The sequence below is a fragment of the Dipodomys merriami genome, unplaced genomic scaffold, assembly GCF_024711535.1.
Source record: "Dipodomys merriami isolate MVZ:Mamm:240054 unplaced genomic scaffold, mDipMer1.0.p SCAF_19, whole genome shotgun sequence".
Classification (NCBI taxonomy): Eukaryota; Metazoa; Chordata; class Mammalia; order Rodentia; family Heteromyidae; genus Dipodomys; species Dipodomys merriami.
The window spans coordinates 19005053-19134296 of record NW_027203270.1 but is presented as its reverse complement, the minus strand read 5'-3'; the positions used below and the strand labels follow the sequence as shown (position 1 = coordinate 19134296).

Here is a 129244-nt window from a genome sequence, read left to right as displayed (position 1 = left end):
GTGTGGCTTGAGAGAAGTCTTTGCAATCCCTGAGGGCCGACCTCTTCCAGCAAAGGTAAAATTCCCAGAAGTTGAGGTGTGGGGTTATTTTTGCTGTTTGTTGTTTTTTTGTTTTGTTTTGTTTTGTCTTTTTGGTTGTGGGGCCTGAACTCTGGGCTTGGGCACTGTCCCTCAGCTCTTCAGCTCAAGGCTAGTGCTCTACCACTTGAGCCACAGCGTCACTTGTGGCTTTTTCTGCTTATGTGGTGCTGAGGAATTGAACTCAGGGCCTCATGCATGCAAGGCAAGCACTCTACCACTGAACCACCCTCCCAGCCCAGGTGTGTGTGTGTGTGTGTGTGTGTGTGTGTGTGTGGTGTGTGTGTGTGTGTGTGTGTGTGTGTGGTGTGTGTGTGTGTATGTGGTGCTTATCCTGGGGCTTGAACTCAGGGCCTTCTGAATAGCTAGGATTACAGGTGTGAGCCCCTGGTGCCCAGCAGCTGCTGCGTTATTGTTAGGACATACTGCAGGAGCTCCTGCCTCTGGAGCAGGGAGACAGTTGGGGGATGGGGGGAAGGAGCCTAGGATCTGATCCTCAGCGACCTAGGATCTGTCACATCGCAGCTGAAGGGGCCTCAGACCACTGTATGTGCCTGGGTTCTGCAGGGTGAGACTGAGACCTGCCGAGGGGCGGTTCAGGGTGCCCTCTCTTCCACTCCCTTCACCCATCTTTTCCCCTAGTTCCTAGCTCCCCAAACCCTGTCTCCCAGTCCCCTCTGGTCTCTCTATTTGAGTTGGCCCCTGCCTGTCCAGCACTGCAGAGACCTGAGGCCTCCTAGAAGTGTAGACAGCTCCTTTCTGGCTTGATTTCCAATCTCCAAGAACTCTGAGACACTTTGGCAATTCTTCCACTATCGCCTGTCCCTGGGATGCAGGGGAGAAGGCTGGGGAGCTTGTGGGAGAGGAAGAGCCCACATCCAGGAGCCAGGGCTCAGAGGGCTCAGCTGGGTGGGGTACCTCTGAGGCTGGGAGGGGTCTCATCTGCCTCCCCAGGAAGGCAATGTGGGGAGTGGAAGCTCACATGGCTGGCCAGGTAGCAGCCATGAGCAAGCACTTCATCCCTCGCTGTCAGTGGGGGGGGCCGAGAGTTCAGGCCCCATGACTTACCTTCCCCCTGCCAAAAAAATGCAGTAGCCTCCTCCAGGTCTTTTTCTTCCTCCATCTTCATCTCCTCCATCTGCACTTCCTCCCCCTCCTCCTTTTGTTCCGCCTACACCATTTTCTCCTCCTAACACGCATCTTCCTCCTTTCTTCTCCTCCTCCTCTTTGTGTTCAACTCCCCCATCTCTCCTTTCCTATTGATCTCCTCCTTCTCTAACTCCTCATCTCCTCCAGGTACCTCTTCCTCCTCCTTGCCATTGATGTCTTTCAAGAAGATTTCTAAAGGATTCACATGTGTATTCTTTTTCTTTTTTATAGCAATTTTTATTGTGATTGATTACATAAATTTCACAAAGTTCATAGTATTGTGGGATAATGATACTTGAAGTCACAAACAAATTCTAACCTTCATGGGCAAACTTTCTTCTTTATCCTTTTTATAATATACACTAGCTTCAGACAAAGACAGTTATTTTCTCATTTATTTATTGAATGTTTGCCCCACCAATTGAAAGTTAAGAACCAGGTCTCCATGCATAGCCTTATTTTACCATGGTATCCTCTGCATCTTAAACATGGTTCTCTCAAAATATATTTCAAAGGATGGAAAGAATACATCAGCAGTAACTAGACATGAGACAAATATCTAACATATGAAATCTGGGGAGCATTGATTTGAAGTTGATGAGGAAAACTCATAAAATTATGTGTAATTTTCATTTGAATGCTGCAAATGATTTTCTTCCAAGCAGAGACCTTCAGTCAAATGCCTTCAGATTCCTCTGGAAGACTCTTTTGAGAACCACTGTCACCTCCTTATTTCTTTATTTCGGGTCCAGTTGTGGGCCTGAACTCTGGGCCTGGGCACTGTCCCTCAGCTCTTCAGCTCAAGGCTAGCGCTCTGCCACTTGAGCCACAGCGCCACTTCCGGCTTTTTTTTTTTCTGCTTATGTGGTGCTAAGGAATCAAACCCAGGGCTTCATGCATACAAGGCAAGCTCTCTACCACTGAGCCACCTTCCCAGCCCGTCACCTCCTTATTTCTAAGGGTATAGATCAGGGGATTCAGCACTGGAGTAACAGTTGTGTGAATGACACAAACCGTTCCTGAATTACAGATTCAGAAGTACTAAGAATATAGGTGAGCCCCATTGTGCCATAAAAGAGACACTACCATAAAGTGGGAGGCAAAGGGGGCATTGCCTCCCTGAGAGCATTACAGGACCAGTTCTTCAGCAGAAGAAAGCCAATAATATAGAAATAGGAAAGGACAGTGAAGAAGCAAGCTACCATAGCTAAGCTACAAGTCACAATAGGAATAAGCCACTGATTGATCCTTATCACATATTTTTTTTCTTTTTTTGTTTTTTGTTGTTTTTTTTTTTGTTCCGGTCGTGGGGCCTGAACTCTGGGCCTGGGCACTGTCCCTCAGCTCTTCAGCTCAAGGCTAGCACTCTACCACTTGAGCCATAGCACCACTTCCGACTTTTTTCTTTTTGCTTATGTGGTGCTGAGGACTCAAACCCAGGGCCTCATGCATGCAAGGCAAGCGCTCTACCACTGAGCCAACTTCCCAGCCCTCACATATGTATTTAATCATTGAATTGCCCATGCCTTTGTGAATCAAAAAAATTTATTAGAAAAAGAAACAAGCCTGTTGCTGATGGCTCGTACCAATAATCCTAGTTATTCAGGAGTCTGAGATCTTGAGAATCTAGATTGGAAGCCAGCCTGGGCAGTACAGTTTGTGAGACTCTTATTTCCCATAAAGTAGCAAAGAGAGAGAGAGAGACAGACAGACACAGAGACAGACAAACGGAGAGGGTGGAAGTGGAAGAACATGAGCCTTGAGCAAAAAATACAATTATGAGTATGAGGCTTATCTCTCTCTCTCTCTCTCTCTCTCTCTCTCTCTCTCTCTCTCTCTCTCTCTCTCTCTCTCTCTCACACACACACACACACACACACACACACACACACACACACACACACAGAGATTTATTTATTTATTTATATTTATTTATTTTTTTGTCAGTCGTGGGAGCTAAACTCTGGCCCTGAGCTCTGTCCCTCAGCTCTTCAGCTGTAGGCTAGCGCTCTAGCGCTCTACCACTTGAGCCTCAGCCCCACTTCCAGCTTTTTCTGCTTATGTGGTGCTGAGGAATCAAACCCAGGGCCTCATGCATGCAAGGCAAGCACTCTACCACTGAGCCACCTTCCCAGCCCCACACACAGATTTAAAAAACAAAACAAAGCTGAGACTCAGGGAGGGGAGGTGACAGATACCCAAAGCCACACAGCTGGGAAACAGCAGTCTGAGCTCTGGGTTCCTGAAGTGACTTTATAGCATCACTGCCCCATACCAGGGATAAAGAGACAGCAGACCTTGGTCCTGTACTGAGTATAGCAGCCCACTGTATGGTTCCTGGTGTCACCACAGGCAAACTAACTCCAAGGCCCAGAGTCAGGGGATGGTGCCCACTGCCTGGGTATTGACACTGGAGCGACAACTCTGCCTCTCCTGTGTGATCAGGACAGGTTACTGATAGCTCTGTGCCTCAGTTTCCTTGCATAAATTGGAGATAGTAACGGTCCTTCCTTCCTTCCTTTCTTCCTTCCTTCCTTCCTCCCTTCCTTCTTCCCTTCCTTTCTTCCTTCCTTGCCTCCCTCCTTCCCTTCCTCCCTCCCTCCTTTCCTTTCTTTTCCTTTCCTTTTTGTGCTTGTCCTAGGGCTTGAACTCAGAGCCTAGGAGCTGTCCCTAAGCTTTTTTTTTTTTTGGCTCAAGGATAGCATTCTACTCCTAGAGCTACAGCCCCACTTTTGTCTTTTTGGTAATTAAAGAGTCTCATGGATTTTCCTGCCTGGGCTGGCTTTGAACCACAATCCTCAGATCTCAGCCTCCTGAATAGCTAGGATTACAGGCATGAGCCACTGGTGCCCTCTAAAGCACCCACTTTCTAAGAGTACTGGGCTGGGGCAGGTTGCTTCTGTGGTAGAACTTGCCAAGCATGTATAAGGCCCTGGGTACCACACAAAAGGCCAGTAAGACCATGTGTTTGCTCGTCTTCCAAGGTTTGGGCATCTTGGTTTCTCCCAGGCCTAGAGATTTGCCTCACATTCAGCAGAGCAGGTGTAAGGGGACAGCAGAGCGTCTGTGCTTCCTCCTGAGCTCCTGAGTCTCCAACCATCAGTCAGGGTCACCTGTCCACATCTGATGCCACTGGCCAGGTAAGGTCAACTTAGGGCCCACTGGAAAGCCATGGGACTTTTTTTTTTTTTTTTGGGTCCAGTTGTGGGGCCTGAACTCTGGGCCTGGGCACTGTCCCTCAGCACTTCAGCTCAAGGCTAGCACTCTACCACTTGAGCCACAGTGCCACTTCCGGCTTTTTTTCTTATGTGGTGTGGAGGAATCGAACCCAGGGCCTCATGCATGCAAGGCAAGTGCTCTACCACTGAGCCACCTTCCCAGCCTGCCATGGGACTTTTTTTTGAGGGGAGGGGAGTACCTTTAGTGCGGCTTGAACTCTGGGCCTGGGCTTTTGTCCCTGAACTTCTTTTGCTCAAGGCTAATTCTCTACCCTTTGAACCACTTCCAGCTTTTTTTTTTTTTTCTTGAGTAGTTTGTTAGAGATAACAGACTCATGGACTTTCCTGCACAGCCTGACTTTGAACCTCAGTCCTCAGATTTCAGCCTCCTGAGTAGCTAAGATTGCAGGTAGGAACCATCAGCACCTGGCTTACTTGGCTTTTTTACTCAGGGCTGCCACTCTACCACCTGAACCACAGCTCCACATCTGGCTTTTTGCTTGCTAATTTGAGATGAGTCTATTCAACTTTTCTGTCCTGGTTAACTTCAAATGGAGATCCTCAGATCTCAGCATCCTTAGTAGCTAGGATTATAGGCATGAACTACTAGCACTTGGTATGCTACAAGATTTGAGATATCTCCCAGTTTCAGAATCTTACAGTCTGAGCACAGAAGCCTACCATCAGCAGAGTCCTTGGCGCCCTTCAGGCCACAAGCCCCTGTTCAGCCAGACAGGAACAGGGAATAAGTTCCCAGGATGCCCTGTTCCCAGTGCCCATTCCTCACTCTCAGGGGTTGGGCCAGGAGCCCACTTGCCTTTTTTGGCTTGCTCACAGCCTGAAGCCATGTGTTGTTTGTCAACTCTAAACCTTTCTCCTTACTTGTTTTTTGTCGGTCGTGGGGCCTGAACTCTGGGCCTGGGCGCTGTCCCTCAGCTCTTCAACTCAAGGCGAACGCTCTACCACTTGAGCCATAGCACCACTTCCGGCTTTTTTCTGCTTATGTGGTGCTGAGGAATCGAACCCAGGGCCTCATGCATGCAAGGCAAGCACTCTACCACTGAGCCACCTTCCCAGCCCTTTTTTTTTTTTTTTTGTCGGTCATGGGGCTTGAACTCTGGTCCTGGGCTCTGTCCCTCAGCTCCTCAGCAAAAGGTGAGCACTATACCACTTGAGCCACAGCGCCACTTCTTCTCCTTACTTGTGAATGAGGGGACTATCCCTTTCCCTGCTTTCTTCTCTAGGCCAGATTAGATAAAACCAGCATTGGTCAGACGAATAGTCACTTTCTAGATTATTAAGCACTTACTAAGTGCCCTGCTCCCTAGTTGGAGACTAGAGAGTTTCCAATGCTGTGACAAAAGACCAGAGAGAAACAGTTTAGAGTAGGTAGGGTTTATTTTGCTTCAGTCCCATGGTAACGGTTTCCATGTTTGTGGGCCTGTGTGAGGCAGGACATGTTGGTGTAGGTGGTGTGGTAGGTGAGAATGTTCACCCCATGGAATCCAAGAAACAGAGGCAGACAGGAAGAGGACCGGGCAAGACAGACTCTTCAAAGACACTTCATCCCTTGACCTACTAACCTGGCCCTACTTTCCAATCTATCACCTTCCAATAAGTGTTTAAATCACAGGTCCATCAAGATATTAACCACAGCATTGATTAATGTCTCCAGACACACCCACAGGTATTATTTACTAATCTCCTAGACAGCTGTCAATACATTCAAGCTGATAAAAATTAACCATCATGCCAACAGTCTGACATCATAAACCAGTGCTATTATCAAGGCCTTCGGTTGGACAGCTGGGGTTGATTTGTCCAAACGTCGTAACAGTCATCAGGCAGCTCGGTCAGGATTCGAACTCCAGCAGGAAGGATGAGACTTTCGACATCTCAGTCAAGGTGGGAGGGAATAAAGTGTTCTTTCCACGGTGGAGGCCCCGCCCAGTGAGGTCCGAGGGCCACGCCCACTGAATAATCAGGCTCCACCCATTGAGAGCTCAAAGCCCCGCCCAGTGAGGTCCAAGAGCCCCGCCCTTCGTGGTACCTGGGTTCAAGCCCCGCCTGCCGAAAACTCATAAGGCCCCGCCCAGTGAGGTCCGAGGGCCTGCACTCCAGGGCTTCAGGGGGCCGGCCCTGGCCTCAAGCCCCGCCCAGCGAAGTCCAAGTGCCCCGCCCATCGAGAACATCTCCGAGCCCTGCAGCCTTGCCAGCCACCTGGGAGGACAGGGCAGCTTTGTAGGTGAAGATGCAGCCTCCGGGGCACCTGCGGGCCGGCTGGGGAGTGACCTTGAGGAGCCCGGTGGTCTTCTCGGAGCTTGTGGCCTCTGAGGCAGAGATCGCGCGCCTCGGGCCGCAGAGCTGGGTTTCCAGGGATGCGCGGAGAGCCCCAGCCCGGAGTGACGCGCCGAGCCGCGCTCCCATCCCTCCGGGTCGACCCCACCCACCGGCCGGCCCCAAGCATTTCCTGCTCGGCCTCAGGAAATACCAGTGCCCGCCTCCCCCGCGGGTCTGCGCCGGGCCCTGCGCCGCGCCCGACCCTCCTCCTCCACCTTCCGGCCTCCACCCGCTGGGAATGCAGGCTCTTCTGGAGGTGCCTGGAATCTTCTAGATGCATCTAGGTCTCCTACTTCCTCTTCCTTCCGATCTTGCCTTCTCCAGCCGCGGGGGCTGGGGGCTGGGCGGCGGCTACTGGGCAGCTTCACCCCAGTCTCCAGCGGCTGTGGAGCAGGGGAAGGAAATTTCGGGAACCCAGAAGGGAACCCAGGAAGCAATCTGGAAGGTCTCTCGGGAGGAGGTGTGGCATTTATCCCAAGCCCCGAAGAGAGGGAGTTTCAGACAAGTCATTTATTCAACAAACATTTACTGAACACTTTCTGTATTCCAGACCTTGGGCTAGGTCCGAAGGCTTAGGTAGGAGGCAAGTAAGGAGACACGTGGGGGCCATGGAGAAATGATCACCTCACAGACTGGACCCAACTACCGGGGAAGAGTAGCAGGATGGCATGCAGGGGGCCACTCAGTCTAGGGAGGTGGCCAGTCAGGACTTCCCCTGCGGAGAGAACCGAGCTCAGGTGAGCCTAAGCAAGGAGTGTGGGGACTCCCACGGGGAGGAACAGACTTTAGGGCCTTAAGTAGGTGTAGGTGACAGGAGGGTGCGGGAAGGCCCTGCTGTTGTTGCCTGCGGGGACCAGCCATGGAAAGTGCCCTCCATCTGACCCCTGAATCCAGAAGAACAGGCCAAGGCAAGTGACTTGTCAAGGTTACAAGTGGAGACGCTCGGATCCAAGAGGACCCTGGCATCGGCGAACATCCAGGAGCATGAGCTGCTAAGCACCGGGATCTCCCTGGCTTTGGACAGCAGACCCCCGTGCCACACACACAGCTGCCAACCTCCCCCTTGGGCGGCCACAGCTCGATGCAGTCTGCAGGGCAGGTGCTGGCACAGGGGCAGCCGCTGCTCTGTGGAGACGCTGCAGCGGAAGTCCTCGTGGGATGGTGGTGGCTGTGGTGGTCATGATGTGGTTTCTCCAGGGCCCCTGAGGTTCCAACCTGGGCACTGTGCCTGCCCCCTGTGGTTTCTCCAACCCACAGAGAAGCCCTTGATCATGCATGTCCTGCTTCCATGGGCTGAGGCGAGGAGCCCAGGTTGGACCCTTTTTACCATCTCTGCCACCCTTTTATCTCATGGGAGGTTGGAGCTGCTAATCTTTATTGAAGAGAGGGACAGGGGCTAGTCCAGGGTCACGCAGGAGAAGGTGTGTTTCTACACAGTTTGGCGATACACAGACAATTCCTATATTCAGGAGATGCACTCATCCCCTGGGTATGCATCACATTCTGACCTAAAGGCTCCAGCTGGGAGCACCAGGTGACTCTGTCTGGGAGCTTTGCCTAGCAGCTGGAACCTCCTGGCCCTGGCTGCCCTCTCCCCCAATGTCTGAGAATGCTAGGAGTTCCCCCTCCCCTCCAGCATCCTCATGTCTACCAGTGACCTGGTGGGAGCCGGCAATAATGAACACTCCAGTTCTCCATTCTTCTCCCCTCACTCCCACAGGATAATTCAGGCTAGTTCCCGGAGGCTCCATACCAGTGCTAATTCCCTATGGTCTACACCGTGTCATCCCCTCTACCCTACCAGATCAGCGTGAGATAATTACCTAACCATACACTGGCAGCCTGTGAAGACATTCATCCCTTGAGCCCTGTCTTTCCTTGGGAGAAGCACCCATCCAGAGGCTTGCCTGTCCCCTTCTGGGGTTCTGAGGGGCATGATTCATCAACATGCTTTGACCTCCACCAGTCCCTTTCCTGGTGGAGAGGCAGGAGCAGCAGCAGAGCACTGTAATCCAGTGTAATTTATGCTTTGACCCAGGGATCCCCCGGGGAGAGTGACAGACACTTCCTGGGAAACTCTGCAACTTCTCAGATGGCCACGTTCCTTCCTGGTAGTTCCCAGCAGGAAGGGCAGTTGGGGAAAGGAACTCCTTCTTCTTCTAGTTCACAGCAGCACTGCAGACTTAGAACCAGAACAAAGAGGGACTGACAGACATTGGCACAGCCTTGAACTCAAGGTAAGGGTTGGAGGGACTTTTGGGGTGGTGTAGTCTTAGGTAAGGGTTGGAGGGACTTTTGGGGTGGTGTAGTCTTAGGGAACCGCCACTGAGTTTTTGGGCAAAGGCAGGATTTGAGTTTAGGAAGCTGCTTTTGGTTTCATATTCCTTTCTCCCCTCCCTCAAGGGGGCCCCCAAGAAATGAGGGGAGCAACCAGAATAGCAACTTTAGTCTATGTGGGGAACTTGCTAATCCGCTGAACATCTCATTTGTTGAAGCACTCTGCCCTCCCACCCCCCCCCTTGAACTCAGTGCCTGGGCACTGTCCTTGAGCTTCTTGTTCAAGGCTAGGGCTGTACTACTTGAACCACAGTGCCACTTCCCACTTTTTCTGAGTAGTTTATTGGAAATAAAAGTCTCACGGACTTGTCTGCTAGGCTGAAGGCAGCAGGCACCTTTTTAATAGTGGGGAAACAGGTATTATGCAGGAATCAGTGAGGGTCCATAACTAAGAAGTAAAGGCATTGTGCGTAGAAGCTAGGCTCCTTTTTTTTTGTTTGTTTGTTTGTTTTTGGGTCTGGTCGTGAGGCCTGAACTCTGGGTCTGGGCGCTGTCCCTCAGCTCTTCAGCTCAAGGCTAGCGCTCTACCACTTGAGCCACAGCGCCACTTCCGGCTTTTTTCTTTTTGCTTATGTGGTGCTGAGGAATCGAACCCAGGGCCTCGAGCATGCAAGGCAAGCGCTCTACCACTGAGCCACCTTCCCAGCTAGGCTCCTTTTTTCTATGCCAGTTCTGGAGCTTGGATTCAGAACCTCAGCATTGTCTCTTGGCTTTTTATGCTCAAAGCTGGTACTCTACCACTTGAGCCATACCTCTGACTTATAGCTTTTTGGTGGGCAATTGGAAATAAGAGTTTCACAGACTTTCCCGCGAGGGCTGGCTGTGGACTATGATACTCAGATCTCAGCCTTCTGAGTAGTAGGATTACGGGCATGAGCCACCTGCCTCCAAAGCCAGGTTTCTTTGGCTGGAATCCCATCCTCCAGATGGGAGACTCTCTGCCTTGCTCCTGAGATACTTCAGGCACCACCCCCTCTCCCCAGCATGAGGTGAGCAGTGGGACCAAGCGGAGCATGGCTTTCTTTGGGGGTTAAGGAGCAGGAAGTTCACTCTGGGTTGGAATTTTGGCTCTGATGCTCAGTAGCCATGTGGTCTGTGACCAGTGCCATCCTTGCCTAGAGGCTTCACTTACTGTCTTTGTTTCCCATTGCTATCACAAGAAACCTGAGACCAGGATCCTGGCATTTGGGACTGGTGTCTGCCTCTACTTGGCATCTGCTGAAGGCCTCGGGCTGCCTTGTGAGCTGGAGGGCAAGGGATGTACAGACAGAGGCAAATATAGGGTGGGGAGGGACTGCCTTGCTTTAGGGACAAGCCACTGAAGCCACAGAGAGAGAACTTACTCCTAGTGGATTTAGCCCCATCCTGCCAGACGGGCATTAATCCCAGTTAGTGATCAGATCCCATTTTGAAGCTGTTGGCAAGGGACACAATGGTGGTCACACTTCAGCATGTGTTTATTTATACCAGACAACACTGCTATCACCTGTTGGTGAAATGGCCCCCGTCTCTAGCTCCACCTCCTGGGAGGTTTTGCAGCTTGTATCCTATGAAGAATACGTTGGAGCACACTGCAGGCACATGGAGGATCCTGCGGTCCCAGGTCTGGGAGGAGGTGGGTCAGAGCAGTGTCTTGAGCTCCTGTCCCCAGACTGCCAGTTTGTGACCAGAGGCCAGTGACTTCACCTTCTTGAGTGTCAGCCTCCCTGTGGGCAAATGGCAGGGCTGGGGAGAGGGACTGTGTCACTTAGATCTGTCTGTGGCTGTCGCAGTGGTTGCTGGGTCCCCACTAAGTGCTATGTCCCCTGGGCCTTCCCCATCTACCTGATTCCTGTGTCACCCCATGAGGTTGGCACCTCCCCATATGTTTCATGGAGGTGGAAACCAACATCAGTGACACCTGGAGGGTGCCCAGGGGGCAGCAGCTGCTCGGGATGCTGTGGGGACTGGAAGCTCATCCAGGGTGACTCAGGCATCCCTAGGCCTCAGACGACAGGGCCGCTGTGACTCAGGTTTACAGGGGAGGAAGGAGAAGCCAAGACATCTGTTTCTCAGAAGTAGAAGGCTGCACATCCGTGGCTGGGGCTGGCGAGCCGAGAAGCAGCCAGTGATGGGCCTGGGAATCGCAGGACATGACCATAGGGCTTACTCAATGAGGCCCTGCAGAGAGGAGCTAATGCCCTTCACAGGGGTAGCTGCATTGTATCCTGGGCTTCTGAATTCTTTAGCAGGGCACTGCTGCATCTAATCAGCTATGTGACTTCAGGCCTATGCATGCACCTCTCCGGGCTCTGGTACCAGGAGAGAGGCAAGTGGCCGGAACATATGAGACCTCCTTGACCCTCTTTGTTTGGAAGTCTATGAGTGGGGTAATTCAGCCTTTGTGAGCTTTAGGGAGAAGCCAGAGACAGGGCTGGCAGGACCTGGGGCATCTGGGTTCCAGGGCACCCTTTAGCCAGCAGCTGGAGACAGGCAAAACACATTCCCCCCAGCATCTGCACACAGGAGCTGCTAGTTCTCCCTCCCCACCATGGTTACCATAAACAGTAGGCACTGGCCTTGGCACTTTGCAGCCCCCTACTCCACTCAGCAGCAGGAAAGAGGCTCCAGGGGTGCAGCCCCAATGGGGAGCTCAGAGGACAGGCACTTCCTGAGCTCCTCCCTGAGACTTTCATTCATTTCCTTGGTTCCCTAAATCATGACTCAGTGCCCACCCCTCCAGTTCTGCATCTACTGCTGCAAACAAGCCTGCTGCCCCTCATGGAGGGGAGAGAGTAGGCAGAGGTATGGAGAGAGGTAGCAGGAAGGGTGGAGAGTGCTGCAGGCTGGGCTAAGGGACCTCCATCCTATCGGGCAGTGCTCTGAGAATACCACATATGTGCTTGGGTACAGTCTGAGCCTCAGTTTCCTCTCTGAGACTTGGAAGACCAAATGAAATCCTATCAGCCCCTTCGAAGCCCACACCAGTTGGAAATCTCACAGGGCCAGCAGCCAGGCTGAGACAGGAACTCAGCTCCAGAATCCACTGTCTGTCGTCAGCCAGTGATGTCATTGTGTGAGGCTCTGAGTTGGTCCCCAGCTCCTGTAACCAGCCATATTGAGTGAAGGAGTAGTTTAAAGCTGCTTCTGCAGGGTGCCCTCCATTCCTGCCTTGACTTACTGTGGCTGAGCAGCTCCCATCTGCTCCCCCAGTCCTGTCTGCCCATAAAGTGACAAGAACCTTTGCAGGATGTCGCTGTCCAGGGGGTAATGTGGGCAGGATGGGCAGCCAGAGAAGGCACCTGGATTGGCCATCATAGAAAGCCCCGGGGTGGGAGGCCTCACAGAAAGCCTGTTAATGAGCAGAGTGGAGAGGGTCTTCAAGACAAGGGGAAACATACACTGAATCTCAAGAGTGGGCACAAGCAGGCCAGCTCAGGGACTAAGGACTGTGGGTGGCGCAGTGGTGGAAGATGTCTGAGGAATGGAGCCACCAGCTGAGCCAGCGGGCAAGCCCTTGCTCACGCTAGAACTCCGTCTCCATCTATCCAATTGGTGGTGATGGGAGAGCTGGGGGTGGGGTGGGGCAGGTGCCAGCTGGCTGGCCTGTCCCTTCTGCCATTGCGTGAGTGTGTGGGTGGCTCACATGTAACAGCCCAGATGGAGAGAATGGAGATGCAATTTCATTCCATCTTCTGCTCAGAGACTCTCAGATAAGCACATTTACAGACATTAATAACGGTATTTACTTTATGTCCTTAACTTGAATTTCTGTAGGCTTAAAGAAAGTAATGGAGTCAAGGGAAGAAGAAAAGGAAGGAAGAAGAAGAGAGGGAAGGAGTAAGGAAGGAAACTGGAAAGGAGGAGAAAGAAGGATTCTTTCTGGGCTAAAATTGCCCCAATCATTTTTTCTTTCTTTCTATCTCTGGGCCTGGGCCTAGGTGCTGTCCCTGAACTCCTTTTGCTCAAGGCTAGCATTTTACCCTGAGTCATAGCACCACTTCCGGCTTTTTCTGTGATTAATTGGGGATAAGATTCTCACAGACTTTCCTGCCCATTCTGGCTTCCAACAGTGATACTCAGATATCAACCTCCTGAAAAGCTAGGATTACAGCTGTGAACCACTCACTGGTTGGTACCTGGCTCTGTTTTTTTTTTTTGGTCAGTCATGGGGCTTGAACTCTGGGGCTGGGTGCTGTCCCTCAGCTCTTCAGCTCAAGGCGAGTGCTCTACCACTTGAGCCATAGTGCTACTTCCTGTTTTCTTTTTTTTTTTTTTGTCGGTCGTGGGGCTTGAACTCTGGGCCTGGGCGCTGTCCCTCAGCTCTTCAGCTCAAGGCGAGTGCTCTACCACTTGAGCTACAGCGCCACTTCCGGTTTTCTGGTGGTTTATTGGAGATAGGAGTCTCACAGTCTCTCCTGCCCGGGCTGGCTTTGAACCGCGATCCTCAGATCTCAGCCTCCTGAGTAGCTAGGATTACAGGCGTGAGCCACCAGCGCCCGGCTTACTTCCTGTTTTCTGAGTGTTTTTATTGGAGATAAGAGTCTTAGGGATTTTCCTGCCTGGGCTGGCTTTGAACTGCGATCCTTAAGATTCTCAACCTCTGGAGTAGCTAGGATTACAGGTGAGAGCCACCGGTGCCCGGCTTGGCTCTGTTCTTGAAATTGGTTCACTGCTGGGGTAACTACTCTGCCCTCTTTGCCATTTATTAGTGGCTCTGACTATGTCAGCTTCCCCTATAGCCTGAGGGTGTTGGGACGGACCTTTGGCCCTCAGTCTCAGGTCACAGGTAGAGCTGACAGTGAAGTTTGGCATTGGGGGCAGAGGTGATGGTCATAGGTCAATCTTCAAGTAGCTAAGATTACAGGTACCTGGCTAGAGGTAGCAGTTCTTAAGTTTCTCCCCCTGCAAAAGAGGCCAGGGACAGTGCCCAGGCCCAGAGTTCAAGCCCCAGAACTGGCAAAAAACAAACAAACAAAAACCTTGATTTTGTAACTTCTAAGTCCATGCCCTATGCACTCAGAAAATCTACTGCATACCCAGAGAGTCTACTGCCACCTCAGTGTGTGTGTGTGTGTGTGTGTGTGTGTGTGTGTGTGTGTGTGTGTATACTGGTCCTGCTTAAGACTTGGGCATTGTCCCTGAGTGTTTTTGCTGAAGGATGGTGCTCTATCATTTGAGTCATGGCTCTACTTTCAGATTTTTTTTTGGTGGAGTCTCACAGACATTCCTGCCTGGGCTGGCTTTGAACCATGATCCTCAGATCTCAGCCTCTCAAGTAGCTAGGATTACAAGTGTGAGCACTGGTCCATGCCTGTCATCTGTCTTTTTTCCCCCCTTATAGGACTTGAATGCAGAGCCTGGGCGCTGTCCCTGGGCTCTTTTGCTCAAGGCTAGTGCTCTTCCACTTTGAGCCATAGCACCCCTTCTGGTTTTCTGGTGGTTAAGGATTTTCCTGCCCCGACTGGCTTTGAAACCATGAACCTAAGATCTCTGTCTCCTGAGTAGTTAGGATTATAGGCGTGAGCCACTGGTGCCTGGCTGTCATCTCAGTCTTTTTTTCTTTTGTTGGTAATGGGGCTTGAAATCTGGGTGTGGGTGCTGTCCCTGAGCTCTTCAGTTCAAATCACGTGCTCTACCACTTGAGCTACTGTGCCACTTCCAGTTTTCTGGTGGTTAATTGGAGATAAGAGTTCCTACCTGGGCTCACTTTGAATGGTGATCCTCAAGATCTCAGCCTCTTGAGTAGCTAGGATAACGGGTGAGCTACTCATGCCCAGCTTCATGTTGATTTGACTTTTTTCCCCCTAAATAATCAACACATGTCAGAGCCTGATCAGAGTAGGGACAGTCCTAGGCATGGTGGAACATCTTTCCCATTCTGCAGTGTGTTTGGAATACAAGCAGGAAGTGGTTTGTTACGACAAATGAAGCATGGTTAAGAGGTTAGGAGGGTACTGGGTGAAAACCAAGATTTGAACATGACGTCTATTATTGTTTATTTGGAGCTGAATCAGTCAGAAAGAATGAGAAAGCACTCAGGGAGGACACAGCTCTGCAGCTGAGGAAATCTCTCACATTCCGTTATAAGTGACATCAGCAGGGCATGGGCGGGTCTAGCCCTTAATTGTGTACAGGGCAGCCTTGTTATCTGATGTGGAAGAATCTCCAAGAGGTCTGCTGTTCTCTGAGAACTCAAGCGTGCATGGAAAGGTAGGCACACTGTCACATGCTCCATCAGGATGCTGCCATTTAGGCAGCACTGCATTTACAACAGTTGTTTGTTTGTTTTTTTTGCCTGTCTGCCTGCCTTATTGAGAATAAGAGTATACCAGACTTTCCTACATCAGCTGGCTTCAAACAACAATCCTCAGATCTCAGCCTCCTGTGTAGCTAGGATTATAGGCGTGAACCACTGGTGCCCAGGCTTTTGTTTGTTTGTTTTTGCTAGTCCTAGGGCTTGAACTCAGGGTCTAGGTGCTGTCTTTGACCCTTTTTTCCTCAAGGCTCTTGCTCTACCGCTTAAGACACAGATCTACTTTCAGCTTTTTTGGTGGTTAATTGGAGATAAAGAGTCTCATTTAGGGGCTGGGAATGTGGTAGAGTGCTTGCCTAGCATACATGAAGCCCTGGGTTCCATTCCTCAGTACCACATAAACAGAAAAACCCAGAAGTGGCACTGTGGCTCAATGTGGTATAGTTCTAGCCTTGAGAAAAAAGAACCTCAGGACTGGCGGGGCGGGGTGGAGGGGGAGGGAGAGAGAGGATGGGAGTGGAAAAGTCTCACTTAGAGGCATGGTGTCATCCTAGCTATTCAGGAGAGTCAGTAATCTACTGTTGGGGTTGGCTTTGAACTCAGCATGCTCACAGTAGGTAGGATTATAAGCATGAGAAACTGGCACCCAGTTTACAACAGTGGTTTTTGTTTGTTTTTGCTAGTCCTGGGGTTTGAACTCAGGGAATTGGGCATTGTCCCTGAGCTTATTTTGCTCAAGGCAAGCTCTCTACCACTTGAGCCACAGCACCACTTGTGGCTTTTCCTCTTTATGTGGTACTGAGGAATCAAACCCAGGGCTTCATGCATGTTAAGCAAGCACTCTACCACTGAGCCACATTCCCAGCCCTATAGCATTGTTCTTGTAAGACTGTGTCAACTGAGGATGACTTGGCTGCCCTTTAGTGGTTAAGTACACTGTGATATTCCTATAGGTGTTGAGTATGTGTGAGGCCCTGGGTTCAATCCCTGTCACTTTAGATAGAGAGAAACCTAAATGTGCATGCATGTGTGGCAGTGTAAGCTATCAGAATCTCCATGACACTGAGCCTCTGGGGAGGACTGCTGTGAAACTTGTTGCTCAGTGTCACTGATGCACTGTTTGAACTTTTGAACTTTTTCTGTGCAATTGTGTGTGTGTGTGTGTGTGTGTGTGTGTGTGTGTGTGTGTGTGTGTGTGTGTGTCAGTACTAGGGCTCAAACTCAGGACCTCGGTGCTGTTCCTGAGCTTTTTTTGCTCAAGACTAGCACTCTACCACTTAAGCCACAACTCCACTTCCAGCTTTTTGGTGGTTAATTGGAGAAAAGAGTCTCAACAGACTTTCCTATCCAGGTTGGCTTTGAATCCTGAATAGCTCGGATTACAGGTGTGAGCCACCAATGCCCAGTTAAGGTTCTAATCTTTAGTGAAGACTCTGGGCCTTCTTTTAATTAATTATTTATTTTTTTAAACTGTACAGTGCCTTGTACTTGCTAGGCTGGCATTTTACCACTTGAGCCAAAGGCCCTAGCTGACTTTGTTACAGTAATTTTTTCAGGGGGTTCTTCATATTTTGTCCCAGGGTAGCCTGGACCTTAATCCTTCCATTTTAGTTTCCTTCATAGCTGAGATGATAAACATGCACTACTATGTCCAGATTTTTATTGTTTGAGATGAAGTCTCAAGAACTAATGTTCCCTTTTCTGCTGCTGGCCTCAAGACTCCATTCTATTGATCTTTGCTTCTTAAGTAGCTAGGATTATAGGCATGAGCTACAGAGCCCAGTTTAGGCTCTTCTTATTTTCTACCCTGGGTTTGCAGCCTTTCTACCTGCTGTCTGATAAATCTTCCCCTCAAAGCCCCTTCCTGGTTGAACCCTTCCACTCCTAATCCCACAAAAATCCTTAGGTTGAATCACCATCCATTTCATGTTCTGAGCTATATACTACCCATCAACTTTAGTCCTTCTGCCTTGTTATCTGTATGGGACCCATATCTAAGCCCATGGAATAATAGAGATCACTGTCAATTCTAGCTTCATGGTCCTCTTGCATGCTTTGGTTGTACACAAAGCTGCAGTGTGCTCATGTGTTCTGGCCTTAGCAGAACCTGGATTTATTTTATTTTATTTTATTTTATTTTTTTGGGTCCGGTCATGGGGCCTGAACTCTGGGCCTGGGCATTGTCCCTCAGCTCTTCAGCTCAAGGCTAGTGCTCTACCACTTGAGTCACAGTGCCACTTCTGGCTTTTTTCTTTTTGCTTATGTGGTGCTGAGGAATTGAACCCAGGGCCTCGGGCATGCAAGGCAAGCGCTCTACCACTGAGCCACCTTCCCAGCCCCAGAACCTGGATTTAATCTCATGTATTCCTGTGCTGCCTCAGTTTCTTCATCTGTTCAGTGGGAATATTGCCAGGAGGGTGTACTGAGAGAGGGAAGAGGAGGGAGGGTAATCATTCTTCAGAGCGGCTTTGGGAAGGAGGAATGGCTTGAGTGGATGCAGGCATCTGCCCTCTGACCTTGCACAAGGTTGTGGGGTCTTCTGGAGGCCCTTCCCCCACCTCCCAGGCCCCTCTTAGGTTCTCCAACTCACTTCCAGCTCTGAGTGAGTGCTTATCACCTCTTTATCTGGGTCCTGCTCCCTTTCCAAAACTTGAAGTTTATCTCTGTGGTTACACTCAGGCTGGGTGGGGCAGCTCTCCAAACCTTAATTTCTCGACTTGAACAATAAGAACATCTATGGAATCCTGGTGAGGTTTCTGGAAGCACTGTTCTGCCAGGCAGCATTGAACCACAAGAGGCCATTTAAATTTAAGTGGATAAAAGTTAAATAAAGTTGTACAAGTTCAGCTCTTTAGTCACAGTTGACACATTTCTGGTGTGACCTACATGTGGCTAGTGGCCACTGTCTTGGATGCTACAGACAGAAATTTTTCATCATCAAAGGAAATTGTAGAGCTGGGGATATATTTGACTGGAATGTGCAAGGTCCTGGGTTCAGTCCCCAGCACTGTGAAAAAAAATTAAATAAAGTGCAGTTGTTACTGGATAGGTTTGGTTTGGACAATCCATGAAGCCAAGGATCTGGGACCTCACATGGCTATGTATTATAACTCATTTGAAGTTATAAACTGGGGCGGGGTCATAAGTTCAGAGTAGAGTTTTGCTGTCCCTGAAGTCACAGCAAAGACCTGGGGTGTACGAAGAATGTTTGGCTGATTGAACATGTGTTCTCCATGATAGGGCGGCTGGAGCACAGCAAGCCACAATGCCAAAGTGTGGCTTTGGCACTCTGGATACTGGGAACATTGTTCTGAGAACACTGGAAGGGCCACAGAAGCTCTCTCTATTTTCCCACCCTTCCTTCTTCTTTGCCCCTAGAGTCAAACCATAGCAAGTAGAAACTCATGGGGGGCACTGGTGGCTCACACCTATAATCCTAGCTACTCAGGAGGCTGAGATATAAAGATCACAGCTCAAAATCAGCCTAGGCAGGAAAATCTATGAGATTCTCTACTTCCAATAAACCACCCAAAAAACCATAAATGGAGCTGTGGCTCAAGTGGTAGAACGCTGCTAGCCTTGAGCAAAAAAATCTCAAACACAGTGACCAGGCCCTAAATTCAAGCCTCAGGACCTGAGGAAAAAAAGAAAGGAAGAAACTAGAATCTCTCTCCACCAAAGCCAGCCGTAAATGCTAGACATATTACTCTCCTTATGTTTATCTTTCTGTGTGAAAGCTGGCCGTGGAAATTCTTTGACCAACCTTCTCTGTTAAGATATGAGACCTTCATACTAGGATATAAAACTCATCCTGCTCTATATCTAGAAAAGAAATCCCAGAAAGAGAGGCCATGAAGAATCTGCACAAACAAGCCTTTCTGCGTTCCCCTCCCCCTCAGCCTATTACATTAGGTCATCCCTTATTGTCCAATCACGTTTCTACATGTCTGTTCATCCTTCATCAAGCTTAAGAACAAAAACAAACGGTTTCCCTGGGCTCCTGTTTTCTGAAGGCTCCTGAGTCAGGAAAAAGTTTGAGTGAATATGTGTTATGCTTTTTCTCTTGTTAGCCCATAGGAGTTTGGCCTGTGATCTTATGATGCATGGGGAAGGAAGGGATCACACACATTTCCCTTCCCTTCCCTAACAAACCAAGTTCAAAGCTAAGCTACAGTTCCCTATGCAGTACACACAAAGTGCAATTCACTCTCCTAGTGGAGAGGGGGTCTGAGCAGTAAAAGGGGCTAATTACGTGGAATGGCTTTTAGCATCTAGGTCTTCCTAGTGGAGTACTTTTCAGAGGAACAATGGCTCTTGGGATTGCAGAAATGTTAGTAGCTCTTCTACCTCACAACTCCATTTTTTTTTTCTTTTGTCGGTTGTGGAGCCTGAACTCTGGGCCTGGGTGCTGTCCCTCAGCTCTTCAGCTCAAGGCTAGTACTCTACCACTTGAGCCACAGCGCCACTTCCAGCTTTTTCTGCTTATGTGGTGCTGAGCAATCGAACCCAGGGCCTTGTGCATGTGAGGCAAGCACTCTACTACTGAGCCACCTTCCCAACTCCTCACATCTCCATTTATTTTTATTTTTATTTTTGCTGGTGGTGGGGCTTGAACTCAGGGCCTGGGTGCTTTCCCTGAGCTGCTTTTGGTCAAGCCTAGCACTCTGCCACTTGAGCCACAGCACTACTTTTGGCTTTTTCTGAGTAGTTTATTAGAGATAAGAGTCTGATGGATTTTTCTACCTGGGCTGGTTTCAAACCTCAATCCTTAGGTCTCAGCCTCCTGAGTAGCTAGGAATATAGGTGTGAGCCACCAGCACCTAGCCCTTTATTATATTTTTGCCAGAGAACTCTATAGTCAGTTTGTGAGACCCATAAGAGTTACTTTCATTCATTTGACTCTGTGTGTGTGTGTGTGTGTGTGTGTGTGTGTGTGTGTGTGTGTGCGCGTGCGTGCGTGCGTGTGCGCGCGCGCGCAGATATGGGGCATGAACTCAGGACCTGACTGCTATCCCTTAGCTTTTCCCCTCAAACCTGGCACCTAACTACTATTTGAGCCACAGTTCCACCTCTGTTTTTTGTTTTGTTTTTGTGGTTCATTGGATCTAAGAGTCTCATGGACTTTCCAGATGGATTGATGGAATTGCAGTCCTCCTGAGTAGCTATGATTATAGGCACAAGACATTGACCCTGAACTATCATCTGGCTATTAGTTAGGGAAAGCAAATCTTTGACCAGCAAAATGCAGTGACCTACCTAAGGTCCCTCAGAAAGCAATGACAGTGGTGTTGATGTCACCCAGGCCACAGAATTGTGTCCTTTCCCTGCTTCTCAAACTCTGACTCATGGCCTAGAACCTTGTTGTGGGGAGTTTCTGTTGATATATTTTGATCAGGGCCAGTGGTCTCCAGTTCTTTTTATTTTGGTGCTGGTCCTAGGGATTTAACTCAGTACCTGGGCATTGTCCCTGAGTTTCATTTTGTTCAAGGCTAGAGCTCTACTGCTTGAGCCACAGCTCCTCTTCTGGCTTTTTTTTTTTTTTTTTTTTTGGATGGTTAATTGGAGATAAAGAGTGTCATGGACTTTTCTGCCTGAGCTGACTTCAAACCCCTATCCTCAGATCTCAGCCTCCTGAATAGCTAGGATTATAGATGTGAGCCACTGGCTCTCTGCTTCAGTCTTCAGTTTTGATCCTTCTGACAACTTTCCCAAGGGCTGACCAGGGCTCTGCATCACCTGTGCCAGGCTCTGTGCTGTCATTCTATGAATACCCTGTGATTTCTTCGTGCCCAGCCTATGACTTGGCATATAGGTGCTCATGAAACCAAGGGAAGAGGTGGTTGTTTGGTGTTGCTAAGTTTGTGGGTGTGTGAGACCTTTTTAATGACTCGAACCTAAGTAAGTTTTGGAAAAAAAAAAAAAATATATATATATATATGTGTGTGTGTGTGTCAGTTGTGGGGCTTGAACTCTGGGCCTGGGCGCCGTCCCTCAGTTCTTCAGCTCAAGGCTAGTGCTCTACCACTTGAGCCACAGCGCCACTTCCAGTTTTCTGGTGGCTTAGTGGAAAGAGTCTTACAGACTTTCCTTCCCCGGGCTGGCTTTGAACTGTGATCCTCAGATCTCAGCTTCCTGAGTAGCTAGGATTGATTACAGGCATGAGCCACCAGCGCCCGGCTGGAGTATATTTTATTGAAATACAACGTTTAATACAGAAAAGCACACCGATCAAAGGTGCACATCGGTGAATTTTAATAAAGTGAACACACTTGAACTAAATAAATCAACCATGACCAGCACCGCAGGAGGTCCCTGGCCGTTTTCCAATCGCCTCCCAAGAGGAGCCACAATTCCTTCAGGCAAATTGTCTGTAGGTGTAGATTGGGGGTGGGTGGGGCACTACAGAGGAAGCCCAGGGGGCAGGTGTGGGCGGGGCGTGTAGGGTAGGGGGCGGGGCGGGGCGGGGCCGCCCCTGGAGTGCGGTGTGGGGAGGGCGGGGCCTCGGAGGGGCGGGGCCGGCGCGCGCGCGCACGCCGCCGGCGCGCCCCCTCCCGGCCGCCATGTTGGCTGGTGTGTGGGTGTCAAACGCCGCACGGGCTCGGGTCTCTCCCGCCTCTCCAGCGCTACCGGCGGCTGCAACCGCGCATTCGCGCGGGCTGGGAAGAGCTGAGGTAAGCCTGGACCTGCGGGGCTCGGGGGCCGGACCAGGGGCCCCAGGGCACGGGCGTTCCCAGATCCCAGGTTCGCTCCACCCCAGCAAGCCCCCAGAGCATGCACCCCGGTTGCCTCTGCTGGACCCCCACTCCGAGCTGGACTCTCCTCCCCCCGCACCCGGACCCGCCCCACAGGCTGGAGCGTGGCTCCCTCCCCACCGGGATCTCTCTGTCTGCCGCAGGGATTTCCCCTCTTTCCCTGTTAGGGGGCTCCCCGTGCTCCTGGGCTCAGATCCCGGAGCCCCCCTGATGTTCGGAACAACCCCGCCCCCCTCCCCAGAGCGGATTCCGCCCCTCCAGGCCCGGCGCCCCTCGCTCCCCAGCCGGGTCTCCCGCCGCCCCCGTGCAGAGCACAGCCCGGCTTCCCTCCAGGAATTGGGGGAGGGTGTCCCCTTCTCTCCTTTGGGCTGGCGCGGGGAGTGCCCCTCTTCCCGCCCCAGGGACGAGGTTCTCTCCCTCCCCGGCTCCCACCCCCAGAGCGCAGAGGGGACGGGGGCGGCAGAGCCGGGCTCCAGCTGCCTTTTGTTCCGCGTGGGATGGCAGAGACCCGGCCCGGCCCGGCGGTCCTGCTCGGTTAATCGGGGTGAGTGAATGGGCGCACGGGTCCAGCCTCTTCCAGGAGACCCTTCCTCTCTTCCGGTCGGAGCGGGAGCTGAGAGCGCTGGGAGAGGCAGGCCCCTTGTTAGAGGAGTCCGGGCCAACAGGTTTTTGTTCGAGACCTGAAGTTGGCCCAGTGGTTTGTGCAGAGGTGCCGCCTGAACTCCCTAGAACCTCCCCCGTCTTCCCCCAGCGGGTCCTATGAAAGCCCATTCCTCAGTCCAGAGGCTCAGTCTTTTTGGGGGTTCCCTTCACTATAGTGATGTCTCAGGGATGCATTTGAAATCTGTGCCTTAAATGGGAGAGGCATTTAGCCATTGTTGGGGTTCTTCTGATGGGGGAAACTGAGGCCCAGAGATGCAGTGATTTGCCCAAGGTCACCCAGCGATCCTGTGTCAAGTGTCAGAGGTGGAGCACTGGCACTCTGTGACATCTAAAAATTCTTCTAAAAGGAGATGATGGTCAGGATTCCCTACATTCCCTTGCCTTTTATTTTTAACATTCACACAAGAAAATGAGTAGGAAAAGATGAGAAGTATGAAGTCTTCCACTTGTAGAAAATACCCTGTGAAAAAAAGGGATTGGTATAGGGGTTGAAATGATTGAAAAGGTGAATTTTAATGATCTGCACTCTTTCTCATTACGTAATATGTAATGAAGATTTAGCAGGGAAATGTGCATCTTGTAGCCCGAGCTATGGGGTGATAGGTGGTGACAAAATCATACAAGGAGTCCCACGCAGCGGGATTGAGAGTCTGCATGGTAATTAAGTTTTCACCTGTATTTAATTGAACATGGAAAAGGCCTGCAATTTGCTTCTGAATAATACTTACTCAGGTGCTTATGTTGGGAGGAATGATTATGCTGGGGAAACACACCTAAATCTCATCATTTATTTATCTGCTTTTACTTTCACATGGTTAAAACTTTGTTTTTCTAGTTTTAAAATTGGTCTAGTTTACCAGCCTCACTGGGCTGCTCATTTGTAAGTATATTAGTTATTGAAGAGTTTGGTAGTATGTAAATCACCGGAAGTCATGCTCAGGACTGCCTTGCAGCCCACAAGCTCTTGGACCAGGAGCAAGTTTGGATGGTTCTGGTTTCCAGGGATGGGGAGCAGCTCTGTGGAGCACTGTTTCCTTGCAAGGTCTGTGTGGGCCAAGCATTTGATGTGTGAAGAAATGTGAAACTTTCAAGGGATAATACCTGGCATGGGATATATGGTCTTGAAAAATGACCCCTCCTTTGTAGAAACCCTCTGTGGAAATACTGTTGCCGCTTATGTAACCTTCTTTCATAATGGGGCATGGATTTCCCAAGAACAGAGATTTTGATAAGAGTCCTGCAAAGTAGTTGAAAAGTTTTTGGAACTCTGATTTAATTGTTGCTTTCCTGAGCTAAATGTTTATTTAAAAAATTTTTAAGATGGGGTGGGATTATTGTTTTTTTTTTTTAAATTTCATTTGGAGTGGCAACTTTTTTCTTTGGTGTGGGTCGTAGGGCTTGAACTCTGGGCCTGGATGCTTGTCCCTGAGCTTTTTCTTTGAGTGCTAGCTTAAAGGTAGCACCCTACAAGCTCCACTGTAGCTTCTTTCTGTAATTCATTGATGATAAGAATCTCATGGATGGGCTGGGAATGTGGCTTAGTGGTACAGTGCTTGCCTAGCACGCATGAAGCCCTGGGTTCAATTCCTCAGTACCACATAAACAGAAAAAGCTGGAAGTGGCACTGTGGCTCAAGTGGTAGAGTGCTACCTTGACCAAAAGAAGCTCAGGAACAGTGCCTAAGCCCTGAGTTCAAACTCCAAGACTGGCAAAAAAGAATCTCATGGACTTTCCTGCCTGGCCTGGCTTTGTTTGAATATGGTCCTCAGATCTCAGCCTCTGAGTAGCTAGGATTACAAGCTTGAGCCACTGAACCCAGCTGTTTTCAGTTCTTCGTGGACTAAAGTGCTAAGAGAATGGGTTCCAGGAAAATGCATGGAATTGTCATTGCCATGCTTTTGGGACTTTTTAAGTGTTCTGGCCAGTATTCTGTGTCCTCTAGAGCCTTATGTTGATGAAGTGTGAGTGACTGTTTTATGGCATGAGGAGCTGGTGACTCTGAGCTTTGGGAAGTCATGGAGCTTGGATTTTGAGGGGATTTAGGTTGGAAACGATGTGAGGAACTCTGCTTATTGACAGGATTTTTTTAAAAATAGGATCAGGTTTTGCTGTATAGTCTTATCTAGTTGGCTTGAAACTTGGGATCCTCCTTGTTTAGCTTCTGAATAGTGGGATTACAGGTAGCACCATTGCTCCAATTCTTGTCAACTCTGAACTCATGTGTTTTTTGCTTAAACAAATTTCTTTTTTTTTTTTTTTTTTTTTTTTTGACTGTCATGGGGCCTGAAGTCTGGGCCTGGGTGCTGTCCCTCAGCTCTTCAGCTCAAAGCTAGTGCTCTACCACTTGAGCCACAGTGCCACTTCCAGCTTTTTCTGCTTATGTGGTACTAAGAATCGAACCCAGGGCCTCATGCATGCAAGGCAAGGGCTCTACCACTGAGCCACCTTCCCAGCCCCTTACACAAATTTCTTCTGTCAAGCTTTTGCCAGCCACCCCTGTTGATGTTTGGGCCTCACTTCCTTTGCTGTCCTTCCTTCTCCAAACTATCCTGTCTTTTGGAGCGGCCTGCACATTGTGTGTCTAGGGCTTTTGTGATGCTGTGACATCTTCGAAGCCTTGGTTGTCCTGTATTATTTTTTTTTTTTTTTAACTTCTCCAGCACCCAGCTTGGTCTGAATTGAGTAGTTCTAGGGGAGGGGATTTGTTTTTATTGATGTTTCTCCAGGCTCTACTGTTCAGTCTTAATGTAGCATAAATCAGTAGTGTTGGTCCGGCAGTCATGGGTTAGTCACACAGCTATTGCCCTGCTTTGGCAGATGAGGCAGCTAAGACTCAAGGGATCTAACTGCCCAGGATTACATTGCCTGATGGAAATGAAGGTTGGGACATGCACAGATATGTGGGACTTCAGAGTATTATTAATACCTGTGCCATGATGGAAGAAATAACATTTCACAGGGATGAAGAGACATCTTGCAAGTTAACAATGGACTGGCAATGTGGGATGTTATAAAATTTAAATGTTGAGGATGCAGAGAGCACATTTTGTTTTTGTCAGATGCATTGTGAAATGACTGTTTATGTCCATCTGTTGAGTTTTTGAAAATCGACAAGCTTTCAGATAAGTCAGTGAGTGGAATTCTGTTAATTAGCTTATTCATACTGTCTAAAAATAGAACACAGCGCAGAAGTAAGTGCAGCTAAGTGTGTTTATTCCATCACTGCACCCATGGACCTGTTTGGCCTTGCATGTTTCTAGTCAGGAGGTTAAATTTATTTAAAATTTTTTTAAATGAACATTTTATTTTTATTCTGAAGTTTTCAAGACTCAGCCATTAAAAAACAAAACAAAATAAAAAGTGCATTGTAATTTCACATCAATGTATACCATTGGAATTACCACCCATCTCTGAGGAAAAGACTGAGACCCCAAGGGATTAAATCTCCCAGGACCTGCACAGCCAGGAAGGAGTCAAACTGAGGTCTGTTTCCCAGATCTGGGTCCCGTTTTACTTCATTTGCTCTTGTAGCAAGTGCCACTGAACAATGGGTATTCGCTTGCATTATGGGATAAATCTGGGATCTGAAGACCACCCTCAGCTTTACTTGGGAGGTAAGGATTGTACATGAGGAAGTTTCTGGTTTTCTCCTAACTGTAGATCTATGAAAGCGTGATGGTTTGAATGTCATTGATTTAATGGGCCACTTTTATCTGACAGACGCTAGATTTAAGGTTTGATTAAAGGAAAAAAAATCCTGCCTCCTTTGAACCAGATCTGCAACATTGTACAATGCTCCCTAAAAGTGAGTTGGATTCTTTGTGGTGACTCATTCCCGGACTCCCAGGGCTCCCAGGTACCAGAGCAGCTTTGTTTCTGGGCACAGAAAGGCCCTTTTTCTCGTTCCAGTTCCTGTCTGTCCTGCCCTAGGTGGAGTGAACTACACTTTTAAGCCTTTTCTAGAGACAGAGCAGGTAACTTAATTCTCTCAATTCAAAGTGGTGCAAGGAACTGGGCACACAGAGGGCTGTAGAAAAAGGGACTCCGATGTCCGATCTCTTGGTGGAACCCACCTGATGACTAGAACAGGGAAAGCAGGCTCCCTGAGGATGGCTGGCCTTCCAGGGCTAATGCATGATGTGGATTTAAAAGCATTTATAATTAATCACTTCTGAGTGGTGGCTGCACTCTTCCTCTGACTCCCACCCTTCTTTGGGAATGTCATTGTCACATTATTCACGTTGTGAGCTCAGTAGCTGAGAGCACCAAATGGCACAGACAATTTGGCTATAAAGGCCATGTGGCAGATTGCTTTGGAGTCAGGGGTGCATACCCAGAGACCTCTGGGCTGGGTGGCTTGGGGCACTTTGATCCCTGAGCTTTGGTTTCCTGTCTTCAAAGTGAGACTAGCAATGACCACTTCATGGAACAGACTTGCATGTTTCTCTGGAGTGAATTTAGTCATCCGGAGGGCAGTTCCTGAGTGATGCTGGAAGCGGAAGGTATATATGGTCTCTAATACTAGCTGGCGGGGCAGAGAACACACAGAAAGACTTTCTGTCCTCAAGGGCTGCTAAATGTTTTTCCAAAGTGGGTGCAGCTCCTGGGTTTTCTGGGTAAGGGATGTCTTCATTTGTTCTTTGGTGATTGTAATTTGATCGATGATCACTGACTTTATTACTTTGAGGGTTAGTTAGTGTTGGGTACTTTCCTTAAAGAAGGAGGCTCACACCTGTAATCTTAGCTACTCTGGAGGCTGAGATCTGAGGAGCAAGGTTCAAAGCCAGCCTGGGTAGGAAGGTCTGTGAGACTCCAATCTACAATTAACTACCAAAAAAAGCTGTAAGTGGAGCCTTGGCTCAGGTGGTAGAGTACAAGCTTTGACTAAAAGAGGTCAGGGACAACACCTTGGCCCTGAGTTTGAGCCCCAAGACAGGCATTAAAAAAGGGGGGCTGGGAAGTTGGCTCAGTGGTAGAGTGCTTGTCTCACATGCATGAGGCACTGGCACCACATCAGCAGAAAAAGCCAGAAGTGGTGCTGTGGCTCAAGTGGTAGGGCACTAACCTTGATCTGAAGAGCTGAGGGACAGCGCCCAGGCACAGAGTTCAGGCCACAGTCAAAAAAAAAAAAAAAAAAAAAGCAGGAGGGGGGTAGTGGGGAGGGGCAGAGGGGCAGGGGAAGGGCTTGAGAAGTAAGGTGAAGTAAGATCATCTTCCAGATCATCTTCCTCACTTCCTACACATCTGGGAAGATGTGTGCTGTGAAGGCTTCTTAGACACACTACTTGGAAAGGTTTTGGAGCGGTGGTGGCTCTGAGCAGAATCCCCTGGGGCCATTAGGGATAGACCTTTGGTGTTAATGGAAGTCACTCCTCCCTCTAACAGTTCTGATTGATTTACTATTCTTTGATGTTTAGTGTTTGGATGACTTTTTCCCCCCCTGCAGTAGTAATTAGCAGCTTGTCCATTAAAAGCAGTCACTTGGTTGTGAGCCCCCAACTCTGTCAGTTTTGTTAATATCTCCTGTGTGCCAGGTCCTAGCTACTGTTTTATGTACAGTATTTGATTTTTTTATGCCAACCATTTCTCTTTTACATTTGAAAAAACTTAAGACTCAGAGGGTCACCTGCCCCTGGCCACCCCACTAATGATGTCCATTGTGTCACACTCATAACCCGTACCTCCCCTGCAGTGCTGAGTGCTCTCATTACCTCACTGTACCCCCAACATCCTTGAGAAGTAGGCACTTCACAAATGAATACAGACTTGAGGGGGCAAACTGGGCCCTGTGCGATCTACCAGTGGATCTGGCTCATAGGAACTGAATTCAGTCAGGAGCTTTATGAAGTCATTTCAGTGACAACACCTCACCTCCCTGTGTAGCACCACAGTCTAAGAAGCCTGGGTGTGGACAACAGGGACCTGGAGGTCCTCCAGGTGGGTTTCTGGGAAGAAGTCATTGTGGGGGCTGGTAAGGGTTTTTGTGTTTGCAAAGCTGTGTAAAAATCATTGGCTAGCTGTGTGTCAGTGGCTTATGTCCGTAATAGGCTGAGAGCTGAGGATTGTGGTTTGAAGCCAGCCTTGGCAGGAAAGTCTACAAGACTCTTATCTTCAATTAATTACAAAAAGCTGGAAATAGAGCTGTGACTCAAGTGGTGGAGCACTAGCTTGGAGCAAAAAGCTCAAGAACAGCGCCTAGGCCCTGAGTCCAAGCCCTAGGACTGGCATCTTCCTCCCCTTCCCCTTCTCCCTCCTTCTACCTCCCCCCCCCCCCCCCCCCAGATATCACTGTCTAAATTGCTCTTTGTGGGAAGGGGACTATTTGGCTTTACTTTGTAATCCTGAGGCATGCTGGGTCTGTAAACGTTGTGCAGGGCTACTAGGGACTGAAAGAATGCTCTGGTGATGCTGTGCTTAAAACAGGTCCACAGGCAGAACTTGGTATTCTTAAAAAGTGACATGTAAGTAGAAATATAAAGTAATTCTTGCTCTGTAGGCAGTTAACACATGTTTTCCAGTCAGTAGGTGGTTTATTCCTGTCTTGCTGTGTCTGGAGGAGGCAGGGTGTGGGCTTTCTCAGAGGTGGTAACCCCTGTAGCTCCTGATTCAAGGGTGGTAAACTGCTCTGCATTGGTGCCTGCCCTGCTTGTGGGAGGCTGGGGAGGTTTGGACTAGAGTGTTGTTCTTTTAAGACACTTTTTTTTTTTTTTTTTTTTTTTTGCCGAGGGTGGAGGGGGGGGGGTTGGTTGTGGGGCCTGAGCTCTGGGCCTGGGCACTGTCCCTGAGCTCTTCAGCTCAAGGCTAGCACTCTACCACTTGAGCCACAGCGCCACTTCTGGCCTTTTCTGCTTATGTGGTGCTGAGGAATCGAACCCAGGGCCTCATGCATGTGAGGCGAGCACTCTACCACTGAGCCACCTTTCCAGCCCCTCTTTTAAGACTCTTAATGTTAATAGATGAGTACAAGCAAAAAGTTGCTATTAAAAGATCCATCTCAAGCCAGGCACTGATGGCTCATATCCATAATCCTAGCAACTCAGAAGGCTGAGATCTGAAGCTGAAGGCTGGTTAAGAGATTTTCTTTTCTTTTTTCTTTTTTGCCAGTCCTGGGGCTTGGACTCACGGCTTGGGCACTGTCTCTGAGCTTCTTTTGTTCAAGACTAGCACTCTACCAATTGAGCCACAGAGCCACTTCTAGCTTTATCTGTTTATGTGATACTGAGGAATTAAACCCAGGGCTTCATGCATGCTGGGTAAGTACTCTGCTGCTAAGCCACATTCCCAGACCTTGAGAGATTCTTACGGGAGAGACTCTTATTTTGAGTTAACCAGCAAAAAGCCAGAAGTAGAGGTGCAGTACAAGTGGTAGAGTGCCAGCCTTGAGTGAAAAAGCCAAGTGAGAGCATAGGCTGAGTTTTAGCCCTAGTGCCGGCACACATTCAAAAAGTCAGTAGTAGTGAGGGAATGCTGATAGGCTAAGGAGAGTCACAATTTTTTCTTGAAAGCAGGCCATTTATTATTGAGTATCTGTTTGATACCTAGAGCTATTGTGGGATATAATGACTTCTGATAAAAAAAAAATTGGGGCAAAGACTAGAGCCTTGGCTTAAGTGGTAGAGTGCCAGCTTAGCAAGCAGCAAGGCCCTGAGTTCAAGCCCCAATATAGTTCCCCTAATAAAATGGGGAAATATATAATCAGAGAAAAAAAAATCATGCCACCCAGAGGCAACTCAGAGATGTAAAGGTATTATTTCCAGAACAGTTTTTGTAAGAGGAAGGATGGAGTGACCTTGATTAAGAGGTATGCAAGAAACGGACATGTTGTACAACTAATGATACTTGGAAAAAACATGGTGACAACAGGTCAGGATATTGAGGTCAGACATGGAAAATGTCTCTTGAGCTAAATTGATGGGTGTAAATCAATGCCATGTTTCTTACCATCAGGAACTTATTGTAATTGAAAAGACATGGTCAACATTTGGGAGACAGTTGGAAACTAGCACTGTGTTGAGCTGTGATTTTGATTCTTTGTCAGGAGGTCAAGAATGGAGAAGAAATTCTAGAAGACTTGGAAAAAGCCTCAGGGAGAAGGTAGGACTGGAGCTGGGTCTTGAAGGGCTAGAGACATTGTCCGTGAGTCGGGAGGGTAGGTACTTCAGGTAGAGGGAACAGCAGGTGGTAGAACTTGAGGTGGGTGCAAAGGCAGTCTGTGCTCACCCAACTGGTGTGTGCACCCTGGGCTCCTGAGGCCTTGCTGCCTGCATGGCAAGATGCCTATGGGGCACAATGGGAACCGGAGTGGCCGTGGGCTCTGAACAGGCAAGGAGCCTGGGGATTCAGTTTTGTTTGGGAAGGAGCCCTTTGGTAGTGTCCTGCAGAGTGGAGGAATTCCTATGGGTGAGGGCCTTGGCTCCAGTCTGGCTGCCTGAGACTGGCAACAGTGCGGTTCTGTGAAGGGAGGCCAGAACCCACTGTTTGGGGGGAGTGTCAGGACCTCTAGTGGCTGGGAAGTTTGACAGCGTAGGTATGCCTGCAAGCACGCGGCCTGAAAAGCTTGTCAAACATGCCTCTGATGGAGCCCCCACCTCAGACCAAGCAGGAGCTAGAAATTTATAGAAGTACCCCCAGACAATTCTAATGGTGTGTGTGGGTTGAGAAGCTGAGCTGTGTGTGTTCAGGGGAGCTGCTGAGGGTGTCAGGAACTGGGAAGTGGGAGGATTGGAGCCAGAGAGAGGAGGAAGCCTTTGGGAGGAGAAGGTGAGGGTGCTGGGCGTCAGTTCTCTTATGTAGTTCCCATGGCTGGAGAAAAGAGGGAGGGCTAGAGAGAGATTGGAGTCTTAGCCACATTGGCAAGGGGGGGGTAGTTTGGCAGAGTGAAGGAGAGCCAGGGCAGGAGGAGAGATTGGTATCTACCTGTTTGGAAATCCTCCTTTCCACCTGAGCCAGAGCAGGCAGAGCAGGTTCTTATCTGTTCCTTCCCACACTGCAAATTGTAATGGCCACAACAGGCAGTGTGAGTAGAATTTAGAACTGCTTTGTTTCTTTCCCTTCCACTCTTCTTCTCTTCCTCCTCTCCCCCATCTCTCTCCATTCCTCTGTCCTCTCCATTTCTCTTTTTATTTATTTTTATTTTTATTTTTTGTCGGTCGTGGGGCTTGAACCCTGGGCCTGGGCGCTGTCCCTCAGCTCTTCAGCTCAAGGCGAGCGCTCTACCACTTGAGCTACAGCGCCACTTCCCATTTCTCTTTTTAGAGACAGGGGCTTTCTATGTAATTCAGGCTGACCTCTAACCTACTGTGTAATCTAGGTTGGCCTCAAACTTGTGATCTTCCTGCTTTAGTCTATGGAGTGCTAGAATTATAGTGCCTTACCACAACTGGCAAAGTGGCATTTCTTTAGAGTAATTTTAATAAAGGTAGGTGTATTGTAGAGTTCCTAATTAGATAGATTAATTTTGGTAGTCAGAAGAGAGGTTTTACCCAGTGCATTAATATATAATGCTGTTTTATTGTCATTATCATTAATGTTATTTTGGACAAAAAAGTTAGCTCTCGACCAGTTCCTGCACTAGTTAATGCTCGTTGAGCACATGTATTACAGGCTCTGGACATGTGGGTGGATCAAGTGTAAGTTCTCACATGTAGGTTGCATTGGGTCTGCAGAGTGTGGCATCTGTAGGGAGAGGTAATGTTGCCTTCAAATGAATCCACATCAGAAAAAGATATTCTTCATCTCTAAGTTCCTAGCCAACACACCAGATTTAGGGTAGCTAAGTGGACCTTAGTGGGCCTCTAGCAAGAGAATTCAGGCAAGACCCAAATATAAGTAAAGGTGAAAAGTTTATTAGGAAAGAAATATGGCAGAAAAAGAGAGCATATGCCACAAGAAGACTTTAGCCGATCTCAGCCATGTTGTACTCTCTTTGGAGTTCCAGAGCTTGGCCATGTGTTTAATTGGAAGAATTAAAATCTTGAAGATGGGTGGAGCCTTTTTGCTTCCAGTAAGATTTAGTTAGTGCCTTGTCTTTATTTCCCTGTTCTTTTCTTGTTGTTGTTGTTGTTGTTGGTCATGGGGCTTGAACTCTGGGCCTGGGTGCTTTTCCTCAGCTCTTCAGCTCAAGGCTAGTGCTCTACCACTTGAGCCACAGCTCCACTTCTGGTTTTCTGAGTGATGTATTGGAATATTAGAGATCAGAGTCTCATGGCCTCTCCTATCCAGGCTAGCTTTGAATCGTGATCCTCAGATCTCAGTATCCTAAGTTACAGGTGTTAGCCACCGGTGCCCAGCTATTTCCCTATTCTTTAGTCTGTTCCTTCCTTCCTTCCTTCCTTCCTTCCTTCCTTCCTTTCTTCCTTCCTTCCTTCCTTCCTTCCTTCCTTCCTTCCTTCCTTCCTTCCTTCCTTCCTTCCTTCCTTCCTTCCTTCCTTCCTTTGTTGGGTGGGGGCTTGAACTCGGCCTGGGTGCTGTCCCTCAGCTCTTCAGCTCAAGGCTACCATTCTACCACTTGAGCCACAGTGCCACTTCCAGTTTTTTCTTGTGGTTTATTGGAGATAAGAGTCTCATGGACTTTCCTGCCTGGGCTGGCTTTGAACTGTGATCCTCAGATCTCAGCCTTCTGAGTAGCTAGGATTACAGGCGTGAGCCACAGGTCCTCCTCCTCCTCCTCCTCCTCCTCTTCCTCCTTCTTTTTCTTCCCCCCCAGTACTAACCTTTCATTGTTGGGCTATTTCAGCTTATCAGCTTATCCTGTTGTCTGCAAGTGGGATAGAGCACAATTCCTCAACTGCCTGCTTTTCTACTAACCTGTATCATAACTGCAGCCTGATGGCTGAAGGCTGGTAAAGTTTAAGAAGTGATATCAGATGCTGAGGATTGAATCTGGAGTCAGAGAAGGCTGCAGAGGAAATGATCTGGAAGCTAATGGAGTCTTAAAGGAACAGTGGACAGCAAACACTAGTGGAAGCTACTTAGGAAGCTGAGATCAGGGGGAGTGTGGTTTGAAGTCTCTGGCAGAAAAGTCCCCAAGATAACATTTCCAAAATTACCAGCCAAAAGCTGAGCTGGAGACACAACTTTAGGAGTGGGTAGAATGCTAGTCAAGCAAGCAAGCTGAGCAAAAGTGCAAAGCTCTTGAGTTCAAACCCTGGTTAAAAAAAAAAAAAAGGTAACATAGGGGGCTGGGAAGGTGGCTCAGTGGTAGAGTGCTTGCCTTGCATGCATGAGGCCCTGGGTTCAATTCCTCAGCACCACATAAGCAAAAAGAAAAAAGCCGGAAGTGGCGCTGTGGCTCAAGTGGTAGAGCGCTAACCTTGAGCTGAAGAGCTGAGGGACAGCGCCCAGGCCCAGAGTTCAGGCCCCACGACTGGACCCCCCCTCAAAAAAAAAAACAGATAATGTAGGCAACAGAGCTAAGAGGAAACCAGGCCTATGGTGCTGTGTGGTACAGAAGCCTAGAGACTTGTTTCCAGCTGGGCACAGAGAGGAAGAGGAAAGACTGAAAGTATTGCAGCTGTGAGTTGAGCATGCTGTCTAGATTTGACTGGGGGACTTGGTTTTCACACAGTCCTTTGGCAGTAAGTGGTCTGGACTCTGGGTCCTTCACCCCACCCTAATCAGAGCGTCTTTTCATTGATGAAAGCCGGGACCCTGGCAGCACTCATTTGAAAAATGCTTCTGTGCTGTTTTAAACCAGCCATGTGTTCACTGCTGTAGGTGCTGGAAGCCTGGTTGCCCACAGCGCTCTGTGGGGGCTGGGCAGGAGGCCTGGAGCTTCTTTCTGCAGTGAGAAGGGTGGGGTTGAAAGGAGTTCCTGCCACACCCTGTCCTCGGGCCAGTGCTGTTCCTAATCCTTTGGGACTAGAACTCCCACGGTCCAACAGTTCTAGCTTCTCCAAAATCCCTGAAGAATTTGAGACCTCCAGGTAAAGATAAGGTACTGGTTAGCTTGGGACACAAGTCAGATTGATACTTTTCCTGACTCTGTTGGGTGCTGAGGAGATGGCCCCAGCTCTCAAACTTTCCTCTCTTTAGACTAAAACAAGCTTGTCTGGGGGCTGGGGAAGATCATAGAGGCATCTGGTTTGGCTGAATGTGCTGGGCCTCTTTGAAATGTTAGCCCTGTGTGCTGCCTCAGCTTCTGTGTCTGCTGGAACAAATGACCACAGCCATAGGTGGGTAGATGGAAGACCAATGTAGGCCTCCAGGGCTGAGATGACAGTGGGTCCATGTGGAGATTCTGGAGGCATCTCCTCCCCACCTCTTACAGCTTCTTAGCTGCCCCGTTTCTTGTCTCATGACCCTTTGGTCTTTACAGCCAGCTGTCCCTGTCCTATAGCACAGCATCACTCTCATGTTGACTGCAGTCTGAAGGACTTGCACTTCATTCCATTTAATGGTTGTAGGTATGTGGGACTCATTGGTTTATTTGGTGTATCTCCCTGTTTAAGTCAGTTCATTTTAGACACTTGAATTTGATCAGCTTCCCCTTTGCCATATAACCTTACCTATTCATAGGTTCTGAGATTTGAATGTGGTCATCTCTGGGAGGCCATTATTTGCCCATTATAGTTGCCAGCATTAAAGTCAGAAGATCCTGCATATAGCCATCCATGCTTGCAGCTACATGGACAAATCAGAACACTTGGCAGCTGGGGCGACACTGTTGCCTGGCAACAATGGGTCAGAGCCAGTGTAGGCGCCATCTCTAGATGAGGTTGGTGTGTGCCAGTTCCCTGTGGGCCCAGCTTTCCTCAGAGTGCCCACTCATTTCCTTTTGTCTGGTTCTCACTCTGGGGATGCAGGGGCTTACTCAGAGTCCAGCTATGGGAGCATCCTGAGTTCAGGGTGGTCAGGCTTGCTATCTGTGTGTTTTGTGTCATGCTCCCTCCCTCTGAACTTCACCCCTTCTTTCTGCCCCCCGACTCTTGTTCTGAATTATTTTCTGCCTCTGCCTGCACACACTGTCCCTCCTCTCCTGACCCAGGGCTCTGTGCTTCATAGCATCTCTGATGCTATTTTAGGTGCTATTGTTTGCACCATGACTACTTGTCTCCCATCCCCTCCTTTTCTGGCACCCACGTCTGGTACATTCTGATGCTTTCCGTTTTATGTTTCACATTGGAGTTTGTAAAAAGCAAATCTTTATAATGTACCTTTAGAGCCATATCCATCAAAAGTCAGGAAGACACAAGCATGTGGCCAAGCACCTCTGTGCCATGCACTTTCCTAGACAGGGAATGTGAATTCCCCTCCAGACAGGTCATAGAAAAGCGAGGAAGGGAGAACCAGTGAGTGCACAAGCATAGTCATATCAGCCTCCTGCTGCATCTGGAGTTCAGCTTCCTTCAGCCCCCACACCTGGCCAGCTATTTGCATTGTGTTCCAGGGAGCTGTTTCTGGGGTTCACGTTAAAGGCATTTTGATGGGAGATCCTGTGTCCAGACATTATCTGAACCAGCTGAGAGGAAGTTTGATCAGGACCCTTTTTCATGGCAAGTGTTCAGGCCAAATACCCCCTGTACTGTTATCTAGAGGACTGAAATGGAGCTTTGGGTGGGTTTCTGAGGAACTGAACCCCCAGAGATTCACAGCTGGAGGGTAGGCTACTTCTTTTATCTGAATAGTGTACTACCCAAGGTGTTAGATCTTGGAAAAACTTGTTTATAAACACATGCTTCATTATAGAGATTTCATATGTAGAAAAAAACAGGATAGTTTAATGAATTACTCATTTTAACAGCTTCAATTTAGGCCCCCTCCTCCCTGGATTATTTTAACACTAAGCCCAGACTTCATTGATAAATGGACTCTGAATTTATTTTAGGTGAGGACCTCCACATGTGCTCTTTTGGAAGCTATTTATATGTGTGTGTATACATGTGTGTGTGCTAGTCCTTGAACTCAGACCCTGTATGCTGTCCCTGAGCTTTTGTTCTCAAGGCTAATGCTCTGTCCCTGCAGCCACAGCTCCACTTCTGGATTTTTGGAGTTTAATTGGAGATAAGTGTCTAATAGACTTTCCTCCCTGGGCTGGCTTCAAACTGTGGTCCTTACATCTCAGCCTACTGAGTAGCTAGGATTACAGGTGTGAGCCACTGGTGCCTGAAAGCTTTTTTTGTTTTCTTTTGGTTATAGAGTAACAATTTTTGCACAAGTTTTGATTTAGGTTGAATTTATTTATTATTATTTTTTGGTCAGTCGTGGGGTTTGAACTCTGGACTTGGGCGCTGTTCCTGCGCTCTTCAGCTCAAGGAGAGCACTCTACCACTTGAGTCACACGCCATTTCCAGTTTTCTAGTGGTTTTTATTGGAGATAAGAGTCTCACGGACTTTCCTGCCCAGGCTAGCTTTGAACTGCGATCCTCAGATCTCAGCCTCCTGAGTAGCTAGGATTACAGGCATGAGCCATCCGTGCCCGGCTTTAGGTTGAATTTAAATAGCAGTTCTTTTAGGACAAAACAATGAGAGTTTCATTATTTTATTTTATTTTTTTGTTGGTCATGGGGCCTGAACTCTGGATCTGGGCGCTGTCCCTCAGCTCTTCAGCTCAAGGCTAGTGCTCTATCACTTGAGCCATAGCACCACTTCTGGCCTTTTCTGCTTATGTCGGTCTGAGGAATGGAACCCAGGGCCTCATGCATGCAAGGCAAGCACTTTACCACTGAACCACCTTCCCAGCCATGAGTTTCATTATTTGAATACTTGTAAAATCTTACAAAATTTACCATTGTAGCTTTTTTTTTTTTTGGTCGTGGGGCTTTGAACTCTGGGCCTGGGTGCTGTCCCTCAGCTCTTCAGCTCAAGGCTTGCCCTCTGCCACTTGAGCAACAGTGCTACTTCCGGCTTTTTCTGTTTATGTGGTGCTAAGGAATCAAACCCAGGGCCTCATGCATGTGAGGCAAGCACTCTACCACTGAGCCACCTTCCCAGCTCAATGTAGCTTTTTAAATGGCTATTCAGTGGCATGTGGTATATTCATAGTGCTGTGTAGTAATTACCACTTTCTAATTCCAGAAGTTTTTTTTAAATATAATTTTATTGTTATTAAGATATTGTATAATGCCAGGTACCGGTGCTGGTTGCCTGTAATCCTAGCTACTCAGGAAGCTGAGATCTGAGGATCATGGTTCAAAGCCAGCCCAGGCAGGAAACTCCTTGATACTCTTATCTCCAATTAACCACCAGAAAACTGGGAGTGGTGCTCTGGCTCAAGTGGTAGAATGGTAGCCTTGAGCTGAAGAGCTGAGGGACAGCGCACAGGCCCAGAGTTCAAGCCTCATGACAAAAGAAAAAAGAAAAAAAAAAAAGATGTGTATAGAGTGGTTACTATTCCATAAGTTAGGTAATGAATGAGTACAGTTCTTTTTTGGACAATGTCACCCTGATTCCACAACTTTTCAGTTCTCTAGAAAGAAACATACTTTAGTTATCATTCCTTATTTCTGCCTTCCACTAGCCTTGGCTTTTATCTTTGTAGGTCTACCTAATCTAGACATTCCATATGAATGGGATCATATGTGCTTTTTGGTTGGCCTGTTTTACCTTGCATGCTTTTTAGACTTGTCTATGCTGCTCCATGAATTGGACTTTATTCCATTTGATGGTTGAATAATATTTTATCTGTTGGCTGTTCTGATCAGTTGCTTGCTTTTTTTCTTTTCTGGTATGGGGTCTTGCATCTTGCTTAGCTTTCTTGCTCATGGCTGGCATTCTACCACTTGAGCCACACCTCCAGCCCAACTTTTTGCTAGTTATTTGAGTTGGAGTCTTGAAGACTTTCCTTCCTTGGCTGGCTTTGTGTGATCCTCCAGGTCTTAGCTTCCTGAGTAGCTAAGATTTACAGGTGTGAGTCACTGGTTCCAGGCATAGTTGCTGTTTTAACTTTATTCAGAAGCATTGTCTTTTTTTTTTTTTTTTTTGTCCTGGGGTTTGAACTCAAGGCCTGGGTGCTGTCCTTGAGTGTTTTTTTTTTTTTTTTTTTTGCCAGTCCTGGCCTGGGCCTGGGCACTGTCCCTGGGCTCCTTTTGCTCAAGGTTAGCACTTTACCACTTGAACCACCGCTCCACTTCCAGCTTGTTCTGTGATTAATTGGAGAGAAGAGTCTCACAGACTTTCCTGCCCAGGCTGGTTTTTTGAACCACAATCCTCAGATCTCAGCCTCCCAAGTAGTTAGGATTATAGGCATGAACTACTGACTCCTGTTCTGAGCTGCTTTTTTTTTTTGGTTGGTCATGGGGCCTGAACTTTGGGCCTGGGTGCTGTCCCTCAGCTCTTCAGCTCAAGGCCCTACCACTGTGAGCCACAGTGGTAGGCTTTTTCTGCTTATGTGGTGCTGAGGAATCGAACCCAGGGCCTCATGCATGTGAGGCAAGCTCTCTACCACTGAGCCACCTCCCAGCCTTGTTTTGAGCTCCTTTTGTTCAAGGATAGCACCCTACCACTGAATCACAGCTCCACTTACAGCTTTGTGTAGTTTATTGGAGATAGGAACCTCACAAATTCCTTGCCTGGTCCGGTTTCAAACCTCAGTCCTCAGATCTGTCCGTCCCCCCCCCCCCCCCCCCCCCCGTCATTCACGGAGCGTGAATTCAGGACCTAGGCACTGTCCACTTTTCACTCAAGGCTTTCCACTCAAGACTAGCACTCAGCACCACTTCCAGATCTCAGCTTCTTGAGTAGTTAGGATTACAGGCATAAGCCACTGGTACCTGGCTCAGAAATATTTGCCCTTGAGCCCACGTTGTGTGTGTGTGTGTGTGTGTGTGTGTGTGTGTGTGTGTGTGTGTGTGTGTGTGTGTGTGTGTGTGTGTGTGTGTGTGTGTGTGTGTGTGTGTGTGTGTGTGTGTGTGTGTGTGTGTGTGTGTGTGTGTGTGTGTGTGTGTGTGTGTGTGTGTGTGTGTGTGTGTGTGTGTGTGTGTGTGTATGTCAGTCCTGGGTGCTGTCCCTGAGCTTTTATGCTTAAGGCTAGTGCTCTACCACTTGAGCTCTCTACCACTTGATCTACTTTCCATTTTTTTTTGGTGGTTAATCAGAGACAAGTGTCCACAGACTTTCTTGCCCAGGATGGCTTTGAACCATGATCCTTAGATCTCAGCCTCCTGAGTAGATAGGATTATAGGCATGAAGCCATTGGTGCTCAGCTTAGAAGTTTTCTTTCTTTCTTTTTGTGGATTGTGGGGCTTGAGCTCTGGGCTTGGGCACTGTCCCTCAGCTCTTCAGCTCAAGGCTAATGCTCTACCACTTGATCCTCAGTGCTACTTACAGTTTTCTGGTGATTAACTGGACATATGAGTCTCTTCGACTTTTCCTGCCTGGGCTGGCTTTGAACCACCATCCTCAGATCTCAGCCTCCTGAGTAGCTAGGATTACAGGTATGAGACACCGGTGCCCGGCTATATTCTTAATTTAAAATGTGGTGATAGATAGGATGCATTGGCTAGAATGAAAATACTGTGTATGAGAAAGCAGGGGAGTGATTTCTTTCTTTTTACTTTGGCCAGTCCTAGGGCTTGAACTCAGTGCCTGGGTGCTATCCTGAGCCTCTCTGTGCTCAAGGTTAGTGCTCTACCACTTGAGCCACAGCTTTTTCTTTTCTTTTCTTTTTTTTTTTGTCGGTCGTGGGGCTTGAACTCTGGGCCTGGGCGCTGTCCCTCAGCTCTTCAGCTCAAGGCGAGCGCTCTACCACTTGAGCTACAAACACCACTTCCGGTTTTCTGGTGGTTTATTGGAGATAGGAGTCTCACGGTCTTTCCTGCCCGGGCTGGCTTTGAACTGCGATCCTTAGATCTCAGCCTCCTGAGTAGCTAGGATTACAGGCGTGAGCCACCAGCGCCCGGCTAGCTTTTTCTGCTTATATGATACTGAAGAATTGAACCCAGGGCTTCATGCATGCTAGGCAAGCACTCTACCACTAAGCCACATTCCCAGTCTGGGAGTGCTTTTTTCAATTTATTTCAACGACCACATTTTGAAAGAACTTCGGAGCTGTGGTATACATAACAGAAGAATGCTCAGCATCTATAGCACAGTGTGTAAGGGACTCAGGCCTTCCGGTGTTAGGTGTTTTTGGTGATTGCTCTTCTCTGTTGCTGAGATGCCACTACAGTCAGTATGAGTGTGGGCAGTGGCCTTTCTGAGCACTGGGATGGAGGACAGACAGGTTTGGCAGTCTCTGGAACTTTGCCACCTTCTGAGTTTTGGAGACAGATAAATGTTTTCCATGAGAGCTGGTTATAGAGGAGCTTGGTTTGCTGGATACCGTGTCGGTGCCAATATGTACAACCTCAGTAATATAGAGACCCTGGGCCTTTCCTTTGCATTGTCCTGACAGTGTACTGCCCTCCAGAAGGGCTGGCTCCATGTGTTCGCCTCAGTCTGGGCTCCAGGGGACCTGGTAGGCTGTTTTACATGGAAGAGTTAGTGGAGCCCATAGAGGGTAGCTAGGTGCCCACAGGTGGGCACCCTTCTCAGGAATGCTGTTGTAGAGCCATGTGCTCTGGGAGGCATAGTAACAGCCCCACTGTGTGTCTGAGTGGCACACTCCTGTATTGTACTGTAAGTTCCCTTTGAGGGCAAGGAGGAGCCTGTATCTCAAGACCTGGGACAAGAAAACATGCCTTTCTCTGGTAGGGAGCATGATCCATTTTGCTTTGGCCACTAGCAACCTCAACCTCAATTTGTTGTAGCTGGAGTGTGACCTGCACTCTGGGTTCTAACCTTGCCTTTGTACCCAGATTTTGTCTTTTCCCTCATTTCTCCCATTTCCCTGTCCCTGGTTTTTTACTTATCACTCTCATCCTGTTCTCTGGATTTCTCTAAGCTGGTGCTAGTCAGCTTTGGCTGTTCCTCATCACCTTCAGCTGGAGAGTGCTGATGCTCAGTCCTCACCTCCTGTTTTTCTGTTTTTGTTTTTTAATGGTTTTGGGATGGGGCCTAAGCATAAGTATTTTTCCAGAGCTCCCCAAAGAGCCCCACATGCGGCCAGGTTGTGAGCTGCTGCTTTAGGCCATTTCACATTTTAGCAACAAAGTGGGGATAAACAGACGAAAGGGGTGGAATCTTGGGGGACAGCCAAACCGAAGGACAGCGGTCTGAGCTGAGAGAGGCTGAGTAAAGAGGATTATGTAGTTCCCAGCAGTTTCCTGTCTGTGGCACAGTGGAATAACTCTGCTCCAAACCACAGGAAACTCAGCTTGGACCACAGTGGGTCTTCAGCTCTGAAGTTCTTGGGCCTGCCTAGCGAGCTGTGGCACAGCTCTGTAACAGGATCTTCTGGCCACTCAGATCCAGATCCTATACTTAGAGCCTAATTTAGGCTTAATACTATTTACTATAGACTATAATTATAGAAAAGACCTGGTTTATAAAAAGAACACTTAAAACATGGTCTTTGCAACTAATGTGATTCCCCAAAGCTTTAAGAAAGGAATAAAGTACCACCCTGTTTGCTTTAATTAAGAGAAACAAAAATGATAACAGAAAGCACACTGTTGATTTAAAGGAATGTATGTTTTTTAATCAGTAGAAGAGAAAGGAAAGAAGCACAAGAAATTACTGTGTAACTTGACTGCAAAGTGCTGGGTAAGATACTAACATTTGAAGCAAGGGAAATAAGTGTTTCTTTAAACCAAATTCCTTCCTTGCAAAGAAATTCCATCTTGTTTTAGTTCTTTTGCCTGTGGACAAACATCTTAGTAACTTTTCCTTTCCCACCATGGGTAATCAGGAGTTTCCAAAACATGCTAAAGTCAGCGCTGCTATAGTAGACTATACAATGTGGTGTTTGCAGGCAGATCTCCTTTTCTGCCCTGAGTCCTCTGAGGTTGTTGTTGACACCTGTTTTAATGATGTAGGGGTGGAGAGGTATGATCCCTTCCCTCCCCTTCATAGAGCTCACAGCTGACACCCCCATGACAGGAGAGAGCTTTGCAATACAACAGCATAAGCAGTTTCTGTAGTAGTCATTTTTAGTGATGGGCACCTCCAGAATGACAGTGAAATGTCTATTATACTTAGGGCTGTGAAGCAGAGACAGCTATGCTGCATAGAACTGTGGGTGACCGAAAGGGTGTGATCCTGAGGGGAGACTGTTCAGCTTCTGGAACATTCCTTACCCCAGGTTCGGGAGAGGAACCTCTGGATTGAGGTTTGTAGGACCTACTATTGGATAAGGAAGGTCTGAGAATTTCTTTATGGCCAGCTTCTAGACAGTTGGAGGTAGAGTGATCATTCTCATTTTTTTTTTTTATACCTGACTTTGGGAAGAAGGGCTTCAGAAGGCTTCTGTGACCTGTGGGGAGAAATCCTTGTTTCCATGGCTGGCTTTGGGGGAAGATGAGAGGGATATAGCCAGGAGGGCAGGAAAAGGTCACTTGCACAGTCTTTCATTTTATAAAGTACATAGCTTACTAAAGTGCCATACTTTTGGATGTCATCTGAGCCCCATGATAATGATCAAAGAAAATTTGGAAGTGTATGTGAACTTGACCTTACTCTAGTCACTGATCACTGTTAATCTGCTGGCTTATTTTATCTGAGTTTGTGTCTTATTTGTTACTCCCTGGTGTTGGCCTAACCATGACAGTAGCTCAGCCTATGCCTTGAGTGGCTGTGCTGGATAGAGGCCTTTCCAGGAAAGCCTTGTTTTTTTTTTTTTTCCTGGAAAGCTGTTGTCCTTCTACTCAGGTTGGTGGGCCTCTGCAACTCCCTGGAGGCTTCTGGGACCTGTGGGAACTAACTACCTGTGGGAGAAAGGTTCTGGTGGGTAGCCAGAGGGTGTGGTGAGGAAGGAGTATAGAGGAAGGGCTGGGCTGCAGGGCAGAGCGTCAGGCTGGAATTTAGGATTGCTGGTATTGCATATGTTTCAGTGGCTTACTAGAATAGAGCAGGCCAGCTCTTGCATAGTCATTGAATGTTCGGTTTCTCCTTGGATGGTGTAAGTGAAAGGGTAGCTCTTCGTACCTCCAGCCTAGTCAGCTGAAGCATACTTGGTTTGTGGATCTCAGAGCAGGGGTGAGTGTCAGCATGTCTGTCCTCCCATGGTTTACTGTCTCTCTTCAGGGATGTCAGGAAGAGAAAATAGCCAATTCATCAGGAAATGTGAGTGCCTGAGGCTCAGGAGCTACCTCTGATATAACTCAGAGAGCTGGAGCCCACTCCAGACCAACTAGCTCTCTGCAGGGGGAACCTGTGATGGGCCCATGGCTTCTGATGTTCTTCTGGGGCCCTTTGCATTGGTGCTGTCAAAAGTTGTTTGAAGCCAGGTGTCATCGGCTCATGCCTAGTAACTAGTAATCCTAACTACTAGGAGGCTGAGATGTGAGGATCATGGTTCGAAGCCAGCCCGGGCAAAAAAGTCACCAGTTAACCACTAACGGAAGTGGAGCTGTGGCTCAAAGTGGTAGAGTGCTAGCCTTGAAAAAAAGCTCAGGGACACTGTCCAGGCCCTGAGTGCAAGCCCCACAACGGACCTAAAAAAAATAAATAAAAAGCTTGTTTGTCCCTGAGAGCAGGTCTTCTACAGGAGAGAAAGGTCCCTGGTTCCCTGCTCAGTGGTCCCAGGCCCAGCTGGCTGATTAGAGAGCTGCTCCTGTACACATGTGTCCATCTTCCCACAAGACTGGCCAGCAGTCACTGTGTGTGCATTTCATTAATTGGCGGATATTTAAGAATCTGGTGATAGGGGCTGGGAAGTTGGCTCAGTGGTAGAGTGCTTGCCTTGCATGCATGAGGCCCTGGGTTCGATTCCTCAGCACCACATAAGCAAAAAGAAAAAAGCCGGAAGTGGCGCTGTGGCTCAAGTGGTAGAGCGCTAGCCTTGAGCTGAAGAGCTGAGGGACAGCGCCCAGGCCCAGAGTTCAAGCCCAGGACCTGACCCCCCCCCCAAAAAAAAAAAAAAAAAGTCTCACGGACTTACCTGCCTGTGCTAGCTTTGAACCGTGACACTCAGATCTCAGACTCCTAAGTAGGATTACAGGTGTGAGCCACCAATGCCTGGCTAGTTCTTTTCTTTTTTCTTTTTTTTTTTTTTTTTAAAGAATATTTTTTTTAAATTGAGGAATGCAATGGCTCATTAACTCTCAGCTTGACAGAAAAAAAAAGCTCATCTCAGAGGGTTGAGATTAGGGGGTAGGGGAATGGTGGTTGGAGACAACAATGCCTGATTCCATTTCCAGTCCAGTTTCCTGCATCCTGGAAGGAATCCAGAGGAGAGCAGGCTTCCTGTGGCTTCCTGTGGTATTCAGGTAAGGGGTAGGTTTATTCAGTAGACCTGCTGGGACCAGGCAAGGTTGACACTCCACGTGGCTGGGAAAGGCCAGAGTAGAGAAGTGGTGTGGACGTGGATGTGAAGGCAGCAATGGTATCGATGTGCTGTTTCCACCGCAGACAGACTGGTTCACAAAAGGCCGTCAAAACTGTGGGTATTCCTCAGAGCAAAAAGGGAAGAACAAAAAAAGAAAAAAAGAGGGAAAAAAACAGAGAGAAATCCCAGCTATCCTGACTTTAAGCCTTTATCCGAGTCACGGCACCATTTATGTTAGGTTTTTAAAAAGAGGTAGCCGAGTGTAAGAACAGCACCAGCACTCACGTGGTATTCAGGTAAGGGGTAGGTTTATTCAGTAGACCTGCTAGGACCAGGCAAGGTTGGCACTCCACGTGGCTGGGAAAGGCCTGGGAAAGAGAGAGAGAGCTGGGAAAGAGAGGAAAGAGAGAGGAAAGAGCTAGAAAAGAGCAGAAAGAGCAGAGAAGAACAGAGTGGCTAGTTTTTTTCTACAGCACTCTGTGTTACCTGATCTAATGAAGGCTAACTCACTGGAGCAAGGGTACCTGGAGCTAGGGATGGGGTTGTGTTCACAGATAGCCCTAGTGATAGCAATGCCCTCCGCTGCCTCCTAGAGTGTGATTTGACTTGTAGTTGAATCCTCCCTCTTTCCTTTCCCAATCTTCCTTTCCCTCACCTCTCCTCACATTCTCTTCCTTCCTTTCCTACCCAGCTGTCTTTGCCAATTTGCCTTGGCATGTGCTCTGCCTGGTACTTGCCCTGTGTTTAAGTTCCTTATGCTCTGAAAGCCCATGCTGTGGTCCTGTGACCTTGCTATTGTCTGTTCACCTGCACACTGTGTCCCTTGAGCTCCTGGTGTCTGTTGGGTCTGCATCCCCAGGGTCATGCCCAGGGCCTGGTAGGACAGGTGCTGGGGAAGACCTGTGCCTGTGTGGCTGGCTGGAGAGCTGTTCTGCTTGACTTGGCCCTGCTGCATCACCTTCTAATGTGACACAGACCTGCTCAGGGCTGCCCTGGTCAGTTTTGCACACGATGCTATGGTGGTCTGTGGAGAGGGAAAGCTGTCAGGAGTGGATGGGGAGTGGACACAGGGAAAGCCAATGAGGTGAGAAGCAGCAAGGCCTGGAGGGGAGTTGCAGAAAAGAAAAGACAGTGTAGGGAGAAGGCCTTGCTCTCTAGCTGACAGCTGATGGTGCCCAGCTCTCACAGGAGGATGTAGAAACAGCTGGGCCTGGGCTGGCACTCACTCCTGGACAGCCTGGCACTGACTGGCATCTGAGACCTGTTGACCAAAGACTTGGATGCTTCTGACCGTCTCTGTCTCCTTCCTTCCTCCCCTCCCCTCCCCTCCCCTCCCCTCCTCTCCCCTCCTCTCCCCTCCTCTCCTCTCCTCTCCTGGGGTTCAGGGGTCCTACACTCCCCACCCCTTCCCTAAAGAAAAGCATTGGAGTAGTGCACAGTGGCTCAAGCCTGTAATAATGCTTAGCTACTTGGGAGGTTAAGATCAGTGGATTGTGGTTCAAGGCCAGCACAAGCAAAAAAGAAGTTTGAGAGATCCCATCTTAATCAATGGCTGAACAAAAGGAGGAGGATCAGTGCTCAGCTACCCCAGGCATAAAATGAGACCCTACCTTGAAAATTAATGCAAAAAGGACTGAGGGCATGGTACCTACCTAACAAGCATGAGGCTGAGTTCAAACCCCAGTATCGTGTCCTCCACCCCTCCCAAAAAGACACCGGGGCCCTTCCTAATATTGGCTGCTCATAATATGCCAGTACTGTGATGTTAGAAGGAGACACATTTGTCATCTTGACAGATTATGCCCAGGTCCTCTGACCTCATTGTCCTACCCACATGGAAGCCGTGCCAACCACAGGTGTTGTCAGATAGTTCGAGTCTTGCTAGCATGGCAGATGTAAATAGTATAGTATTAAGATACATTTTTCTGAAGTATTGAGCTGGTAGTGCTGTTATACATTTAAGGACCATTTTATATTTTTCTCCAAACAGTTGTTTCCATTTTTCTCTTGGGTATGGCTGCTTACTTCTCAATTTCTCTGTTTTTGAAAGGTTCATTTGTTTTGTTAAGAATTGTAAACAGGTGCTGTGGCTCCGGTGGTAGAGCCCTAACCTTGAGCACAAAGAGGCTCAAAGCCCAGCCCTGAGTTTCAAGCCCCGTGACTGACTAGAGAAAAAAAAACCAAGATGTAAATGGAGCTGAGAATGTGGATTAATGGTACAGTGCTTGCCTAGTATGCATGAAGCTTTGGGTTTGATTCCTCAGTACCACATACACAGAAAAAGCTGGAAGTGGCACTGTGGCTTAAGTGGTAGAATGCTAACCTTGAGCAAAAGAAGCTCAGGAACAGTGCCCAGGCCCTGAGTTTAAGCCCCAAGCCTAGCCAAACAAACAAACAAAACAAACAAAAAACAAAAAACCTGTAAACTTTTTTTTTTTTTTTTTTTAACACTTAACTGAGGTTGAGGATTGGACCCTTCTGGATTTTCCCCAGAGGAGATGGGCTCCATCCAGTGTCTTCTCTCCACATAGAAAGTGCCTCCCCTGCAGAAGAGCAGCAGGATCAGTGCTGGGCCACTGTTGGGCACATAACAGTAAATGAACAGCTGTCACCTTGGTGCCTTTGACCAGGAATTACCCTGATAGAGTTAGATTCTTTTTTTTTTTCTTTTTTTCTTTTTTTTTGGGTCCGGTCGTGGGGCCTGAATTTTGGGCCTGGGTGCTGTCCCTCAGCTCTTCAGTTCAAGGCTAGCGCTCTACCACTTGAGCCACAGTGCCATTTCCGGCTTTTTTCTTTTTGCTTATGTGGTGCTAAGGAATCGAACCCAGGGCCTCAGGCATGCAAGGCAAGTGCTGTACCACTGAGCCACCTTCCCAGCCCTAGAGTTAGATTCTTGAAGTAACTCCATTCTGCTCTACCTCTTGGGCTTTAAAGATTCAGGCTCCTGTTGCAAGGGAGTCACAACCATGGCTTCCTTCAAGTATTTGGAGTTAATTGGCCACGGACACATTTTCAACCGGAATATATGACAGTGTAGGTGTGCTTGAGTTGCTTGCAGTTGGGTTCCATGCCCTGTGAGAATTCCAGCGCTTGTGTCTCAGTGGTTGGCATAGCAAAGATCCACCCCACCCCTGCTCTTAGGGGTGTTCTTAGGGGACTCGCTCACTGCAGTCATGCACAAACCCAAGAGTGTTGGGAACCCAGGGTGACAAGGACTAGTCTCTTTATTTTTTTATTGGTCATGAGGCTTGAACTCTGGGCTTGGGCATTGTCCCTCAGCTCTTCAGCTCAAGGTTAGTGTTCTACCACTTGAGCCACAGCGCCACTTTCAGTTTTCTGGTGGTTTATTGGAGACTAGAGTCTCAGGGACTTTCCTGCCCAGGCTGGCTTTGAACTGTGATCCTCAGATCTCAACCTCCTGGGAAGCTAGGATTACAGGCATGAACCACCACTGTACCATACAGTGTTCACACACTTAAAGTCTACAAATGGCTTTTAGTAGTGTAAACAATACAACAGTGGATTTTAGTATAGAGTTGTATAATCATCAGCCCAATCTTATTGTAGAACATTTCATCATGCCAGAAAGAAACACTGTATCCTTAGGCAATCATTTCCCCTTCTACACTCTATCCCCTGGGAGCGGTCAGTGTACTACTTTGTGTCGCTATGGATTTGCCCGTTCTGAACATTCCATATAAGTAGAATCATATGATATGTAGCTTTTTGGTTCTGCTTCTCTCTTCTGCATCATGTTTTCAAGGTTTATCCATGTTGGAATGGAAAGCACCAAAGTGACAGTGTGTATCAGGACTGTATTCCTTTTCAGGGTTGAGTAATAGTCCATTGTGTGACTAGACCAGCAGATAAAATTGTGCCCACTGTTTGGCTATCATGAGTAGTGTGGCCTTGCACTTGACATATGAGTCTGTTTGGACATGCCTTCCATTGTCTGGGCAAGCACAGGTGGCCACTATCACCTCCGTAGTGGGAAGAGAATGTGAAGGGTCTGCACACTTATTTTTTTTTTTAAATTTCATTGGCATACATTAGTTGTACAAGGAGAGTTCTGTTGTAATACACGTACATACAATATATCCCAATCACTGTAACTTATCCCACTCTTATTCCCATTATTTTCAACAGGTTTTATTGTTCTGCTTTCACACAATCCCATATTCATCTTTACTTAGCCCTCCTTCTCAACAGAACCTATACTTTCCTATCATTTAATTTTTTTAATTTTTAATTCTTTTTGTCGGTCTTGGGGCTTGAACTCTGGGCCTGGGCGCTGTCCCTCAGCTCCTCAGCTCAAGGCTAGCGCTGTACCACTTGAGCCACTGCACCACTTGGACTTTTCTGCTTATGTGGTGCTGAGGAATCGAACCCAGGGCCTCATGCATGCAAGGCAAACACACTTACCACTGAGCCACCTTTCCAGCCCCTTATTTTGTTTTTTAAGCAGTATATATCTTCTGACTGATTTTATTGTCTATTGCCATGACTGACTTTAGAGGGGATGGGAAATGTACAGTAGAGCTAATACCAGAGAAGAAGAGAAGGGGAGAGGAGTGGAGAAGAGAGAGGACCTTCTTGGGCCCAGGACTTGACTTTGTAAGTTGCCTGGCCGATGACCTGCCATTTTCCAGGGTCATCCTCAGTAGGTGTGGTGACACTGGAACAGAGCAAGGATAGTCACACAGAAGTGATACTGCTTGGGATTGAGGCTAAGGGTTGAGTCCTTATGGATTTCCACTGGAAGTGATGGGGCTGGGTGGAGATCAGGGAGCTTCATTCTGCTCTGCAGCTCTGCCCCCTTCACTGGTAAAATGCCTCTCTTGTAGAACTACAGCAGGATGGTGCTGTGGGCACCTGGCAGTGCTGGGCATGTAGCAGGTACTCAGTGACTTGTTGCCCTTACTTGGTGCCTTTGGCCAGCAACAGTTGGGCTGCTGTGTGATTGGATGAGGACTTCTGAGGCTTTGGGTTTATACCTTCCTTGTGCAGCATAATTAGGCTGCAGGACAACTGGTCCTCTCGACCTGTTATCCCTGCTCTGGCCCAGGGACGAGGGGAAGGCTAGAGCAGGAAGGGAGGTTGGTAGTTCTGATGTGCTCAGCACATATTCTGAGGGCAAGCAAAGAGTTTTTTGTTGGCCTTTCAGCACAGAAGTGGAGCATTTTTCTGGGCACAGAAGCAGCTGGGCAGAACCGCATCACACACTCAGTTGTCAGTGCTGGAAGCACGCCCCTTGATTATTACTTCTCCAAACAGAGCAGGACAATGGCAGTGTAAACACTGTTTGAATGAAAACATTTGGTTAATGGAGATAAAACCAAAAGGAAAATAACAACTTTCATTTCCTTTTGGTTTGTGTGTTTTGACATTTGGCAGCATACTTCTAATCTTTTAAGGATTAAAAAAATTATATGGTATGCAAACTTCTGTTTGTTTATGCTTGTTAAATTTAGTGTGAAATAGACTCAAAAATTCCCCTCCTGTTCCATGTCAGCTGGCTGTTTTGCTTTTCTTCTGGTGGGGGTGTGGTCATGGACCAGCAGCCTGTGGGAAAAGCCAATCAAAAGTACGCAAGTGCTGAGGTAGAGCTCTTGCTGAGGTGACTGGACAGTAGTGGATACAGCAGTGATCTTTTCACTTGCTGAGTTGTTTTAATGCAATAACAATATCCATAGGCTGTAATGTATGTATGTATGTATTCATTTATGGTCATGAGGCTTGAACTCAGGTCCTGGGCACTGTCCTTGAGCTCTTCTTTTCAAGGCTAGCTCTCTACCATTTTGAGCCACAGTACTACTTCGAGTTTTCTGGTGGTTAGTTAGAGATAAGAATCTCATAGGGCTGGGAAGGTGGCTCAGTGGTAGAGCGCTTGTCTTGCACGCATGAGGCCCTGGGTTCGATTCCTCAGCACCACATAAGCAAAAAGAAAAAAAGCCGGAAGTGGCGCTGTGACTCAAGTGGTAGAGTGCTAGCCTTGAGCTCAAGAGCTGAGGGACAGCGCCCAGGCCCAGAGTTCAAGGCCCCATGACCAGACCCCCCCCCCCCCAAAAAAAAAGAATCTCATAGACAGCAAGTGCCAGTGGCTCTTGCCTACTAATCCTAGCTACTCAGGAGGCTGAGATCTGAGGATCACAGTTCAAAGCCAGCCCAGGCAGGAAAGTCTGTGAGACTCTAATCTCCAATAAATCACAAGAAAACTGGAAGTGGTGCTGTGGCTCAAGTGGTAGAGTGCTAGCCTTGAGCTGAAGAGCTAAGGGACAGCACCCAGGCAGAGTTCAAGACTCACGACTGCCCCCTGCCTCCCCTCCCCCCCCCCAAAAAAAAAATCTCACAGACTTTCCTGCCTGGGCTGGCTTTGAACCGAGATCTCAGCCTCCTGAGTAGCTAGGATTACAGGTATGAGCCACCATCGCCTTGGCTTTATTTAATTTTTTGAGGCAGGGACTAGGAAGGTGGCTCAGTGGTAGAGTGCTTGCCTCGCATGCATGAGGCCCTGGGTTCGATTCCTTAGCACCATATAAGCAAAAAGAAAAAAAGCCAGAAGTGGCGCTGTGGCTCAAGTGGCAGAGCTCTAGTCTTGGGCTGAAGGGCTGAGGGACAGTGTCCAGGCCCAAAGTTCAGGCCCTGCGACCAACCAAAAAAAAAGAGGTTTAATTTTTTGAGACAGGATCTCACTATGTAGCCCAGACTGCCCTCAAATTCCTTGTCTTTTGCCTTGATTTGAGTGCTGGGATTATAGATATGTACTAGTATACCTGGTGAGAGAGATGGGGGAGACCTAGTTTATATTCAATGTGGGTATTAGATGCGGACCCTTGCTTTAGAGGGTCAGAAGCTCCGAGATAGGAGGGAGGAGGGGAGTGGGAGCAGGTGAGGGCTGGACTCTGTGTCTTGTGGAGTCATTCATTCCTATAACAGATGTGTGCCAGGCGCGCTGCCAGGCCCAGTATGCAGCAGTGAGGAGACAGTTGGGGCTTCTGTCCCCCAAGAGATGGTAGTCTAGAGGTTGTGGGAAGAAGGAGGGAGTGCCGGAAGCCAGGCAAGCTCCATGAGGCTCCTCGGCTGGTCTTATGTGGCCCAGCAGCAGGTGTTAGAGCTGGGCAGAGAATCCCTGGAGGAGTGGAGAGTGGGGGGTGCTGATGGGGAGTGAGACTAACATGTTGCACGGTGTGGACAAAATATTTTGAGCCTTCCTGTGGGAGGTACAGGAGAAGGTATGGTTCTCTGCCGGCACTGCTATGTACAAGCACAAATGGAGCCACCTCTGCCACTCCGGCACTGAATGGATCCCCTTGTCCACCTGTTGCTGCCCTGTCCTTAGGCTTTATGGCCACTTGCCTCCTCCCCACTGGTGGCATTCTTGTCCCTGGTGTCTGGCTTTCCCTCACTCATTCCTTCCTCTTCCCAGGTGAACATAGAGCCTGGTGCTCCTCTTGCCTGGTTCTAGGCACCAGCTGCCACTTGCTATCTGGGTGCCCATGCCTGTAGTGCCAGCACCATCTTGTCTAAAGTAAAACTATGTGTTCTGCCTCTTCCCTTCCCTTGAAACCTGTCCACCCTTACTTTCTGTTAAGGCCACTTGTAGCCTGTCTGCTCCTCCTTTCCATCCTCCCTCTCTCACATGTGGTCCCTGTTTATGACCATCTCCTGCCTTTTCCCATTCCCCTATCACATCTGGATTCAGGCCCCAAGCTCTTCTTCCAGTGGCCAGGTTGTGGCGTCTGAATGTTTTGTCTTCATCATCCCTCTACCCCACTCTACTGCAGTTGTTGACAATTTCAGGAATGCTGTTCTGGCCACATCAGTTCCCTATTCCCAAACAAAACAACCCAGCTCCAGTAGCTTTGCCTTCTGGTATGCAGTTCAAAATTAGTTTTAGTAGTTGGGTTATCATCAAATTGCTGTAGTACTTTGGCAGTGCCTCAGATAGCTAAGCATATAGTTAATGAAGGCTCCAGCACTTCAGGACAGCCAAGACCATATCCATATGAAAACTTGGACACAGATGTTCATATCAGCATTGTTCACAACAGCCCCAAACTGGAAACAAACTAAATGCCCATCAACTGAAAAATGGAGAAACAAAATATAGTGTATCCATGCAATGGAAAATTACTCAGCCATAAAAGGGAGTGGTATAATGATATGTAATGCAACATAGATGACTCTAAAATATGATGCTAAGTGAAAAAAGCCCAGTGCAAATGGTCATATATTGTCCAATTCCATTTGCATATATGAAATGCCCAGAATAGGCAAATTCATAGAGATAAAAAGTAGACTTGTTGCATGGACTCAAGGAGGGGGCAGGAGAATGACTGTAAAAGGATATGGGGTTTCTTTTGAGAGGGATAAAAATGTTCTGGAATTAGTTACATAACATTGTGACTACTAAAAAAAGAGACAGCACTGAGTTGTGCTCTTTAAAAGGTGAATTTTATGCTGTCTGAGGTTATGTTTCATTAAAAGCAAGAAGATATCCCTAATAAGTAGCAGTGATGCTTGATTTCCTGTATGCTGTCACTCAGAATGTGTATTTGAACTTCAGAGCAAATTGATCTAAAGGAAAACATGAACTATGCAGATAGTCTGGCTCTTGTGCTCATAATAAGAGCTCATTTCTGAGTGCGTGGCCCACAGGAAGTATTGTCTGGTGTTAGCATTGGCACTGTATGGAGGATATAGAAAGGATTGTAAAGATGAATAACCAAAGTTGACAGGTCCATGTTGGTTAGTGTGTGTGGTAAGGTCCTGGCACTGCAGCCTCTGCCTGTGTTCCTGGTGTGCCTGCCTGATCTGACCATGCTACTGTGTCTGCCTCTCTTGTGTCCTTTATCCCACAAGTGCCTCAGGTGCACTGGATGGTTGCATTCTGTCCCCAGCTTCTTGTGAGCAGCCTGGAGCACCCAATTTTGTCTGTATGGGGTTGCTGTCCTCTAACCTAGACTGAAGGCTGTATCTGTGCATTCCTAAGTCCCCTGTGCTTGGCGGTCTCATCTTCTGTGTACACAATGTGAGGAAAGTACTTGTCAAATCTAGTATCAACTGAACTATTAATATTAATATCTTTGTGTTGACAAAGTGATATTGTTAAAAAGGATGGCAACAAAAATTTCAAAGTAAAATACAAGAAGGATTTGTGTACCTTATGAATGAGCCATTCTTGTAGGAACATTCTCCCAGAAAAGCTTTGACTCAGGTGTCCCAGGGGATACACTTGCACATTACACTATGGTGACATCAAGAATCTGGAAGCAACTCAGGTGTCATCTCCTGGAGCAGGGAAGGTGCAACTGTCAACTAGGACAGAATCAGACTACACAACATGAAAGCTTGCTGTGTGCAGTAACAGGGCTGCTTCTCAGAAACACTATTCCATGGCACAAGCAATTGGTAGGAGACCACATATTTTCATTTCTACTGTGTGTGCCACAATTACTGCCTTTCTTAAAGAAGGGGGCTAGCTAGGCAGGGAGGCATATACCCGTGATCCCAGCTCCTGGAGAGACTGAGGTGAGAGGATTGCTTGATTCTATGGGGCCTTTTTTTTGGGGGGGGGAAGAGGGTCAGTTGTGGGGCTTGAACTCTGGGCCTGGGCGCTGTCTCTGAGCTTTTCAGCTCAAGGCTAGCGTTCTACCACTTGAGCCACAGCGCCACTTCCAATTGCTTGGTTCTAGAAAGAAGTTCAAGGCCAGCCTGGGCAACATTCTGGGATTCCATTTCAAACAAGTAAGAATAAAAACTAAGTACATAGTAAGGAACTCAAATCCCACAACCCAGGCAGTTTGCTCCAGTGGTGGAGGAGGTACGGAGATTCAGGAGACTTGTGTGGACCTTTGTGGGGGTGGGGTGGTGGTGGTATAGGAGTAAGGATCATGGACTCATCTTGTTTGTGTCTTAGAGTTGCTCATATTCTCCTGCACTTACCCAAAGGAACCTAGTAAAATATTATGTAATCAGGGGAGCACTAAGGAAACATTAGGGCCTCTGCAGCTTTTTCTGGGGCAGACTCTTGACATTTAAGAGTTGGGAAGGAATGCTTCCTCCTCATGTAGCCAGTCAGTGTTGCAGGGTAAATAAAACACTGGGAATGTCTCCAGCCTGGAGGAAAGAGGGAAGTAATATTTAATTCTGTACCAGAAAAGGAACTTTACCTTATAGCATTAATACACTCGCTTTTTTCCTAGGTAGAATTTCAGATGACATGGGCCATTTCAAAGGAGCAATGCAGACTACTCAGGCCGCTAGAGTTAATGTGGCTGACTTAGTGGAAATCATTGTGACCACCAAAGAGATGCATCATTTCCTTTTTCCCCCCCTGGCTCTGGGGCTTGAACTGTGAGCCTTATTCTCTCTTTTGGCTCCCCTCAGAGCTGGCGCTCTACCACTTGAACCACACAGCTCTTATTTCTGGCTTTTTGATGGTTATTTGGCGATGAATCTCTTGTATTTATCTGCCTAGGCTGGTTTTGAACAGCCGTCCTCAGATCTCAGCCTTCTGAGTAGGTAGGATTACATGCCTGAATTACTGGTGTCTGGCAAAGCATAATTTCTTAAGGACATAAGAGTTTAGAAAAACACTTTTTTTTTTGGGGGGGGGTGTCAGTTTGAGGCCTGGGAGCTGTCCCTGAACATCTTTTCCCTCCCTTCTCTCTTCTTTCTCTCTCTCCTTTCTCTTTCTTTCTTTCTTTCTTTCTTTCTTTCTTTCTTTCTTTCTTTCTTTCTTTCTTTCTTTCCTTCCTTCTTTCCTTCTTTCTTTCTTTCTTTCTTTCTTTCTTTCTTTCTTTCTTTCTTTCTTTCTTTCTTTCTTTCTTTCTTTCTTTCTTTCTTTCTTTCTTTCTTTCTTTCTTTCCTTCTTTCTTGCCTGAGCGCTGTCCCTCAACTCTTCAGCTCTAGGCTAGTGCTCTACCACTTGAGCTACAGCACCACTTCCTGTTTTCTGGTGGTTTATTGGAGATAAGAGTTTCACAGACTTTCTTGCCCAGGCTGGCTTTGAACTGTGGTCCTCAGATCTCAGCTTCCTGAGTAGCTAGGATTACATGCACTAGGTTTTGATTGTGGCTTGGTGTAGGGAGCAGTTGCCTTCCTGCTACTGGCCCCAAACATTTACCCAAGTGAGGCCTAGAGACATAGCCAAGAAAAATTGGTTGGTTCTAGAACATTGGGTGCTGGGTTTCTCTAAAGGCAGAAAGAATAAGTGTTTAAGAGGACAGGCCCTGAAACCTGAGGTCTAGGGGAGGTCAGATGCTGCCACTACCTGGCAGTGTGCAGCTTTGGCCCTGTAGTGCTCTCTGTGTGCTTCAGCTTACTCCTCTGTGAAATGGAGTTAGGAACAGTTAGGAAATCTAAACAGTAGACACCTGTGAAGTGTTCAGTGGGAAGGGTCAGTACTTAGTAGTATCTACTTGCAGTCTCTCTATTTTTTAGTGTGTTGCAACACCCTAAAAACAACACCTGGGTGCTATAGCAGCAGAGAGCCAGCACTCCTGAGGCTTGTCTGGGTATTCCAGCTACAGAGAAGAACAGGAGGAAGAGGGTGCTAGGCAGGTCTCACATGTCACAAGAGTGACCACAAGAGAGACCAGGTCCAGATTAGAGGCCACCAAGCAGCAGCTCCTCAGGCCTAGCCCCCTTGTACCCAGGCTTCAGTGCCTGTGTGACATTGTGTCCTCAGGCAGTTTGGCATTGGTCAGGCAGATAGCAGCTGTTTTTAGAGCACCATAAGGACCAGGAACTGGCAAGGTGTACAGTCTAACCATCTGAGACTGTGGGATGCAGGTTATTAGTCTAGACTTTCTTATTTTTGGCACAGTGGTGTTTCTTAAGTGCCTCCATGTCTCAGGTCCTGCTCTAGGCACTGGGAGATGGTGAAGAAAGGCCAGCTTTGTGCACAGGGAGGGAGGTGGGGCCAGCAGGACTGGAGTGATAAACAGGCTGTGGACTAGAAAATGTCAGGCAGGGGAGAGATTCTGTGAGATGCATACTAGTGAATTGGTTGTTCTGAACATCTGGGTGACAAGAGCCATGAAAGACAGTGACAGTCTCAGGGAAGACAAGGAGGTTGATGGAGCAAGGGCTGGTGGGTGGAGCTCAGGAGAGGAGTTATCTAGTTGGCAGGTTTCTCTGGAGTGACAGTGTACTCTTCCAGTAATAGGAAAAGGAATCTGGAAAAGAGGATGCTGCTCAGCTGGCACAGAAAGAGTTCACTGTTAGGCCTGGCCTTTGCCAGCGCCTCTAGTCAGGATGGTTTGGCTCATCATTTGAACTTGCCGAGGTGAGCCTGTCCCTTGGCCTCTGGTGCTCTGGCTCACCCTCTGCTCCATGGCTGGTTGGGGGTGGGGGGTGGGGATTAGCACTAAGGCCAGCGGGTAAGGGTCTCAGGACCTTAGCCATCATTATCAGAAAGTCTGTGGAAGTAACTCCTTGCCTGTGCACAGAAACCTGCCCTGGCCCACCCTATTCTGCTCTGGGAGAGGTAGAGCTGGCCTCCCAGAGGGCTGATGACAGCACACGGGGCCAGTGCAGGGAGAAAATACCTGTTCTTGGTAGATACTCTCCTGACTCACATCCGTGGCCCCTTTGAGAGTTGTCACTCTGTTCCCGGGGCTCAGAGCCTACCCCTCAACTCACCCCTCATCTTCTACTTCTCACTCTCCAACTCCTTGCCCAGCACTTAGTTCCACCACAGCCACCAGCCAGGTCTAAATTAAGCACAAAATCATGGGAACTCAAAGTTTTCCCATGCAGCTCTGCCCTTTTCCAAGCTCTTGAGTTGTACTGACAGTGATGGTAATGTAGAGCCTGGCCTTTCCCCAGGGGTGAGGCTGGTCTCTGGGTGTGCATGACACTGTCATCCAGAAGTGGTGTCTCCAAGTGGCAAAGTCACAGCAGTTAGAAATGGTAGTTAGTGGCCTGGGTTCTAGCCTTTTGGTTTATGATCTGCTGCTGGGCTGGTCAGAAGCCTGAACTCGCTGTGACACCATGGAGATGACAAGAAATGGAGTCATTTGTCAGAACAGGACTTTTGGAACTAAGGGTTTAGGAGATTATGTGATATAGCCCCATTGTTTTAGAAGTCAGAACCTTTTCTTGGAGCCACAGAGTAGGCATAGCATTGGACCTTGGTTCCTAGTTTCCCTGATTCTCCTAATTAGGGCTCTGCCATGCCAGTTGTTGGCAAAATTCCTTTGCTGAATAGGGAGAGGTTTAAAGGAAATTAGAATTCTCCCATCCAGGCCCTTTGTGCAGTGGTCAGTGTATTTGATCCTCTGGGTGGGAAGATCCAGCTCATTGCACCCTCATTCCCAAATTAGCAGAAACAACTGGAAGCAGGTCTTTTGCCCCAGTCATTGCTTCACACATTCTTTATTTTTTTTTTTTTTGGGTTGTTTTTTTTTGTGGGGGGGGGTCCGGTCGTGGGTTCTGAACTCTGGGCCTGGGCGCTGTCCTTCAGCTCAAGGCGAGTGCTCTACCACTTGAGCCACAGCGCCACTTCTGGCTTTTTTTCTTTTTGCTTATGTAGTGCTGGGGAATCGAACCCAGGGCCTCATGCATGCAAGGCAAGCGCTCTACCACTGAGCCACCTTCCCAGCCCCACATTCTTTAAAAAGTGACTGCAATTCACTATGTATGGATTCTGCACCCACAGCCTGCCTTTCTCTGAGTTCAAACAATGGTTGAGCACATTAGTGAAGAAGGGAAGTGCACAGGCCAATGAACTTTACCTCCCCTGCCTTCTGGAAGTCAAGTCTTGAGTTTGGTTTCCCTATTGGGTTGTTTACAAATTTTTTCAAAGCCTGGTTTTAAAGTTTATTTTTAATTGTGTGTGTGTGTGTGTGTGTGTGTGTGTGTGTGTGTGTGTGTGTGCGTGCGTGCGTGCGTGCGTGCGTGTGTGTGTGTGTGTGCGTGCGTGTGTGTGTGCGTGTGTGTGTGTGCTTGCGCGTGCGAGCGTGTGGGCTAGTACTGGGGCTTAAAACTCAGGGCCTGGGCACTGTTATTAGTGTTTTTGCTCAAGGCTGGCCCTCTACCACTTGGGCCACAGTTCTACTTCTGTAAAGCCTGCTTTTTGTAGTGTATAAAATTTGGCAAGAAATCATTGGAATGGAGATGGCCAGGTTCAGCTAGAGAAGAGGATGTTTCTTTCTGGCTGGATCTCCCACTTTTTCCTGTGTGAGAGGAATAATGAGCTTTGTCCCCATCTCGTGTCTCCCACTGCCTGAGTTACTAGGCTCTAAGGTTAATGCTGGCGTCGCTGAGGCAGAGCCATAATAGTCCTTTCTCTGTAGGCTGAAATGATCACTGTTGAAAAGAATGTGGCACTGTCCATATTGTCCTGACTGGGCCGTTGTCCTCTGGAGGGCCTGCTCAGCTCAGTCATGTGAGCTGCGGCCTCACAATCCCTGACTGGGCCTCCTTGTAGTGATCATCCCTCCCTTTCCGCAGAGGAAGATGGAGGTGTTTCTGTCTAGTGGACAGGCGCAGATGGGAAAGAGCCAGCTAGTGAGGACCACAGGGCATCTACCCGGCTCAGGTTCCTGCGTGACCGGCTCCATGCCTTGACTCTCACTTCAGCATGCCTGAAAGTCACTGGGGGAGCTTGTGAAGAACACGGTTTCCCTGGCCTCTACTCTGGTTATTTTGTTTCTGGGTTTTCAGATGCACTCCCAGGAGCTTCTGATAAATGAGGTGTTTGGACCACACTGGTGTAACACTGGGGGGAAAGTGGGCGTAGCCCCTTTCCTGAGCTCGCTCTGTCATCTGCTTTTAGAAAGATGAAGTATGTGTGAAGTCACAGGAGGCTGCCAGACTCTTGTTGTTGGAGCTGCCATCTGGGGTGCGGATGTTCAGTCAGTCCGCTCATAATATCCACTGACGGGGATGGGATTGCTGCACTCACTGTTAGGTGACCTGGGGCAGGTTTGGGGAGGGGTGGTTGTGGGACAGGTAGGTTGCCATCCTTGAAGTGACAGCTGAGAAGCCACTCCTTAGGGATTTGGTGGCGACTCCAACTGGAAGAGGTTTATCTCCATTACCAGCCTGCTTTCTCTTGCAAGGGCACAGGGTAGAGTCACACGCATGGCAGGAGTCTAACCTGGGCTGCTCAGAGCTGTGAAAAGCCTCTCTTTCTCCATTTCTGTCTCTTCTGACCAGTGAGATATTTAGAAGGAATTTCCCTGCTTAGCTCCGCTAGACCTCGGAGCACATTCCTAGGGAATTATTCTTGTCTCCAGGGGCATCACCCTGGCCTTGAAATTTTTTTTCCAGTTATTTTGTTTCCTGTTTGTTTAATTCCTTCCCTTTCCATTCCCCTGTCACTTGAATTCTGACTGCATTTTCAAGTAGGCCAGAACCCTCACCCCTACCATGCCCCGGCAGGCTGTTGTATTGTTGCCCTTATATGTTGTGCTCGCATCACAGTAGGCTCTCTCAGACTGATTGAGGGTGCTGCGTTCTTGGGGAGTACGGAGCTTCCTTGGGAAGATGTAGATCTTCCTCAGTCAGTCTGGCATTCTGAGGCTGTGGGTCAGGTGTAGCTGGGAGCCAAGCAGTCTCTCTACACTTTTGTTGAGACCTTATGGGAGAGACTCTGTTTGGGACCTGAAACACACACCTGGCTTTCCCCCTGACATCCTCTTAAGTGTTCCTTGCATAGGACCCATCACAGGTGACAATAGCATACCTTGGTGTAGGGCACACATGAATTTGGAGAAGTCCAGGAGGTGAACGGCAAGGTGTAGAGGTAGGACCCAAAGGTTCAAATAATGTAGTTGTCTTATGCCCCCCCGACTTGGCTCCTTGCTTCTTCCTGTGTTCTACCACCAAGCTCCATCTCCAATCCCACTCCAAGTTCACCTTGACCAGTTCTGTATTGCCCATCGTGTGATTTCCCTAAGCCACTGGTAGGTTGTTTGTTTGCTGTTAGCTAGAATTTTGTCCAATTATTGGGTTAATAGGGATTATGTCACATGCATTAGGAACTTTGATTCTTAATAAAAGGAATTATTAATTTCATTTCCAAACAGGCTATTTAGAGCTGAATGGGCCTAGGGAAGGGTGGTGGGGGTGGTGGAGTTGGGTATCTTTGTCTCTATAGGCCAGTGCAGCCCCCTTGGCAGGCAGAGAGGATTTGTTTTCCTCAACTAACAAGTACCAACTTAAAAGTCATTTTGCTGTCTTCATTAAAAAATATTCACAGTTGCAACTGAATTGTTCAAACTTATGTAGTGGCATTTGTCTCAGTTGTTGGTATGTAATTTATAAAATAAGTTCCTCCTTCCCTCCCTCCTTCCCTTCCAACCTTAATTCCCCTGTCCTCCTTTTATTCCTTTCCTCCTACTCCTTTCCCTGTCCCTCTCCTAAACCTTTAACAAAATGAACTTTTCCCTCTTGGTTTGCCACTGCCTACCTGCCCCACATCTTACCCATATCTATGCTGGGGTCCGGATGGCTGATTTTTATGACCTGATCATACCTCAGATGGGAGGTATGAGGTCTAGAAGGAGACAAATGTTTCAGCAGGCTAGAAATTTCAGAAAGAAAGTTGTAAAATGAGAAGAGCATACAAACTATTGGGAAGAAGGTGAGAACAAAATGGAAGTCAGTTCTGGAAATAACAGGCTGTGTCCTTGTGGTGGGATCCAGGTTTAGAGCTGATGTGTGGAGGCAGTCTTGGAAGTTCCTTGCCTCCAAGCAGCTGTTTGCGTTTATAGCTCAGTCCTGAAGTAGGGGGAGAAGTTAAAAGGGCTTGAGGTATACACAGCCCACTTGGGCAAAGCCATGGAAGTGTTCTGAGCTGCTAGCTCTGATCTGCTGGCTCTGCTGCTCCTATGCCTGGCTTATATCACTTTTAGAGTTGGAATTGAAGTTTCATTTTGCACCATATGTTGTGCTGGCTCTGGGGTCTTTTCAACTAGTGTGGGTTCCCCCCTCCCCCCACTCCTAGGGCTTGAACTTAGGGCCTGGGCTCTGTCCCTGAGCCTCTCTGTGCTCAAGGCTAGCACTCTACCACTTGAGCCACAGTGTTACTTCTGGCCTTTTCTGTTTATGTAGTGCTGAGGAATCAAACTCAGGGCTTTATGCATACTAGGCTGGCACTCCACCACTAACCTACATTCTCAGCCCTAGTGTGGTTTCTTATCTCCAGATGTCTGTCTCTCTTTTTTTTTTTTTCTGGGTCCGGTTGTGGGGCCTGAACGCTGGGGCTGGGCGCTGTCCCTCAGCTCTTTAGCTCAAGGCTAGTGCTCTACCACTTGAGCCACAGCGCCACTTCCGGCTTTTTTCTTATGTGGTGCTGGGGAATCGAACCCAGGGCCTCATGCATGCAAGCCAAGAGCTCTACCACTGAGCCACCTTCCCAGCCCATAGATGTCTCTCTTCTTATCAACTATCCTAAAAGCCTCTCTTGTCTATGAGCTTAAGAAAATAGGCAACTATGTAAATCACATAGCTTTGTTTTGCTGACTGTAAGAAATACTTCATTAACTTTTTCCTCCTTCTCAAAGTCTGGGTATTTCTGAGCCCTTCAGCAGAGATCTGAGCAAGTTGGGCCTGTTGATCAAAGGCCCTGGCCTTCCTTGATCCAGGCACTTGGTGTTTCCAGTGCCCAGGAGGCAGGGATATCCTGGCCCTCACTCACAGGACTCCCCAAGCCTTTTCTTTGCCATAGTACTTGGAGGATCAGTAGGAGCCCTGGAAGGGTCTTACTGCCTCGTTTGTTTGTTTGTTTGTTTGTTTTGGTCATGAGGCTTGAACTCTGGGCCTGGGCACGGTCTCTGAGGTCTTTCGTTCGAGAGCACTGTACCACTTGAGCCACAGCACCACTTCATTTTTTTTGGTGGTTAATTGGAGATGAGTCTCATAGATCTTCCTGCAGTCCTCAGATCTCAGATCTCAGCCTTCTGAGTAGCTAAGATTACAGGTGTGAGCCACTGGTGCCCAGCTTACTGCCTCTTTAGTAACCCCCTCAGCCAGGATGCTAGGCCCTGCTGGATGTCTTCTGCTTTCCCTACCCCCAACGTGGCCAACATCATCTCACAGGAGAGGACAGGGGATGGAGTACTAGAGAGACAGTGAAGCCCCTACAGGGCCCACTGGAGGCTACCATTTGTTCTTGTGTTTAATTGAAGATTGGAGGGAGGTACTGAGGGACATCTTCCAGGGAGATCCAGCACTGCCCACTTCCCAGCCCAGAAGTGGAGCAGGCATACCTGCTTTGTACCAAAGGCAGTGACACATGGAAGTTCTGGGGTCCCTGGCCATCATAATGCCCTGAAATGTACCCGAGCATTACTTCTGATATTGACACATTTCTGTGGGTTGAGCTGGGAAACCCTCATTGAAAATGTTCGTTTTTCCTTTGTGAGACTGGGGAGTCTCAAGCAGAAAAGAGCTGGATTAGAGTGTAAAGTCTAATTAAATTACTCATGCAGTCAACACACATAAGGTTTTATACCTGTCCTTTGGCAGGCTTTAGGGGATTCCTGAGAGCAGGCCAGATGGGTAGAGAGGTGGAACATGCCTGCCTTCAGCCAGGGTTGGTTCGGTGTCTAGGGATGGAGAGAAGGCAGCTGAAGTTTTTTGAGCAGTGCTTTTCTTACTTGTGTGGCTGTATGTGATGAGTGATGATTTTGTTCCCCAGGTCCTCTTTTAGAGATTTTATTTTATTTATTTTTATTTTTTTAAATTTTATTTTTATTTTTTGGGTCCGGTCGTGGGGCCTGAACTCTGGGCCTGGGCGCTGTCCCTCAACTCTTGAGCTCAAGGCTAGCGCTCTACCACTTGAGCCACAGTACCACTTCTGGCTTTTTTCCTTTTGCTTATGTGGTACTGAGGAATCGAACCCAGGGCCTCAGGCATGCAAGGCAAGCGCTCTACCACTGAGCCACCTTCCCAGCCCTAGAGATTTTATTTTTGATGTACTCTTGGCCACCTGAGCCTTAGGTGAGGAAACTGAGGCTGTCTGTTGTTTCTGTGGCACCAACAGCATAGAGCTAGGTAAAGTGGAAGGGCCATAAGAGGAGGGGTGCTGACAGACCCTCAGCTGCGCCGGGGGCAATGTGCTGGCTGGAGGATCCAGCCTCTTGACTCTAGGCCTCAGGCTCTCCTCCTCTGTATAGTGGCAAGAACAGTCCTTACCCAGATGGTTTATCACATGGTCAATGAGTCATAGCCTGGCCTCGGGGACTCTGAATAGCCAAGCAGGTGGCAGTGGTGAGTGGAACCCCTTGATTTTCCTCCTGTACTGTTTTACCTGACAATTCCTTGGGTCTCAGATTCCTAATTTTGTACAGGACTTCACTTCCTTTATTTGACTGTGATCTTCTTGAGGACAAGGGCACTTTCTAACCTGTCACATCATTTATTCAACAGTATACGTACAGTGCTTCTTGCTGGGTACTCACTGTGAATGAAATCGATGGGGCTTATCAGGCTCAAGGACCAGTGCCCCATACCGGAGATGTGGACTTTACTCTAGTTCTGTAAGTATTTCTCAGGAAGAAGAGTGGGGAGACATGTTGGGAGTCAGTCACTGTAGCTTTAGGCCTCAGTCTTCTTTTGTGGCATGAGGGAGTTAGGCTGGAACCCGAGCTGCTTTTTTCATTTTTGCGGGGGAGGGAGGAGGGCTAGTCCTGGGGCTTGGACTCAGGGTCTGGACACTGTTCCTAAAGTTTTTTGCTCAGGCTAGGCTAGCATTCTACCATTTGAGCCACAGCTCAACATCGAGCTATTTTGGTGCTTAATTTGAGATGAGAGTCTCACAGCTTTCTTTTCTTGCTGGGGCTAGTTTTGAACCAAGATCCTGATTTTTAGCCTCCTGATTAGCTAGTTATAGGTATGAGCCACTGGTGTGCTGCATGAACTGTTTTAAGACTGTGAGCTGGTCACTTGCGGGCTGGTCACTTGCGGGAGGTTCTAGAAGAACAGTCAGAGCCTTCATAAATTCTTGAGTAGGGAAGGTCAGGAGAGAAGTGGCCTTTAAAGAGAACTCTCCTGGCAGTTAAAAGCATGGTGAACCAAAGCCAAAGTGCAGCAACTTCAAAGGTACAGACAACACTTCGGTTTCTAAGGTAGCCTTGAAATGAGAGGCCTTCTTGTTCCCACATGTGATTTTAAGATGATGAGGATTATGCTGAGAATGGAACTCAGTGGTGGAGTGCATGCTTAAGCCTAGGGTTCACTCTTCAGCATTAAAAGCTAGAATAAAATTGACTTATCAGGATCAATTCCCCCTCGCTCCCCACCCTGATTATTTTACAGCTGGCTTTTGGCTTGCAGTAACCGTACAACCCACAAGATAGTTAATTCTGTTATGAAATTGCACTACAGTCATAGTTTTGTTTTTGTTTTTTGATCAGTCGTGGAGGCTGAACTCTGGGCCTGGATGCTGTCTCTGAGCTCTTCAGCTCAAGGCTAGCGCCCAACCACTTGAGCCACAGTGCCACTTCCGACTTTTTTTCTGCTTATGTGGTGCTGAGGAATCAAACCCAGGGTCTCATGCATGAGAGGCGAGCACTCTACCACTGAGCCAACTTCCCAGCTCTAGTTTTTTTGTGTTTTTTTTTTTTTTTTTTGGGTCAGTCACGGGGCTTGAACTCTGGGCCTGGGAACTGTCCCTCACCTCTTCAGCTCAAGGCTAGCGCTCTGCCACTTGAGCCACAGCACCACTTCCAGTTTTCTGATGGTTTATTGGAGATAAAGAGTTTCATGGACTTTCCTGCCTGGGCTGGCTTTGAACCGTGATCCTCAGATCTCAGCCTCCTGAGTAGCTAGGATTACAGGCGTGAGCCACTGGCGCCCGGCAACAGTCATAGTTTATTTCTTTGCCTTTAAAGGTTTAAATTTCATTCATGTGTAACTGGTGTGGCTGTTTACAGTTTTGAAGGCAGATGGGCTGTCTTGCACTCTGAGTGGTTGGGGTGTGTCCGCTTGGCAGTCTGTGCAATCATGCTCAGCAGTGGCCCTTGTAGAAGCGTCTGGGCCAGGCTGTTCTGCTTCACAGGCATTCATGCCACAACATGGTTTGTGTTTGTTCTCCCTGTAGGTCATGGCTTCCAACTTCTCAGGTCTGGGGCTCCAGAGGAGGAAATGACTGTTCAGGGCTCTTGCTCTTACTCCAGCTGGATAACGGAAAACTGGACCTTCATAGGGTGCAGACTTACCAAGGATAGGAAAGTTTCTCTCTTTGAAGGACTTTAAATTTGCAACAAAGAACATAAAAATGACCACTTCATCTATCAGGCGGCAGATGAAAAACATTGTGAACAATTACTCAGAGGCAGAAATCAAAGTCCGAGAAGCCACTTCCAATGACCCATGGGGCCCATCCAGCTCTCTGATGACCGAGATCGCTGACTTGACTTACAATGTGGTGGCCTTCTCAGAGATCATGAGCATGGTATGGAAGCGGCTTAATGACCATGGCAAGAACTGGCGGCATGTGTACAAGGCCCTGACGCTGCTGGACTACCTCATTAAGACGGGTTCTGAGCGGGTAGCCCAGCAGTGCCGGGAGAACATCTTTGCCATCCAGACCCTGAAGGACTTCCAGTACATTGACCGTGATGGCAAAGACCAGGGCATCAACGTGCGGGAGAAGTCAAAGCAGCTGGTGGCACTCCTCAAGGACGAGGAGCGACTGAAGGCTGAGAGGGCCCAGGCTCTCAAAACCAAAGAGCGCATGGCCCAGGTGGCCACTGGCATGGGCAGCAACCAGATCTCCTTTAACCGAGGCTCCAGCCAGCCCAACCTCTCCACCAGCTACTCGGAGCAGGAGTATGGCAAGGCTGGAGGATCACCGGCTTCCTACCATGGCTGTGAGTAATGGAAGTGCTGAATGGGCACTGTGTAGAGGTGGCAGTACTGAGCAGGTGGTGTGGGGTGCCTTAGGACTGAGGAAATGATGTCCAGCACCGGGCCTGGCTGTCTACTGTTCTCAGCTTTAGGCGGCTCAGACAGTCCTGATTGAGTTATGACCACAAAGGGGCTTTTGGTCCCTTGTCTGTTCCATGGGCTTCTGTGCCTCTGACAGAGCAGCTTGCATAGCTTCCTGGGTTCTGTAGAGACGATGAGCAACGAAGCAGCTTCTTTGTTCAGGAAGCTCTGCCAGCAAAGGGTTTGTCCTGCTGCCCAAAGAGAAGCTGAATATTTGGTAGCCAGGAGGAAAAGAATGCTCTTTTTGATAAACTTATTCTTTAACTTTATATGAAGTGTTTTGTTCCTGGCTGAGCTGTGGGTCTCGAATGGCTCAGTGTATTACTCTATTTTAGCCTCCCAGAGGGAGGACATTGGATCTCACTTAAAGAGGCAAACTCAAAGAAACCTCTTCAGGTGGCCAGAGACAAAGGCCTCCTTTCTGGGCACGCAGATTGCTCAGGGATTTGGGTGCACGTCTGGGTCTGCACTGGGTGAGGCTAGCCTATTCTGGTTTTGTATGTCAGAGCACTTTGAGTCTTTGCCCTACATTACATTCAGAAGAGGTTTCTGGGAGATGGAGTTCAGACCTGACAGAAGCTGATCGCTGAGCCACATTCAATTCCTAGCTTCCTGGCTGGTTACTGAAAGTGGTCCCAGGAACTGGGCCTTTTTGCACCCTCACATTGTTGGATGTCTGCCTGTGGACCCAACCCTCTGAGAGAAAGGTGTCCCAGTGGCCTTTGTGTCCTGGGGGCAAGGATGGAGGTAGGGAATGCAGAAGTTGTGTCTTCTAGATTACGCAGATACTGTACCTTTTAGAGTTCGTGGCACTGTTAGCCTAACAGCAGGCCCTTCTAAAGGAAGTTGTTTGTAGGTTGACAAACCCTTGTTAACCCTGCTTAATCTGTGGTTCTGTCACCAGACCACATGCCACCATTTCCTGCTTTTCTAGGTTTCAATTTGACTTTGTGCTGCCTACCACACTAGGATTTTGAGCAATGTGTCAAATGAGAGATTTGCATACCAAAGTCAGATTTCCTGCCTCTAGGAATTCTAAATTATTACCAAGCTTAGAGCAGATTAGTATTTCCTGGTCTGTTTCTAGTCATTGTCACTTGCTCTTAGTTGAACTCTCTTTAAGCAATGGTCACAGCCTTTGTGACACCATGTGGAAGTGATAGTTAAGTCATACCAGCAAAATGAAGATCGCTTGTTGTCTTATTCCTCTCACGGATTATTCTGCTATGCCCAGAAAGATGACATTTGGAGTGTGTTGGGGTCTATTTCCCCCCCCCCCCCCCAGCTTCCTCTGTCATTCACTGCTGTGGTTGCTGTGGTGTATGACCCAGGAGTGTGGTTCTTCTCTTTCCAAACCTCTCACAGCCATTTTTCTCAAGAGGTCAGAGATTTAACACAAGTTGCTGAAACAGCACCACCGGTCATACACCGTTGGTGGAATGTTCTAGGTAGAGGGGTGAGGCTAAGGGTGCAGGAGGCTGGTTGTTGCTCTGGGCTCCTTATACCAAGCCTGGGGCCTCCAGCTACTGAGGTAAAGGCTGTGATATCTGATGGAGTTTCCTCGTTCCCTCAGGCCTTGAGCCAAGCTGCATACCCAAGGCTTCAAAGCACTGGGGTCTGCAGGGGCAAGGTGGGACCTTGGGTGGTCTCAGCCCATACCCCTGCTGGGCTGCTGCGCTTCCTCTAATGGTGTGTCTCTCTCTGTGTGTATGTGTGTGTGTGTCCCTGCCCAACAGCACCCGAGGCCTCGCTGTGCCCCCAGCACCGCACAGGGCCCCCGCTGGGTCAGAGTGAGGAGCTGCAGCCACTGAGCCAGCGCCACCCCTTCCTGCCGCACCTGGGGCTGGCTTCCCGCCCAAATGGCGACTGGTCCCAGCCCTGCCTCACTTGTGACCGCGCAGCCCGAGGTGGGACAGCGGTTTGCTTTTCTCCTTCCTAGAAACGCTGGGCAGCTTGCTGGGGGTGGTGGTGCTTGGCATGCCAGTACAGCCAACTCTCTCCTCGTCTCCTGCTGGGCCAGCTCTCCAGCTGCTAGCGGCCTAGGATTCCCTTCTCCCTCTCCCCAGGAGCTTGCTGCCTGCTGTACCTTCCCTGCTGCTAACACAAGTCACTTGCTCAGTAGGGGAGCTGCTTTTGGGGTTGGCATGGGGTGATGGCCCCTGTTGTCCCCACCTCCCTTTCCTGACACAGTGGAGAGGGTTCTACTGCCTGCCAGGCACTGGTGGTGGTTGATCGAACCCCTGGGCTTGATGAAGTGGAAATGTGTGATTTATACCTGAGGATCCTGGCAAGTACCAGATCCTCACTTGGTCCATGGAAGCCATTATCCTAATGTGGTAACAGATGCCTGGCTGAGCATCGGATTGTTTCTGCTTCCCTATGAACTGCTGCCAAGGTGAACAGAGAGTTAGCTGTACTGTCAATTCTAGGTCACAGTGTTTGAAGGTACTGATTCAATGGGTAACTAAAAATGGAGCTTCTCTTTTGGCTAATTAATAATGTATCCTGGTCAAAGCTTACACTGTTGCAGGTTAAACTGAAAGCAGATTTTCATGGTTGTCTACAAGGAAATGCTCTATTTATATTCCCTCTGCTCACAAGTGGGAGCAGAAAGTTGTCTGTCCTACTCTTAGCCACCAGGGTGCCAACAGCAAGCCCTTGCGCAAGCTCCCTGATAAGGTGGCCAGCTTCATTCAGCCCTGGAGACAGTTACGGTTCATTCGTGCTTCATTAATATTACAGTTGTTTGACTTGGGTATACATGTGATCACTATATTTAGCTCTGGGATTTTTTTTCCTTCATGCCCCTACCTTCTCCTAACAGTTTATACTGAAATTTGGCTACTCCTAAATCAGTGTTAGAAAATGTAGGGAGGACCAGCTTTGCCCATTAAAGAATGCCAAGGGCAAAGCTTGTTTGGAAAGGTCACCTAAAGACATGTGAGTTACATGCCCATTTCTCCCTCTCCATACTGTATCCCACAGAACAAAGGTCATGGAGTACCCCGTCACCATCACTAGTTCTCTACCCAGTCTTGTAAGTGGTGAGGTCTGTTGAGCCTTGTCTGATTTTGTGTTCACCTGGCTGATTGGTGTTCTTGGGACGGTTGCATAGTAAGATTGGGCCTGGCTGTCTCCTTTAGTCTTGACACTACACCGTTGTTTAAGTTGTCTCCTCTGCTTGGGTGGCCACCCACAAATAGGGCAAGCTGCTCATGATATACAGCATATTAGGTCTCTTCTGTCTTTCAGCTCTGATGTGAACTAAAGATACATGAAAGATTTTTTTCCTTTGGTTATTTATGCTCCAGATGAATTCTAGGCAAACAAGAATGAGGTGGAAGTGCTTTTCTCCCTACAGCTCAGCCCACCTTGTCTCAATGTCTCTTTTGTTCTTGCTTTTCTGCTTTTTCTTGGAGTTTTATAAAGTGTTGAATATAAGGTAGATACTTCTTGGATTGATCCTGGTGGATTTGTTTGGAGCATACTGACTTGGAAGTCAGCCATGGAGAAGTCAGAATAAGGCCTGCTGTTCATCCCTTCATGCCCCTAGTGAAAATGAAGGCTCTGATTCAGGAGAGATGCTTGTGAGGGGTACACTCAGGGTTCCAGGCCATCAGGAGAGGCTTTTTGAGAAGACAGAAGACAGACAGCGGGGGGTGGGGGGTATGAAGGGTGGGGGGGTAGGAGTAGGGAGTATGAGTGTCAGGGTCAAAGGGCAAGTGTGCCTTTGATTGTTATCCTGATAGCCATTGAGGAATTTTCTTTCATGAGCCAGATCTCATTTCATCTTCCCTCTTCCCTACTGTCCTCAAACATCTGTAGATCTGACCGTCAGCAGCCCCCATTTACATCCCCCTATCATCTTTATAAGTGATGCTCTGGTGCTAAGTTCCCTGTGGAATTGTCCCTGAGCCTTTGACAAGGGAGACAGCGCCTTCTTTGATGATAGACCTTGGTTATCCTCCTCTTCCACCCTCCAACCTTTGCTTCTCAGCCTCTACTGGGCCTTGTCTTTCCTCAGAAGCACCCTAGACCTCAGTTCTGCTGGTGGCTGCTCTTAGGGCAAGGCTCCAAGTTCTACCTCCCTCTGCCCTCTCCAGACTACGCTTGTGTCAGGCTGTGCTAAATGCAATAGAGTCCTTTCCTTTGTGGTACTAATGTGGTAATGGGAAAGAAAACGTAAGTAAATGGTACAGCATGTTACATGAGGAATACTCTGGAACACAGCAACACATAAACAACCCAGCCATGGCTTTCTGGAAGAAGTCAGGATGGTTTGCAGTATGAAGCACACAGGATTGGAGGAAGAGGAGAGGGTGCTCATGGAAGAGCATTCCTGGGAGGAGCATCAGACAGAAGTCTGGGGTGGAAATGTGCTGGCAATTGAGGACCAGGAAGGTGGCCAATGCCTAATGAGGCTGGGGCCTCATTAGCAGGGAGAGGATGGGGCATGGCAGAGTCATTCCTGCAGGGGGCACAGGACCTGCAACTTCTGACGGACGTATTCCTTTAATTCCTACTTCATCCTTGGTTAGTGTTTGGGAGTTCTAGCCAGAGTCCAAACTATTAAGATCTGCAAGTGCTTACTCTCCCTGTGTTTACTTTCCATTGACCAGGAGCCCCACTCAGTAGACTTAAGCCTCTATCAAAAGGCCTCTGGGTGGTTACTCTGCAATGGGGAGGTGGGGAGAGTCCCAAGCAAAATGGTGAGAAGTACTGCGGGAAGTCTCTGGCTGTGGGGGGCAGGGCAGGAGCAGGAGACCAGTCAGGAGGTCACATTCTCATCCATGTAGAAGAGGATAGGACTGGGAGTTGGGTGGTGGTGGAGAGGTCTGGGAAGTAGCCAGGCCTTGAGTATGTCTTAAAGAAGAGCGGAGAGGATTTTCTGGAGGCCTGCCCCCACACTGAGGGATAGAAGGTGAGGGGAGTTCTGAGGCCTGTGAACAGGGGCCAGGAAGTAAGGATGGCTGTGGAGGAAGCAAGTTTAGGGACAACATGTGAGGTACCTATGCCACATGTAAGCCGAAGTGTCCAGTTGGGAGACAACTCTGAGCCAGAGATGCAGGTGGGGACATGGTACATGGATACTACTTTTGCTTTCTGCTCTTTGGCTTCTTCTGGTGCTCATGTTTAATTGGGGGCTCAGGGTATACTTGCCTGCATTGGCTACCTTCCTATGGTCCTGCCATGCAGTTAGGACTGTGTGTGTTAGCAAAGCTGTCTGTCTTAGAGAAGCATTTTTGGGCTTAGATTGCTGAGGGATTTGCCCAAAATGGCAGAGAAAGCTGACAGCATGGGCTGGAACACTACTTCTCCCACCTAGGGCCCTTGCCATCCTCTCAGGTTCTACAGGACTGGCCATAGCCTGAGTGCCTGGGAAGAAGTTGCAGAAGTTTTTGGGGTGGCGGGTAGAGTGGCAGATGGGGGATATGAGATCTCTTCAGTGAGTTAGAACAGAAGAAAGATAGCTGCCATTCAAGATTGTAACACTCTCAGGATGGGGCCAGATTTCCTCCTCCTCCTCCTCCTCCTCCTCCCTCTCCTCCTCCTCCTCCCTCCTCCTCCCCCTTCCCCTCCCCCTCCTCCTCTTCCTCTTCCTTCCTTCCTCCTCCTCCTCTTCCTCCTCCTCCTCCTCCTCCTCCTCCTCTTTCCTGTCTTCTACCTGGCCTAACTCCCATCAAGGGCTGGTTTATGAAGCAATGTTTTCTCAGACAGCTCTGCGTCCTCTTGCTGTGCACCCTGCATCAACCTGCAGAGGCAAGGCCACATCTGCCTCAATCTACTCCAAACCAGCCCCTATTGCGTGTGCCAGTCTTCTTGTTCTTAAGAAAAAGGACAAGGAAGAAAGGAAGAAAGAAGGCAGACATGCTCAACACTGATTTGCTCTTTTGAACCAGAATAACTTGAAGTCCTGGATCAAAGCAGCATTGGCAAGCTGTTCTCCAGGTGGTTCTGCCACTTGCTCTTGGTCTGGAAATGCCTGACAGTCTTGTCTATCTGGATGATGCCTTGGGCATTCTGGTTGGTACTGAGCCCTATGGTGTGGCTTAGGTCTTCCCCCAGGGGAATGTCAGGGAGTCCTACAGGCCTGAGCAAACACTGTGGTCAGAGACTGCCCTCACATACTATGACAGTGGCTTACCAAGTGATTACTGGAGATTACAGCCAGCCGTTGAATGCCTTTATTCCGCTACACTCCACAAAGGATTTGAGTTGGCTTACAAAACACATGCAGTGCCATGGATTAGATGGATTGCTAGCAGAAAGAAGTGGGGCAAAAGGAAAATAAGGATGAGAAAATAAAACAGAGCCAGCCAAACACAGTGGCTAGAGGTAGATCCAAATTCGGCTTTGAACTTATTAGCCACCAACCCCAAAGAAGGCAATTGCTCTTTGATTTCTAGACAGGGGTCCAAAAGCTTGATCCTTATTGTGCATGCAGTAGGGCAGAGCCTGAGAACACCTGCCCAGAAGAGCATGCACAGCACTGTGAGCACTGTCCTCAGGGCCACTGCCCCTCCCTGGATTCCTGTGGGCTGAGTTGCTATTCTCTAGAGGCCCAGCAAGAATCCAAGTGGAGGGTGACATGACCATTGCATTTCCTCTTTAGCACAGAGCCCCTTCCAGCTTTTCCCCTTTTTCAGTACCAGGGTTTGAATACAGTGGTCAAATTTGCTTGGCTTGCTTGCTCGGTTGGTGCTCTACCACTTGAGTCATACCCTCAGCCCAACTTTTTGAGATAGAGTCTCAAGGTCTTATCTTCGAAACTGTCCTTTGGGTCTCAGCTCCCCGAATAGCTAGGATTGTAGGTGTGAGTTACTGGTACCTCTGTTATCCCTTTTGCTTTTTTCTCATAATGGCACTAGGAGGTGGGCAAGGTAAAAGTGGCTTTTAATATGGGAGTGGCTGGAATCAGCCCAAAAATTCACTTAGGAATGAAGAATTTGAACTGGTACTTTTGAATCCTGGATGTCTTTCTTCTCTTTGCAACTAAAAAAAAATTTTTGTTTTTTGGTGCTGATCCTGGGGCCTGGCTAATGTTCTACCATTTGAGTCATAGCTCCATTTCCCACTTTTCTTTTTGGTCAGTTGTAGAGCTTGAACTCTGGGCATGGGCGCTATCCCTCAGCTCTTCAGTTCTAGGTGAATGCTCTACCACTTGAGCCACAGTGCCACTTCTGGTTTTCTGAGTGGTTTATTGGAGATGAGTCTCACGGACTTTCCTGCCTGGGCTGGCTTTGAACCTTTATTCTCAGATCTCAGCCTCCTGAGTAGCTAGGATTAAAGGCAGGAGCCACCGATGCCTGGTCTTTTCTGACTTTTTGGTCATTAGTTGGAGATAAGAGTCTCACAGACTTTAGTACTCAGATTGGCTTTGAAATGCAACCCTCAGATCTCAGCCTCTTAAGTAGCTAGGATTATAGGCATGAGACTCTGGCACCTGGCTAGTAGTTGGCTCGTTTTTTTTTTTTTTTTTTTTTTCCCAGCCAAATAGAGGAATATGGAATATGTCTGTTGCAAATTTTAAGATTGTGTGGTCTGTCACACATAAAGCTTTCTTTTATGGCTTTTTAAAAGCAGAAAAGCCTATTTAAACTGTTACTTAATTGGGACTCAGATCTTGAAGAGCTCTCTGGTAGTCAGAGAGGGATGAGATTGTTCTCACAATGGAAACACACAGTCAACATTTCTGATTGGGGTTACTAATTACATGATTGAAATAGGCTAATACCACAGACAATGGAAATAATCAGTATGGCACCATCATCTTGTCTTTAGAGCATCCTTTGTAGTATAGGCAAACAACCGGTGGCCAAAATACCAGCATAGTAGGGAAAAGGGAGGTAGTTCAGTGAGGACAACTCTGTCACTGAGCTGCTGTCTTTGATACATCAAATGCTCAGGATAGCAGATGCTAGTTTCAAGCAGTCAACTTCAAGGGGGGTAGCTTAACAGTTTACATGAATCCAAGTAGGAAGGAAGGCTTTGTAAAGGTAGACTTCCCTTTGCCTGGGAAGATGGGCCATATAAAATTTGAATATAATATGCCATGTTATCCTGTGATGTCTTCAGAGTGCTTTTTACTCTGAGATGATCTTGTTTGTTTTGTCTTCTGTCAACCCTCAGCAGTGAAGCCCAAATTGGGTGCTTCCTGAATGATGCATGAATGTAAATAAGCCTTAGTTCTTTCTTTTCTTATCTTTTTTTTTTTTCTGGCAATATTTCTGTGTGCTGTGTTTATCTTTGTGGTGTCAACTCTGGACACGATTTTTTTTTTTTTTTTGTCCTGGGGCCTGAACTCTGGGCCTGGGCACTATCCCTCAGCTATTCAGCCCAAGGCTAGTGCTCTACCACTTGAGCCATAGTGCCACTTCCGGCTTCTTCTGCTTACGTGGTGCTGAGGAATCCAACCCAGGGCCTCATGCATGAAATGCAAGCATTCTACCACTGAGCCACCTTCCTAGCCCTCAGTGTTAGTTTTTTGTTTTTTGTTTTTTGTTTTTGTCGGTTGTGCGGCTTGAACTCTGGGCCTGGGCACTGTCCCTGAGCTCTTCAGCTCAAGGCAAGCACTCTACCACTTGAGCCACAGTGCCACTTGTGGCTTTTTCTGTTTATGTGGTGCTGAGGAATCAAACCCAGGGCCTCATGCATACGAGGCAAGCACTCTAACACTGAGCCACCTTCCCAGCCCCAGTGTTAGTCTTTTCTTTCTTTCTTTCTTTTTTTGTCCATCATGGGGCTCGAACTCTGGGCCTGAGTGCTGTCCCTCAGCTCTTCAGCTCAAGGCTGGAGCTCTACCACTTGAGCCACAGTGCCACTTCCTGTTTTCTGGTAGAGATAAGAGTCTCATGGACTTTCCTGCCTGGGCTGGCTTTGAACCGCGATCCTTAGATCTCAGCCTCCTGAGTAACTCGGATTATGAGCCACTGGCACCCGGCCAGTGTTAGTCTTTTGAAAATACATTTTGAGGTGTTGGAGTTTGGCTCAGCTGGTAGAATGCCAGCCAGTGAGCAAAAGTGTCAGGTACTGACGTTGAGTCCTGTTCTTGGGCCTAAAAAAAGGAAGAAAAAAAAAAAAGATATATATTGAAGGCTTTTACAGTGATGATTTGGTCAATGACAGATCACATATGGTAGGCCCCCATATTTTATTATCAGAACTGAACAGTTTCTATGACGTAGCAGTTTCTGTGTTTTGTCAATGCTGGGGAGGCAATTCAGGGTGTATGCATGCTTAAGCACACTACCAAACCATACCTCCAAACCCTCATCTAGTAATTTTCTTTTTCCTTTCCTTTTCTGGGCAGTGGTACTGGATTTGAACTTGGGACTTGACACTTACTAGGTGGTTACTCTACTTCTTGAGCCATGTCCCCATCCCTTTGTGCTCTGGTTACTTTTTTTTTTTTTTTTGTCAGTTCTGGGTCTTGAACTTTGGGCCTGGGTGCTATCCCTGAGCTCTTCAGCTCAAGGCTAGCACTCTACCACTTGAGCCACAGCACCACTTCCAGTTTTCTGATAGTTAATTGGAGATAAGAGTCTCACGGATGTTCATGCCCAGGCTGACTTTGAACTACAGTCCTCAGATCTCAGCTTCTAGAGTAGCTAGGATTACAGGTATGAGCCACTGGCACCTGGCTCTTTGGTTACTTTTGAGATAGGATTTGGCTTTTTGTTTGGATTGCAACCCTCCTTATTCATACTTTCTGCAGTAGCTGGGTTGACAGACATACATTACTTATGCTAAGCTTTTTTTTGTTGTAATGGGGTCGTGTGAACTATTCTTGCCTGAGCTGGCCTGGAACCGAATCTTTGCCTCCTGAGTTGCTAGGATTACAGGTATGAGCCACTGGTGCCAGTCCTCACCTAGTCTTTTTATTGAAACTTTTGACCATTTAGATATGTTTAGGTATACAAATACCATGATGTCTGGAGTGTTGACCACAGTGATGGGCTGGCTGTACAGGTCTGTTGCCTAGCAGCAGTGGGCAATCCTGTGGAACTAAGGGGTGTGTAGGCTGTATTGTGTAGATGTGTCAGTTTACTCTGTGATGTCCTCATAAGCATTTAGCAGTGTCGCTTCAGCCCTGGTGATGGCATTCAGTTGCGTTTGTGTGGTTTCCACATAGTTTACGGTTGAGTTCAGCAATAGGATGATTCATACTTGTTATTGTTCAGAAAAAAAATATTGTTTTGTCATTTCTCTTTGCCCTGTGCTACTAGCTCCAAAGCTAGCTTCCGAGGAACTTCTAAATATTCCTTAATGTCACAAAGCCTGGCCACACTTCTGGGCATATCTCTCAAATGAGAGCCCTACAGTCCCTGTGATGGGTGACCGCAGGGTGCCGCCAGGCTGCAAGTATGCCCAAGGTGTGTGTGTGGGGGGGTGGGAAGGGTGATTCAGGCCAGGCTTTATTGAGATGAAGGGTTCGCTCTGGAAAGTTACAGGCAGCAGGCAATGCTCCACATTAAGTTTGCAAATTAGTCCCTCCTGTCCATTGCCCACAGTCTCCATGTGGGCTGCTTCAGTGACCGCCTTTCCAGGTCTAATGGAGGGAACGCAGTGTGGTGAAGTAAGTGGACTTGGTCCTTATTGTACAGTGATGGATGGCCATTTTGTGCTGGCGTGGAGTAGGCAGGGGAAGAGAAGACAGCATTATTTATTATCTCATTGTAGATAGCTGTCACACACTTGGTGTACTTCTTCCTGGTGAACATCTGCCCTTGGTGGCACTGTAAACATACCTCTGGCTGCTCTCTGTCCTCCAAAATTGTAACTGAAGCATTTTCTCTGCTTCCTTCTTAACAGAACTGGTAAACCTTTTAGCAGTTCACACTGTTAAAACACTGGAGCTGGTGCCTGAGTAGCCTCAGTACATGAGTCTGGAGTTGGTGGTGTTCCCCAAGAGGACTCCAAAATCAAGTCTCTTATGAAAAATGGTGCAGTATGTGCGTAGGACCCAAGCCTAGGACCCAACCTATCTTCTGTTTCACCTTTAGATGCTCTATAATACTCAGTGGTGGTATAAATGTGATGCATGACTACCTTACTCTATTGTTTAGGGAACAATAACATGACAAAAGTCTGTCATGCACCTATGGCTCACGCCTGTAATCCTAACTACTCAGGAGGCTGAGATCTGAGCATCATGGTTCAAAGCCAGCCCAGGCAGGAAAGTCTGACTCTTATCTCCAATGAACTACCAAGAAAAAGAAAAAGCCAGAAGTGGATCTGATAGAGCAATAGCCTTGAATGCTATTGTGCATTCTCTCTCTCTCTCTTTCCTCTCTCAGTACCAGGTTGGTTGACTCTGAGGAAAAAGGGGTAGAATTGTTAAAAGCTCAGTAGTGGGTCCCTCAGGCCTAGATTGGACCCATGGGCCTGCGGAAGTCTCAAAGATGTGCATTTGTCCTGGTCACAAGCAGCAGATCCTTGTTCTAGAGATAAACTGAGGAACAACTCACTGTCCACAACCCCTGCTAGTAGCCAGGCCAGTTTGATCCACAGATGTGAACAGTGACCCTGTGTATTACTGTTGGTGTAACAGTACCATGGATGGGTTCACTTGCTCACTTTTTGTCCTGCTGTGTGTCAGGACCAGCACTATGCTTTTAAGGCTCTCAGAAGGTGGCTGACACTTTCTGGTGGGCCCAGGATAGGACAGGCAGATGCATCTATAGAGTGCGTACTGTGGCTCCTAGGGCAGGTTAGGATCCCACGGGGCTGGTCTAAGCCTTAGCTCTTTGGTTACCCTTGTGTAGGAGGGAGGCCCTAGGTTAACTGGTGGTGGGGATGGGCACTAAGTGAAGAGCAGTGCTCCACCTCCCCATGCACTTGGTCACTGAAGTAAGACAGTTACTGGTTTATGGTCTGATTGTGTGTACTAGCTATATGCATTTTCTATGCTTCTGTCCAGCTAACACTTAGTTTTTTGTTTTATTTTTTGTCAGTGGTGGGGCCTGAACTCTGGGCCTGGGTGCTGTCCCTCAGCTCTTCAGCTCAAGACTACCACTTGAGCCATGGTGCCACTTCTGGCCTTTTCTGCTTATGTGGTGCTGAGGAATCGAACCCAGGGCCTCATGCATGCAAGGCAAGCGCTCTACCCCTGAGCCACCTTCCCAGCCTGAAGTTTTTATTTTTTAAAGGATTCTTTGTACTAGAATTTGTTTGTACCAGCAGTGAGATTAATGGAAAACGTATAGGAACATTACTGCCTTTTTCCAGAGTGCACCCCAGTAGTTGGAGAGCGTACTTAGCTGATAGCCATGGGCCCACGATAGGCACTGTGATTTTCTTAACTGTCGCCACCAATGTAATAGATGGAAATTGCTATCAGAATAAAAACAAAGCTTGTTTTAGAAAATGAGTTCCTGTTTTGAAGTACAAGTTGAAAGCCAGGCACCAGTGGGCTCACATCTATAACCTGTAATCCTGGTTGTGTAGGTGGTGGAGGTCAGGAGGATAGATCGTGGTTTGAAGCCAGGCAGAGAAGAAGGTTGGTTTTTTTTTGTTTGTTTGTTTGTTTTTTGTTGGTCATGGGGCTTGAACTCTGGGCCTGAGTGCTGTCACTTAGCTCTTCAGCTCAAGGCTAGTGCTCTACCACTTGATCCATAGTTTATTGGAAGTAAGAGTTTCATAGCCTTTCCTGCCCAGGCTGGCTTTAAACTGTGATCCTCAGATCTCGGCCTCCCGAGTAGCTAGGATTACAGGTGAGCCATTGGTACTCAGTGAGAAAAAAGTTTTGAGACCCCCTCATCTCAACCAGTAGTTAGGCACAATGGTATGTGCCTGTCATCCTGGCCAGGCCAACGCAGGCGCAAAAAAAAAAAAAAAAAAAAAGCCAGCAAAAATTCCATCTTAGCAGAAAAAGCTGGGGATGGTAGCACCTGTCTTTTATCCTGGTTACTATGGGAAGTGTAAATAGGAGAATCATGGTTCAGTCTGGCCCAGGCAAAAACTGAGACCCTAACTTAGAAATAATTAGAGCCAGGGGCTGGGAAGGTGGCTCAGTGGTAGAGTGCTTGTCTTGCATGCCTGAGGCCCTGGGTTCGATTCCTCAGCACCACATAAGCAAAAAGAAAAAAGCCGGAAGTGGCGCTATGGCTCAAGTGGTAGAGCGCTAGCCTTGAGCTGAAGAGCTGAGGGACAGCACCCAGGCCCAGAGTTCAGGCCCCATGACCGGACCCCCCCCCCAAAAAAAACAAAACATTAAACAGAAATAATTAGAGCCAAAAGAGCTAGAGGTATGGCTCAAACAGTTGAGCGCATATCTAGAAAGTGTGAAGCCCTGAATTCAAATCCTAGTACCACAAACAAAACAAACAGTTTGACCGTCTCTTATTCAAAATGCTTGGGACCAAAAGTATGCCATAGTTCAGACTTTTTCATTTATTTGCTCTTTTTCCTCTCTGTCTCTCTCTCTCTGTCTGTCCCTGTGCTGGGACCAGTCCTGGAACTCAGGGCCTAGGCTCTGCCCCTAAGCTCTTTTTGTTCAAAGCTAGTACTTTATCACTTGAGTCACAGCTCCACTTCTGGCTTTCAATTAGAAGTAAGATACAGACGTTCCTGGCTTTGAACTGTGATCCTCAGATCTCAGCCTCTTTGAGTAGCTAGGATTACAGGTGTGAGCCACTGGAGCCAATTTATGATTGAATTGAACAAGAGAGAAAGTGTTTCTTTGAAGATCTTAGTGTATGCTCACAAGCTTGGGTGCTAACCTTGCTAGCACCTTGTGGGCCCCGTGGGCCCTTTTCCACCCTGGCTTCTTCTGGGATTGCTGGGCCCCCACGTTTGTGGGGGGTGGACATCTCTTCCCTACCACTGCTCCCAGGCACTGTGAGGCCCACATCCAGCTCTGCCCAGGGAGGGACAGACTGTGCCTTTGTTACCTGCACATAGGGAAGAGTGCTTAATATTTTGGTTGAATCCTCCCTGCTCCGTTCAACAAGCTGGGAATCTGCAAGGGAAAGGGTTTAGTCTATAGTCCCAGAGAATAGCCCAAACACTTGTTATTCAGCTGAGGATGGATTTTGAATCATGTGGACAAATAGAAGGACTGTCTTTTGTCTCTGTTTTACCCTCCCCCCCCCAATTTCCCTTTGCAGCTCTGTACAACTGACTAGGCTCTGCTTTCCTTCCCACCTTCAGCTTCCTTGTCTATAAACCGAATGGAGGTGAAGAAATTACAGCCATTGTTTGTTACACTGGAAAATAAACTTGAAGCGGAGCCCATAGAGATGGGAGTGTCTGCTGGGTACCAGGAGCAAGCTGGTGCAGCCCCTGCCTTCTTCAACAGCCAGAGTGGAAGGTGGCTGGCTGTGAGCTGATCACCAGCGTAGACTGCGGCCAGAGATAATGATGGCTGAGAAGACAGGCACTGTGTGGGTGCCCTGTGTGTGTGGGGGTGTGCCCTGTGTGTGCTGCGCCTGCTCCAGCTGCCTGGAGTCTGATCATTCCCCGCCCCTTACCCCATGGAAGCTAAAAGACTGTCCAGGTAGCATAGCAGTGAAGGTGCATTTGTGAGAGTGGTGCTAGAAATGACATTTAGGGACAAGGACTTGTCTTTCCCATCTGAGAGCTGCAGGCTGGGAAGACAAAGGACTAGAGGTTAGTGTAATAGGTGTCTTGGGAATGTGGGATTGTGAGCACAGCCCATGAGGTAGCACCAGGGGACAAGGCACTCTGTTCCACATCAGCCTGGCATACTCTGTGAGTGCCTTGAGGTGCATATCAGAAGAGGCTTTGGTCTGCTGCTGAGCTTCTAGGGCTACTGCAATGAAGTTCCACCTCCATATGCTTAGGGCACAGAAATGGATTGTCTCAACCATTCTGGAGGCCAGAAGTCTTAAGATCAAGGTATCAGCAGGGCCAGGGCCCCTCTGAAACCTAACAGGAATCCTCTCTCCCTCTCTCCCTCCCTCCCTCTGGTGGCTGGCAGCCACATCATTCCAAATCTATGCCTCCATTTCCCCTGGCTTGTTCTCCTTGTTTATGCAAAACCTTGGGATCTCATTTTAGCTAATTACCTTGGCATGGGCTCTAGTTACAAGTAAAGCCACATTCAAGGAGTAAAGACTTAAATATATTTGGAGGGGACCCAATTCTACCCACAGCCTGTGGTCAGAGAAAGTGCCAAAAGTACTGGGACTGTACTGGGCAGCAGCACCCTACCCCATGAGGTCTCCTGCATGGCTGCTGGGTTGTAGCTAGGACCAGCAGGACTCTTGATGGCCTCTCATGGCCTCAGACCAAGTGGTTTGGGAATTGCCAGATACCGTGGAGTCTCAGTTAAATGTACCTAGCATCCCACCACTCAGACTACGTTTGGAAGCCACTGTCTGGCTCTAGTTCCCGTTACTGCTCCCCAGCTGGGTCAGAGGATATGGCTGGACTGCTTAGACTCTCCTAAAGCCCTTTAGAAAGCCTGAGCCATCAGGCTTTTCCTTCATGTGTCCCAGGGGAACCTAGAGCAGAAGTTCCTCACTCTCCTTAGCCCTTATCTGTTGAAGGGGTTCGTAGGGTTGGGGGTAGAGCTTAGTGGTAGAGTATATGCTGTACAAGCACAAGACCCTGGTTCTGTTCTCTCAGCACTGTGTGTGTGTGTCACAAAAAGGATCAGATTGAATCTCTCACCAGGCTTTGGGCAAGTCACTGCCCTCCAAGACCAGTCATGGTCTGTGTAAACTGAGAATTAATGAGAGACCTGTGAACATTGTACACGTTATATGCTGTTCTCATGGTAACTCAGTTGGCTCTCCCAGCAAGCCCAGGAGGTAGGGACTATCTCTATTCCTTGGATGAGAAAACAGGCAAAGTGTGTTTGATCTCCTAGGCCAAGGTCTTATTAAGAAGTGCAGGACCAGTACTTCTAGCTACTTAGGAGGCTGAAATCTGAGGATTGCAGTTCAAAGCCATCCCGGGCAGAAAAGTTCCTGTGAGACTCTTATTTCCAGTTAACCAAAAAACTGGAAGTGACTCTGGCTTAAATGGTAGACTGTTAGTCTTGGGCACAAAGACACTGTCCCTGAGATAAAGCCCTACCACTGACAAAAAATAAAACAAGTGCAGGGCCCAGACCTGAGCCACAGGGCTTTGGGCTGTACTTTCAGAGGCTGAGGATACTCAGATCAGGCAGGGAGCAGCACCTGGGGAGGGAATAGACAGCCATTCCCTGAGAGCAAGTACCAGGAAGGGAAGCTCACCCACACAGAACATGCGGTAGAAAGCCGTTTTGGTGAAATTGCAAGAAACCGTGAGCAGCTGCTTCCTCTGGGAAGTGTTGGGGGGAAGGGCAGGACAAGAGACGCTTGCCTCCCCTCCCCCCACCTTTTATGCTGAAGTATTAAGTCATGAGTGTCATCACATACCACCCCTTAACCTCAAGGATGTCTGTCTTCCTGGGGAGTCACATAATCAGCAATTGCCAAATTTAGATTTTGCCAGTTGTCCTCAAAGTATCTTGCCCAGGGATCCAGGATCACATGTTTTCTGGTGGTCCTACCCCTACTGTGTGTCCCCTCTCCTCCCCCCTGGATGCACCAAGGAGACCGTACTGGTTGTCCAGTAGGGTGGCCCTCACCTGGGTTTGTGTCTCTGCTGCTGCTTGCTTTGTTCAGCCCATTCCTCACCCTGGACTCATTGTGACCTGGGAATCACATCCAGAGCCTGATTCCATGTGTCTCAGCACATTGCTGGGACAGTTCTGGGTGATGGTGTGATGTCAACAGGTAGGTGGCCATCCTACCACTGGGGGTACTGGCTTGGCCACCTGTCAAGATGTGGCCACAGCCTGTGAAACAGCAAAACGGCCTGTGATCTTGTTTTGGTGTAGGTCTCATCTTATTCCTCTCTGACCTGGCTCCATGTATTTTTGTTCCCTTTTTTAATATCCTTGGGGGGTGAGCTGATCTTTATTTTCTCCTAATTCTCCTTACTCAACTAAAAGGAACCCTTCCTGATTGTTGTTTGCTGTGAGGAAGCAGATACCCTGGAGGGCCACTATGTTGAGAAGCTTTAACGCTGCCTGAGCTTCTGGTGAGCTTCTTTCTGATGGCCAGAGTGGGTGCTGACTCTGGAAGTGGCCTGGAGAACCACAGTAATGTGTCACCACATTACTGAGGAAGCCCCAGTAAGCATTTCCTCACAGCTTAGTAATGAGGAAGGAACTTACGCATGATGAAGGAAGTTGACCCTGAGCTGGTTTTGGTCCTAGTGTGGGCTTCTCTCCTTTCCTAAAGAAAACTAGGCAGAAATAGAACAGAGACCAGCCATACTGGAGCCCCAGGGATGTTCAATAGAGGCCTGAAATGGTTAGTCTTCGCTGGGTGATTTGGAGAGCAAGGATGCTCAAGACAGTTCTGGGCCCGGAATGGAGGAGAGGGTTCTGGCTGGGGTAACATCGAGCTCCCCATGGGTGGGCCAGCTGGGTCCTGCACTCATGGCGTCACCTCACGCAGTAGATGTCCTTCAGTCAGCATTTATGTGGCTGGCTGGTGCTGCTGCAGCTGCAGCGCTTTCTAGGAAAATGACAAAATGTAACTGATTGGTAAGAAATGGTTTCCTGTTTTTCAATCAACTCCACTACTTCACCACCTTCTTTCAGATGAAATTGACCAGAGGATTTCCTCCCTCTGAAACATCTCCATGTTTGGAGCAGTATGTTTGGAAAGGAGGTCTAGGTCCCCAGCGCCTGTCTAGATGGTTGATGGAGTAGGTAGAACAGTGGTGACAGATCAGGACCCCTGTTCTCCTGAGCTGGAGGATCCTTTGGTCTACCTGTTACAATGAATTTTGTGGAAAATGTCTGACAGCAATCTGGAGGTGATAAAAGTGAGGTCCCCTCCCCCCGCCCCCCATGGTTATGCTTTTGGCCTTTGGTGGAGGCGAAGACCTGGAACTCTTTCTTCAAGTTGGACTAATAGACACCTGTGTGGGTAGGAGAAGGTTTTATCAGGAAGTCATTTAGTCATTTAGTAGTTAGCTTAAACCAGCCATTACTGCTTTCCCCTCTAGAGGGTGGCTAGAACAGGAAGCCACTAGAAGTGGCAACAGCAGTGAGAGTGGCCTGTCTTTTAGGCAGTTGGTTGCCTGTTTCTTCAGCTCCTCAGAACAGGGCCAGGACCAGACTCAGGTGGTCACAGGGCCCATTCAGGCCGGTCTCACAAGGACATCTGTGTTCTCTGTCATGTGCCTAAGCATAAGAAGCCCTTTGTGGGGCTGAGATGCTGTCACTGAGGCGAGAGTGTCTGCTGGAATTCTCCCTCGAAGCCAAGGCCTGCTGTGTGGAGCTCAGCTGAGAGGCAAGGGTGGTGGCTGTGAGTTCTGCCACCTGTGCAATTGCGAGCTGTATATCTGTTCATAGAAACCGCAGCATGCAGGGGAAATACCCTTTGTCTTGAATCTCCACATTGATGTGGTGAGCTGTTTCCGCATGCATGGGCCCATGCATCATTCTTACTGCGTCCGTGATGGCAGAATGAGCATTTGCATTTGGAGCCAGTCTGGCCTTGCAGGTGTACTGAACAGCTCAGAGAACAAGGGAGGCTCTGCTGTATACAGCAGGTCTGTTCTGAGCCTTAGCCATTCATTGCTGCTTGGTTTGAATCACAGCCCCTGTGGATGTGTGTCCAAAGAACAGCCTTTTCCCTGCTAGGACAGGAGTCCTTCTTGAGCACTCTTTTTTATTTTTTTTTTGGGGGGGGGGTGTTAAAACGGGACCCTCGCCTTTATTCACTACTGATTTCCCTTTGGTCATAAAAAGAGGGTGTCAGTTGCTATATCTGCTCTAAAACCAAGGGACTTGTAAGCGAAGCCCCAGATTGTTTATCATCAGAGAGCAGAGGGCAAGAGTCTCCCAGTGAGACAGAACTGTTCCTCTTCCTTGGTCCCCTCCAGCCTAGATGGTGGCATCTTTGCTGTTTGAGCACCAAAAAAAAAAAAAAGAGCCAAGACTTGAGCATTCTGATTGACACTGGTGAGTTTGGGAACAAAAACAACCAAAATATATATGTATGTATGTTTTTTTTGGGGGGAGGGGATATTAAGAAATCTGATTGCTGAGTTGGAGGATATATTTCCTGACAATCCAGTTCTATTTCTAGAGAAATACTTTTAAAAATGTAATTGGAGTAATGAACTAGAATGAAGTATTTTGTTTGCTTTTTGGTGGTACTAGGGATTGAACTCGGGGCCTGGTTGCTTGCCAGATAGATACTCTACCACTTGAGCCATACCCTCAGCCCTAGGTTGAGATTTGTGTTTTTTTTGTTTTTTGGGGGGGGTCCAGTCGTGGGGCCTGAACTCTGGGCCTGGGCGCTGTCCCTCAGCTCTTCAGCTCAAGGCTAGCACTCTACCACTTGAGCCACAGCGCCACTTCTGGCTTTTTTCTTATGTGGTGCTGAGGAATCGAACCCAGGGCCTCAGGCATGCAAGGCAAGCGCTCTACCACTGAGCCACCTTCCCAGCCTTTGTGTTTTTGTTTATATTTTTATTTTTTTTAAGAGAAGCATCTGGGGCTGGGAATGTGGCTTAGAAGGAAGAGTGTTTGCCTAGTATGCATGAAGTCCTGGATTTGATTCCTCAGTACCACATAAACAGAAAAACTGGAAGTTGTGCTGTGGCTCAAGTGGTAAAGCACAAGCCTTGAGCACAGAGAGGCTTTGGGCCAGAGTCCAGACTCTTGAGCTCAAGCCTCAGGACCAGCTTTTTTTTTTTTTTTTTTAAAGGAGTATCTGTATGTGTTTTATAATCACAACATTTATTTGTTTGCTTTGTTTATTTGTTTGTTTATTGCCATGGTGCTTTGAACTCTGGGCCTGGTGCTTTCCTGAGCTGCTTTGGATCAAGGCTAGAGCTCTATCACTTGAGCCATAGCCTCACTTCCGACTTTTTTGTTGTTGTTGGTGGTGTTCATGGGGCTTGAACTCTGGGTCTAGGAGCTGTCCCTCAGCTCTTCAGTTCAAGGCTAGTGTTTTATCACTTGAGCCACAGCACCACTTCTGGTTTTCTGGTGTTAATTGGAGATAAGAGTCTCACAGACTTTCCTGCCTGGCTGCCTTTGAACTGTGATCCTCAAGATCTTAGCCTCCGAGTAGCCAGGCTTACAGGCATGAGCCACCAGCACCTGGACTGATTTATTTATTATTTTGACCTTCCCATACCAGTGAGAGGAGAGACATGAGGCAGTTGCCTATGCTAGGCAAGTGTTCTACTTGGTTAGCTGTGGCTCTGTCACCTCTGTGATCCAGATTGCAGTTAGGCCTCTTCTGTCTTGTTCACCATAGCCAGGGCCCTTTCTTTGTCAGGAGTCCTTTGGCTTTCAGACCTTTTACTTTCTCCCAAGGAGGCAGATTCTAGGAAGCAAATTGAGCTTAGATATGCAAAAGCAGCATTTAGATGAGCATATTCTGGTAGTTTTGAAAGAAAAAAGCAAATTAACACACAGTTAGGATATTTGAAAACAACTACACCTGAATTGTGAACTACACCTGAGTTGTGAATTCTCCATCTGTCTATCGATCACCATCTGTGCATCTTGTCATCCACCTAGCTATAGTGAGGCAGTGAAGGAAGGGGAGAGTCTGCTCTAGCTGAAGATGGGGCTATCCTGGATGGCCAGCTCAGCAGGCTGAGCTGTGTATGCTGAAGCAGGAGGTGGTGGTGAGCTGAGCTGTAGGGGAGCCCAAAGGCTTGAAGCAGGGTTTCCATCGGAGGGAAGACCTAAAGATTTTAGCGAAGCTATGGCACACAAACTTGCACTCCCTACACTTGACAGCTAATTGCAGTCATCCAGAGTCCCTTAATCCACAAGCATCCTTTGGTTCTATGAGCCCTGGGATGTAAGGACTCCCTCATTTTGGGTCTGTTACATCCAGCTAGGCATTTAATCCTTAAGGGAAAAGCAAAGTAAAACTGTCCCGGAGCTGCCTATAAGTGTTCAAGTTAGCTAATACAGAAAAAAAAAAATGTCTATACCTGTGTCCAGTGTGACAAAACCAAACTTCAGAATCCCTACAGAAATGGATGGGCTTCATGTTCCCCAATCCTTATAGCACACTAAGTGCAACTCTCAAATGTTGGTGTGTCTCAAACTGAGTCCTTGGTCTCTGGTGCTCTGCACCCAGCTAAAGGATATTTTTTTTTGGTGCAGCTCTTCTAGATCTCTGCCCTGGGACTCTTGAGTTGGTCCCTCACTTTGGAGCAGTGATCTCACTGCTCACTGCAGAGAAGACTGAAGTTCTGGTCCTCTTGAGGCCTAGCTGCCTGCTGGGGTTTGCATACTCAAGGGGTTTTCTCTTGGTTGGCCTATTTGCCTCATGTAGTTGTGAAGCCATGTTTGACTGCCACTAGAGTTTAACCTTGGAGCATCTCTAGCTCATTCCTGTCTGCCTGTACCACTGGGCTCTAGCTGGGCCCCGTGGGCTTGAGATGAGAATGGGATGGTCTGACCAGAGAACTGATAAGGATGAGAGGGACCACCTGTCTTTGCATGTAGTGACTTTGTCTTCTTCCTACAGCCACCTCCCCACGGGTGTCCTCTGAGCTGGAGCAGGCCCGGCCACAGACAAGTGGAGAAGAGGAGCTGCAGCTGCAGCTGGCGCTTGCCATGAGCAGAGAAGTGGCTGAGCAGGTCAGTGTCCCTAAGGGGAGGATGTGCATTGCTGTGGGTTGGGCAGGGGTTGGGTCCTAGGGAGGACAGTGACATGCAGATGTGCCTGCGGAGTTTACTTCCAGTGGCCTCAAGTGTATTCTCTTCTCCGCCTCCCCCAGTCTGAGCCCAGAAGGAAGCCCAAGCTAGGTTACATTAAGGAAAGATTTCTAGGAATGTCACTGCTAAGGGAAAAGTCTGTCAACAGGTGATTTCCAGAGGTGCTTCTGCAGCAAGCCATTTATCTAATCTTTTTGTGTAATGATTAACTAGGATACATTCCTTGCAATTTACTATAAATATTTACAACAAAGGACTCGGGCCATCTGGGACTTGAACTCAGGACCTAGTTACTGTCCTTGAGATTTTGTGCTCAAGGCTAGAGCCCTACCATGTTGAGCCACAGTCCACTTCCAGCTATTGGAGATGAGAGTCTCCACAGGCTTTCCTGCCCTGGCTGGCTTTGAGTGATCCTCAGATCTCAGCCTTCTGAGTAGCTAGGATTACAGGCATGAGCTACCGGTACCAGGCCTGTTTTTCTTGAATAAGCATGCATTGCTTTAAAATGTGGGTGGAGGGGTCTTAGAGATTGTCATGTCTTGGGTTGTAGTCATCAAGTGGGTGGATAGAGCGGATACTGGGCAGCTTTCTATAATTTAGAAGTTAAACTTTCAGAGAGAAAGGCAGGGAGGTTTGTCTGGCATTGTTGGTATGTCTGGAACTGAAATTTCCTGAAGCTCAGTGACAGTGGACAGCATCTGCTATGGCCTCTGTCTGCACAGTAGAGGGCATGCAGCTCTGAAGCCTGTCCATGGAGGTACATGGCTCTGTGGTCACGCCCGGGAGGCAGGTGCTGGCGCGAGGGTTCACTGAGAAGCACCCGGCAGGCAGATGTCTGGAGCTCTTTTTAGTAGTTTAAGAAGTAGGCACAAGGAATGATTGTAATTAATCATTACATAAAAGTGAGGGCAGCCCTGTCTTTTGAGTGCCTTAAATAAATATGAGTCATTTCTGGTAGGAATCATAGAACCAACTATCCAGTTAGTTATTTTCTGGGAGCATCCACAGTGGAAAGCAGAATGAGCTGAGATTTCCAGTCTCATTGCTTCCTGAGTTGTCAGATTTATGTTTTATAAGGAGACACACTGCTTCTATAAATAGAAAGGATTATAAAGCCATGTTTATTTGGGGGGGGAGGGTGCGGGGGAGGGGAACTGTTTTCGATGAAGCATTCTCTTTCCCCAGTTCAGTGGTGCCTGAGTGGGTCTCTCTGCACGACCCCAGGGGTTGGAGTTACAGGCAACACCACAAGGGAGGGTCTGTCTCAAAACACCCTGGGGATTAGAAAGTCACTGTTTCCGAGGGTTTGAAGTCCTCCTTTGAAATATGGCATGCTAGTGTGCATTTCCTGTTGCTGGCCAGCACGGCTTTGTGTCCTGCTGTGATGTTGTTACCATTACCCTCAGCCTCCAGCTCGCATTGTCCCTCCACAGGAAGAGCGCCTCAGGCGGGGTGATGACCTCAGATTGCAGATGGCCCTGGAAGAAAGCCGGAGAGACACAGTTAAAGTTCCCAAAAAGAAAGAGGTATGAGTTTGTTGGAAGGGAAGTGTTGAAGGCTGCCCTGTGGTTGTTGCCACCAGAGCTTCCCAACCCCAAATAAGATCTCCCAGTAGGCTCACCCCTCAGCCATCAGCTGCACACCTGTGGTGGTCAGGCGTGGAGCACATCTAAACCAACAGCAAACACTGGCTGTCCCTGTGTCTTATCCCTTCATCTGTAAAGTGAGGGTTATGGGATGATGGCAGCCATTAATTAAGCTAAAAGGCAGTGCTGAGGGATCATTTCCTGTGTCAGCGCAAGCCTCTGGGGTGCTGGTCTCCATCGTCCACACCGTCCTACTCTGCCAAGCATCCCACTTTGACATAGAGAAGACAGAATACAGCTTTGGCCCTGACAAACTAGGGGCACCCTGTCAGGAGATGGGGACCCCTGCTTCCCAGCAGAGTCCATGGCTCTGGTGGCCTCCCCTATTTAGATGTCCCAGGTCCACAGGGCAGAGGCCCTTCCACCCGGCATTGGGTAGTCGCTGGCAGCTGGAGAGCCAAGGGGATGCAGGAGGCTGGTGTTCTGGAGCAAGCGCATCTCATAGGTCAGGTAAAGGCCAACATTATCCTAAAAGAGTTTGGCAGCTCTAAGGACTCTAGAGGCTGTGGGGTCTACGAGGAGTGGGACCGTTGGTAGAACTGTGAGGATGAGACTGGGGACAGGATAGCTCAACCCCAAATCCCTTTACAACCCCTCCTCAAAGACCTTTAAGAGGTTAGTTACTGCATGGTATTTGCTGTGCCTCTTAACAAACTGAAACCATCCCTTCTCTTTGTCTTAACAGCTTGGCTCCCACCCACAGCAGACCACCCTGCTGGATTTAATGGATGCCCTTCCCAGCTCGGGCCCTTCTGCCCAGAAAGCCGAGCCCTGGGGCCCAGGGGCATCTGCTAAACAGACCAACCCTTGGGGTGGGTCAGCAGCTCCCACAAGCACTTCGGACCCTTGGCCATCATTTGGTAAAGACTCCCTTGGGGCTCAGTGCTTGCATGTTGGGTGGGTGTTGGGGACAGGGCAGGGCTTCATGCTCTTTCAGCTCGGTGTTTGTTGGGGAGGCTTAGTTTCATCCGGTCCTCACCAATGACACCCAGCGGACACTCATCCACCTCCTTGGGGACTGAGACACAACATTCTCTTTCTGTTTTGAATGGTTTTCTGCTTTGGTAGAAGGCACGTCCACTTCCTGTCTCCTCCCTATGTATCAGAATGGCGTGTCCCTACTATGGGACACATTTCAGCTCTTTCAGGCTTGTACCCAGGATAGAGTAAGTCAATTTGCTATAATAAGCTGGAAATGATGTACTTACACACTGCTAATGAGAAGGGCATACATTTGCTGTAATTCTTGTTATTTAAAGCAAAGCAAGACTAAGTTAATTTGGTAAGAGTAAAAGAATATTTCTTGGTTTTTACTTCATACCAAATGTAAGAGGAATTCTGGTTGGAGATTTGAAACATGGCAGACTCGGTGTGCTCAGGGTGATGTTTCTGGCACATGAGTTTCTTAGTTGCTGGGCACGGGGCAAGGCTTTGTCAGGGCTTCTTGGCCTGGTATCTTGGTGGCCCTTCTTGGTATCTGATTCCTGCTGGCTGTGGCTGACCTCAGGGCTTTCTGTCTAGGACTTGTTGCATTTTGTTTGTATCTCTTGGAGTCCCTGTTTCCCCAACCTTCTTTGTATTCAGTTCAGTTCCCTGCATGTTTCTTAAAATGTACCAAGTGCCAGGCTCTGGCCTGCCATGTGAGGACCTTGGGATGAACAGGTAATAGTTCCAGCCCTTCAGCCTTGGCTTGGTCAGGAGCAGATAGGGAAGGAGACCTAGTAGTGTCATGTAGTCAAAGCTTTTGTGAGGGGCTGGAAGGTGTGAGGGCATGGGTAGCAGCAGAAATTGGTGGGAGGGGAGAGAAAAGGGGTGTGTAGAGTCTACTCAGAGCCTGACGTTAGCCTTCCAAGTGCTCAGACTTGGTCCAGAAGGCTCTGTGAAGCCCTAGATGCACTTTGATGCCCTGCAGAGTCCCTCGCCTTATGTGGCAGGCAGAACTGTCCAGAGTTCTCACTCATCAAAGACCAATTCCAAGGTTGTTTCCATGTTGGCCCTCCTATATGTACCACGCCCTGAGGGAGGTTATGCTGGTTGTGGTTGTGCTGAGTACACATGAAGACCGTATGAGGCCGGTCAGCTGGAGACAGGCAGTGGCTGTGACTTCAGTTTCAAGTCTGAAACACGATTCCTCTGTCAAGCTGTAGCCATGTGATCTGGGGGACATAGCTCAAGTGGCAGAGCACCTGCCTAGCAAATGCAAGGCCCTGAGTTCAAACCCCAGTTGCACATCTCCCTCAGTGGCTACAGCCATGCATGACATTTTCTCTGGAAAATCTGCTCTCAGGCCCTGGCAGAGCCAGGTACCGGGGCCACATGTGGCAAGACAGCTGTGAGTTTGAGGGCAGCGGTCTGGGTGGTGGGAGGGAGCCTTGGCTTCCACACATTACCTCTACCACGGATAGGGGGAATCTTTTACCTGTCAGACAAAAATAGCAAGTTCTTCCCAGCCTTACCATTGGCTGGTGGACTGGGCTGGACCCTTGAGGCGCAGCTGGGGAGTCTCCCTGGGGGTGGGGCTGCACCACGTGTGGCAATGCTGCCATTTCCCCAGTAGCCCTTCCACAAAGTAGCCCTGCAGCCCTGGTTCCTGCCTTCAGTGGGGAGAGGTGCTGGGATCCTCCATGCTCTCGGGCAGTCCCTCTGCAGGGCTGACCACCGCAGGAGTGAGCAGCTGCCGGCAGGGTATGGTACGGGGTTTACTGCTCAGCCTCTGGTGAAACCCAGCAATGCACTTTGAGGGCCACTCCCCAGACAAGTTCATAAATTAAAATGATTAGAGCCTCTTCCCATGCACTGTGAGCTGTACCACTACTCCCTCCCTCCCCTCCCGGAAGGAAGAAACATTTCTTTGAAAGCCACCATTTGTCGTGGCCCTGCCATTACCATGGGGGCTGCTGGGCCAAGTGGCCTTGGGAGGAAGTGCCCAAGGCTGAGAGGAGGGAGACGGGAGCCTGCCAGGTCAGCAGGGCACTTCCTGCGCTGCGCCCCCCCCCCCCCCCCAAAGCAGCCACCTGGTCTGACGAGGCTGCACAGCCCCACGATTCAGAAGGCCTTGGCCGCCTTGCCCCTCCTGGCCCATCCTCCACCCTCGGCTAGGATGGAGTGGGTTTTCTGCCCAGCAGTAGCAGGTGTGCTCCTGGCTTCTTGATGACCCCTTCCTGGCTGTGGACTGCCTGCTGTGCCCATCCATATTCATGGGTCTGCTCTGGGCTAGTGGACACATGCTCCCTGTGAATGGCCCCACAGAGCTGGAAGCCGGAAGCTGCTTGTCTTTCCAACCTTTATCCCATCCTCCTTTCCTCTCGCTCACTTGGTTTGCAACAAGCATTTATTTATCGGGTGTATGTCGCGGCTGAGGGCACAGTGGAGCCTTGTAGCATCTCCACTGCTGAGGGAGCCAGTGTGCCGGCAGGAATCCCTGAGCGCAGCTGGGCCCTGGCCTGAGCCCTCTGCTTTCCCACCGTGGGAATAGGGGCCATGTTGGAAGAAAGCCAAAGAAAGCCGTGCCAGCCACAGGACTGCCTACCTGTGTTCATGGAGCCGTGCTCATCTGGAACAATCTAAATTTGGCCCAGTAGCTTGCAGAGTAGAAACCCGACAGCGTTTGCCCAGGCTAGGAGGTCTGTTCTTGGTGGTGTGGGTGATTTGGGGCGGCCAGGGTATGCACTGAAAGACATATTTCATCACATATCCAAAGTGCTGTGACCAGCCTTGACCCACAGGCTCTGCCTGCTGCTGACCCAAGAACAGAGCGCTGCCCTCCCTGTGGTTGATGCTGCTGTTGTATTCACCATGGAAAGAGTGCTTTCAGAAAGGTCCAAACACTTTTATTTTTGCAGCATAGCAGTTTGAACTCAGCACTTTACACTACTAGGGAAGTGCTGTACCACATCCCAGCTTTGAAACACCAACTCCCCTCCCCCCCATCCCCCGGGTTCTGGGGCTTAAACTCTGAGCCCTGGGTGTTGTCCCTGAGCTTCTTTGGGTCAAGGCTAGAGCTCTATCACTTGAGCCACAGCATCACTTCCACCATTTTTGGGGGGGGGGCGGGGAGGTTGTTTGCGGGGCTTGAACTCTGGGCCCGGGTGCTGTTCCTTAGCTCTTCAGCTCAAGGTGAGTGTTCTACCACTTGAGACACAGTGCCACTTCTGGTTTTCTGGTGGTTTATGGGAGATAAGTCTCACGGACTTTCTTGCCTGGGCTGGCTTTGAACCATGGTCCTCAGATTTCAGCCTCCTGAATAGCTAGGATTACAGGCATGAGCCATCAGTAAGCTTATGTTTTTAAGAGTTAAAGTGTTCAGCTGGCAATGGTGGCTCACACCTATAATCCTAGCTGCTCAAGAGGCTTGAGGTATAAGGATCTTGGTTTGAAGTCAGCTTAGGCTGGAAAGTCCTTGAGACTCTTATCTCTAGTCACCTAAAAGTTAGAAGTGGAACTGTGGCTCAAAGTGGTAGAGCACTAGCCTTGAGCAGAAAAGCTCAGGGACAGCACAGTCCCTGAATTCAAGTCCCGTGACTGACCAAAAAAAACAAACACCCAAAAAAACAACATCATAAGCTTCTGAGTTTGAGGGTAAACTGTTTGGAATATCCTTGTCCAAGAATGTGTCCAGCTGGAACACACAACCTGTGCTAAGCAGCTGAGGCAAGGAAGGCAAAGCCCCAGGTACCTAGGCCTGGTGTGTGTAACCAAAGAATGTCCCAGACTTGATGGTGAGGCAGCCTGAGGCTCTCAGTTGCCCAAGCTTGCCATGTGTCGCCTTTGCCTAGGAAACACCTGTTAATTGGAGGTGTGGCACAGCCAGCCAAGGCCATGCGGGCTTTGTACACACTGTACCCTTCCTGTGAGCTGCTGGTGAGCAGGAGCAGCCAGGGAACGTGTGCTCACGCCCCTGACTCCTACAGAGCAGCTTTCCTGCCCTCTCTGGTACATCATATCCTACTTCTGCTTGTTTCTTTTTTCTTTGTTGGGTTTTTAGTTGTGGGGCTTGAACTCTGGGCCTGGGTGCTGTCCTCAGCTCTTCAGCTTAAGGCTTCCCATTTTCTGAGTGATTTATTGGAGGTAAGAGTCTCATGGGCTTTCCTGCCCGCCCTGGCTTTGAACTGCGATCCTCAAATCTCAGCCTTCTGAGTAGCTAGGATTACAGGCGTGAGCCACCTAGCTTAAGTTTGTTTGTTTTTGTTTAGAGTGATGTACAGCGGGGCTACCTTTACCTACGTCAGGTGATAAGTACAGTCAGGTGATAAGTACTTTGCTCGCTTCTTGATGATCCATTTCTACCATGCTACTTGCCCTTGGTCAGGTCAGAGCAAGACCCTGGTGAGGTGTCCTCTGCTGACAGCAGAGCAAGGGCTGAGTTTAGTTTCTTGAAGGATGGTGGGACATCCAGGGTGAGGGGTCAGAAAAGCTTCTAGAGGGAGATGGATTTTTCTGGAGTACCTAATGGGGTGGCTGGGGCAGCAGCAGAAAATGTAAGTCCAGATAGGAGTCTCCAGGCATGAAAACTGTCCACAGAGTGCTAGCGCACAGCTCACAGGTACATACCACAACATGCCTAGGCAGGAGCCAGGCATGCCCTTCTCTCCTGGGGCATCTGCCAATGGTGCTTGGTCTACCAAACAGAGGGGCAGTTGGGACAGTGGCTCGGGTGGCTTCATAGGCCTAGTGGAGGCCCTTTGGCATTTCAGAGCCCCCTAGGCAGGAAGCCAGCGAGTCCATCTTCATGGAAACCAAGCAATCTCCTTCCACCCAGGAGGGTGGCTGAGGGCTGTGAAGAAGCCACATGGAGGGACAGGGATCAGGCTGAATGTGCTCTGAGCTCAGGGCAGTACTCCCTGGTCCTCTCTAAGATTGGCAAGTTCCTGCCACCTCTTCTGGCCTTTTTCTGAGCCTTGGCCTTAGCCAGGTGGTTGCAGGCTCACCAGATGTCCCTCATGTCCGGGAACGGGCTTAGGATTTCAGTCTAGGGTAGACCTGTGGTTAATGCATAGCTTTGGTACTGTGTGAATGTAAAGATGGTGAAGAGAGGATCCAGAGGCGTTGGCGAATCCACACAGGAATGAGAGGTAGAAGATGAGGGCTGAGTGGCCCAGCAGCAGGCAGGCAGGGTGTTTGGGGAGCTGATGGGCCAAGCATGGAGGTTGTGAGGATGTCCAGCTTGCATCTCTTCGGAGAGTTGGTGTTTGGGAAGGTAATAGCTAATGGTGTTCAAGAATTCTGGACAGGTGCCAAGTGCTGCTCAGGTCCTGAAAGCCTGGTGGGTTCCCTCCCACTCTCAGCCTCAGGAAGCTAGAGAACACCAGGGAAAGAGCACAGCCAAGTATTGTACCATGCAGGTGTCCATAGGAAGGAGCACAGTGAGGCTGACAGCAGATGCACAGCAGTGTAGAGTGCAGTGAAAAGCATCTGTAGTGTGCCCAAAGAAAATCACTGTCCCCTAGACGGCTATTCCTAGTAAAAGCATCTCTCTTACAAGGAGGAACAGAAAAAAGGTATTTTATGTACTGAAGCAACCACAAAACAGTCATCAAAAGTCCAGAACTGTGTATTCAGTGACAGTGTTTCTCAGCACAAAGGTGAAGGGCTGGCACCTGGCGCTAGGACAGGAATTGAGACAGTTGTCAGTACACCTGCCACACGGGACACCAGGAAGTGCTGAGAGTAGAGGAAGCAAAGCCCTGAATTGAAACCCCTGTAGGAGGGTGGTGGGGGTTGTCTTTGTTCTGTCCACAGACCTCAGGACAGAACAGAGAGGACAAGCTGATAAATGCATTGTTCCCTGCAGGTGGCTGAAAATCTATGGCAGACTACTTAAAACAATTCTGTGCTTGACACACAAAAGCCAACCTCAGCAAAACAAATATCCAAAGTTTAGGGTCACACAGGATGCATTTTCCTTCTCTCTCTCTCTCTCTCTCTCTCTCTCTCTCTCTCTCTCTCTCTCTCTCTCCCTCTCCCTCTCTCCCTCTGCCCCTCTCTCCCTCTCCCCTTCTCTCTTTCTCTCCCTCTTTCTCTCCCTTTCTCTCTCACCAGTCTTGAGGCTTGAACTCCAGGCCTGGGCACTGTCTCTGAGCTGCTGTTGCTCAAGGCTAGTACTCTACCACTTGAGCCAGGTTTTTCTGTTTATGTGGTACTAAAGAATGGAACCCAGCTGGGCGCCCGTGGCTCACGCCTGTAATCCTAGCTACTCAGGAGGCTGAGATCTGAGGATCACAGTTCAAAGCCAGCCCTGGCAGGAAAGTCCATGAGATTCTTATGTCCAATAAACCACTAGAAAACAGGAAGTGGCGCTGTGGCTTAAGTGGTTGAGCGCTCACCTTGAGCTGAAGAACTGAGGGACAGCGCCCAAGCCCAGAGTTTAAGCCCCATGACCGACAAAAAAAAAAAAGAACCCAGGGTTTCATATATGCTAGGCAAGCACTCTACCACTAAGCCACATTCCCACCACTCCTACTCATTTCTGAGACCAATGGAACCATGGCACCAAGCCAGACAGGGAGCCCACTGGGAGACTAGCCACCACATGGACCAGTGGGTGAATATATGTATAGTGATGCAAAAAGAATAGGAAAACACAAAAGACGATAAAGCATCTCATGAAGAACTTTATTGTTAAGAGACAAGTCATCAGAAAGCCTAGTGATGTGCTACATTAGCAGATTAGAAAAGATTACCTTGATATGAACAGAAAGCTTAACATTCACCAGCCATTCCTTGCAAACTAGTAATGACTGGGAATTCCTATAACCCAGCAAAGACAACCCCCACCACCCTCCTACAGGGGTTTCAGTTCAGGGCTTTGCACTTAATAGGAGATCCACCATGTAAGCCAGGCCTCCAGACCATAATCTATTTTGGCTTAGAGAACCCCTTGCAAGCCCCTTGTGGGACAGGGCATGCCTGCAGAGTCTCAGCTGTGTCCTCTGGTGCTTCCCAGTGGGGCTGTTCTCAGTCATCCTGGCCTGGCACACTCCCCAGGGGGTAGCCTTGGGCTCCAGCTCTGTCCAGGCTGGGTGTGGCACAGAGCACAAACCCCATTGGGCCCCCAGTGACTTTTCCCTCTCCTTCCAGCTGCTGAGACCTTTCTGAAGTAATCTAGTTCTGATTCCATTTTGCTACAGGTCCCAAGCCAGCTGCCTCTGTGGACCCCTGGGGAGTACCCACCACTGCCAGTACACAGTCTGTCCCCAAGAGCTCAGATCCCTGGGCAGCGTCGCAGCCGCCTGCCCCCAGTGCTGGGAAGACAGCAGACGCCTGGGGCGCAGCCTCCGCTGCCAAGCCCAGCTCCGCCTCCGGTGAGCACCTCTCTCCCTCTGGCCCCGCAGGTTCCTGCCACAGCTTCTCCCTGTGCCTGGCAGCAGTCTGTGCGCTGTGTTCACCTCCTCCTGCTTAGCAGCCTTTGGCTCTGTCCCCAGATCCTGGGTACTTGTTGAGATTGGGTATTCCCAAGTCCCTGGGTGTACCTGTATGCTCACCTGAGGGGGTGAGAGAAAGGGGCGCTGCACGGGGCTTCTGCCATGGGTTCTGTCCTCACCCAGGGCTGGTGCTGGCTCTGGCACCCACTCGGGTCACTCCCACACACCCTCATCCAGCATGCAGCACCCAGCTAGCTCAGATGTGCCTGCTTCATCACTGGCCCCTCATGTTTTGGGTGGGATGGTAGAGCAGTCAGGAGCTAATGGTCAGGCTCCCTGCTCCTTCCCTTTCCAGCCTACCAGGAGGCCCGAGTCCATCCTGCTCTCCTTTGCCCCTGAGACTTTTTTTTTTTTTTGGGGGGGGGGGCAGTCCTAGTGCCTAAGCCCTGTCCCTGAGCCTTTTTTTGCTTAAAGCTAGCATTCTACCACTTCTGGAAGTACCAGAAGCTCCACTTCTAGCTTTTTCTGTGTATGTGCTTCATGCATGCAAGGCAAGCACTCTTCCACTGAGCCACATTCCCAGCCTGCCACTGAGACTTGGTTCAACCTGAGGTGAGGTACTGAGAGAGAGCCCCAGCCTGACCCCGCAGGATGTAGACTGAACAAACGCAGTGCAGAGTTACGATTCGCCCTCCGTCACCGCCTCTTTGTCCCCACAGGGTCCTTCGAGCTCTTCAGTAATTTCAATGGTACAGTTAAAGATGACTTTTCTGAATTTGACAACCTGCGGACTTCAAATAAACCAGGTAGGTGAAGGGGGTCTCCACAGGGGCAGCGACTTCAGAGTGATGCGTGGGGAGCCCAGCTTCATGCACCCTCTTTGTATTGAACTCACACACTTCCAGTGTGAAGTCACACAAGTCAAGGTTGAGTTTTTCTTTTGCCTTTTCCTTGTATTGAGCCAGTGTTCTGTCTTGGGGCTGTGCCTCCAGGTTAGCTACTGCTTACCCCTGGCTTCCCTGCTCCGGGTAGAGCCCACCTCAGGTCTGATCCATCCTGTCCAGTCTCCATCTGTCTCCCACTCCCCACTCCCCAGAGATTCTTCTCTCTCCAGACCCCTGCCTCTGAGTGTGCATGGCCACTCTCTTAGCCCTTCCTGTGTGGCCATGTCTCCATATCCCTGCCCAGGAAACCCGGGTCTAGTCCAGAGCCTGCTTCCTTCCCTGGTCCCTTGGTTAGGGAGGACATGGGAGGTACAAAGAGAAGGGGCCTAGGAGTAAAGGTAATCTTGATAAGAGCAAAAGCAGAGGTCTAGGAGGGTGGGGTGCACATCACTGTGTGGAATGGGGATAGCCAGGTAACCTCTATCTATCACGGCTTCACCTCTCAACCACACATAGCTACTTCCCTCCTTTCTCTTCTCCCCAGCTCTAGCCCTTGCCCTCATTTCCCACCTCCTTCTTCCCTCCTGCACTTCTCCCTTTTCATTTAGCGCCCCCCCTCGGCTCCCCTCTTACAGCTGCAGCTACAGGCCTGGCTGGGCCCTGGTCTAAGGTCCAAGAAATCTAGCACGTCTGGTCCCATCCCCTCAGCTCAAGGACACCCAGCCAGGAGAAACAGAGGCAGCTTTTCAGGGTCTGTCTGTTGCTACATTAAGAAAGTGACGCAATGGGTCTGGGAAGGTGGCTCAGTGGTAGAGCGTAGAGCGCTTGCCTTGCATGCATGAGGCCCTGGGTTCGATTCCTCAGCACCACATAAGCAAAAAGAAAAAAGCCGGAAGTGGCGCTGTGGCTCAAGTGGTAAGAGCGCTAGCCTTGAGCTGAAGAGCTGAGAGACAGCACCCAGGCCCAGAGTTCAGGCCCCACAACCGGACCCCCCCCCAAAAAAAAAAAAGAAAGAAAGAAAGAAAGTGACGCAATATCCCACAAGTCTGCAGGACCAAGCTCAGCTTGACCTGTCCTGTGTCGTGTTTGTCCCTGTGTCCACCTCTGAGAACAAGCTTGGCCATGGTGACAGGTTGACTTTAATAAAATATTCCCAGTTGTACAAGTAGTCCTATTTTAGAACATTTAGGAAGTTTATTAAAGAAAATGAATATTATCTGTAATCCTTCCACCTACACCTGGCCCTGTGTTGCTTTCCGTTGTCTTCTTCTGAACTCTTAGCAGTCTTTTTTTATTTAACTTGTCCCTCTATCCCTGTCACAGCCCAGTCCTGTCCCCATCCTGATTTTTAGGCAAGAACAAATTATGGTTTTGATGATTAGAAAAACAATTTGGATGGGGCATCAGGGTCTCGGCTCGTTCCTAGAATCCTAGCTATTTAGAAGGCTGAAATAAGATTACAGTTTGAGGCTAGGCCAGGACCCCCAACAAGTTTGTGTGACTCCTTCTTGATCAATAGCTTGTCATCTTACTTTCTTGGGAAGCATAAATAGGAAGATTGCAATCGAGGCACATACCTGGAAGTGAGACCATGTCGCAAAAATGAGTATGAAAAGGGTTCGAACCATAGATCAGCAGTAGAGCAGCCGTCTAGAAGTGTGAGTCTCTGAGTTTAAACCCCAGTACCAAAGCATATGTTTATATTTTTGCAGCCATAGCTAACTCTGTGGTTCAACAATAGCTTAATCATCACTTTGGGGAAGAACAATTTAGGTTGGTTTCAAGTTTTGCTCCAACAAATAATGCTGTGGTGACATCTTTATAATCAACTCTAAGTTCACATTTTACATTATTTTCTGGGCCTGGATTCCTAGATGTAGGACACCGTCAGAGATGCTAAACAAAGCCGTGTGCATCCCAGCCGAGCCATCTCATGCCTGCCAGCCTATCGGGACACCTACTGGCTGAATTTTAAACAATTTGCTTTCCTTGTATTATTAAGAAATTCATAGTCATTGTAGAAAATTTGGAAAATTCAAATGTAAAATGATGTGTAAAAAAAAATTATCCATGCTTTGCCACCAACCCCAGATAGCATCTTGATATTTTGCACAGTTGGGCTAAACAGAACTCTTTGGATAATTTTCTTTGCCCGTCATTCAGTGTTTTTCTGTCCCTGCATTTTGCTGTTTGGTTATGTGGGTGCCCATGAAAGACTATGTGTCTCCATTCCGGGAAATGGGGAAGGGCACTGCAGGGCACATGTGGTCTTGTGCATCACAGCTGCAGCATCAGGAGTGGCTGATACTTTGATGCTCATGGGGTGGGCAGCATTTGGCGCATGGTTGCAGGCCCTGCCCCCTGCCCCCTGCCCCCTGCTCACTGTGCTTTGTCCTTGTCTTGCAGCTGAGTCTGGGGCCTCTATGCCATCCCAGAACAATGGAACCACAAGCCCTGACCCCTTTGAGTCTCAGCCTCTGACTGTTGCCTCAAGCAAGCCCAGCAGTGCCCGGAAAACTCCTGAGTCCTTCCTAGGCCCCAATGCAGCCCTGGTGAACCTGGACTCACTGGTGACGAGGCCCACCCCGCCGGCACAGTCCCTCAACCCCTTCCTGGCACCAGGTAGGCACATGTCTGAGCTTTCTCTGAGTGTGTAGCCAGATGCTGGCCCTGACTCTCACTTCTTGGGGCCCTTCCTTGTGTGCCCCAGCTGTGTGGCCTGCGGCTGGAAAGGAATGGAGCCATCAGGAATGCTGTACTTCTCTGGGGCTGTGTGGGTGGACATGAAGCTGCTGTGTAAAGGGAAAGGATGTGGGCAGAAAATTGAGAGCAATGAGCAGAAGCTGCCTTGGCTCACCCTAGTCCTGGCAGAAGGCTGGGTAGGCTGGGTATATGTGGAGGTGGGCAGGATGCTAGATGAGAAAGAGCCAGTATCAGGGAACCTTTGTATCTGGGCTCTTCAGCATGAGTGGTCCTCTGGGGATGACAGACCACATTGCTATAGGACAGCCCCTTAGTGACTTGGCCGTGTCCGGGGCCATTATAGCCTGGTTCTCTCTTCTTCCCATGAGCTTCACACCCATCACTACACAGAGCTCTGGGATGGTCCTCGCCATGAGGATGCTTCTTGACCTCTAGGCTCTGACCCCCTTCGGCTCCTCTGGAACATCCTTTTCCTTTCCTTCCCACAGCCCGGCTTAGGAGATGGCCCCCTCTAGAAGTCCTTCCTTCGTAAGGGCAGGAATGTGTCCCCTAACAGGTGTCAGCTCTGACCTAGCCCCGAACCACAAGCGATCCACAAGGGAGCCCAGGGCTGTGCCCTCACAGCCTGGCAGGAACAGCAACCACTGGGCGTCTTAGAAGGATGGTTGGAGTGCTCAGGCAAAAGACTGGTCTTGGAGCTCCTGAGTTCCAGCCTGCCTTGAGGTCCTGATGTGGCCCAGAACTTTCTTGCCCCCTCAGCCAGGGGCACATGGCAGCTCCAGCTCTCTGTGGCACTGTGACGGGATAGATTTGTTGGCAAATCAAAATGGAGTGGGTTTGGGCAGGCCTTCTGGAGCCCAGGGCTGGAGCTAAGTGGTTGCACAGGTCATGGGCTATCATTTTTGGAATTGCAAGGAACAGAGCTTCGTTTCTGTCCCTTCCTAATGGAGACTGTAGGCCCTGTGACAGACCCTGGAAGGAGGACCCCCCCCCCCCCCCCCAGCCTACACACACACCTCATCTCCAGAGGTGGTGACTGGAGCTGTCCCTGGCCAGGCATGACATCTGGCAACAGCAGGGTGAGAGAAGAGGACAGGTTGGAGACATAGCCAACAGTGCCATGTCTTCTGACTTCTACCTGTTTTGCCAACACATGAAAGAGGCTTCCTAGTATATGTGGGGAGTATGATGATACCAAGGAGACAGGGCTGATCAGCTTCCCAAGCTTTCATGGTGTCTGTATGTGGGTCACAGGGTGACACATAGGCACTGTTGTTACTGAACCTTCTGGTCTCCCTGCCTTGCTGCTGCTGACAGCCTGGACACTAGCTCTAGAGAGGGGCGGGAGGTCCCCAGGCCTGGCATGTTCTTGATATTGCTATATTCTTAGCTCTGTGTCCCTGGACAAGTTGTGTGCTCCTCTCTGCCCACTCCCACCTCCACCAGGGTTGGGGGTGGGGTGGGTGAGGGGGGGTGTCCATGTGGTCAGTAGCCATTAGCCAATGTCTCCTATGAACCTGAGAGGTGCAATAGGACACAGCCCTGACCTGGGCTGGGGAATTGGGTGCACATTGGTGTTGGAGGTGCTTGAACCTTGCCTAGAGGGGCCAGTGCCTTCCCACCGGCTCAGCCTCTCCCCACCACTCTTTCCCCAGGTGCTGCGGCCCCGGCTCCTGTCAACCCCTTCCAGGTGAACCAGCCCCAGCCACTGACGCTTAACCAGCTGCGGGGGAGCCCTGTCCTAGGGAGCAGCACATCCTTTGGTTCTGGTCCAGGGGTGGAGCCCATGGCTGTGGCTTCTATGACCTCAGTGGCCCCACACTCAGCTCTGGGGGCTGGGGGCTCCTCTTTGACACCACTGGGCCCCACAACAATGAACATGGTGAGCAGCGTGGGCATCCCCCCCTCGGCAGCTCAGGCTTCCAGCACAACCAACCCTTTCCTTCTCTAGTGCTGGGACCCAGGACCTGCCTAGAGCAAGTGCTTGGAGCACCCCTGGGAGCACCGTTCCGGAGGACTCTGGGCAGGGGACTCTAATTTGTTGGGGGTGATGGCTGAGAGTGTGGTAGGTGGGTGGGGGTGGGGCTTTTTATTTCCAGCTTCCTGGTGAAAGGGTTGTTATAGCCAAGACCCTCCTAGCCTGAGCGGCACATGAGGGGGGGGCCCCCAGGCGGGCCCCTCTGCTCCTCCCAGCGCTCAGCTCCAACCCGGCTCCTCTGAGACCTTGGACCAGGAGGCCCAGTTGCCAGTGTTGCCCTCGCCCCAGCCTCAGCCCAAGGGTCCTTGAGACGCTGCCTAGCCCAGGACTTGGGACAGTTACCACTGGTCTTTGCCCCCACCACAGCCCTGGGGACCCCACTGGCAGCCCTGGGTGTGGATGGGAAGACACACAGGCCCACTGGACACTGACCTTCGGGGACGTGGCTGTGAGTCTCTTTACTTCTTTTGACTCCTGTGAGTTCAGAGTACACTACCACCGTGGACAACTCAAATTAAACCCACTAGAGCGAGCTTTAAAACTAATCTGAGCATAACCCTGCCACGTGGCTCTATGCTTGTACACGTTTGCACATATTTTGTTTAGTACAGTTTCATATTTGAGTTTGCAGAATTATCTAATAGTCTTTTTTTGGCTAATATTTTTATAATGTGGTTCTTATTTAACTGTCTAGTTTTGATAGAATTTACCAGGTCTGGCTGAATTAAGATCTTGGCACATGTCATTTTAGTGGTCTAAATTCTCTTATTTATGGTCTAATTCTTAAGAAAATTTTAAAAAGGAGAGATGTTTGGATGACAAAAATATGCCTTATGGAAAAACTAAAGCAAATTCTTCATAGGAAAAAATATGAGAATTTGATTACATGAAAACGATATTTAAACACACAATTCCAACAGCAACAAGAACTCAGCCTCCAGTTGCCTTTCCTCTCTCTGGCTCCCTGTTTTTGGAGAATTACCAAACCAAATGACTCTCAGTCTTTTGGGCTAGACCCCGAGAAGCTTTTTTCTTACCAATATACCAACATCCTGAAAGTTAAAAGAAAAAAAAATCTAACATATGAATGTGACTCTATAGTTTTTGTCAACTAATTCCCTTTTAGTGGGGCCCGCAGGGATCAACAGGGACTTCTGTTTACAGTGGATGGGAAGTGGGGAGACCATGAGTGCTGTGGCTTCACTCCCTGGCTCTCCTAGCTCCTTGGCTCTGTCCACGCTCAGGTTACTGGGGGGGGGGATTGTGTGGAAATGGTGGGGAGTCTTTGCCCACAGTCCCTGGAAGGTAGTCCCCACGCCTAGACAGGTGAGGGGACCAAGGCTGGCCCTATTCTGTCTTACTTGGCAGCTCCAGACCTAGGCTGCTGAGAACTAATCATCTCTTAATTGGGAGACAGAAAACGTCCATTCTCGCTTGGGATGGATTTTTAACAAACATGCACTAAGATTAATTCCCTGTCCCGACCTCCTGCTGTCCTCACCCTTCCCACTACTGTACTACAGTGTTATGTCCCAAATTACACAGCAGAAGAGACTTACTTGTTCTCCCCAGGGAAGGGACAAGCCCTCAATGCTGTGTCCTGCTGCTTGTCTGGTGAGCATTCCTGGCTCACCTTGCAATGCGGACTTCTCACCTCCAGCTCCAAGGGCAGCAGACCCTCCTACCAGCCCCTCTCTGGTTCAGAAGATCCGATCCTCAGCACCACACAGGAGGGGCTCCGGAGTGGTCTCAGGGCTACAGGAGGCCCCTCTGGCTGCTCAGGCCAAGTTCCTTACCAGCCACTCCTTCCAGGGCCTAGGCCTGGGCTGTGGCTCCCATGCCATTCAGGAAGGTTGGTGGCTGGGCTCCTCTGCCTAGGGGAAGGTAAATATGCCTGCCCAGGACGGTGCTTCCCCAAAACGTGGGGCCTGGGCCACAGGCCAGCACTCCAGAAACACTGCCTGGGTCCAGTGATTGTCCTGTAGCAGCAAGAGCCCTTCCTGATGGGACCGAAGCCCACACGCTGTCCCTGTTATCCACTGCACTGATCATGAAGCCACCGGCCACTGCCACGCGTGATATACATGCCACCGTGCCCCTCCTGATAAGTACCATGGTGAAAGAAGTCACCAGCTATGCCTCAGTCCCAGGGGCCAGTGGCTGCTTTTGAACTTGTGTTGACTGTTGATACTTATTTACTGTATAAATATAATTTATCATTTGTATCATGATGCAGTCTCCAGCTGTGTCCTTGCCCTACACACCTCTACCCATCTCCTGCTATGGGGAGAGGGCTGGGGAAGCAGCTTAGTCTGCAGTCGGTGAGGCTCCATCTGGTGGAGGGTGTTGTTCTTGGGGTGCCACCGCAGGGCGGCTGCAGTGCTGTGGGTGCGTGGCCGAGTGAGACTGGGCCAGGGGCTGTGGAGGCCTGCCTCAAGGTGGCAGTCACTTCTCAGAGGCCCCCTGTGCTCTGCTTCCTTGTGTATTCCTGCCACCCAGGCACTGCTCTGTGACAACCTGTCTCCTGTAAGATTTTCTTGTGCCCTCTACTCACCAAACTCTCTTCCCACACACCAGTGGTCTCGTTTGTATCCTGCCAAGTCTGTGGGGGCAGAGGTCTGCCCCTCATTCTTTCCCCTGATGATAACCAGCAGCCCAGCAGCTGTGTTACCCCAGTATCATAGGTGGAAGGTGCTGGAGCCCTTTGAGGCCACCTTATCAGAAGGACCTGACAAAGCCAAGGATGTTGAATGTGCCCCTGGCCAAGTCCTAAGGCACAGGCATTGTCCGGGTCACATACAGGTCCTGGGAAGCACACTGCCCTCCAGACCTGGTCAGGTTCTTCATTTCTTTGCTTGCAGTCAGGTTTATGTACAAATAAATGACTTATGCTAGTGGGGCAGGAAGTTACTTTGGGCCCCTGCGGGGGAAGGGAAGCATCTCTTCCAGTGAGTCTTCATCCTCGTGGACTGGGCTGATTTTAAGCATGATGCAGGTTAAGAGGTGGACAGCTACATGTGGACTGGTCATTATGGCACTGGCTGCCGGCTCCCCACTTGGTAGTAAATACCCCAGATGAACTCTCAGACTTGGGTCACAGTATAAGAGCACCATGTGGCCCACTGACCGCCAGCCATTCTGAGCATCATGAGTGATACTAATGGCTGTTTCCAACTCTGAATCTTGAAGTGGTTTGTTACTCAGCAATAGACAACAAGCACACAGAAAATTCTCACACAAGAGCCTGCCTTAATTCCTTATTGCCTTCCCCTGCTTCTTTCCTAGTGGTAATTTCACAGGGTATCACCTGGAACCCCCTCATGAAGGCTGTTTGTTCAGATGAGGACTCATTTTTGCTTGGTTTTAATTGTTCAAAGCAGTTTTCAATCTTTGCTTTCCATTGGAATTCTGTTTTCAGCCTCTTTTTTTTTTTTAATGTTGACCCATTGCTAAAATGTGCCTGTCCAAGGACTTCAACTCAGGACCTGGACACTTGTCCCTGAGCTTTTTTGCTCAAGCCTAGCACTCTACCACTTGAGCCACAGCACCACTTCCTTTTTCAATCTTTTAATGCCAGTTTTTTAGCTGCTTTTTAATATCTTTCATTTCTGCTCACAGACTGGCCCATTCTTTCTTGAGCTCATCTTTCCTGCAATAGCTTCCCAGATGCTGCAGACTACAGCCAACTTCCCTGGCACATCCTACCATCCGTTCTTCCTCCCAGCACCCAGAGCTGTGAGCTCCACAGCCTCAGGGAGAACCTGCCTGCAGCTCAGTACAGTGAGTTGTAGCTTTTACTTTTGTTACTCTTCAAATAGTGTCCTATTTTTTGCCCCAGATGGTCTGGTCTGTGAATCCTCTTCATGTTTTGCCTGAAGCTGGGATGTTACATGCCAACATGCCCAGCTTTTTACTGTTTTGCCATGGAGTCTTGTGAACTTTTTGCCTGAACTGGCTTCAACTGCAATTTTCCTGATCTCAGCCTTTGCAGGAGCTAGAATTACAGGTGTGAACCATTATACTTGGCTCAAGCTACACAGAACTCACGTGGACTCCTCTCCCCGCAACACTAAGGACTTGGGAGATGTAGTGTTCCCATAAGACCAGGAGAGACACGAAACTGTGGACACACAGTTTTGTGACAGCAAGTAAGGGGTGAACCAGGGACCATATGCCATAGCTGCCCTCCGTCTAGATGGTCACACATGTCCACCCTGCTCCCCATATCCCTGGTATGCACTGGAGTTATCAGCCTCTGAAGTACTTCATGGTCTGTCATTGATGGGTAGAAGTAGATGACAGGTTTGTGCTTGATCAGAGCTGGGGTATGCATTGATCAAAACCTAGCCCATAGCATACCTAGAGACCTTTTATAGATGTAAATGTTCCCTCAAAAGAAGGCAGTAACTGAAAGTATATCAACTCCAGTTAATGCTAAGATGCTCCGTTTACCTTTTTACTGGAATTGAACTTGGGGCATAGTACTTGTAGTACTTGTCTGAAGTTTACTTTGGAATGCATTAAGCCCAGGATGGACTCAGGAGAGGAGTATTTGGATAGATAGGAAAACACAAGTACAGTCCTTGTCCCTCAGTATACTGGGGGACAGGTTTCCCCCCACCTCCAGATGCTTTAGTTCCTCGTGTAAATGGTGTGATGTGTGCATGTAACCCATGCATGTCCTCTTCGATACTGAGTCACCTCTAGGCTATGTGGGCAGTTACTGATGACCCCCTTCACCACCCTCCCCCCCCCCAAAACAAAGGGCCATACACAATCGAGACAGTCACAATTTGTTTTCCTAGTATTTTTCATCTGTTGGATGTGGAACCTGTGCAGGGACATGGCCACAGTAGTCCAGATGGTAGAATGTGTTGTGTGGCGTTCACTATAAAGTTATTTCAACTTGCTCTCGAGACAGTTGAACTTTGGGGGAAACCGGTGAACATTAGAAGATGGCTATTTGCCAGATAGCAATGGTGACAGGCTTGAATGGTCCTGAGGGCCAAGGCTTCAGGCAGTGACAGGCCAGTTGGCACGGGGCGAGGGGAGGGCACAAACAGAGGAAACAGGACTTCGAGATAGAGGCGCCCACGCCGGCCTCAAATCCAGTTGTTTCCTGACCTAAGAGCCTGGAGGCTGAGGCTGACTGGAGGAGGACAGGGGTCTCATGCCTTCCCAAAGGGCAGCTGGGGGACCCCAGGAAGATGGGGAAGTGGCGGTGGGGCCTGGAGGGACTGCCAGGAGGGAGGAACAAGGGCAGAGTTCTGGAGAGAAGGTGTAGGGGGAGGGTCTGCTCCCAGGAGAGGTGAGAAAGGCCCTAAGCACGTGCAGCAGGATGTGAGCCCCAGGGCAGACTTGGGCTCACAGGACTCTCCTTTTTCCAAGGGAGGCTGGCATCACGGAGCACCGACACAGTACCAAGCACCGGGCAAGGGACTACTTTTAAATCCATGCCCATTTTAGAGATGTTTTGAGGCAACAAGGCTCTGCAGTCCCAAGCAATAGAACCAAGGTGATGGTAAAGCTCTTTCCCTGTGGCCTCCTATACAGGGCGATGATAAAAGGGAGAGAAGGCATCCCAGGCCCGGGCTCTCTAAAAATATTTATTATATAAAACCCCATAGCTTTTTTTTTTTTTTACCACAGCCCACCCCAGCATCACCAGGTCACACCTGAGGCCAATGGGTCTGTGGCTGACCTAGGGGGAAAGTTCTTGTGTATGTGGGAGCCACACAGTGCACCATCCAGACTCCGGAGGACAGCTGAGGCCTTCATGGAGGGATGGCTTGGGCCGGGCTGAGCCCCAGGATACTCTGGGGTCCCGTGTCATAGCCCAGCTTCCTCATGTCCTTGGTTACCACATTGAAGAGGAGGGTGACAAACCCCTGGGAGCGGACACGGGTCACTGGAGATAGAAAGGCGGCATCAGCCTGCTGGGCTGGGCAGACAGACTAAGGCTGCTCTAAGCCTCAGTGTTTCTCTGTAAAGTGGGGATGACAGTGCCCAGCCTGTGTTGAAAGGCTCAGTGCAGCAGATATGGTGAGCCCTCTACTCCAGCAAGGCCCTCATCTGGGAGGTGGTTTCAGAGTTCTGGGGCTGCTCCAGTACTCTGCTTTCCAGGCTCCCAGGCACTGGGGCCCACCTCACCCCCCCCCCCCCCCCCAGGCTCCAGCCTGCCTGGCCAGGACAAGGGTGAGAGTATCAAACTTTTACCTTCTCGGCCTTCACCCTGAGCCACCACTTTGGGGTCTGTGTACTCGGGCCGGCGTCCCATGAACCAACTGGTAGGGAACACAAGAGAAGACTGGTGAGCAGAGCCCTGCCTGACTCTAATCCTCAGCAGCTCTTTCCCATCCTGTCTTGAGAGGTGAGGCTGGGCAAGGCTGGGTGCCAGTGTGTTTCTTCTGCATCATGCAGTCAGCAGAGGCCCAGCAGGGCTTCTGGGAGGCCTCGGGTACCTGCAGCCCTAGCCTTATAGCTAGTGTTCTGCTTCCCCAACCTGGTTGCCATGGGCCTGAGCCCTACCAATGAGAGCTGAGAGCAGCTTGGAGCTGAGTAAGGGATCAGCCTACACCCAGCTGGGAATCCCCAAAAGGTGACAGCTGATTTGTGGGTGGGCAAACAGGGCAATGTGACTCCCCAGCCTCCTCAGGAAGAAGGGCCTCACCCAGGAAGGGGCAGACTTAGGTTCCCAGCCTGGCAGGACAAGTCACCTCCCATCACTGAATCTTAATTTTGTCAACTAAAATAAGGATAATGATGGAGCTGTGAGGTGAAGGCACCCCCGTAGTGGCCATATAAAACCTCCCCCTTCCTAGCTAGGATGTGGCCTCTGGACATGGGTGACTCCAGTCACATGCGAAAGGCAGCTCCAGGCCCTGCTGCCAACTTACCTTCAGGAGCCCTGCTCTGCAAATGCCTGGTGACAGGCCACAGTGTTGGTGTTGGAAGCAGGAGGTGCCCCACTTGGGCTCTGCCTCCAACACACCCGCTACAGCTGGAAAGAACAAGCTCTACTATCCCTAGCAGGTGGGTCCAAGGCCTTGCTTGGCAGCTCCCCCTGCCTTCCTGGCTGCCCAGGGGTGGCGAAGGTGCCCAGCCCTCTCCCCACAGCAACTCCAGGCAGGTCCTCTGCTAGTGTGCCACAGCCTACCCACACCTGGCCCTGGTGGGGCTGGGGCCAGGCATCCCCACCCACAATGCTGCGCAGGTCCCTGCGCTCAGCTCTTCTGCTCCCTCCACCACAGTGCCACAGGAGATAGTGGACACCAGTGAGGGAGCCCTGCTGATCAACCCCCATCTGAGGAAGGGGGCGGACAGACAAACATGGAAGCTAGAGTTCCCCTAGCAGCTGTGCACTGCAGAAGCCACCACCTTCAGATACCTGTGGGGACTGAGGCTGCAGAGCAGTCTCTGCCACAAGGGCAGATCCCACCCTCCCATTTTTTATTCTCTCCTGAGTCTGCCAGGGCCACCTGTTCATCTGACTGGGCAAACAGACTATCCAGAGAAGAATATTCTAGACATGGGTCTCAGGAACCCTAGGCAGGTGAGGTACGATCAGAGGGGAGGCAAATGGTGGAGAAACCAGCAAGCCGATTGGGCTCTGGCATTCTGGCTTTAGTGAGTCCTAAGCACAGGCAGGTATGGCCTTGTAGAAATGTTGTCCTGGCTGCTGTATGAAGACTAGTGTGGAGGGGTGGGTGACAAGGGGCTGAACAGGTCCCCAGGGAGATAAGGTCCTAGTCCCTGGAAAACACTGCAGTCTGATTGCCAGAAAAGGTCTCTGTAGGTTAAGGGTCTTGTCATGTAGCAGTTAATCTGAATTACCCAGTAGGGTTCTAGTATAATACAAATGTCCTCATTGTACTGTTGGCCCATACCTGTAATCCTAGTAACTTGGGAGACTGATATCTGAGGACTGAGGTTCAAAGCCAGCCCAGGCAGACAGGCAGACTGAGACTATTTCGTTACAAAAATGCTGAGAGAACACAAGACCCCAAGTTTAAGCCCTGGTGCTATGCTAGCACACATATGTGAAACGATGTAATCCTATAAAGGAGACATGATTCACAGGAGGATGCCTGTGACCAGGGAGGCAGAGCCTGGAGAGTTGCGGCCATAAGCGAAGGAAGGCAAGCATCCCTGAGATGCTGGCAGGGGTGGAGGTGTGGGAGACAGTGTCCCCCCTGAGCTGGAGGAAGCATCGCCTTGCCAGCATCCTGACCACATTCCAGCAATGGAGATTTTGGACTTCTGGCTTTCTATTGTTCTAAGCCATCATGTTTTGGTAATCTGTTCCAGTGACCGCAGAAAGTCAGTCCAGGGGTTGAGGGTGCTATGGCAGGGGAGAAGGCTGATGGGCAATGGATGAGGGTAGCTAGTGGGTGCCAGACAGGGAAAGGTGGAAGGGTTCTAGGCTCTGCCTGAACCAGTAGCCCCCTTGGGTACTGTGTGTGGGAAGATTTTGCTGTCATCCTACCTTCATTTGTCATGGCCATTTGCTGTCCCCCTGGGTCTTAGAAGCCAACCACACTGCCTACTGAAGCAGGGCAAATACCCCAGGTAGAACAAGTGACAACCTGTGGACTCTCAAAGCCCTTCTGCTTCAAGAGTCTACTGGCATGCCCTGGCCCCTGCTCCTCTGATAGCCCTGGGGCTGGTGGTGTTCCCTCCAAGTACCACTGGCTCAGGCCTCTGGCTAAGAAGCCTTTTCCAACCTGAGGCTCCCTGGGGAGCTCCAGGGCTAGGCCGTGACAGAATGCTGCCCCGCTTCTCTGAAGGGCACCATGTGGGCTCTAGCTGGGCCAGCTTCCACTCAGCAGGCCTCTGACTGGGTCCTACTCCCAGCCAGGCTTACAGGGGGCTGCTCCCTGGCTGCCACTGGGAACTTCAGTGTGTCCTCATCCTCCCTGCATATTGTCCCTTTAGGGGTACAGTGGAGGCTTCCAGTGGGGCCAGGCTGACAGGAACTCAGACCTACTTCCAGTCAGTTGTCTGGGGCCTAGGTAGGTCCTTTAAGCTTCTATGCTGATGGGTAAGAGGTTTACCCATGAGTTTTTTTGGGGTCAGGTCGTAGGGCCTGAACTCTGGGCCTGGGCGCTGTCCCTCAGCTCTTCAGCTCAAGGCTAGCGCTCTACCACTTGAGCCACCGCGCCACTTCCGGCTTTTTCTTTTTGCTTATGTGGTGCTGAGGAATCGAACCCAGGGCTTCAGGCATGCAAGACAAGCGCTCTACCACTGAGCCACCTTCCCAGCCCCTACCCATGAGTCTTACACCTGGGCTGCCTCCAGACTTCCAGGCCCTCCCCACAGGCCCCGTGTCCTGACACAGCCTGACTCCCCTACACCCCTCACCCCACCTGTTCACCTCATACTGCCCACAGTGACCTGCTGCTCCTAATACACTGAGCAAGAGTTTGCTGACCCCATCTGGGGTGTTCTTGCCCAGATCTATGGCAGCCAAGTAGCTCCAGTTTAGTCCCCACAGAAGCCTCCTCCTCCCCAAGGCTCCCGCAGGAGAGGCATCCAGTGGCTGTGTAACAGGTAGTCCCTGGATGACAGTTGTTCTTAGGAGTCTGGCTCCCATCAATGGGCCCTAACAGTAGTTACATTGTGAGCATTTCTCCATCTGACACAAAGGACACAGAAGACTGCATGGCATTTTGTTGCCAGAATGGTGGCCCAAGCGAGCCCAGGGACTCTGAGCAGCCCCACTCCCTGGGCCCATAGCGCAATTTCCATCTGTCCCCAGTAGGTGGAAGGGCCTGAACATGGGGGACTGGAATATGCTGGCCATTACCCATTAGGCCAGGATAAACTCACCTTGTGAATTTCTGCAGTGTGGACGTGGATTCTGGCACAAACATGGGGATGGTCCTTCTGTACCTGAAGCACATTTTCACAGATTTGCTGAGTCACCCACACAGGCAGGGTGGGAACAGGCGCAGATCGGGTGTGTGGCTGCTGCTGGGTCAGTCAAGATGCATGCCTGGCCTCATGGAATGAAGCTCTGCAAAGTCTGTCGTTTCCCAGCACAGTTGTTTTTTGTTTTTGGTGCCAGTACTGGGCCTTGAACTAAGGTCCTGGACAACTGTCCCTTAGTTTTTCTGTTCAAGGCTGTCATTCTGTTACTAGAGCCACAGCTCCATTTCTGGCTTTTGGGTGATTAATTGGAGATAAGAGTCTTACAAACATTCCTGCCTGGGCTGACTTCAGACCTCAATCCTCGGATCTCAGCCTCCTCAGTAGATAGGATTACAGATGTGAGCCACTGGCACCCAGATTTTGGCTCACTTCTTGTCCTCCTCTCCTGGTGTCTGGCCAGCAGCCTTAGCCTGGCATCTACCCGAGTCTCCTCCCAGATAAGAGGCCACAGTCACCTGACTTCCTCCACTGAACTGACCCAGGGCATGGTTGGCTGGAGCCCAAGATGGAAGAGGATGGGCAGCTGTGCAGGGACCCTGGTCCCATAGCCAGCAAGGGACAGGCTGCAGTCCAGGGACCACATCAGAGTGAGGACCTACCGGCCAGGTGAGAAGGGCACATGCACCGCTCCGTAGCCTCGAACCACATCATTCCCAAACACGTCTGGTCCATATACGCTCAGCACAATCTGTGGCCCTTGGAAAGGACAAGGCAGGGGTTGGTACATGGGGCAGGGATGGTACAGGCAGAAGCAGGCCGCAATGCATCACGGGATGGTATCTTTTGCACTGGGAGGAGCAGGCTTGGGGTAGTGGGGACAACAGGATGCTGACCACCCTGCTACTTCCTGTTTCCCTGGTAGCCTGGTGGGCACTCTCTGCACCCCAACTCAGCTGTGGTGACAGGGCCAACCTGCTGGCCATTGTAATACACTCAGCAGACCTGGGGTGCCCCCTGGAGCCCTGATGCCAGGCAAGGTCCCAGCTGTGGTCAGAGCCCGCTCCCTACTTCCTGCCTGCCTTCTCTGATGCAGGTGGCCACACTGGAGTATGAGCATGGGCTTTTGGGCCAGAGAAAGCCAGACCTCCCAGGAACATTGGCTTGAAATAATAATTACAACTGTTTCCTATTAACATCCAAAGAGGCCATTAGGTGTCTGTGCATGTTTCTTTGTCTTCTCTGAGAGCACAGATCACCGCAAGTGGCAGGTCACTAGGGAGGGTCACTACTAAGTGACTTCAGGGAAGTTACCTAACCTCTCTGCAAGCAAGCAAATCAAATAAGCACAAGCTCTGAGTTCAAAATCCAGTATGACCCAAACATAACAACACACTCTTGAAATAGCCTAATAATCAGGAAGTGCTCAATGAAGGTTTAAGAAGTTTGTACCCTCCCATCACTCTTCCACCAAAGGTAAACATAATTCAGATTTTTTTCAGAGTCTCATACTTGCTAGGTAGACACACTACCACTTGAGTCATGCCCATTTCAGCATTTATTTTAAAGTTCTCACTTTTTTTTGGATGGGGAGGGGGAGTCTTACCTACTGTCTCTTAAGTGCCTGGGCCATAGGTACATTCCACTATATCTGGCTTATTGATTCTGATGAAGTCTTAATAACTTTTTCCCCAGACTAGCCTTGAATCTCTACCTCTAGACTAGCTGGGATTATAAGTATCACAGATGTAGCCAGCCTCTTTGAGTCAATGTTATGTTAGTAAACTTAACTCAGTTTTAACACACAGGGCTTGTTCCCTTTCATGATCGTGCTGATGGGAAAAAGCAGCTGGCCCTCCTTCCAGAGCTGGTTCAAACATGACCGAGTCAAGTCACTGTTGTACAGGCTCCTGGCACACATGTACATAGCACAGCTGGCCATACAAGAAAGTCATACAGTTTCTTTCATGCGATTGTTTCTAACACATTTACAAGATTATTTCTTTGTTGCTTTGTATGTCCCTCCCCCACAGTATAACCCGTGCTTTCACTGTATTTGATGTCGGTATAATTTGTGGAGGGGAAGGGGAAAAACAAGTCCTTTAAATAGGGATACAGGTTACCCATTGCAACAATGAGACGTACAAGTTGTTATGTCGAAAAACGAACTTTACAACTTTGGTGTGTGTGGGGGGGGAGGGTGGGTAGGATAGGGTGGGAGGGCGGGAGGAGGGGGGGAGGATGGGAAGGGATAAGAAGGGGAAACAAAGGAGGAGGCTACAATGCTTGATAAGAAATGTACTCATTGGGCCTGGGAAGGTGGCTCAGTGGTAAAGCGCTTGCCTTGCATGCTTGAGGCCCTGGGTTCGATTCCTCAGCACCCATAAGCAAAAAAAAAAAAAAGCCAGAAGTGGCGCTGTGGCTCAAGTGGTAGAGCGCTAGCCTTGAGCTGAAGAGCTGAGGGGCAGCGCCCAGGCTCAGAGTTCAGGCCCACGACCAAACCCAAAATAAAAAAAAAAAAAGAAAAAGAAATGTACTCATTATCTTGCCCATGTAATTGTAGCCCCTCTTTACAGTATTTTCACAATTAAAAAAAAAAAAAGAGTTTGAATAAGAAAAAAAAGAAAGAAAGTCATATAGGACTGTGCTGAGCTCTACAAGGTCCTACCACACTATGCTTCTATAACCCCATACTTTGGCATAGCAATCCTGCCATTTGTGCATGCTAGCCAAGTGCTGTTATCTCTGAGATCTGTGGGCCTCTCAGTCACCTCTTGGGGACTCAGCAAACACCCAGAGATGAAGTGATTGGGGCACATGTCTGATTTTTATTTCTCTCCTGGAACTTGCCCTGGAAAGTCTCCAGTACTTTGCTAGCTCTTTAGCACCTTCATGAGTTGGTTTTTGGCTTTGCTTTTCAGTCTTTCACTCCTCTCTCCCAGATGTCCTCGGCAGGAGGTTGGGCCAACTGGCTTGAGCACTGTCCCAGGAAACCTATAGAACTTTATCACTCCTGGATGAAGAGAGCAGGATGGAAGTCCCCGCCCAGGGACACTACCATGCAGCCTGCATTCCAGACCCTGTGTGCCTGGGAAGCAGTGCCCAGGCAACTTGCAGTAGGAAGGCCCAGGTCATGCATGAAAGCAGACAGGCCTACATTCAAGTATGTACTCAGATGTAAAGCTGGCAGCAAGGACATCACTGTTGAATAGAGGGAAAGTAAGGGAGAGAACTCTAGGGAGCCAGTAGGTAGGATAAGAGCTTTGACAAACCCACACATCTTCCTAAACTCAGAACATAGCACAGAGGTTAGGAGCCACCAGACAGGGCAGGAAGCAAACATGTCAAGCAAGGAAGTCCTTGGTAGGAAGGTGAGACACAAGGTAGGGAAGGCGCAGGCACAGAGAAGAGGATGAGCAAAGGCTCAGAAGAAAGCACTTGGGGACTGGCACAGGAGGAACCAGTGTTGGTCCTGGTTAGAGTTCAACATGCTGTGGGAGGCTGGGACAGAGTCAGCTTTCCAGGCTGAGCAGCCGCAACCCTGTGCACCTGGCTCCAAGGCTGCCCAACCTTCACAAGCATGGCAAACGGCAGAGGTCAGGTGCACAGCATGAAGAAATGAACTGGGGTTCAGGGGGGGATGAGAAAGAAGTGGGCAGGAGGCAGCAGGGGCACCATGGAGAGCTCCCCACTCTTAGGGCCTGACTCACAGCCATAGGGGTTGGTACTTTTAAAGGTGACGTCGATGGGGAAATTCCACACCAGTGCCCGCCGCACATCTTGGCTCTTGGATGCGATTTGTGAGATGCCCTCCTCAAGACCCTGTGGGGACAATTGGGGGGGGGGGTTGGCGGTCAGCTGGTCCGAGCTCCTCTCCCTACTCTCCTTACATTGAGAGGCAATTGTTGGAGGGCTGTTTGCTTCTACTGAGACCAGATATTCCAAACAGAACTAAGGGATGCAGAGTGCTCTTAGATCTGCCTCTTTTGTTTTGTTTTGTTTTGTTTTTTAAGCCAGGGTATTGCTATGTAGCCCAGGCTAGCCTCAAACTCACCATCCTCCTGCCTCAGCCTCCTGAGTCCTGGGATTACAGATATATGCCACGTGCCTGGTTTAGATCTGGTAATTTAATGCATTCTCTCTAGGGTGTGACAAACCTGGGAGGTCACCCCTCTTGCCCCCAAAGGAAGTGGCAGTAACAAGGTTTATAGGTTCCTGTATGACCAGTCTCTCCCAGATCATCCCATCAGCACACATATGTTATTTTCTCTACCATGCACACAAAAAAATCCACTCCTCTACTTGCCTAGTCATTCTCTCTAGAAGAGCTATACATTCATGGGTATGGCTGCCATGCCTCTGTGCTATTCTCACAACCCACTGCTATGTGACTACAGGCTCCTCCTACCAAAGGGTTCATACAAATAAAGTATCCTTGGGACCCAATACTGGCTTCTCTACCCTCATTTTACCTGATCTACCAGCAGTGTCTGACAGAGCAGGTCACTTTTGGAAGTTGATCTGTTTCTTTCATTCACTCATGAGATGTGATCTATATAGAAGCCCAGGCTGACCTTGACCTTGGATCCTCCAGCTCAGCCTCCCAAATGTTGGGATTAGAGGTCTACATCACCACATTCAGCTAATCTGCTTTTTCTTTTTTCTCTCTCTCCTCTCATTTTGGTGGTTCTGGGTGTTGAACTCAGGGCTCTCACTTGTTAGTAGGTGACTCAACCTTAGTCTGCTTTTTATTTTTGTGCTGGTCTTGGGGCTTGAACTCAGGGCCTGGACACTGTCCCTAAGCTTCTAGGCTAGTGTCTAAACTAGTATACTACCACTAAAGCCACAGCTCTACTTCAGCTTTTTTTTATTTTTTGCTAGTGAATTGAAGATAAGTCTCGTAGACTTTTCTGCCCAGGCTGGCTTTGAACTGTGATCCTCAGGCCCCTGAGTAGCTAGGATTAAGGCATTAACCACGGGCTCTTGGCTTTTCGTCTGCTTCTTGGTGTGCTTTCTTCCGTTGGTTTCCAAAGCACTGGTCTCTGGAGCTTTCTTCCTCATGGGGTGACTCCCAAGGCTCTGTCTCTGGCTGCTTCTCTACCTGTACCTGGTAATCCCACTGGTTTCTGACCTCTCTGAGCCCCAAGTCATCATCCCCACTTCTACATCCAGCCTTGTATCTCCACCTGGCTGTTGAGTACATGTTGTTGGACCAGGCAATTCTGAATCTGCTCATGTGCAGTCTTCTTGTGGAACCAACACCTATGCTCCCTCAAGGGACTCAGGAGAAATCTGGTATTCTTCACGCCTTTCTCTCACATCCCGCATCAGTCCAGCAGGAAAACTAGTCTTGGCATAGAAGCCAGAGGGACCTTTAAAAAGTCAGGCTGTGTGGCCCTGCCTCCCTGCTAGGACATGGGGTGGACAGATCCAAGCCTTGGGTCAGGGGCCTCAGGGGCTGGGCCTGCCTTGGGGGAGGCGGCTTCCAGAACCCTCCTCAGCCCACCTGAACTTGGTGACCTTGGAGAGCCAAGGCAGCCCTGCCAGCCCCGCCTTGCCTTCCAGATATATCCTCTGGGGCCTCTGGACTGTCTTTCACAGTCTTCCTCCTTCTCCTACCCCCCCACCCCAACCTGCCTTTTTCTGCAGGCTGTGTATCCCCTCCCCGGGCAGGGACAGAATAAATGCTTGTCTGGATTTTAGATTTTTTTCAGTTTGTGGTGCTCTTGAGGATGGCTGAGACCTCTGCATACCCCATGTTCTTGTGGCTGGGAAGAGGAGAAATGGAGATGGTGATGGCCATCATTAAAACCAGCTGTGGGGGCTGGGAATGTGGCTTAGTGGTAAAGTGCTTGCCTAGCATGCATGAAGCCCTGGGTTCGATTCTTCAGTACCACACAAACAGAAAAAGCCAGAGTGGCACTATGGCTGAAATAGTAAAGTGCTAGCCTTGAGCAAAAGAAGCTCAGGGACAGTGTCCAGGCCCTGAGTTCAAGCCCCAGGACTGGCAAAAAAATAAAACAAAAAAAACAGTTGTGGCCTTTGGCACACCACCCTTGCTCTGGGGTCTGTATGTGAAACAGCCTGGATACCTGGATGGCTTGTTGTTGTTGTTGTTTTTGGGTCCGGTCGTGGGGCCTGAACTCTGGGCCTGAGCGCTATCCCTCAGCTCTTCAGCTCAAGGCTAGCACTCTACCATTTGAGCCATAGCACCACTTCCAGCTTTTTTCTTTTTGCTTATGTGGTGCTGAGGAAATCGAACCCAGGGCCTCAGGCATGCAAGGCAAGCGCTCTACCACTGAGCCACCTTCCCAGCCCCCTGGATGGCTTGTGACTGCAGCCTGCTCCACCCTAAGGGACCAAGCTGTCTCCAGGACTGGGTGAGGGTAGAGCTGGTTTCTCAGTACCTTGCTCTTTGTGGATCCGGCTATGCAGAGCAGGTGCAGAGATGGCTACCAGGAGGTGCCACTGCCTGCTGTGGTCTAAGGGGAGGGGCTCAAGGCTGAAGCAGAAAATGCAGTGATTGTGTGCATAAAGCTCCACCTGACTATGCTGAATGTATCCCCACATGTCCATATGCTCATTTTGTAGGGTCAGCTAGCAGGCCCACTGGCAATTAGGCATGAGTTGACATTTCAGGAGCCAAAGAGCCTCATGGACGAGGAGCTCCCATCCCAGTGCCCAGGTGGAAGGCCGAGGTCGGATGCTTGAGAGCACAGCTATGAGGAGGAACTGTGCCAGCTGGTCACTCAGGCTTCTGCCGAAGGCCTCAAGAGTCAGGGTCAAGGGCTCTCTCAGAGACTCCCTGATCTCTGCAGGAAATAGCTTTCCTATCCAGGCCCAGAGATCTAGAATCTCTCCAGAGTTCTGGAAATCCACACTGGAGGATGCACACTCCCCTTGGGGGGTGGGGGTCCTCGACCAAATCAGGTCATCTCACCATCAGGGGCTGTTCTTATGACCAAGGTACCTGTTCCTCAAACTTCTGTAAGAGGCATTTTATAAATTGCCAGTGTATTCACACACAAAAAACAGGCTATGTGCTGGTAGCTCGTGCCCCGTAATCATAGCTACTCAGGAGGCTGAGATCTGAGGATCACAACCTGCCAACCATGTGGACAAATCCAACAGACTCTTATCTCCAATTTACCAGCAAAAAGCTGGAAGTAGAGGTGTGCCTCAAGTAGTAGAGTGCCAGCTTTGAAACTAAACAACATCAAAAAACCCCACCTTACTGAGAACTGGATGCTGGTGGCTCACCCCTATAATCCTAGTCACTAAGGAGGTAACCACTAAAAAGCCAAAGTGGAGCTCTGACTCAACTGGTAGAACAAAAAGCATTGAGTAAAAACAGCTCAGGGACAGTGCCTAGGCCTTGACTTCAAGTGTCAGAACTGGCACAGAAAAAGAGAAAAAGAAAAAGAAAAAAAAATCCTAAGTGAGAGCTCAAGGCCCTCAGTTCAAATCCCAGTATTAGCACAAAACACAAAACAAAAAAAACAGGAGTTGCATCCCATTTTCCTGTGTTTTAAACCCTCTGATAGAGCCAGGCATGATGATGGTGAATGCTATAGTTCTATCACTTTAAAGGCTAATACAAGGAAATTATAAATTCAAGGCTAGCCTGGAATACATGGTAAGACTATGCCAAAAAAAAGGGGGGGGGGGGCCACCGGTGGCTCATGCCTGTAATCCTAGCTACTCAGGAGGCTGAGATCTGAGGATGGTGGTCCAAAGCCAGCCTGGCAGGAAAGTCCGTGAGAATCTTATCTCCAATAAGCTACTCAGAAAACCGAAGTGGTGCTGTAGCTCAAGAGGTAGAGTGCTAGCCTTGAGCTAAAGAGCTGAAGGACAGCACCTAGGCCCTAGGCCCAGAGTTGAAGCCCCACAACTGACCAAAAAAAAAAAAAAGACAGAACCCCAAACACCCAAATCCCATCACCCCAAGATAAAATCCTGGTCTTTGCTCTACCAATTGAGCTCTACATCCCATAGCTTGCTACTTCCTTCAGCCACCTCCTCATTGTTCACTGTTCACTGGCCACAGTGGCCTCCTTGCTGTTTCTTGTACATGTCATCACCTCACTCAGGGTCTTTGCACTATCTCTTCCTTCTCATTGAGAAGTTCTTTCCATGACTTTGACATGGTTTGTTCCCTTACTTCCTTCAGGTCTTTATTCAAAAGTAACCTCACAGTGGCCTTCCCAGGTCATCTCATCTAGATTCTAGCCTCCTTTTTCTCCATCTCTCCTGGTTCCTTACTTATCATTAGCTAACGCACTAGAATATGTGCTGCTACTTACAGAACACACACTCTAGGATCTAGGGACTTTTGTCTGGCTTTGCTGGTTGCCCAGCAGTCTCAATAATAGTATACAATGAATGGTTAGTGGAAAGTTAAGTGTTAACTTATCAGTTGTGGGATTGGAGTCATGGCTCAGGTGGTAGAGCACCAGCCAGTGAATAAAAGCATCAGACACAGAGTTCAACGCCTGATCTTGAGCCAAAAAAGAAAAAAAATGTACATATGATATATACACATACATATGTATGTTGTATAGATGAGGAAGCAGGCTCAGGGAAGCTATCTAAATTAGGCCTATTTATTTATTTATTGCCAGTCTTGGGGCTTGAAATCAGGGCTTAGGTACTACCCTTTTACTCAAGATTAGTGTTCTGCCACTTGATTTTTAGTGGTTAATTGGAGTCTCACAGACTTTTCTGCTTGGGCTGGCTTTGAAATGAAATTCTCAGACCTCAGCCTCTTGAGTCCAGAGGATTATAGGATTATTATGAGCTACCAGAGCCTGGCTAGGCTTCCTTTTTGTAAACTGATGTACAGACTGAGAAAGACCTTTGTGAACAATAACATATGGGTCCCACAACCTCTTCCCTTCTTGGAGTGATTCCAAAAGCCTTATCAGGAGAGCTCTCTTCACTCATTCCCCAGGGTGTTCTATCCTGGCTGCAAAGAGGCCAAGTGGGCGGGGATGGCCCAGAGCACCCATAGTTCCAGCCACTTCCAACCATGTGTTCCTTATGGCTAGCTCATGTAAACACACAGTGAGCAGGGAAGCCCAGTGGTGGCTGTATTCTCTACTCCAGATTTTCTGGAACAAACTTCTATCTTGGTCCCCTCTGACCTCAGTGTCTACCTCTTGTTTGGCTCTGGAAGGGAAAGGAATGGTGTGAAGGACACCTTCAGAAACCCCAACAGTTACAAAAGGCCAGGAGTAGTGGAGGCTCAAGAACCCAGCTTACCGCAGTAGGGGCCCAGTCCTGGCCGTACACAAAGCAGTATTTGCAGTACAGATCATCGTACTCTGGAAACTGCAGAAAAAGCACAAGAGATCATGTTTACTGTGATTCAAGCTGAGGCCCATGTGCTGGCCAGGCAAGTGGTAGAGGGGAATTCTGGTGTGAGATACCTGGGGAAAAACTTAAGGATAGAACTCAGCAAGTGCTGGGGCCTTGAGGATGGGAAGCATCTGAGGGAGAGTCTCAGGCACCTACTGCACCTGGATTGCTCCCTCTGACAGATGTCCTTCTCATTCCATCATCTGGCAGATTCCTACCCTTTAGGAACCTGTCCTGGCTCCTAGGCTAGCTTAGATGTCATTCCATCTCCATGATTCCCTCGGAATGCCTGACAGCTTTTTTTGGGGGGGGTGGGGGTGGGGTGGGAGGGGTGTCGGTCGTAGGGCTTGAACTCGAGCTCTTCAGCTCAAGGCTAGCGCTCTACTACTTGAGCCACAGCACCACTTCCGGTTTTCTGGTGGTTTATTGGAGATAAGAGTCACGGACTTTCCTGCCCAGGCTGGCTTTGAACTGCATCCCTCAGATCTCGGCCTCCTGAGTAGCTAGAATTACAGGAGCCCAGCTTGCCTGACAACTTTATTACATTGTTACAAAGGTAACTGTAAAGGTTCCAGGCCTTTCTGTATCTTCAGCGCGTGGGCCACAGGGATGGGCATGGATGAAATCTAAGGAAATGGTGCCGGTGTAAAGTCGGAGAATCCGGGAAGCCAAAAGGAAGGATCATATACGAGGATAGGAAGAGCGCAGATGGGTCACGCATGTAATCCTAGCTACTCAGGAGGCTGAGATCTGAGGATCGTGGTTCAAAGCCAGCCCGGGCAGCAAAGTCTGTGAGACTCTTATCTCCAATAAAACCACTAGAAAACCGGAAGTGGCGCTGGCCTCGAGTTCAAGCCCCACACCGACAAAAATAAATAAATAAAAAGCTACGAGGACAGGATAGAGCTCGAAGCAGAGCAGGAAGGAGGTCCCAGAGCAGCCAGCCCTGCTGGGAGCCCAGAAAAGAAGAGGGCACCAGGCTAACGTGGAGGTGGATACACTGGGTGCGTGGGGCGGTATGCGAGATGAGCTGGTAAGGCAAAAGACAGCGAGGGAGTGTCGGGATGGCAGAGCGTTACCTAAACCAGCAAATGATAGAAACGCCATCCACAGATCGCACCGGGCCCACTTCTTTCAGCCAAGTCTTCCCAGCTGTGAAGTGTGTTGGCTGAGCCTCGGCTCTCCTCGTTACTCCTGCCGGTGGCTCTATTAAGTGGACACGATGCAAGCAGGGGAGCCAGGAGCCACAGGCGTGGCCGAGGGCAAACTCGGCATCACCCCGAAGCTTCTCCACGCTAGGGCCGCGGCAGGCGCCAAACTTCTCTCGTGCTGGTGCTCCCGCGCCCGGCCGACAGGCGCGAAGGAACCGCAAGGCTCTCTACAGCCCCGCGGAGTGGAGGGAAGGGACCCCGGGGAAAGCCTGAGGGACGGACCCCGGCGAGGTGCCTGGCTGCTCACCTCGGCGCTCTCCACCTGCCCGTTGACCATGAGCAGGAAGACGCTGGGGCCGGCTGCAGCCATGGTAAGAGTGCAGGCCCGTGAGGGCCACGCAGGGCGCACGCGCGGTTGCTAAGAGGACCTGGGATTGCCTTGGAAACGGACGGCGAGGCGCAGGGGACATACTTAGCCCCGGCAATTTCGCGTGCGTAAGCACGTAAGCGTGCTCAGGAGGCGGGGCCTGGGGGCGGAGTTCCGCGGCCGGCTTTTCTCTCAGGAAACTTTCGCGGGCTACACTAGTCGTACGGATAGATCCTATCCTAGCCCCAGCGAGTGTGTGTCACCGCCACTGGCTTGACAAGCGCGGAGGCGGAAAGGAGCCGGGTTATGGAGAACAGAAGCCTGACTCAGGCCTACCGGAAGCCACGGCCGAAACCCCACGCCGCCACTAGGTGTCGCTGCGACCCCGCCGGGGGTGGGGGTGGGGGGGAGGAGGAAGGCGGTGCGGAGCGAGGCCCCGGGGCGCGCGGCAGGTCCACCGCCACCGAGCGCGCTGGGCTAAAGCTGGGACACCCCAACTTCGGAGCGGGGAACCCGGCTGGGGCCAACTAGCCTGTGCCGCTTTTGAGACTCCTGCCCTCTGAAGAGCTGATGAAGGAAACCTGATGGGGGCTTCGAGAACCCTTACAAAGCTACCCTCCGGTTGAAGCTGGGGAAACTGAGGCCCGCAGAGGGGCTCCGCACGGCGTCCGGACACCCAGCGGAGCTGCTGTCTAGAACACACGGATCTGTTGGGGCTTTGCTGAAGTAAGTTCCCCGGGCCCCCAGCAGCCTCCGTGGCCCCGCAGCTTGCCGCGCCCAGCAGCGTGCAGACGGCGCACTTACTGTCACCGACCGCCCAGGGCTCGCCTCGGGCTAGACTGCCACCCACGGGGCCACAGCACGTGGTGAACACCCATCCCTATTTGTTGAATGAATGGAGACAGCTCCACTTTAGAGAGGAGGAAAGAGATTCTCACTGGGAAAGTGACTTGGTCGCAACCACAGCAGCAATTTAACAGAAGGCAGGATTCACAGCCAGGACTTTTTACTCAAAGACATGTGCTCCTCTGCTTTGTCCTTCCTGGGACAGACCCCAGGGCTTCTCTTGGCTAGGAAATATTAGAGACCCTATCTTGGATCCAGGAAATGGAAGTGTGCAAAGCTGTTTAATTTAAGGGATGCCCAGCCCCCAGCATGGATTACTGGCCAGTTTATGCAAGACTGGGGGTGGCAACAGCCACCTGTGGGAAAGAGAAGGCATGGTCACAGCCCAACCTGGACTCACAGCAGCCCCTCCCTCAGGCAAGCAAGCAAGTATGCCTTAAGGGAGAAGGGCTAGTTGGCAGCCAGGATTCACATACATGACCAGAGAGGTTGTGGGGTGAGATAGGTTGGTGCCATCCATTGCACAGGACAAGCGTGTCTACTCTAGGGACTTGCTCAGACCCTCTTTCCCCCTTCTCACATTGCCTCTTCTAATAAAATTACTTTCTCCCTGTGTGTGCCTCATTTTTTCCTCCCTGTGGCCACTAGGCTTTGTAGTGCACACAAGTTATCTGATTTTATCAAATAACACAACCTGGCTGTCTCCAGCCCAAACTGGACACAATGAGGCTAGGCTCCCCCGAATAAAACTAGGGTAACACTCAGAGGGTGCAGATTAGCCTGATCTTTGGAAGATGGGACTCAGGAGCTGGCTCTAGGCTCATGGGAATCCCCACCACAGTCCAGGTGTTGGGGAGAGGTGTGCCAGGTGCTTGAAGAAGTGGGCAGTCTGGGTGGAGGTCAATCTTTGTGGGTGCTGCTCTGCAGTGGTCTTGGCTCTAGGGGAGGACACAGGGGTCAGGACAAGGTAGGGGCAGTTTTGCACCAGGTTGATGCCCGGCCACCTGTACAGAGTCCCTGTCCCAAACACCTTCCTGGGCTTCCTTTTTTTTTGGGGGGGGGGGTCATGGGGCTTGAACTCTGGCACAGGGCACTGTCCCTGAGCTATTGAATTCAAGGCAAGCACTCTACCACTTGAGCCACACTGCCATTGGAGATAAGAGTCTCACGGACTTGCCTGCCCAGGCTGGCTTTGAATCGCGATCCTCAGAACGCAGCCTCCTGAGTAGCTAGGATTACAGGTGTGAGCCACCAGTGCCCGGCTTCCTTCTGTTCTTGACTGCTCATTCCCACCTCACTGGGTTCTCCACAGTACCCCCAGTAATACCTGAAGCCCCAGGTCTGTGACCATACATATACCACACCTCTCCCACTGTGCGCCCACATCTGTGGTGCTGACCAATAGCTTACTGGACCAGCTCTGCAGCTCAGCATGCCTGTGGATTCCTGTCCCTATAAGGTTCAGGTCCCAGTCCTGGCTCTACCATGGGTGTTTGCCACCCCTCTCTACCATCTCAGTTTTTGCATCCATCCTCATATGTGAGAACCCCCAAAAGCTGAGCTGTGAGACCTGAAAGTATGGGGAGGATGGAATGCCTCCTCCCAACATGAACTCTCAGAACGCTGAGAGTTTCCTGAAAAGGTCAATCAGTCCTGGCTTGAAAGGAATTCACATTTCTACCCAGGTGTAGGCTATTTCCACACCAAACTTTCTGGGAATATCGGAACAGACAAAAATCCATGCTAACCCTAAGTCATTTGCTGCTTACACCTGCTTCTTAAAGAGGTTATTTCTTACTTGAGTAACATTATTCCACATGATTGTTGCTTGTGACTTCACTTTCTGTGTATGCTCCTGTTCCTTACTCAATAAATACCTTGTAAAATGGACCCAGGGTACCTGAAGCTGGTGGAAGACTTCAGGCCCCTGGTGCCCAAATCTTAATTCCACAGTCTGGTGTCCATCATTGTCTTGTCTCCGGTCGCCGTGGGTTGTGACACTCATAGGCCACAGGAGCAAAGATAGGGGCTGGGTGGCCGGGGGACTGGCTGCACTGTACTGCTGAGATGGAGGCTTTGCCAGGGGTGCCAGGACCAGCTGTTAAACCAGCGCTCTCTGGACCTCCTGAGGGTAGGATCAGCTTTGACACTGAACTCCATCTTACAAGTGTCCAGTTGCAGTTGACATATTGAAGTGGGCTGGGGCCAGCTGTGGAGAGAGGGAGGTGGAGAGGCTAAGGCCTTCCTTAGACCCCTCCCCACCCACCAATTACCCTGCACAATCCCTGCACCCACTTGCTAAGGCCACTGTGAGCACCCAAGCCATTTGGGGCAGCAGCACTGGTTCAGAAGGTTGCTCACTAGCCAGACCAAGGTTGGCACTCTTCTACTAATCACCACTCTGTGTGTGTGTGTGTGTGTGTGTGTGTGTGTGTGTGTGTGTGTGTGTGTGTGTGTGTGTGTGTGTGTGTGTGTGTGTGTGTGTGTGTGTGTGTGTGTGTGTGTGTGTGTGTGTGTGTTGTGTTTACCAGTACTAGAGCCTTAAGTCAGGGCCTCACACTCTTGCATAGCTTTTCATTCAAGGCTGGCACTCAATAGCTTTTTTCTTTAAGAGGTTACAATTCGGGGCTGGGAAGGTTCCTCTTTCTGTGTCCCCATCCTGGAGACATCCCTGTTGCCTACCCAACTCCAACACCATGGAGCCCTCACACTCCCCCACTTCTTTCTTCTCTACATTTTCCTGTCCTAGCCTAGTCCAGACCCATTTGGGCTGTGGCTCTGTCATGCAGTCTCCTTGCCTCCAGCCTCTCCCCACCAAGTATCGCCTCCACAGGTGACTCAGAAGGGCATTATTCCACTCAGAACTGCCCAAAGGCTTTTAGCTGCCTAGACACAAAATCTTCAAATGCCCAGGAGCCAGGCAGGAGATAGATTCAAGGGAGCTGATTTTTTTGTACATAACATTTCTAGTCTTCATTACCACAAAGGAATATGCTCGAACTCATCCACTGGAAACACTCTCAGCCCATTTCATTTTTCTGCTTTTAATACGATGTAGAACATAGTGGTTCAAGCACAATGATAAGGAGCAGTGGACACTCAGCCTGTGGGGCAGGAAGATGGGAGGTGATGCAATTAGGGAGATGGGGACCACGGCAAACTGGGGAGCCCATGCCATTTTAATGACAGAGTTCAAGCCCAGTATTGACATGTAATAATATAGGTCTAATGTTGACAGATCTTACTTCACAAAGCAAACAGAAGTCAGATTTTTCTGGGGTAGTATATTCCCCAGTTTTAACACAGCAATTCCAAACTTTGAAAAAATACCTGGAGCCAGGTGCCGGTGGCTC

General features: G+C 49.4%; 2 protein-coding genes across 6 annotated transcripts; one reads left to right on the top strand and one right to left on the bottom strand.

Annotated features, from left to right (window-relative positions):
* Positions 1–21908: 21908 nt before the first annotated feature.
* On the top strand, positions 21909–106534 carry Epn2 (epsin 2). Of its 5 annotated transcripts, XM_070027596.1 has the most exons (12): positions 21909–22028; positions 30811–30866; positions 64462–64571; positions 66134–66905; positions 68760–68930; positions 88542–88654; positions 90139–90258; positions 91064–91238; positions 98505–98678; positions 99458–99544; positions 102029–102244; positions 103981–106534. In XM_070027596.1, the coding sequence occupies exons 4-12, from the start codon at positions 66311–66313 to the stop codon at positions 104274–104276; spliced, it is 1947 nt and encodes a 648-aa protein (XP_069883697.1). In that variant the 5' UTR covers positions 21909–22028; positions 30811–30866; positions 64462–64571; positions 66134–66310; the 3' UTR covers positions 104277–106534. The 5 variants fall into 5 exon arrangements, with proteins under 5 accessions (XP_069883697.1, XP_069883698.1, XP_069883696.1 ...); XM_070027597.1 differs by lacking the exon at positions 30811–30866 and having other exon boundaries at positions 90166–90258; XM_070027595.1 differs by lacking the exon at positions 30811–30866.
* Positions 106535–109890: 3356 nt separating this feature from the next.
* B9d1 (B9 domain containing 1) lies at positions 109891–125096 on the bottom strand. Its single transcript, XM_070027594.1, has 7 exons — positions 124986–125096; positions 123432–123500; positions 117881–117992; positions 114833–114929; positions 114132–114194; positions 110520–110587; positions 109891–110211 (listed from the first exon to the last, which is right to left on the bottom strand). The coding sequence occupies exons 1-7, from the start codon at positions 125046–125048 to the stop codon at positions 110078–110080; spliced, it is 606 nt and encodes a 201-aa protein (XP_069883695.1). The 5' UTR covers positions 125049–125096; the 3' UTR covers positions 109891–110077.
* Between the last annotated feature and the right edge of the window lie 4148 nt (positions 125097–129244).

What these genes read in the sequence shown, in the direction of transcription:
- B9d1 (XM_070027594.1), bottom strand. Translation starts at nt 125,048, where the DNA reads ATGGCTGCAGCCGGCCCCAGCGTCTTCCTGCTCATGGTCAACGGGCAG. An exon ending in GTGCCCTTCTCACCTGGCCG is followed by an intron (nt 114,195 to 114,832) that starts GTAGGTCCTCAC and finishes AATGTGCTTCAG; the next exon opens with GTACAGAAGGACCATCCCCA. An exon ending in TCAGGGTGAAGGCCGAGAAG is followed by an intron (nt 110,212 to 110,519) that starts GTAAAAGTTTGA and finishes TTCTATCTCCAG; the next exon opens with TGACCCGTGTCCGCTCCCAG.
- Epn2 (XM_070027595.1), top strand. Translation starts at nt 66,311, where the DNA reads ATGACCACTTCATCTATCAGGCGGCAGATGAAAAACATTGTGAACAAT. An exon ending in CAAGCCCAGCTCCGCCTCCG is followed by an intron (nt 98,679 to 99,457) that starts GTGAGCACCTCT and finishes TTGTCCCCACAG; the next exon opens with GGTCCTTCGAGCTCTTCAGT. An exon ending in GCGGACTTCAAATAAACCAG is followed by an intron (nt 99,545 to 102,028) that starts GTAGGTGAAGGG and finishes CTTGTCTTGCAG; the next exon opens with CTGAGTCTGGGGCCTCTATG.